The 144,179-nt window shown below is 37.5% G+C and overlaps 2 protein-coding genes across 5 annotated transcripts; one reads left to right on the forward strand and one right to left on the reverse strand.

The window, feature by feature from the left end:
• Nucleotides 1-370: 370 nt before the first annotated feature.
• On the reverse strand, nucleotides 371-9,451 carry LOC134541236 (transmembrane protein 258). 2 transcript variants are annotated; one of them, XR_010076576.1, is made up of 3 exons: nucleotides 9,317-9,445; nucleotides 3,121-3,466; nucleotides 371-800 (listed from the first exon to the last, which is right to left on the reverse strand). XR_010076576.1 is itself a non-coding variant. In XM_063384508.1 (3 exons), exons 1-2 carry the CDS (start codon nucleotides 9,317-9,319, stop codon nucleotides 3,227-3,229), a joined length of 243 nt encoding a protein of 80 aa, XP_063240578.1. In that variant the 5' UTR covers nucleotides 9,320-9,451; the 3' UTR covers nucleotides 371-800; nucleotides 3,224-3,226. The 2 variants fall into 2 exon arrangements, 1 of the variants encoding a protein (XP_063240578.1); XM_063384508.1 differs by having other exon boundaries at nucleotides 3,224-3,466; nucleotides 9,317-9,451.
• A 107-nt stretch (nucleotides 9,452-9,558) lies between these two features.
• Nucleotides 9,559-63,653, forward strand: LOC134541469 (USP6 N-terminal-like protein). Of its 3 annotated transcripts, XM_063384954.1 has the most exons (9): nucleotides 9,559-9,773; nucleotides 10,475-10,716; nucleotides 17,678-17,909; nucleotides 21,591-21,870; nucleotides 26,869-27,029; nucleotides 30,264-30,410; nucleotides 32,290-32,602; nucleotides 50,851-50,886; nucleotides 56,848-57,130. In XM_063384954.1, exons 2-9 carry the CDS (start codon nucleotides 10,562-10,564, stop codon nucleotides 57,006-57,008), a joined length of 1,485 nt encoding a protein of 494 aa, XP_063241024.1. In that variant the 5' UTR covers nucleotides 9,559-9,773; nucleotides 10,475-10,561; the 3' UTR covers nucleotides 57,009-57,130. The 3 variants fall into 3 exon arrangements, with proteins under 3 accessions (XP_063241024.1, XP_063241022.1, XP_063241023.1); XM_063384952.1 differs by lacking the exons at nucleotides 50,851-50,886; nucleotides 56,848-57,130 and adding an exon at nucleotides 62,231-63,653; XM_063384953.1 differs by lacking the exons at nucleotides 9,559-9,773; nucleotides 50,851-50,886; nucleotides 56,848-57,130 and adding exons at nucleotides 9,782-10,109; nucleotides 62,231-63,653.
• The last annotated feature ends 80,526 nt before the right edge of the window (nucleotides 63,654-144,179 follow it).

A 144,179-nucleotide genomic window follows, 5' to 3' on the forward strand; every position in this document is an offset into this window, starting at 1 on the left:
CTAGTAAAGGATGGCTAATACAAATATCCCAGAATACTGTAAAGACACAATGTGAGGTTTCAACCAAAGTAATAGGTACCAGTGCCATTACTTTGGTTCGTTTTAGGTTGGAGAAAAAATGCTTGGAAATTTTATTCTTTAGAATTTGATGGTAGCATCTCTTTTTGTATGTACAGTAGAATCCGGTAGTGTATTTTTTTTTAAGGGGGCAGGAAAATGTTATGAGCGGAAATATCAATTTGGCATTTGTCAGTGTTAAAACCACTGATGGGTACTGACCTTAATAACAAATTTGTATTTATTCAACCTGAAAACAAAACCCGATATTCCGAAAGGCCTAATGTTAGGGTTCCAGGGAAAAAAAGTTGAGTTTGAAAGTACCTACTTTATACTTGATTATCAAACAAATCAATTAATTTTTATATGTAACTTACTTCACCCAACAATCACACAGCAAACTACTAATGCACGTAAAACATAATCATGTTTGAAATGAACCAAACCAACACACAACATGTAATGTATCTTCCGAGATATTGGCAAACAAAAAAACAATCACAGCACCCTAGAAAGAAATGCACTCTGATGTACTTCACTGTTCACTGTCTTCACACACAATGCACAAGTACCACAATTTCTTGACGCAACAGTAAAAATAAATTGAAAATTACAAATATTCATCACTGCCATGAAAACAAATCATTTTTGGAATGTCTGTATCGTATAATTTTCGGTAATAGGTTTTAATAATCGAAGAAACTTTTGCACCATTTCTGAAGACTTAGCACACCTACAAACTCCTGGAAAAAAAAAGAAGAGAAACAAAGCTGATTAAGCACAGCGATATTTTTATTCCTGCTTACATTTTGTATACAAAGGGGTGCCACACCTTAACACACTTTCCAAATCATCTAAAGAACTGTGAATTTTACTACGACAGGGATCTCACTGAAAAGTAGTGTGTCTTAGACGCAAGGCCCTGATGGTAGTGCAAAGTTACATATGCTTATTGCTAACAGACAAGTTATGCAATATACACACAGTTCACATTCACAGTTATGGCCACAGTAACATTTAGTAATTATTATTTTTTTTAAATGAGTTGAATTTGAATAAAAGTAGTCTTAAGTAATGGGGAGGGGTCCGCCAAATTTACTTTTCCCTGACCATCAAGTTTCTCTCAATGGCTCTGATGATATTGTGGCATAGGTTTTATCAACTGCTACTAAAAATAGGTAATGAAAAAATTGTCACATTTAAGCTGTACTGATAAAAATTAATAACATTCTTCGAAAGATTATCATTCCTGCAAATGTATAGATAGATTGATTTGAATCACTATTTTGGACATATTGACATTGCTGGTTTGCACTGGATGCCACGGAGAAAACCCGAATAACGGGCAAAGAAAGATGTCATTTAACACATGATGATTATGGCTTGTTTTCTGTGTGTTTGTGTATTCAACTTTCTTTGTCAGTTTTGGTTTTCTCTATTGACACACAGTACAAATCAGCAATGGTGTCTCTGTCCAAAATATTTATTAAAATTAATATCATAAGTGTTTAATGTTTAATAAATATTTGGAAAATGAGATTATCGAGGCAATGTTGTGTGTGTAAATCAGAATTTGGACTTCTAGTAGTAACCAGGACACAATTAGAAAGGAAAAGGAAAGAAGAAGAAGAAGAAGAAAAAAACAACATATTTATTTGAATATTAATATGACTCTTTTCAAACTGATAACTGGTAGCAGATTTCAGGCAACCAAAATTTTAAATTTAACACAAAGTGCAATGCTTATATAATGGAACATTTGTAGAACATGACCCAGATAACACACAATGACATTAAAATGCAATATCTTAAAAAGTAAAGCAGACTAAGGCATTCCATAACATTCCTGACCATTTCATCTCCCCTGATTAGTCCCAAATCATTCTGACCAGAGGAATCCTGGGTGTAAAAGTAAGGTGGGGATTTCATGTTACACAGTTATGCACCGCAACATGCCGGGTGGTATCTGGTGTGAAGGTGGACTCAACACAGACTATACACTCATAAATTAAGGTTGTCAGGGTGTAAACCGGTCACAAAAAAATTCTGAAACAGTAATGGCATTGAAAGTAAAGAAACTATAAATTCCAGCAGCAGATAACTTGCATTGTTTTTTTTACGATTCACTTCAGTTTATAGTCACATATTAAACATAAATCATACCAAAATTATTTCTGAAAAGGTTTTAGCTCACTAACATAAAAAAAAAACCCTGTGATAGTAAATAATTCTGGATAGGCTGTATTTCGAACTACAGCCACTAGGGGTTTGTTTCATGGATTTCCATCAAGCTGAACGGGAATATTAGGTATGAAACAAATAAATACATTTAACAAAATCAATGTTGTTTTATATTTGACGTTAATTCGATGAACGTATTACTTGATGGTCAGGCGGCCAGGCCAGAAAAATTTCAACACCAAACCACGACAAACTCGACCCATCGTTCACAACCCCTGGCTCAACTGACTCCGTATCATCAGATCCGTCCATTACCAAACAATTCTCTGCGTTCCCCGTCGCTTCTCGCGAGGTGGACAGCTGAGGCTCGCTTGAGCACAAATTCCGCGCCTCATTCGGAGACTCGTTTTGCCCCGCTGGCTCGTTTCTCTCGGCTACTTTCTGCCTCATTCGATACCTACGACACTTCTCTTGATTTTTTTACTAAAAACTATTGTGATTGTGTGAATTCAAGTCTCACTACTAGAGACATGCAAAATTTTCGGATTCATTTCGCGATAGGCTAGCATCAAAACAACCATACCTTCGTACCGCTTCTGCGATTGGCCCACATTTTATCCGGGGAACTGTGAGCCAATGGGAAACACTACACCAAGAAAGTGCCGAATCACGGAAAGCCAGTTTAGACGTCTCAAGCGTCAGTAGCCAATGAACAGGTGTCATTTCCGCGAGTATTTAAAGGACTGTGGAGTCTATCCTAGAGGCCAGTGAATCCGCTAATTTTGCAGGTCTCTACTCATTACTCATAAACGACAAGTCTGTAAGGACACATTATTACTTTGTTAGTAAAATTATAGTGAAAAAAACTAATTTTCTCCATACTTTTTGTGTGTTTTTATTTGCCATCCTGAATCCCGGGATCGCCTGCGCTCAGTCCCGAACTCCCGGGCCAGGACGGAGCCCTCCGACCACGGGGGGACACTACCTGTCATATGTAGATGCCGACCCAGAGCAGCAGGAACACCACCCCGAAGCCCGAGAAGATGGCGGCGACCAGCGCCACCACCAGCTCCTTGAAGACGTCGCGGGTGAACTTGGTGCTGGTGACCTCGTAGACGAAGAACCAGGCGGTGAAGAAGACGCCGATGCCCAGCAGCACGACGGTGAGGTGCGGGAACACGGACGGGTTGACCGGCGACACGTAGCGCGCCATCGACTCCGGCTCCAGCTGGGGCAGCGACACACACGCACACACACCTGTAGTGACGCGCGGTTTAACACCAGCCTCCACCTTAGTTAAAAATGACACTGACTAACCTAACCTAAACCAACATAACCTAACCTTATTCGACTGAAATAATTAAAAATGACATTGACTAACCTAACCTAAACCAACATAACCTAACCTTATTCGACTGAAATAGTTAAAAATGACCAAAACTAACCTAACCTTATTCGACTGAAATAGTTAAAAATGACATTGACTAACCTAACCTAAACCAACCTAACCTTATTCGACTGAAATAGTTAAAAATGACATTGACTAACCTAACCTAACCCAACATAACCTAACCTTATTCGACTGAAATAGTTACAATGACCAAAACTAACCTAACCTTATTAGACTGAAATAGTTACAATGACATTGACTAACCTAACCTAAACCAACATAACCTAACCTTGTTCGACTGATATATTTAAAAATAACATTAACTAACCTAACCTTATTCGACTGTAATAGTTAAAAATGACATTGACTACCTAACCTAACCTAAACCAACATAACCTAACCTTATTTGACTGATATAGTTAAAAATTACCAAAACTAACCTAACCTTATTCGACTGAAATAGTTAAAAATGACATTAACTAACCTAACCTAAACCAACATAACCTAACCTTATTCGGCTGAAATAGTTAAAAATGCCCTTAACTAACCTAACCTAACCAATCTAACTGGTAGTGACACAGTATAGGCAAGGCTTTAGGTTTTATTGTTACTCCCATCTCATTTTTAAAACAGAAGAGTTTACGTGTTTCGTTTTTATTTTCATAAAATTTGTTCTGTAATACTTACTCCATCAAAACAGAGCTAAAAATTTACAATATGTACCTATGTCAAAAATGTACAGTAGCCTATGTCAAAAATGTTAATTTTACAGGGCAGTCAAAAAAACACTTTCAAATTACGTACTATATTTACTAAATATATTAAACATTGACCGTTCATACATGTTCATGCAGTTCAACACCATCGATATGCCACATTTTTTTCAGTAAATTAATTTTTAATAAATTGGTCTAAAACCGATACATTCAGAACAAAAAAAATAGATAAGAGCATCTATGGTTTCAGATTGATTCCATAAGAGATGCACAGTAAAACAAATTGAATTAATTTTTTCTGATCCGACTTTCACTTTGGCACAATATTTTGTCTGGATTTTCCAACATTAAAAGATATTTTTTTTTTTTTTTTTGTGATTTGAATTATGTTACGGTTAAATGCTACTTAATTCCATTATATAACTTTCATTTTGGTGTTACGGTGTATTAACTTGCATTGCGGTGTTATGCGATGTTTTGAAGTTCTTTTCGATTTAATTTCGGTTAAATCGTAATTCACCGTATAATCTTGTGCCTGCACATTGGGTAGCAAAGCACACTTGAAGCACACGAAACTGCATCAAGTTGACGACCCTGAGCCGGTTAACAATGAGGAGAAATGATTGTGTAATCCACTGAAGAACCTGACCATATTGTCCAGATGAGAATTAGGTAACTAGTGTTAATCTTGCAGCGAAATGAATTAAAAAAAAAAAAGTGTGTGTGACAGAATTGAAACTTCCTTGGCAATTCAAACCTCAACTCGTAAGTATATAGTAAGGAGTAAAACGGCAGAGAGACAGAAGACAATTTTCTAAATAAACACAAATTAAGAATATTATTACTCAACTTCAAAGTAACTGCTCAGGATATCAACAATTATCGATAAATAAATAATGAACAATTAACAATAAATATTACTCACGGTTGAAACAATACTCATATAACACTGTTTAACTAGACTGATTTAAACAAGTAGGTATTTAAAATAATAAGTAAGGCACAATAAGCTCAAACCCCGCTGTGTTGCCCTATGCCCAAACACTCCCTTACTAGACGCCAGCAAGTCAGGCGCAGCGACCCGCCTATCCCTGCAGCATGGCGGGGTTCAACCTGAGCCGCACGCCGCCACGTGGAGCCCGAAAAGTTTTCCGCATCGTCAGCAATCTATTACCCGTACTTTTCGCGTCAGAAACGTTTCACAACAATGTTTCACGAAAACGTTGCATTGAAATTCGACCTCGAAAGAAGTTCCCCTCCCAAAATCAATCTAAGTAACACAGAATGACTACTTTATTACACTGTGTTTGAGAGGTTGAATCACTGGCCTCCCACCACGGTGCTACGGGTTCAATCCCCGGCTGGGAAAAATGAAACGTATCAGAAGTTTCTGTAGGCCGGTGCGTTTTCTCAGAGTTCTCCAGTTCTCCTACTCCGAATTATTCATTCACCAGTCCTCCGTGGTCACCTTGCCAACCCTCGTCGTCTTTTATGGCCCTATGTCAATGAGACATAAGCCCTAATTCATTCGTACATTAAGTTCTTTTAGTTACATTTTACATTTTCCTGTATTATACAACACTTTCTGATGTCCCATACCCGATGGCTAGAGACAGGAAAAATTCGCGAATTCATTTCGAAATAGGCTAAAATACAAATAGTTATACCTCAGTGCTGCCTCTGCTATTGGCTCACAATAGACCTGGATGACTCTGGACCAATGAGAAACACCCGACCAAAGCTTTATCGAATCACAGGCTGCTACGTTGGGACGTCTCACAAGACAGCAGCGAATGAGTGGGTGACATTTGACCAAGTGTACGTATAACTATGGAGTTCATCCTGAAGATCATTGAACCCGCAAATTTTTCCGGTCCCTACCGATGGCTTAGTTTACAAACACATTATTTCCACTATTCATTGTGAAAACATGATTTTAAAAAACTGAAAGACTAACACTTAGTCAGTCAGTATTAAATTACCCATATACTAATATCTCAGAGTAGCAGCTCCTGAGATATGAGGAGAATAACAATTGAAGTGAAAGGGTTGTTCAAGGTCAGCTACACTAATAATACATAAAAACATTTAAGTTAAATAATTATTTGGTAAAATTCTCGTATAACTTTTCCATAATAAAAATAAATTAAATTTGGAAAATATATTTTTGAACACTAAAATGTAAACAGTATTTCTTAATTCCTACTGGTTTCTGAGAAATAATGGTTTTAGGTCATATTAGATAGCCTATGCAGTGAAGCAGATATATATCATATAAAGAAAAATAACATGTGAAAAAAAGTTTATTTAATAGTGTTTTTTACTTTAGACAAAATTACAATATTAAAATTGTCATCAGGTGTCAAACTTATATCAATATTGATGTAATTTTGCAAAAACTTGCTAATATGTCATAATCTTAATACATATAAATCCAGTGTCCTGATGTTTGTTTCCAGTGAACTCTTTACCATGTCAACCGATTTCGATGAAAATTGGCATTTAAGTGTAATTTTTTCCAACTTGAGAGATAGGATAGTTTTTATTTCAATTAATAGTCTTAATAATTAATAATTAATAATAAACTGATCATCAATGTTGATTGGTGTTTAAGCCCGGGACACAGTGGGTACTTCGTCTCCATGACAACGTTGCGTGCTTGAGAGTCGGGAAACCATCGGTGCTATTCGTTTTTTCTTCGGTACATTACAAAGCATTGTATTAAGTTTTTGTCAAAATTAATTAATTTTTATTTTATTTCATTTAATATAACTGTAAATAAGAGATTTGGTCTCATTTCCCCCCCCCCCCCCCCCCCCCATTAATACAACCGTGCGAAGCCGGGTCGGGCAGCTAGTCTAATATAAATATGTCTGACATAATTAGCCCAGTGCATTGAGCTCCTGTTCGGAGAACTAAAGGTACAAAGTTTTATTCTACGCTGAGTCTGGAATTTTTCACTTTAGAAAAATTTCCCACTCAGGTCCAGGACTGGGGGTTGTGATTTACTTTCACGGAAAGCTATGGTAAACCATTGCACAATCAACCTGCCACGAAAAACCCAGGCACACCTTGGTTTCCCACCGCAACATAACCTGGGGTAATTTTTCTGGGACACAAATGTAAAGGAATGATCATCAATATGATCACGTATGCAAAGCAAATACTCCTGAATTGTATATGTATCACTGTAGGAAACATTTGCAACGATCAACAGTCATTATTTTTTGCAACAATCAGTGTACAGCTTGACGTCTGGAATTTCAGCTATCCGAGCGAGCAGATTATAATAACCAGCCAGGCGCAAAGACATAACTAATACTCCAAAAGGTAAATGAGTTATGATTCTTGATAGGAGTCACATCCCGTAAAAGAACGAAAAGAATGAAAAGAACGAATCTTTTGAACAAATCATTATATGGAACTGATTCAAAAGAATCGATTCGGCAACAAGAATCGTTCTGCCAATTATTATGTTTGATACACGCAATGACAATTCCTGTTATATGCCAAGTAATGTGCTATCGCATATAACAAGTCGGTGCTTCGTGTCTCCATACTGCTACAAATAATCCCTGTCAAGATATGACGGGTTTGGATGCACAGTAGGGAATCACGTAATTTGTTTTTAAAAATTATTATTTATGTTCCATTGCATCACAATATCCAAATGCAGAATATACAAGTTGTTACATATGGAAAAACCACAGAATCGACAACACAATTAAAGCACATGGTGACGGCCACTTCACTGCATAGGCTACATATTGTACCCTACAAATGGTAATTTCCCAGAAACCAGTATGAACTTAATATCGCTGTTTATAGGGTAAATAGAGGAATGCCTGTAATGTTCAAAAAACATAGTTTCCAATTTTTTTATATAAAGCCCGCCACACACGGTACAATATTCCTTACATTATTGTAAGCTAGGAGTCGTACTGGCTCTACTACTAGTTTCTTCACTTGAATTCAAACTGGATACTAGTAGCTGTACGAGCTGGGCTACTGTTTTTGCGTAATAGACAGCGTCCTATTTTCGTTGCTTGGTGTGTTCCAATATTTAAGGAGTGGCCAATCAGAACTCACGAAAACAGCACGAGGGGTTGTTTACACTTTTAAGCGTGCATGTCGTGATAAACATGGATGGAAAGAAGTGGACTAGTGACCAACTTCTCGTTTTAATAAATGCATACAAAGAAAAGCCTTGTTTGTATGCAGTAACAAAATGTGAATTATCATAATAAAAATTTGTTGTGGAGAATATTCTCTTAATAAAACTAGTAAGGCAGCTAGAATCGTGTGCAGCAGAAACTTGTAGTGCGCCTAGTGTTTCAGCTAGTAGCCTACACAGTACAGAAACCAGTAAGCATTCTAGTAAGCAAACTAGTAGAAAATATTGTACAGTGTGCGGTGGGCTTTAGGTAATGGAACAGTAGCGACGCAAGAAATTTACCTAGATTTTAAATATTAATATTGTAGCGGACCTAATCCAAACAACCTTTCACTAAGTCACTATTCCGATTATTTCCCATAAACCGCTACTCCGAGGTTCACCCCTATACACTGTACCAAATATGTGGTTTATACAAATAATAGTCTACATAGGGTACAGCAAATAGAAAACGCTTCATTTTGTTAGAAACTCAGTCAAGTGTATGCAAATGAGGATATGTTAATAAAGATTTTTTTCCCCCAGAGTCTTGCATATAAACTGCCGGTCTGCCGGCAATCTAGTTTGCTTTAGAGGTTGACTTACAAAGCGTAAATAGCGTACTTAAAGAAATAATTGATGAAATAAATAAATTAAAAAATGAGTAAATGCTTCTAATATAAAAATGGTAATTAGTACGTAACTATCCACATGATTGCTCCAGCATAAAGTTATGCAGAAATTATTAATTAAAAAACTAGTGTGCTAGAAAAGTGGTACACTTCAAAAGTTAGTTTTAAAACATGTGCTAATACAAACCATTTTAATTCAAATTGTTCCCACTTTATCACCAAATTCACCACCAATTCTATTTTCCTCGCTTCGTAAATCGTAATACGTGGCCACTCAAACAAATTGACAACAAACACGTTAAATTTTTATTTCGTTATTACTTTGTTTGTAATGTTAATCGATTATAGTTGTTGCTATCGACTTAATTCGAGAGGAGCAGTAGTTCCTGTCACGTGATCGTACGTAGTATCCGGCGTATCAAACGACGATCGACGAGTGAAATGGAGATAGTTGTGGGTCGAAAGTTGCCTGGAAGCTGTACAATTTTTCGATGATAAATAAAAAAAATTAATTATTAAACATGTGTTTTGCAGAAGGAAATATTATTCCCATAACATATTTTTCCACGCAAACCTTGTAGCTGTGTGAAAATCTGCTTTGATCGACATTTGTTTAAGTTCATTGCTTATGTTTGACGTTTCAGGTATGAGGTTACGTTCGTATGAAAATTTCAGTTGTTATTTTATATGCTACCAGCAGGACATAAATAAGATGATATCATTGTGGGGTGTACCAAAAGTGTACAGAGTTAGGCGTAATCGTAGTATAAGATATTTTTAATTTGTAGGTTGTGACCAAATAAAGCTTAACCTGTGTGGTATTTGAGTGTTTACATAGAGGTACCGTTTGAAGACCTGCATTCCTGAACGTAGATACGGATCAGTTATAGTGGCTCTGGGCTACAAGACATACTTGTGTTAGAGCTAAGGTTTCCATAATGTTTAGAAAAATTATTATTTGATTGAAAGTAGAGTTGATTGTAAGTATAATTGTGTAATATCATTCAGAGTAGTTCTCTTGAGTAGTTAAGCTAATGAAAAAATAAAATATTGATAATGGTATTTTAGAGTTCCTCTCATTCTAGTTGTTGAATCTGTTAAACAATTGGTTAGGTTATGTTGTCTATGGTTAAAATTATGTAAAATTATGTGAATGGTTGGTTAGTTTAGGTTATCTACATTTAAATTACCGTACTTAATGATGTGATTTTTGGGACAAGCAGAAATCACAAATATGCCCTACTATTTTTTTACAAGTAATTTTTATTTCTTCAGGTGGCCACATAAACTTTAAAATAAACTTTGTTCAAAATTCTGATCTCAGCCTGGTGTGCCTTATTTGCAGGTATGATATGAGGATCGGTAACTACTGAGACGGGGTTATTTCTGAAGGCAGGATGGTGCAAGCTGCAAGATTTTTCTTCTGGCCGGTATGAGCGAAGAAGAGCTTCTGCTGAGAGCGGCAGAAGAGAGGGCAAACATAGTGAGCCGCTATGCCCGTGGTCGCGAAGAAGGCGCTCCCATTGACCCCTGGGAAGACCCTGGATTCGAGCTGTACCATGTCACTGATCGCTATGGTTTCATACAGTAAGAATGTTACTTTAACTGACTTTAGGGACTTGCCATATTCTCTTAAAGTATTGATTTGCTAGAACGTGAAGAGAGTGTTTGTCAGGGGCTGAAACGAAGCACCACAATCATAAGACACTAGGCTGGCTTTCCAGAGGTCCCGGGTTCAAATCCCAGACATTGGTTACCCATGGCTTCCCCACTCCGGGGAAACGCTGTGACGGCTTGGCAATCCTATCTACAATACTGTGGTGTTATGGAAGAGAGGGTTAAGTCAAAAACATCAAATTTTAAGAGAGGTGGAAGAAAGTCTAATATTATTTTCACGATCAAATATTAGTCGTTATATGATTAATTATTGATATTTTATACAGGCAACACAAAACTACAAACCATATAAAGTGTCAAAAGGCATATCCTTCAAATAATCCTTGACTTTCTTCCACTTCTCTTAAAATTTGATGTTTTTGACTTAACCCTCACTTCCATAACACCACAGAATAATCCTTGTCTGTTGTAGTGCAGTATCACCTCGATGTTTATGAGACATATCTTGATAAAATATAAATAAGCGATCAGCATCAGGGAATCCAGGAATAGCGAGGAAATTTGAATTATCAACACATGGAATAAACAGGGAAACGTGTGGTAGGTCTTGAAGTTTAAATAAAATGGTTTGACCCACAGGCATGTTCCCACTGCCAACCATCCGCCTGTGGAATGCACAATTTGGAGTAGGTGTTGCATGGATTTTGGCCATGCGTTTTGTAATGTGCTTCAAGTGCTGACTGAGGGTTATGCTATCATAGATAGTGGCTGTTCAAAAAAATTATTGTAACATTTGCATTTTTGGGATTTACAAAATGTTGCTTGATAAGTACGCTACATAAAAGTGTGGTTTTGAAATGTTTGGGTGCTAAGATTTTGACAGCTTTGGTAGCAGGGAATAAAGGGGTTTTAGAGTTCATAGATCATAGGCTACAGGGACATATAACTTAAAAAGAGAAGCAATTACTAAGCACCCTAATAACTGGAGACAAGAATTTACCGTTTTATTTTTAGCATAATTTCGATTTTAAAACAGGATTTCAGTGTTATTGTTTTTATTTTGTATTAAAGCTGTTTTGCAATACTTGCTCCGTCAAAATAGTAGTAAAATTAATATGCAGCATTTTAAGATAAAATAATTTGTAATAATGGTCTAAAACAATCAAAACAATAAAAATAAAATAGCGAGCATTCATAGTTAAAAATGATTTAGTAAGAGATGCACAATAAAACAAATTACATTAATTTTTTTCTGATCCATGTGCTTTGATACAATTTTTTGTTTGGAAATGACATTCCTTGAATTTCAAACATTAAAAGATGACTTTTTTTTATGATTTGAATTAAGTTTAGTTTAAATGTTACTTAATTCCATGATATAAATGCGGTTTTTTGACATGGTTTTCGGTGTTATCTCAATTTACCATTTAATCTTGTCCTTACTAATAACATTGGACGAGAAGACTTGCAAAGATTAAGTAGTAGGTATGTGGAATTCTTTGCTTTGCCATAATCATGAACAGACAAGAAGCCACAGTAACTACTAAGCAGACTCAACCTGAAGGCAGACCCGGTCCTCCAATCATGGCTGTCCTTAGCGAACCATCTCAACGTGGTTGCAAATTGCCCTTTATTATATTGTGCTGTGATACCAGGCGTTCAGTTGTTTATTGCCTTTCGGAAGTGGTTGAAACAGGGTTTGTGCCAAAAGATCAGGCACACCATCTCACTTCCACGGACGTTGCGTAAGCCCAGATGACAAGAGTAGTTATAATAATCATGTTTTCATTTGTCAGATACTTTGAGTAGCAAGTGCTTTTCGGTGATCGTTTGAGTAAAATTATAATAAAAATTGGATGGTGCTGTGTCGGAACACACTGCCATTGGTTAAACATGAAACGTCTATGTCAGCTGCATGTCAGTGGTTGTGCAACACTTCACTTTGACTGATGTTCATATCCCACAGTTCGGAGACATCTTCGACAGATGTGTGGGTGCTGTCTTCACTCGATATGTTCATTAGTACAGGTGCAACAGCAGTAGAGCTGGCTCGTTGGATTCTGCGTCATTCACGGAGCGTGCCACGGCAGCTTTGCGACCTGCCTGAAACGCTATTTTTGGCTTGAACAGATTGCTCTAAATAAACTCTTTATGCGAACACACGAATCATGTCTGAGTCGTGAGTTGCACTGAATAGAAAGGAGCGATAGCATGGTTTAGACCAATCTACGTGGTTCCCCTTCCTTCTCTGCCAACCTGCCCGCCCGCGACGCAAATTCAAGGTCATATCAGTGAGCTGACTATGTATGGTAAATAATGACACTGCACTTACATGTCTAAGACTAATAGTTAGGGAATTATTAAGGCAAGATGATATTGATACTTTTGTTACAGTACAATTTTCTGTTCTGGTACCCGTATGTTTCACGTATAAAAACATTGGTATTCAAATAATATTCAAAAAGTCCTGTTTTCATAGCCCTCCACACATTTAGATCGCTTAGCATAAGACATGGACTCAAAATTAGCCTATATAGGACTCGTGTGAATGGACAAAAACATTATTAGCCTACCCATGCATTTCACTTATACATAGTACTGTTAATTCACTAGATTTCTTCAGACACTGTGACCATACACACACAAATATATCTGATCTGGAATTAATTCACTTGAATTTAAACATTTCAAAATAGCAAGTATGTGTCCATTACCAATGCAGCCTTAACAAAATGATCTTGCATTTATTTATAAACTAGCAGTTAGAGGATATCCAGAATTTTGTTTTTGGTGCTAACACAACCTTTGCTTCATTAAATAATTACTTCTTTTTGTCAGTCAATTTGTTGGCATTTACAAATTGTCCACACACTTATTATTTGGAAGTTTTCAACTTTTACATGTTAATAAATTGACATAAAATTATTTAGACAGCAGTGGACTGGCTAAATATTAGACAATTGTTACATTTTTACTGAAAAATATTGCCACAAAGGCCTTTAGTATTAATGTAAGGATGCATGCTACTCCTTTGTAAAATGCTGCATCTGTGATTCTTTAAAGATCATTGCATTTATTCGGAATTTTGACAAGAGTGCCCGACATCTTTTAAGATGCACTTTTCAAGGATTGTCGAGGCATGATATACGGAAAAAGCCAAGTGCTGTACTGTCACCAACTGTCTGTCCTTTCTGGTGTATCACTGCACGTCGTGCTAGGCAGGCTGTCTATTATAGATCCACTTGGCTTTCTCTCGACCGAGTTGGCTGTTTAGGGGCGGAGCCCTGGGTGAAAAGGGTGATTGTTAGAGAGGTTCTGCATCAACGTCCAGCAACGTCTTTGTTAGTTGCAGATCTGCAGGTTGTCAGGGTTGCCACCTCTTTAAATTAGTTTTTTTTGCTCATTAATTTATATAATATCCTAATATGAATGTGGGTCAATTGTAACAAGAACAAATAGCCATGCACTCTTATGATATACATTTTTGAACTAAACATATGTATGAAGCATTAGTTCTAAAAGTATTTATTTTTAAGTTATTATTCAGAAATCAATAATTTTTTTTCCCTTATCAGCCCAAAACCTAAGAATTTCAAGGATTTATCAAAACCATTTAATAACACTTTTTGAAGTGATAAAAATACTATATAAACTATCAACTATAGTTATATTTACAATTCAATTTAAATCATAGGCATGATTATAAATTATAGATGCAAAATATTTAGAAAACTACTTTATTAAGAAATGTTTTGCAAGTTTGATTTCATGAAAATTTTAAAAGAGGGTTGAAGTTGTATATCACATTTATAACTTTATTATTACATCATTACTTTTTTTAAGGTTTTTAGTTTTTGTTTATCAATGCATCCTGAAGATATGGTTTTTATTTGTACTACGAGATCAGACAAATCTCATAGTATATGTCTGAGGTTAGCAAATGGGAGGCAGTAATGCTTAGTAAATCTTCACTACTCAATAACCTATGTAATTTAAGTTAGTGAAGTTAGTTTGATTTTTAATTTATTGGTAGTATTAATAGGAATGGAAAATATGAAAACAATCAGGGAAAACTGAAAGGTCGGGAACTCGGGTATTACGTTATAAATTTTTATCTAAAATACAGAATTAGTTTAATAATTTCCTGTAGAACTTAAAATTTTTTGTAGTGACAATTGCAATAGCCTGTCCTGGAGGGATTGGCTTTGAACGAAAAGAAAAATTGTAATGCAGGTGTGTATTAAGAGCAGCTGTTTAGCTTCAAACATGACATCGCTGTAGAGGGTGTTCTTTTTGTTACTGAATGCTACTGAAACTTAAGGGGCTGCCTTCCATTTCAGGTCATGATTTTATATTGATATTAATCACAGATCAACTTGTAGACTCTTTATTAAATGGTTCAATCTTTCACGAAATGAAAAATATACACAGCACATACTTTTTGTATAATAAGCTGCCAAAATTACATTTTTAATGTTTGGGTTGTACAATTTAATTGATTGCAGAACTGAAACTTTGTAGGTTTAACTGCAGTGCTACTGACTTCTTCACAATATGGTTTGCATTTATATTTTATGTTTCTTGCTAGCCAAAATCCTCACAAATTTGAGAATTTTGAAATGTGAGGTAAAATTAAATAATATTTTTGGAAATAAATTTTGACAGTTTCTAGAAGTAGCCAGTAACATTGCAGTTAAACCTAAAAATGTTTCAGTCCTGTTTTCCAATTTGTTCTCTTTATTTGCACGGTCCAAAAAAAGTTAAAATTATAACTTTAGCAGCTAATTATGAAGAAAAAAATGTGATGTGTATATTTTTTATTTATGGAAAATTTAAAAAGTCTACTAGTTGATATGTAATTACTGTAAATATGAAATGATTACCTGAAATGGGATGTACCCCCTTAACCTGAAATAACTAGCCATTGTGGTTGAGTGGTCATGTCATTTAGCTCCAGAAATTATTTTTGGGTAGAAAACAGTGAAAAAAGGGGAAAGTCAGGGAAATTAAAACGGTCAAGAAATACCTGGAAATGTCAGGGAAATCACCAAGTATTTCTGTAATTTTTTCTTGTGGCAGCAAAATTAAACCGAAAATACCTTTTCCACCATCTTTCAGGCACCTCAAAAACTGCTGAAATGTTTACTGATCACGAAATTTCGTTGATTTTTCCTGTTCCTGAAACCCTGGTCTTTTTACTGGAAACACAAAGGGGAGTAAACTAATTTCCGTACGCTTATATACAAGTTCGATAGCTTTAGGTGAATCTATAGCAATTGTTTATCTAAAATGGCATTAATTTTGCTGAGATGGTAAATTTTATACATACATATATATACATACATATACATCTTACAACCCCCCCCCCCCCCCCCCCCCCCCGAAAAAGCAACACTAAGTGAACCGCGGGATAGTTTTGTGTTTGGAAGGTCACGGAAACTTGTCAGCTGTAAAGATCAGGGAATTTTTGTAATTTAAAGCTCGTAGCAACCCTGAATACAGACAAACACTAAACTAAAAAATGAAGAAGTAGCTAGGCTTCCGGGTTGTAGCCGCGTCCTTGGCGAATAATTCACCGACGTTTCGGTCGACATTGCGGTCGCCATCATCAGGGAGCAGTTATACCTACTGAGGTTTTCTCAGCAGTTGTCCTGCCTTTATTTACTCTTGCCTGAGGGGAAGGTATATAAAGGCAGGAACCTTTGACACAGAATACCAAGCAAGCCTCTAAATACAGACATCGCGACACTCACATGCATCAGTTAGCCAACTGACTGAGGGGAAAGGGTGACCTCCACCCGCCGGACATCCACACTGATTAAATTAAAGCCGAGCAACATGCGACAGCTTTTTTACATTTCCTACTGGACCGTGAGCCACCTTAATCTTAAATTCGCACACTTCGCACCCCGCTGCCGTCGTTTCCAGTGATTTCGCGAACAAAGTGACGGGGTCGCATTCTTGATTGATGTCCCGCGTAGCGAGTTATGGGAAGATGATAGTTCCCTGGTATCGCTGTCACACGCTCCCGACCGAGCGTACGAGGAAACGGTGGTGAAGAACCTCAGTAGGTAACTTCTCCCTGATGATGGCGACTGCAGTGTCGACCGAAACGTCGGGGAATCTTTTGCCGAGGACGAGGCTACAACCCGGAAGCCAGGCCACTTCAGACAATGGCCGTGAAAGCCCGCGAACATATGTATTATATAGCTTCGAATCCTTACATTCATGTTTTATTTTTCCAAGTGATTTTTTGGAATAGTTTTTAGTGGTTTTTTTTCTTCTTAATTTATATTATTCATTAAGCTTCCATTAATTTATTGTATTCAATAGTGTGGTCCCAATGTTCAGTTTAAAAGTGTTTTTATTTTTATAATGTAGTGTAATAACACGAGTAAATTGCAAACCGGCCTAGTGCTGAATTTTGTTCGTGTATGAAATAAAATAAATAAATAAACAGGGCCGGTGCAAGGTAAATTGGCGCCCTAGGCGAAAAACCTTAATGCCCCCCCTAACCCCTTCCCCCCCCCCCCCCCCCCCCGAACTGGTCACCCCAAAAAAAAGTTTTCGTTGCCTCAAAAATACATCTTGTAAGCCTAAGATTTTGTCAACAATCGAATGTAAGCAGGCTTGTGTTTTTTTTTACTTTTTTAATTTATTACAAATAATAAACAGGTCACCGTGGACTTTAAATAATTACTTGTATCAACATAAACATTCCGAACTGTTACAAAAATCCATTTTCATCTAGTTTCAATAATCGTTAAACATGTCGTATCAGCTGTTATGTGTCGTGCTGCGCCGCCCCCAGCTACTTGGCGCCCTGGGCGGTCGCCTGGTTCGCCTGTACGAACGCGCCGGCCCTGCAAATAGATAGATTAAAGATGGCGGGGAGTGCCGTGCGTGTGAGCGAGTGCCTGACCGTTGCCAGCGACAACCGGCTGCCCCAGCGCGCGGACCCCCAGGAGCTGCGCCTGCGCCAGATCGAGCTGGAGCGCGAGAAGAAGTGGCTCAAGATGCTCAAGGCGTGGGAACAGACGGCGCCCTCGGACAAGCTGCGTCGCCGCGTCTACAAGGGCATCCCCGACTCGCTGCGGGGCCAGGCCTGGAGCCGGCTGCTGGGGCTGGCCGCCGCCCGGAAGGACCAGAGCGGCAAGTACGAGGTACCTTTCCCTCCACTGCCAGCCTGGACAGAGACAAGATTTTGTGTCCAATTTCAGTTGAATGTTTTTGACGTGAAAACGTCTAATAAATCGATGAACGCCGGCTGCACGCACAAAAAAGTGTCCCGTTACGCACATTGTCCCGTTACGCCGTGTCCCGTTACACTGTGTCCCGTTACGCTCATTGTACGTTTGCGCCGCATCTATCTCTCCTCCACTCGATTGGAACAACCATCGATTTAACTTTTTCGAGGCACATTAAACTAGAAACACTCCCATTCGTTTCCTACTTTTCCTATATCATCGTCCTATCCTTAACAGAATAACACAGATTGGAAAAAGTTAAATAGCAAACATGTACAAAAGTTATAGTTAAAATGATCTCTTCGTTAAAGTAATAAACATATTTGATTTAATAAGTGCAAATAAAAGTAAATTTATCAATTAAATTGTAGATTTCATTTCACTCCTCCTTTGTATCCATACAAAATAGTGATAATTCAATAAAAATGATTCAATTTTATTCATAAAAAGTATGCAATCATTTCATCAATGTTTTGTTATGGCGTCTTCACGTTAAACTATCGTCCGTAAACCGACTTTACATACAACCAATTTTTTTTTATAAAATGCTTACTCAACCAAAATAGGAATAAAATTTATATTGCCACATTTTGAAGGTAAAATAATTTTTTTTTATAAATTGTTCCAAAACAGATTTATTCAGAACAATTAAAAAAAAAAAAATAGCGAGCATTTGTGGTTTAAAATTTATCCAATAAGAGATGCAGAGCAAAACAAATTTAATTAATTTTTCTGGTACATTTTTTTTGTCCGAAATTAACAACATTCCTTGAATTTCAAACAGTAAACAATTTTTTTTTTTATGATTTGAATTAAGTTTTTGGGTAAATGTTACTTAATTTCATGATATAACTTGCTTTACGGTGTTGTTTCAGTTTTATTGCAATTCACCATATAATCTTGTCTCTAAACATAGATCTACATAGCTTAAGTTATGTTCATATACATTATACATAGAAAAAAGATTTTGTGGCTTTATTTTTAGGCCAATTCCATTTTTAAAACAGGAGAGTTTGGTGTTGCAATTTTATTTTTTATTACAGTTTTTCATAAGGATACCTAAATATTTTATGATCTGTATTTCAATAAAACAGTGTCATTTTGACTGATAGGTAATGCGCTTGGAGCAATAAAAATAAATCTTCATGTAATTGTTTGAAAAATGTACCAACGTCGTAGTGTAAATATAACAATTAAAAAAAAGTAAAAAAAATATATATATATTCCAATTGCCTTGATTAAACAGACATGCTGAATACTTTACATAAATTGAATTTAATATATTAAGTAGTATTACATTTTTGGGATTTGAGTTAAGTTCTGATTAAAAATGCTGATTAATTACATGACAGTATTTGCATTTCGGTACTTTATCGCAATTCACAGTATAATCTTGTCCCTAGTTATACACTTATTATTTTGGGTGTATTGATAAATGCTGTTTAAACCAAAAATTTTTTTATCCTATAATTTGGTAGAGGGTAGCTCGTGGCACATTCAACTGTTAGAATGTTAGCAAAGACTTGTGCAGAGCAGTTTTTTTTTTCCTGTGTTATTTTAAAAGTCACATTTTATGAAATATTTGTGAATGCCTTTATTGTAACTGCAATAAAAACTTTACATAAATAGTTGAATAAAAAAAACTATAAAATATGATTTCAAGATTTTAGGAATATTTTTGCAGTGCTTGAAAAATGCTTATTCGCTTGTTTAACGTGAAAAAAAAATTACAGTTTGTCTAGGGCTGTGCAAATACCTACTAGTTTTTTGATGCGATGCAAATATCAAATCTAAGTTTAAAATATTTGTGAAGGTGAATCGAATTGCGAATTCTGTTCTCGACAAAGCTGTATTACACTTATTTTATAAAATACAGGATAGAAGCAACAAAGAATATTGTTAAATGTTGTAATGTTTGAACTGATCAAGTGAAAAACAAATTGGCTCTATATATATAACAACATTCAATAAAATTATAAAATAACCATGCATAATGTTTAAGTAACCAACTTTATTCAATTAAAACATACACATCACAAAAATAAAACTAAATATTTTCATAAGCAAACTTTAGGCTTCCAATGTCTTAAAGCTTTGCAACAAATTTGAAGCTCACATCAGATACGAAGCTTTGCATCACAACCGAAGCTTCAAATAAAACTAATAGCAAATTTTGTTGCGAAGTGAAATTGAATATTAAGAAGAGCTAGTTTTTTTGCCTGGTCGAAGCTTTGCCCAGGCCTAAGATTATTGCACTGTCTGAAGTTTAGACTTTCTGCTCTTCAATGTGGTACGTTTTTAAATAAAGTATTGCTAATATTTGATGCCCATTAACATTTATGGTGTTCAACAATGACTTAACCTTAATGCTGACAGTTACACAAAGTGTATTTGAATTTAAATATATAATCTAAATAATAAATAATTTATTTTTGATGTTTGAATATTGGAATAATTAATGAGTATAGAGTAGATCTGTGTGAATATCATTTGTATAGTTTAAATTAAATTTGAATGAAAACAACAAATTATTATCAAAACTTGAATATTGAATTAAGAATGGGAATTTTTTCTTAAAAACTTTTTTGTAACAGTTAAGTCATATTTAAAAAAAAAAAAAAAATTGTAAATTGTGTTTTATGTTATTGGTTTTAAATACTACAGACTTATTATTAACAAAGAATAGTTTCAAATTTTTCAGGAATTTTTTTCTTCAGTGATTTGTAAAACTGCGTGTTTGAAACTTGTCAAAAAAAATTTTCCAGAGAACAAAAAAAATCACCAGCCTGAACTTAGCAGTTCTGCTGTTCTTTGCACCAATGTTTAGATGAACTCTGGGTTGTTTAATGTATTGAAACTGGGATATTGTTAAGCAATGACTCTCTAACCTCAGGTTTTATCTTTGCACAAAGTGATGCAACAGCTTCACTACACAAATGAATATATGTTGTTTGTAAGGGTTAGTGAATGCTAATAATACTTTATTCATTATGAACTATTATTTACTCTGGATGTTAATGTTTCAGAACTTTGGTCTATGCTTTAATTTAGTTAACTTAGGAGATATTGTTATAGTTTCAGACAGTGGCGTAGCCAGGATTTGTGTATGGGGGATGTTAAGAAGCATGCCCTCCCCCCCCCCCCCCCCCCCCCCCCCCCCCCCCCGTATTAAAGCGGTGGGTGCGGGGGTCCTTTTCTCGGGAAAATTTGGATTTTAAGGTGTAAAATAGTGCTATTTTAGCAGTTTTCGGTACTTAAATTTAAATATTGTAATGGTAAAAAATTTATTAATTTTAATATGAAATTTGTTTGAGTGATGAATAAGAAATTAATTAAAGATTTGGTGCTAGGGGGGGGGGGGGGGTGGTGTTTGAACCCCTAAACCCCCCCCCCCCCCCCCCCTGGCTACGCCTCTGGTTTCACAAAACACACACTCATATAAATTTATATATTATGTATGTGGGAATATTTGTAGCATTTACGTTATGGTTACAGAATAAAAAAGTATTGCAAGAATTAAAATAAACAAACTTGTTCTTAAGCGTTGAATATCGGCAGAGGCCCATGTCCAGGCTGTACTGGTGGCGTGGTCCACAGGAGATGCGCCAGCTGGCGTGGCGCTGGTCCCCGGAGATCCGGCAGATCGACCTGGACGTGAACCGCACCTACCGGGACCACGTGGACTTCCGGGAGCGCTACGGCCTGAAGCAGCGGGCGCTGTTCAACGTGCTGGGGGCGTACAGCGTCTACAACCTTGACATAGGCTACTGCCAGGGCATGTCCCAGATCGCGGCCTTGCTGCTCATGTACCTGGACGAGGAGGACGCCTTCTGGGCCCTGTCCGTGCTCGTGGCGGACCGGCGCTACGGCATGCACGGTGAGCTCTCCTCCTCCTCCGTGCGTCCCGTGCCGATTTCTTGTTTGATAAAATGCACTGCGATCCGTATGCAAGTTTTCCATTTTGGGTTAAATAAAATTAAAATTCCACTGTTGTGGTTGACTATGTGCTGATGATACAAAATTTAAAGCAAACACAGGAGTACTGCACACATCCATGTGAAAGCAGATATGTTATTTTCGTTTATCTTCGCATGCGTAAGATCAGTGTTTTTAAAATGCACTGCCACCCGTATGCAAGTTTTCCATTTTGGGTTAAATAAAATTAAAATTGCACTGTTGTGGTTGACTATGTGCTGATGATACAAAATTTAAAGCGAACACAGAAGTACTGTTCACATCCGTGTGAAAGCAGATATGTTATTTTCGTTTATCTTCGCATGCGCAAGGTCAGTGTCTTTTTAGGAAAATAGCAGAGAACCAAACACCTGATGTCGTCGCCAACATGGTTTACAGCAGCTCTGTGTGGTCAGTGACACCTGAGATGCAGTTGGCTATACTCACTTAACGAACATCGCGAACACAGCCAGAATAGCGTCCTGTGTGGCCGTAGCTTAACAGTGACACATCTAGTTTGAAGAGGCCTGATTTGTGTTACTCTACAGAAACTACCTAAGAAATGTTTCTGTTAGCCACCAATGTTTTGTGTAGAACCTGGGAAAACATTTGTGACAAAAATTTTAAACCTTATTTCTAGGGATGGGAAATTCGATTCTTCGATACCCCGATACCCATCGATTCTGTGAAATTAATCGAGAATCGAGAATCGGGGAAAAACGTCGATTATTTGCATTTTCGATTACCTAACCTAATCTTTGCGTCCAAATTTAACTACAAACATACAAAACATATGTGGTACTGGAATAAAAATGCCAAAACCAGCAATATATGCTTTCTAAAATAATTTTCCCTGAAAATTTTAAACATTCGGAAGTTTAGTGAAGATTTTTGCCCATTACTACTGTTCATAAATCAGCTATACACGTCTGTTTACTAACAAATATATACCCGTAATTTTAACTACATATTGTTTTGATTTACATACAGTAACCTCTTTTTTTTTATTCCACTGTAATTAATGGTAATAAAAAGGAATATAAAAATTTATTGTATCCTCGCCGCAACGAAAATATAAACGCCGAGGACTCGCACCAATAACATAATACAACTGCGTAACGTAACGTACAAATGTACCATACCTTTAAACATTTTAAATGATTATATACTTATAATTGCCCCGACTGTTAATAGTTACACTTATTACTGCCGGCTTTAAATATATATTAGGCGTGGCTTAGGATAGCAACATAACATCACAAGATACCATAGATGTAGTAGCCATAGAGTATATATCCATGGATTAAATACACTGCTACAGCTTGCTGCCGTGCTGTATGGCACGATATAACAATTTGCTACGAGAAAAAAAAAACGGGCGCTTTCATTTTATCACAAATGGTCGCTGGCGCGTTCAGTTTTACCGAATCAGTAAGATTAGATAGCTAGCACGTGGCCGCCGAATCAACTAAGGAAAGCAGCATCGGCAAAACGTAAACACGTGCCTACTAGGTAAGTAAGTTATATTGATTGCAGCGACTTCACTTCGAAATTGTTGTATATCTGGAAGTATTTGTACTGTGCTTTTAAAATGCTTTAAAAACATTGTATACTTCCGAGTGTTTACTAGGTTTTTTTAATTACGATCATGTCAAGTGAAGTCTGGGAGCATTTTTTTATTGATCCAAACGACAACAATTATGCAATTTGCCAAATTTGTAGTACGAAAATTTCGCGAGGTGGTTCTTCAAAAACAACAACAAACATGAAAAAACATCTTGGGAAACATACCGTATTTATTGAAAATACCAAGAAGAGAAAACTTGATTCAGCAAATAGGGGCTTGGACTTACCAGCTCATGCAGAGAAATCAACTTCCTTGCCCTGCAACAGTGGTTCATTGTTTTCATCACCTTTGATTCCAGTCAGTCATCAGCCTTGTTCATCTCCTAGCAAAAGCAGCAGCACTACTTTGTCAATACCCCAGTCATCTGCTTGTACAATACTTGAACCTGATGATCCTAGCTCACCTAATCCCACAGACATTCTAAGCAGTTTCAAACAGTGCCAAATGCTGAAACCGAAACCAAAACCAATAGCCAAGAAATCCCTTGTCCAACCAACACTCAAAGAATTTATAACTCAAACCTCACCTTTCAAACCAGGTGACTCAAAAGCTAAATCAATAACTAGACATATTGGAAGAATGATGTGCCTAGATAAGCAGCCTTTTAGTATTGTCGAGGACAGAGGGTTTACTGAATTTGTGAAATTCATGGAGCCAAGGTATGCAATGCCCAGTAGGAAACATTTTTCAAAGAAAGTGATACCAGAGATGTACAATGAGTGCACAGAAAGTGTTAAACTACAGCTGGCAGATGCAGAGTATGTGAGCCTTACAACAGACATGTGGACTTCAACTAATAACGACGATTATATGAGTCTGACGGTGCACTTTGTCGACAGAAATTTTGTTCTGCAACATCTTTGTATCGAGGTAATTCCATTTATTGAATTCTCACACACAGGGTCGAACATTTGCACTTTTATCACAGAAACTCTTCAAGAGTGGAATCTGAGTGAAAAGGTTGTTTGCATTGTGAGAGACAATGGTAGGAACATCGTAAGTGCCCTAGAGACATCACAGTTTCAACATCTCTCTTGCTTAGCGCATACATTTCAGCTTGTTGTTAAAGATGGGTTACTTAACAACAAGAATGTAACTAGTTTGACAGCAGAATGCCGCCGCATTGTTGGTCATTTTAAACACTCAAGTAAAGCATGCAAGGAACTGAAAAATGCTCAGTCTGTTCTGAGTGTAAAACAGCATAAAGTCATCCAAGACGAACCCACCCGATGGAATTCTACATTACACATGCTGCAACGTCTACTTGAGCAAAAGCAGGCAGTCACCCTAGCTGCAACGAAGCTCAATTTGCCTGCAGAACTTTCGACTGCAGAATGGAATTTACTTGCCCATGTGTCTGACTTACTGAGCATTTTCAACCATGCTACACTTGCTGTTAGTTCTGCAACTGTGACTGCATCAGAGGTAATACCGATTGTTAACAGCACACGTAGAGAGCTACAAAAGCCAGCACCCAATGGCTCAGGAATTCTGGGTATGAAAAATGATCTAATTTCTTCATTGAACTTAAGGTATGCAGAAGTGGAGCAAGAAATTTTGTTTGCAGCAGCAACACTTCTTGATCCTCGACTAAAATGCCATGTGTTTGTTAACCAAAAGTGTGTTGAAGTGGCACAAAATTACTTAATTGAAGAAGCAACAAAAACCAACTGCTCAGAGCCTGAGTTACCCAATGTCCAAACAAAGCAAACAGCAGCACCAGCAGCGAGTCATGGAATGTGGGCATTTTACAACAACATCATGAATGATGCCAAGTGTGAATCAAAGGAAACCTCTGTGAAGGATGAAATAAACACTTACCTTCAGGAACCAATTCTTCCTCCCACTGCAGACATTTTCAAGTACTGGAAGGAAAATTACAAATTCCCTAACATTAAAAAACTGGCAAAAAAGTACCTTAGCATACCACCATCCACAGTGTATTCTGAGAGACTTTTCAGTACTGCTGGCCTGATAGTTGACCAAAAGCGTCATCGATTAGACCCTGAAACTGTGCGAAGGCTTGTTTTTCTAAACAAAAACTTGTAAATTGTTTTGTTCACAGAAGTGACATTGTGTTGAGTTTTGAGTAGGCCTTATGTTTTTTTAATACATTAATTTTCATCCTCTGGGTTAATTTTTGTATGATCTAAAACTAGTGATGTCTAATTGTTAAAAAGTGAACTACAATATCTTTCTTTTATATGTACATAAATTAAAAGTTTAAAACAGTTTCTACAATTTGTATAAGTGTTGAATTTTTTCTGAAAGCTGTTTAACTTCCAAGTATTTGCTAAATGTGTGTGGCTTTAAATAAACCTCTTTAATTCAGAATTCAAGTGAAATTCTCTGTATGTTAAAAAAAATCTCCTATCAGTTGCTCGATATAGGAATCGAGAATCAATAGGGAATCGAGAATCGATAGAGAATCGAGAATTGGGTATCGTGAATTGATATATTGGAATCGTCCCATCCCTACTTATTTCCTAAACATGAATATTAATTATTTTTTTTTTACTTCAAAAATAAAATCCAACTGTTCATTTTATTTTTAAACTTAAGGTTATATAATTTTGTTTGGGATTAATTTTATTCCTGAGTTTGAGATGTATATTCGGTTTAAAGAGAATTCTTTTAAGCTTTCAAAACAAGATTGGGACTTAAAAAAAATTGGATCCTACATTCAACCATTGTTCTTACGCCTCCTTAATATCCTTAAAAAGTCCTTAAATTTAATTAAAAATCCTTAAAAACTCCTTAGTAAAGACTGTTTGCAAGTAATGGATAAATCAGGCTTTTTAATGTTATTTTGTTTCGACTTGGCAGCAAATAACATTTGCGCATGTGCAGTACAATTAGAGAATTTTGAGCCACGTAATTAGAAGTAATGTATAAAAATGTTTTGAATGCATTTTGCATATTTTGTATCTCAGCTTTTAACTAAAAATGTTGTTTTTTTACTGCATTACTTTGAACTTATAAAGTGAATGTAATTAGGTGTCAATTTAAATGTTACGGCTGCAAATATCAGATATTTCCAGAGATAATTCTGGACAATAGGGACTTCTCTGTAAAAATTGAACTAACCAACAAAATTTATTTTGTGCTTGGGTCACTCAACATTGTTGTTTTCTTGAGGGATATACAAATATTTTTCTACTCTTGATGGTGAGAACTCATTATTTTTTATTGCATGAGAAGGTATGAACCATGTCGACCCATTAATGTTTTTAAGCAAGGAAGTAAATTGACGTACAGTGATATTGTTACCTGTCTTGTAACTTTCCCATCCAGGTTTCTTCATTCCTGGCTTCCCTAAACTTCTGCGCTACCAGGAGCACCACGACAAGATAATGAATCGATTCCTGCCGAAACTCAAGAAGCACTTGGACAGGAACGGGGTGGACACGGGAATATACACCCTTAAATGGTTTTTCCAGTGCTTTCTGGACAGGGTGAGTGAAGTGAAACGAAACTCGTTAAATGTGTTATTTTTCTTCTTGTTTGTTTGTTTGTTTGGCTTATAATAATGAGATGCCTTCCCTAACACTCGTTCTGCTCGGTTGCTTTCCTCCTCAGAAAGGGGTCGAAACACTGTTTGGAGTCTCAGTGGCTACATTGTTTAGGGTCTTAGAGGCAACATTCAGGTATTGAGGTGTTGAGACACTTTCAAGCCTCAGTGGCGACATTCAGGTGTTAATGAGGGCTGAAGACACTGTTTGTGGTCTCAGTGGCTACATTCAAGTGTTATCGAGTGCTCAAGACACTTTTTGGAGTCTCGGTGGCCATATTCAGGTGTTAACAAGGGATGGAAACACTGTTTGGGGTCTCAGTGGCTACATTCAGGTGTTTACAAGGGGTGGAAATACTGTTTGTGTTCTCAGTGGCTACATTCAGTTGTTAATGAGGGGTGGAAACACTGTTTGGGGTCTCTGAGGCCACATTCAGGTGTTAATGAGGGGTCGAGACACTGTATGGGGTCTCAGTGGCTACATTCAAGTGTTGTGTTGAGACACTGTTTGTGGTCTCAGTGGCACTACATTCATGTGTTAAACGAGAAAGGGGTTACCTGCCAGAGTATGTAAGTAAATGACAAGTTGAGACAATTTCCTGTGCAAGTCTGTTTATTTGGGCCAACAAACATAAATAACTGTAAGTGGACATATTCTTACAGTTGCCACCTGAGTTAAAAGAAACAAAACAATGCAGGATGTGGAACTACTTGTCTTCTAGTCGTGCTGGCCACTCAATGCTGCAGAAAGGCAACTGTTGACAGATGAATGGGAAACGTCAACGTACAGTTGGGTGCAGTTAACTTTCAAGACAGTGGCACGACACGTCTGGAAATAGACGCCTAAGAACAATAAATCCTTTCAAGGTAGAGCCTCCGCAAACAGGCAGGCAGCAGTAAGCTTGAAGAGTTTGTAAACGGGCAGGGTTTGAATCGTCGGCAGGCGACAGTCGGTCCGGCTATCCCTGCTGAAGGTCCTGGGTGTGTTAGGTGCTTGCGGTTCCGGCAGGCCGAGGAAGATGCCAGTTGCAGCGATGAGTTTGGAAAAGCAGTAAGGTGGGCTGACGACCAGGCGATGACGGGCAGTTGCAGCGACGCGGCCCTCTGCTATTTGAATTGTGATCGGGAGAGATTGACAGCGTGTGTTATGTAGGGGGGAAAGCAGGGCCGGTGCAAGGTAAATTGGCACCCTAGGCGAAAAACCAGAACACCCCCCCCCCCTCCCCCCCCGAATGACACCCCAAAAAATATTTTCCTTGCCTCAAAATACATCACGTAAGCATAAGATTTTGTCAACAATCAAATGTAAGCAGGCTTGATCATAAACAGGTCACCGTGGACTTTAAATAATTACTTATATCAATATAAACATTCCAAAGTGTTACAAAAATCCATTTTCATCTAGTTTCAATGATCGTTAAACATATTACATCAGCTGTTGTGTGTCGTGCTGCGCCGCCCCCGGCTACTTGGCGCCCTGGGCGGTTGCCTAGTTGCCTAGTTCGCCTGTGTGGCCCTGGGGGAAAGGAGGGGCTGCCCTCCTCCCCTAGTGCAGTTGGCGAGTCTCGGTGGATGGTACTGCAGTGTGCATCGTGGCTGGGGATGTTGTGGGATGCCGAACGCAGCTGCCCACACCCGGGTGCTTGTTGGAGTTGGGTGAATGGCGCAGTCGCCCTGAGAAGGGAGTGGTGTGCATCACACATCTCCACCTTGAGAAAAAATACAGTTTTCATTTTGCAGTTGCATCATCTAATAGTCAGGGGCCAAGGGAACATGGTAAATAAAAATGGTCAATTTTGGTGAACTAAACAGGGTTATTTGGTGAGAGAAAATTGTTTCGGTTAAAAATAAATTGGTTTTGTCATAATTTTAAACGTATATATACCTATATATATATATAGTTAGTGAAAATTGTTTTATTAAGTCAACAATTACCGAGAAAAACAGTTTTAACACACAACTAAAACACCTTGCAGTTAAATTTGGCATACTGATTTTATATTTCTACAGATTTAAATTCTCAAGATTATGGAAGTTTATAAAACAAGTCGGAAATTTATCTAGAACACGTTGTTATTTAGTTGAAGATTAGTAACACAAATTAATTTTGAATACTATCTCAGTAAAGCAGTTTAAATTTACCTGCTGCAAATTAGTTTCCTCTTAAACACATTGCTGGCATTATCTCCATGTTTTCTTTCCCCAAAGAAGTGTGTTTGCCACTCATTATCTTGCTGTATGTTGAAAACGAAGACACATTCACTTTCGACGTTGGACACTGGAAGCCAGAGACACTTGACATTCTGAGAAATCTGGAAAAAACTTTCTTCAATGACAGCAAAAAACTCTTAGCATGTCAGCTTCTCCAGTGTCAGACTTCAGAACTGCTGGTTTTTTGTTGCAGCATAGCCGTCCAAAAACTGGTTGAAATGTCAGATCTCAAAGTAAATGGCATACTCGGACTCTTATCTTGTAAGTTCCGGAAGCCGATGTTCTCCAAGAACGATTTTCCAGGATCCCATCCCATCAGAGATAACCAGTTTGAGAGAAGATTTCTCGTCAGTCGCAGCAAGTTTCTCTCTGGTTGCAGCTTTAAGAAGACGTGCAGCAGAATTCAACAGTTTTTCTGTCGGTGCAGCTCGGTTCCTGTCACGGACAAGCTTACGGAGTGTTATGCGCGGGGATGCACCTCAACGCCGAACATACAATAACGCCGAAAACAATAACGCCGAATGCCAAATTGACTACAACGCAGACAGCTAGAAAACTATTGTGTACCACAACGCCGAAATACATTAATGCCGAAAAATGTCATTGCAGGACTGCCACAAAGGTAAGGTTAGGTTAGGCCAGCCTAGGTTAGGTTAGGTTGTGGTATTTCAGCGTTAAGATACCTTTAAGAAACACACACAAATTCATTCAGTTGTTTTTCATTTTGCTCCTGTGAACCCCCCCCCCCCCCCCCCCCCCCCCCCCCCCCCGCTGCAACATTTTTCGGTGTTTCTGTATTTTGGCGTTGTGGTACACAGCAGTTTTCTAGCTGTCGGCGTTGCGGTCAATTTGACATTCAGCGTTATGGTATTCGGCGTTATGGTATTTCGGCGTTGTGGTAATGACCCGTTTTGCGCATGATTTGAGGGTTCCGTGTGTTGAGGGTGACCCCCCGCTGCCGTTGCAGATCCCGTTCCGCCTGACGCTGCGTGTGTGGGACGTGTACCTGTTGGAGGGGGAGCGCATCCTCACCGGCATGGCCTACAACCTCCTGAAGATGCACCGGCGCACCCTGTCGCACCTCGGCATGGACGACATACTGCAGTTTCTGCAGGTACGGTGCCCTGGTCGCCTCAGCCCCTGGACGTAGCCGGATCTCTTAACACCTCTCCCGTCTTGCGTGTACGGCGTATCCCGTATCCACGCCCGTGGCCGGTAAGGCCATATGACTAAAGCCCGCCGCACACGTTACAATATTCCTTACAAATTTGTAAGCTAGGAGTCGTACTGGCTCTACCACTAGTTCCTTCACTCGAATTCAAACTGGATACTAGCAGCTGTACGAGCTGGGCTACTGGTTTTGCGTAATAGACAGCGTCCTATTTTCGTTGCTTGGTCTGTTCCAATATTTAAAGAAGTGGCCAATCAGAACTCACGTAAAACAGCACGAGGGGTTGTTCACACTTTTAAGCGCGCATGTCGTGATGAACATGGACGGAAAGGAAGTGGAATAGAGACCAACTCCTCGTTTTAATAAATGCATACAAAGAAAAGCCTTGTTTGTATGCAGTAAAAAAATGTGAATTATCACAATAAAAATTTGTTGTGAAGAATATTCTCTTAACAAAACTAGTAAGGCAGCTAGAATCGTGTGCAGCAGAAACTTGTAGCGCACCTAGTGTTTCAGCTTGTAGCCTACACAGTACAGAAACCAGTAAGCATTCTAGTAAGCAAACTAGTAGAAAATATTGTACCGTGTGCGGTGGGCTTTAGAGGGCTGGGTTAACAAATAAAAGGGGGAGCAATCCCTTTTGACGTTCGCGTGATTGCCGGCACGCTTCAGTCGCGCAGTCGGTACCCAAGGGCACATAGCCCAATGTAATCCTGGAGGTCCGTCGCCTTCGGCCTCGGTCCGCAAACTGCGGACGTCAAACTCTGTTTAACAAAGCATTTATGCTGGATGCACACTTCTTTTTTTGCTTGCATCACACTAAAACTATTCAAAGGAAATCCTAAATTTCAAGTGAATGAAGTTGCAAGTACAGCTAGCAAAAACCCAAAACCTAACTTGCCCAAACACTTTAAAAAATTTGAAAATTATGCAGTGTTTATTGTGCTTTTGTAAAGTTTTAACATTTTTTTTTTAGTTACATTTGAAATATTTTTTTAGTACTTTTTTAAAATTCTGCATAAAAGCATGCTACTTGGTAAGAAATCTTGAAATTGTTTCTTATTATTTATATATTACAAAATGCATCTTGGGATAGTTGGCTATTGTATGCAAATGTGAGGAAATAAATGTGTGTACGGTAAAGGAAAGTTGCTGCCAGTGTGCAGGATGTCTGCAGTTCACAGACGTCTGAAGGTCCGGTCTTTAAGGTCGTGAAATAAACAGTTGTGGTGCTGGTATTCATGAAAAATCTTTTTATTTCCAACATCCTGTTTTTTTTTGATGCCTCACTTATGTTACAGTCACACAGTGATGATAAATAGTTGGAAACTGTCCTCTTAAATCATGTAAAAATTATCCCTGAAAAGGTTTTAGCTTTGTAACTAATAAAATGTGCAACATAGCGACAAATAGCAGAGTCATTTTGTATCATGTCCGGAGCCACGTAATTTTTCGCGCATTCACTTAGTCGCAAGCTGGAATGCAAACCTCCACACTGTCGTAGCACTGTGTTCACGATTGGACCGCAGTTATCCGGACACGCCCCCTCCTAAGACCGCGAGCCAACGATGTCCGGCCGGGAGAGAAGTAGTAAGCGAATCAGGCGGTGCCAAATGACAAGGATAAAAAAATGTTCTCGCCAAGAAATTCAACCCAGTGGGGAAGTAAACATGGGTCGAGCACACCTATAACTTTGAATTCTGTCCTGAAGGACGGAGGAATCCGCGAAAATTTCCGGGGACTCTGATTATGTCTATCGTAGCGTATTGTACATGAAAGTGACCGGTACGAGAGAGCTGGTGTAGCGAGCGTGGTTCGGCAGGTGCGGCTGGAGAAGGACTTCGGCTACGACGACGACACGGTGCTGACGAACCTGGAGCGCTCCCTGGAGGAGCTGAAGAAGGCCAAGCTGGACCACGCGGGCCCCTGCCCCCCCCACGAGCTGCCCAAGCGGCCGTTCGGCTCGTTCACGGAGCCGGCGTTCGAGCGCAAGGTGGGGCGGCGCTCGGAGTTCTCGGCGACGGAGAGGGCGGCGCGGGAGAGCGTGGTGCTGAGGCGGGACGCGGCCGTGGCGGGGCTCAACGGCCACCGGCGCGACTCGCGGGCGTCCGTGGGGGAGGGCAGTGCGCTGGGGGGTAAGTTCCTGCAGGTCACGCACCTCTGACCCCCGACCTCCGACCCTGCACTGCGCTCCGGGCCCTCGTAGCACGCATGCAGTTTTTCAAGAGCACTTGTACAGGTTCAGTGTTCCTGTGTGTAGCCGCTGATATTGCTTCTTAAGGAATATCCTTCAATTAATCCAAGTTCGGTTGTCGTACACGTTCAGTGTTCCTGTGTGCAGCCGTTGATATTGTTTCTTAAGGAATATCCTCTAATTAATCCAAGTTCGGTTGTGCAAGTACAGCTGTTGTTGAAAATGAAAGTGTAACATGCATATTAGTAGTAGTCTTGTAATGGCAGTGTTACAGGCATATATGTAAGAAATAACTTTTTGAAGTTATCTCAGTTGGGTTGTGCGAATGCAGCTGTGCGTAAATGAAACTAAATGAAAAAAAAAAAAATGTTAGAATGAAATTAAAATCCGTCATTAATCTTAATCTCTTGAAGAAAAAAAATGTTTTGGAGAAGTTAAAAAATTTTCACTTGTTATTTTTGAATTGTGAATAAACTCATAGAATTATTAATTTAACTTAAATGAAAAATTTAATATAATTGTTGGCACGTATGCCATTGTGGTTTTGCAATGTTTGTCATGAGAAAACTTAAAGAATGACAAACATTGCAAAACTGCAATGGCATATGTCCAAATTATGTATTATGTATTAACGAACGTTAAATGAATAACTTTTACAAAATGGTGAACTCATTGATGGGGCCGATTGAAAATTGTAGATAAAAATTGTCACTTTTGGCAAATGAAACAAGTTTTCAATGCCAAACTTCAATGTAAAAAAAAAGTGTTTTTTTTATAAATATATCAAATTCCTTATAATTTTGAATGTATTTATCCAATTAATGAAAATTATTGTTAAATCAAGTCAGTATTTATCAAGAAAAATAGCTTCAAATACAATCATGTCACATTGCAGTTAAATTTGCCATACTGAGTTTGTGTTGCTACAGATTTTAATTCTCAAAATTATATATATATGTATTTATAAAACAAGTCAGAAATGTATCTAAAACACATTGTTATTTAGTTGAAGATTAGTATCACAAATTAATTTTGAATATTATCTCAGTAAAGCAGTTTAAATTTACCTGCTGCAAACTAGTTTCATCCTAAACAAATTGCTGGCATTGTCTCCATGTTCTCTGCCCCCCCACGTTTAGTTCTGTAGACCAGACATTCCCAACTAAATTAGTTTTGTGTGCGCAGCACCGAATGTACGTGCTCTCATACCCTGCAACATCCAACAACTCTGCGCAATTGATCATATATCTTGCAGAATCTGATACAAACTTGAAAACTTTATTGTACTTCAGAACTTAGGTATTCCACTACTACTCGCAAACATTCTGTTCGAATCAGCATTATTGAACATTTTCGCTCCAGGGACCAGGATTTCGCAGTCACCACTAACTAGGATAACTTAAAAAAAAAAAAAAAAAACCAAAGACACATTCTCCTTTTCGATTAGTAGTTTCGTCACACAGTGCAACTACTTTTTGGTCCTTAACTGCTGTTTCCTTTTACATTTCTCTTCCATCCTCAAAGACTGTCTGTACAAAGTGTGTAATGTGTATGAATGAGGAGGATCTCCAAAATAGGCAATGAAATGTTACATCCCCATATCCTGGGATTCGAAACCTTATATTTCCTAAACACGTTACATATTTTAAAAAACTTTCAGTTTCACCTATTTTTTCATATTTTCATTCAGCCATTTCTTTATAGCTGGATGGTTAAGTTAATGCAGAGGTATGTTCACTTTAACAAAAGAATGAACTATGTACTAAGTTGGTGTAGTTTTCTTGTCCTTAGCTTTCTTGCAAAGAGAGACATTTTTTTCTAAATTAACTTTACGCATAGTTCCAGAACCATATGCTTGGCACCTATTTTTTTTCTCCGAATGCAATGCTAAAAATTTACAATGTTTTTTACACATGTCTTTTCTTTTCCATCTATGTATTAGAATATTATAAAACTAGCACATTATAATGTTTTTTTTCTTTATTGAACAGGTAAAATCCTTCATTTGCATCTTTTGGTAGGCTTATTAACACGCCGTGAAAACAGGAACAGAAACAATCATATAATGCAGTAGAGATACAAATTACATCCGCTTAGAAATATTAAAGAACATAACTTCGTCAGATTCGCATTCATGTAAGTAAACTCATAGTACATTTTGGTACCACTAATAAGATGTTTGATATTTATAATAACTACAAACTCCATCTACAATTTGTCTGCAAGTGGCTGAATTGCTGGCGTTTATTGTCACTCTTTACACCATGGGCACCCCTGAAAAACTAAACAGTCTTGATAGCATTGCACACTTACTGCTTTGTATTGTATATGTTTGCATGGTTTTTACATGTTTCAGAATGATTCATTACATTTTTAGGAAGTAAAAAAAAACTTAATTCGCCAAGTATCATGATTCCATCGTATTTCGTGAAAAATTATGGATATTGCGCATCACAGCAAATTTCATTAAAATGAAACACAGAATATTAACTTATAATCACTATGTACCAAGTAAGGTTATTTGTATTGTATTACACATTATGTGCAAGTGATTTTTCAAAATTTCCCGGTTTTGTCATTAATGAAATTAACTACCCCTACTCATTGACCACTGGAAAAAAAATTTAAAAAATTACAAATTAAATACCATGGTTTGGTTATAGTACATTTCAGATATCTCAAACTTTTAAAAATGATGAGATTTTAATATTATTTATGTAATTATTTTTGATGAAATTTCATCATTTTATTGGTGGTGCTTTATTCCTCTGCATGACAATGCGCTTTTTCGTTGTTAATGCCTTCTGTGTATCCATGAAAATTTAATATGATGTGTGAGTAGTATTGAATAATTACCAGTAAGTATTTTATGACAGTTCCTTTTTCCATGGTCCGAATAGTACACAAGTCGATAGAGAGATAAAGATAGAGAGATAAAGATAGAGAAATATAGAGAGATAGAGATAGAAAGACATACAGATATAGAGGTAGAGATGGAGATATGGGGGGAGAGATATGGAGGGATAGAGATATAGAGGATAGAGAGAGATAGTGCTATGGAGAGATATAGAGATACATTGTTAGAGATAGGGTGATGTATATGCAGGGAGAGTTAGATTTATATAGGGAGAGATATAGAGAGATATATAGGGAGGTATATGGAGAGATATAGAGATGCTTTGTGTATGACTAATTACAAAAAAAGTGCAATAAAAATTACAACGCATCCTTGGAATTAGCTAGTAAAAAATAAACTTTTGAACTCTGTAACGTTTGGCTTTGCAATGCGTGAGCATGACTTACATTCGTGATTGTATTGTAATCAGTATCGTAATACATTTGATATCCTCAATTTTTTCACATATAGCTTTGCCTTGGTGAAATTGCAACTAATTTTCAAGTAATTTGGAATTAGCATTTTAGCATTTAAGCTATCCTTTTATCATATGTAATCCAAAGTCAAAGTTGCATTACGTTATGAGCAGGGCCGCAACTAAGGGGGGGCAAGCGGGGCATACGCCCCGGGCGCAAAGCTGTGGGGGCGCCGAAATCGCTTGCATTGTAATTCCTACTACAACTGGTAACTGGTAAAAAGTTTTTTAACTTGCACGCCAGGAATGTCTAATCTGATTTACATTATAATGTCTCAACATAGTTACAGTAGCACAGAAACTGTTACATGTAGGTATGGAAAATGCTTAAATAGCAACATTTTTCCGTGGGAGGGCCCCCGGACCCCCCGCTTTATTGGTGTGGTATGTGCAAAAAAAGAGGGGGGGGGGGGGGGGGCGCATGAATCCATTCATGCCCCAGGTGCCAGAGACTCTAGTTGCGGCCCTGGTTATGAGTGTATCCTACAAAATTGAGGGGTTAGAATCGAAGGGGTGTAAGTGAAAGAAATTAGATTTAGGTATGTTTAGTTTAATGTTATGTAATATGAAAATGTTTGTAGGCAAAGGCATATTGTTTGGTCCCAAAGGGAGACATGTATACTTAAGATTTCTGCTGTCGTTTAGCAAGTTTACATAAACTACTTAACAAACTGTTTATTCTTTTTTGAGAAAACAAACCTGAAAGCCTCGAAACTATACTAAACTAGTCAATTGATGTCTTATATTTGAGATCTGCCTTTCATTTTACGTAATCCTTACCTGCAAGTTTATCTTACACAGGAGGTCATCTTAAGTTCAAATCGTTGTACACTTAAGATGTCTTATGATTTACATGAAGTAATTTTAGAGTTCCTCATATTTGAGTCATCTTGAATACGTTGCCTTATATGAGTTAGCATATTATGGTATGTCTTAACCCATTAACTTTTACCATGTTTTATCGCATAACCGTTGCACTAGTATAATTGTCATAATATTATTTTAGGGCATAAAAATTTGTTAAAAGAAATCTTGCATTAAAGTAGCATGATGTTTTTGGTCCTGCCATTAGATTCAGAGCTTTTGTGTAGGTAGTAAACATGACATGCCTAAGTTCATAAGACAAAGCACCATGCAACAGCAATCGGTTTTCAAGTTGCTGTCAGGCTGTGTGGGAGTTACAATGGGAAAATACATTAATTCAAATTACAGTAAAACTCATTTAAGATGTACCAGCACAATATGATTTGCCGTCCAGTACGACCAAATGTTTCGTTCCCACTATTTTCTCCATAAAATGTACGTAATTTTTTTCCATATTTGCCCATAAACTTCTTATCCCGTAGAAAACAATCTATTATAGTTTGAAATCCATCGTTTGTTAAGATATTACTTATTTAATTATAATAAATATGAAGTTGTTCCATGTGTAAATTTACTTTTAAAGTTGTTTTCAAACATTATAACCTTTATCTGTTCGTCGCTGATGTGTAGCGAGTATAAAAATGTAGTCAGCGCTAGTTGGCATTATTCATTTTTGGTTACGTTGATGGCTGTGTAAAGTGCACTCACGTAGTTGAACATTGATATTTATAGCTTGCCGATTGCATGCAACGTGTGTCCTCTGTCTCGTGCCGACTATTTTACATTTGATAGCCCCCACTTTTCATGGCTAGTGTGTACTACGACGATAGTTATAGATACACTACATTAGTTCTGGCTCATGTTAGTATCACAGTTCTCAGATTTTCTATTTTTTTAAGTGGAACAAAATATGTTTTGGTTGCATGACTTAAAAATGAAAATTGTTTTGCATGTTTTTGTTTACTCTGCTTTTTAATTAAACTTTACCTCAACAAAAATGCTATTTTCTCACATGAATATTGCAACCATTACTTTAGAAATTAATTTTAGCATAAAAAGGTGAGGATTATGCGATAAAACACGGGTATTTCGAGCTAGGTTTGAGACCTTTAAATTTCTGTTCCAATTCTTCGATGAGTGTGACTGTCGAATTCCTTGAATCATGTGACATTGTTCTAGGCATTGTGTTTCAAGGGACTAAGAGCCGGACTTGATCGGGATTGATTGGAACAGGAAAGAGATGGTAAACTTGGCGTAACACAGGGCGTGGAAAGGGTTAAGTTACCCTCACCTCAAAGGCAGCTCATATTCAAAGTCATTCTGTACAACTGGATATGATGCTTAACATTGAAAATATTAATATGAATTTTTTTCCTCAGAGAAGAATATAAATTACTCTCGAGTACAGTAATTTCATGTAATCTTAATGAATATTCGTTAGGAACTCGGATATTCTGTCAACTCAGAATTTTACTTTCGTAGATTTTAATAAGAAAAAAATAACATCAAAATTGACAATGAATGTTCATAATTTTTGTATTTTGACACAACAGAAATTTATCGCACAACCCTAAGTCTTAGGATGATATAATCATATGGTGCAATAAAAGTTGGTTTTAAAAAAAAAAGAAGTCATTTCACCCAATTATTTATTTTTAGAAATAAATTTTTTATTTACTCTTTTCAGTATTGGAAAAAAAATGTGGGTATATTTTCACATTAATACTGGGTTAGGATTCTTACCCAGGCAGTTATACTTTGTGTTGTCCTAGTACCTCCACTAGTTAAAAGTTATTTGTAAACCATTCCCTTAATAGCTTTCTAGCTAGCATTCTAGCTATACATACACTTAGACATACATATATGTACAATAAATACACATTTTATTATTTTTATTTTTGAAAATGTTATTATGTTTATGAAAAAATGTCAGAGGTAATATAATTTTGTGAATCTTATGTTTTTTGAAAAATATACCTTAATTGTAGATAGTCTAGATGATTCATTAATAGTCTTTATGTTCTAGTTTTAGATAATGCATGTAGAACTCCATTTTTGTACTTACCAATCAATGCATTAGAATTTTTTTGATGAAAGCTGGAGAGTGAAAATTGTTGAAAGTTGATTCAATAGTTAGTTGCTTGTAATAAAAACATTTACTAGAAGTATTACAGGTCATGATAGTTGTTGGTTATTTTTTCTCAGCATTTACAGGATGTTTGTAAATATTAGATTTAGAAAATGCGTGAAAACTTGGGGGAATATGAACCATGGACCATGATATGCTGAAAATAAGATAGACTAAAAATTAAAATTATAGCAAAAGTTGGAAACAAATTTTAATGGCATGAATTTAACCTTTCCAGTATATAATTTATTTAAACAGTTACAGTAATATTGTGACTAGCTAGCATTCGCCTTGAGGGAGGGCCATTGGAAGTATCATAATAAACCAGCCAGATTTTGGGTTCGCATATTTTGTTAAAATGTCTTGAGCAGTGGTGTGTTTACTTTCCCTCTTCTGCCGTTGTAAATGCCAGTGAACTAGCTACGTGCTTGAAGACAATCTTAGCATGTCTACCACGACAGGTTTTCACGAGACATCTGTTCCTCAAAAATATTGTTTTCTTATGCGATTTATTTCCCAGGCTTTTAACTCCAACATTTAATGACGAACACTGCTGCCACTGTTCTGCAAGATGCACACGTATTGCAGCATCCATCTTTGATTTGCGGAAACTTCCCCTGGTTAGGTCTGTGAAAAGCACGCTTCAGTGAATTGGTGTATTGAAGTGCTACTTATATATTCGCCCAGCGTGGCACAAGTTTCTCTGCGTGCTAGTTTTGTGAAAGAACAGGTTACTGACACGAAAGAATAACTTGTCGCTGAGGGGTAGAAAAATTAAACAAATGGAGTGGAGAATGCCACCCCTCCCTCTCCAATAGTAATAAAGTAGGACAGAATGCAGAGCATAGCGATACACTGCTGTATTTTTTATGTTCCAATAAGCTGTGTATAATTTTTTGCTGTCGGTAAACACATCTTTCGCATATTGGTGCCTACATCTCTGAATGTTAAAAATGAGTATAGCCAAGTATAGACTATAACAAGTGATGTTATTTGAAGTAAAGTGTAAAAATTGATAGTGTAAAAATGGTGTTCTACCACAAATGAATAAACTGCTCTTAAAGTGTACACTAATTATGGTTTCTTTCATTCTGGTTTTGTGAAACCATTTTTGTTGATAGGGAAAGTAATTGGTTGTGAAATTTTCTTTAGGGCTGTTTTTTTCTTCTAAAATACATGTGTTTGATCCCAAATATGTGGACTTAAATCTATAATATAATTATAATCTATATTTATGATGTTAAGGTAGTTATAATACCTATACATATTCACTTAAAATGCTAAAGTACAACTTATATAAATATATAAATATATATAATGTCAACTATATTTAATATGTACTTTTTAAAGAATTGTGAGATATACAGTGTAAAGGTTAGTGTGTGGGTAAGTATTTTCATATAAATAGAGAATGTATTTTATTTATTCTAATATTAAAAATATTTTGTTATATTCTGTATTTATTAACCAAGTATGCTAATGTGTTACTCTGAGCAAATCTTATACAATGTGGAGGAATCCCCCATCAAAAATAAATCAAACTAATAGCCATACTACTGAAACAGTTATTTTTATATTAAATGTATGTATAATATGATAATACTATCTACCGTTCATGACAGGCAGTAAGGTGGTGTGAAGGTGGTTGAATAGTCGGATCTCTTGTTTCCCACCTAGGCGATCTGGGGTTTGATTCCCCGTGGGTAGAGACATGCAAAATCCGTGGATTCATTTCGCGATAGGCTAGCATCGAAACAACTACACCTTCGTACAGCTTCTGCGATCGGCCCACATTTTATCCGAGGAACTGTGAGCCAATGGGAAACACTAAACCAAGAAAGTGCCGAATTACGGACAGCCTAGTTGAGTCGTCTCACGCGTCAGTAGCCAATGAACAGGTGTCATTTCCGCGAGTATTTAAAGGACTGTGGAGTCTATCCTAGAGGTAAATGAATCCGCGAATTTTGCAGGTCTCTACCCGTGGGGTCAAGTCGGTATATTTCGCAACTGGGGGACGGGTGGGCATTCCTGCGAGACTGGGTTCCCTCGGGATTTCTCTTGGCCCTTTCATTGCAATGTCAGTTCCCCATTCTTGTTGGCTCACCGCGTGTCGTCTGACGACCTGGGATGTCGACAAGATGAACAGAGTGTCAGCAGGTCGCAAAAGTCACAAAAAATTATCGATGCTGAAAGAATGGTCACGAAAGTTGCCAGGAAGTCCTGACATAAACAGTAACTGTGCTGTAAATAACAAAACTTCTATTGCCATCAGCCTTTTGCTTGCTTAGATTTTATTTTTTTGACGTGTCTCTTCAGATGAATGTGGCAAATTAAATTTGAGTTGGAGTGTGTCCACTAAGTCATAAATTGAAATAAATTTAAAAACTGTAGTAGTATCAGTGATGAACTCATTTAAACATTTATCAAAATATAATATTTACATGTAAGTTTCTGCGTGATTATTTATTTTGATCGTTAGCATTTATGCACATTCCACTTTGAATACTCTATACCTTAAAAAAATCTTGTCTGTGACTTTAAGCTCGACTCTACTAAAAATCAATCAATTCTCGACTAGACTTGGTTGTATAAATACTGAACTCTGCTCAATTTGACCTCGAAATTTGCACACACATTGCATCTCTAATAAAAATCGATACATTCCTGAGAGTAGTAGCTTTACTTCATCTACAGTTGCTCATATTCAACTTTGCTAATTGAATATGTAAAAATCATCTGGTGATACGAAAAAAAATGTATAATTGGTAAAGAATGTTTTATCAGGTTGATGTGGTAAATTTTTGATCACTTCTGCATAACTGTCACATTCCCACGTATGTCAGTTCTCATGGATACATATTTTTGTGTGCATTAGTTGTAATATAATGTTTATGAATGAAGATATACAACCAGTGGTTTATGCTGTCAAATATTATATATTTATATACGTACTGTATTTTAATTTCAATGTTACATTACGTACATACCTTCCGTTAGGGTTACCATTTATAAACAATGCCAGTAATTTTGAGAGAAAATCATGGTGTCATGTGGTGCTAAAGAAGTAGTGGTGCTTAAAAAGTTTTTTTTTTTAATGTAAGGTAGTGTTTTTAGTTATTGCACTTACGGTTGTGTGCGTAGTTCTCGATTGTTATCTATTAGGTGGCTTGCTGGTATTGCTAACACGGAATAGCTGTTAGTGCACAATGTCTGGTGGTTTTGTGAACAGTAATTAGAATTGCCTGAACTGTTGAATGTTTGTGTGTGTATGTCTAACCCTATGAACTGCTCCTGTGTGTAGCCAGGTTTAGCCATCTTTAAATTTTATGCTCCTAACCGTTGTCGAATGTGGCTGGCCAATCCTTTGAATCCTGTGACATTGACTGGTGAGCAGACTCGACAAGGGATTGGAACAGGAAATTAAAGATGGCGATCTTTGCTATATATAAGAGTTCAAAGGGTTGATGAATATTGAGGTATCTGTTGTGGAGATAATACAGTGCATGCCATCTGCTTTTTTTTTTCCCCCAAAGCAGCATTGTAAAGATTTTTTTTTTTAGTTTCTTTAGGATTTTATTTTTATTCTAAAGTCTGGTTCAATACTGTTTTACCAGCACACACACACACACACACACACACACACTCTCTCTCACACACACACACACGCACACACGTAAATCCACAAGGTGTACTAGCATTGCAAGTCACTTTTATGAAACAGCCCTTGGTGTTGTGTTTCGTTGATGTTAGGAAATTGTTTTGAATACCAGCAAGTGTTTTTGTCTGTTAACTATAAATGTTGGACCTGACACGTGTAAAATAATACTCAGTAGTACGTACGTAAAGTGTAATCAAAAACTGTGTTCGGATTTATTAGGCTAGGGAGTTTTTCCTTTAATTTATTTATGCACTTTCTTGCCATTTATTAGGGATATTGGTTTTGCTGGTTGGGTGATTAGGCCAGTTGGATTATTTTCGGATTTAGCTGTGACAGGGGATGTAGTTGCAAAACTTTGATTTAACGAATTTATTTTACCAATAGGTAGTATCTCTTGGTGGGTTTGACATCACTCATGTAGTGTACGGTACACATTGTGCAATTAAAATATTTGTCTGTGAAAGGGAACTACTTAGGTATATTTTCTTAGCAGGCTGCAGGGTTAATGTTAACAGGATAACATTTCAGAAAATACTTTGCCTTGAGGCCTTGGTGCAGTGACTGGTATTAGTACTTTAATGTCTCGGGAGTGCTATGTCAATAAAAATGTAATGTATTGCACAACTTTCAGCAAGCTTAGTGTGATACTTAGAAAAAAAATGTATTTTTTAAAAATGGTTTGGATGATTTTCTGCAGTGAAAACTCATTAGTGAAAAAAAAAAAATTCATCAAAATGGAGAAACGTGAAAAAGAGTAAAGATTTTGCTGTATGATTATGTGATTACACAGAGGTTGTGTGGAATGTTGGTTCATATTTGTGGGCTCTGTGTGTCGTTAAAAACGTGTAGCTTTCAAACTCACTGCAAAGAGGAGTGTCATTGGTGTACCATTTTGAATGACTTAGCACTCGTGATATCTCCAAGTGTTGCTTGTGTGACTCAGTAGGTCCTACCGCAGTTCTTTTGGACTTGCGTAGACTTGGACGACACATTGCAGGGCTTGCTCGCCTCCTTGATTACCTTTAAAAGTTTTTAATTTGATTCCAGCTGCATGAAAAAAAAATCAAGTGTTTTGCATGGATTCTTTTTTTTTTCTCTTAATTGGTGGCCATTTCTTAACTGATCCCTGTTTCTCTGTTTGTCTGAGGTTTACTTCTCAGAACAATTGAAAACAATTCTACAGGGTTTTGTATGGCTGTATTATTGTGATGCTTTGTACAAGGAATTTGGTAACTTATTGTAATACACGTTTTCAAATTATATTTATGTCTAACAATTGAATTTTCTAAATATATTCTTTTTTTTTGTAGCCTTAAGACATAGGTTTGTATACAGCATAATTTTTGACCTCAGAAATATCAGTAGTGTACATAAATTTGCTACAGATATTGATGTACTACTTATTTAATATCTTCCAATAACAATATTTTAAAAATAATATTTGATTGCTATTTATTTGTAACATTTGTTTCGTTTGTTATGAAAATCAAACACATTGTTTGTTGCATGTTTTAAGGGGTTTGTATTTCCTTACTTCAATGCTTTCCTGCACTATATTAGAAAAAAAAGTATGAAATATAGTAGTTGCACTTTAGTTTCATGCTTGATATTTTTGTACAGGTGTTCATGTTTTGTGATTAATTTTCAATGTTTTTTGTATTTTTGTATAAATGAGATGTTTGCATTAAATTTTGCATGGAATGAGTTTTTTGTTTTTGTTACGGCTTGAATAACCTCTCCTTTCTCACCAATCACCTTAGAGTATTTCTTGTGCTACACATGCTTTAAATTTGCATGGATTTTTTTTAAAATGTTTTAGCATGCTAATAGCACCTAATCAACTAAATGAAATCGTGGCCGCTTATTTTATAGACTTAATAAGTTGTAAGTTAAAGAATAGATAAAATTATTCAATGTATTTTTTTTCCAATTGAATATATAATTTGTGGTTTACTTACCTTGAAGTGGATCATATTTATGATAATTTAATTCATTCTTATTACTTGTGTTGTATAACATTATTGGTATATGTGACATTATTATTCTCTGTGTTCATGGTAGTCCACATATTTTTTTTGTTTCCTTTTTTAAATAAATGGTACTGGAAATATTATAGGTGTATGTATATTATTTTGGGTATTTCACTTTCTGCATGGTGATCGGTTGCAAATCTTGATCATACCTGCATGGTGAGTTCTCATTAGGTGATTCCAGGGCCGGATTTAGGGGAGGGCAACCGGGGCGAAGGCCCTGGGGCCTCCACAAACGGAGGCCCCCCCCACAATAGAGACTTCGGAAAAAAAATCTTTCAAATTCCGACAAGTAAACACAAGTAAACATATTTTCCTTTGATATTCTTTTTTCGCTGTTTTACCTTTACCCAAATTACTTTGTACATACATGATTATATTATTGTTAGATAATAACATAAATATTCATTAACACTAAAATTTAATTTCATTGTAATTCTTGTCTCCGATTATATTTATGTATGTTTTTTTAAATACTAAGAGAATCTACTTGATTTCACAATAAATCATTTATTGGAAAACTAGACTAAAAAAATTTGTTCATTTTATTTGGAAAATAATTTGGGGCCAGGGGGCCTCCGCTCCTCTGTTGCCCCGAGGCCTCCAGGCCTCTACATCTGGCCCTGGGTGATTCTGATAACTCGGACAAAATTTTGCTAAGGAAAAACACTTTAATTCACTTTCGGCACTGGTCGAATGCTTGTCCGTGGTTGGCCAGCATTTCAAGGCGAGAGTGTGGGAGGGAATGCTTTTGTGCGAACAGTACTGTTGTCCGGCTCATTCTTAGGTTGCAGTGCAAAGCCTGTTTGCCTGACTAGAGTAGCCAGCTGTTAACATTAAAAACAATTCAGTTGGTATACCATCGATAATTATAATAAGTTTTAAGATTTTTATAATTATACCATTTATTGATTTTTTAAAAATCATTAAAGTATATTTTGACAGTATTGTTAGAGTTGTTTAGATTCTGAAAGGAAAGAAAAAAATCAATAATAAAACACTAATAATTTTTTTGCAGGAAAATATTAAGGTATTCCATTAATTTTGTGCTATAGTCATACAAAGCAAATATACTAATATTAAATAATTAAAAAAAAAACATGTGATGGTTGAAATGGTTGAAACCAAAATGGCATCTTTCAATTAACGTTTCCTGAGAAGTAAGAGCTAAATGAAGCTTTTGCTGAAATTCAGGCTGATCATACAAGGATGTTCCGGTTTCAATGGTATATTATAACAATTTAATTTAGACTGTTTACGACAAATCATACATCAAATTAAAGGGAACTAACTTTGTTTTTTCTTACAAATGTTAAATATATGCACCTTTAATTATACAGCACACATCGAACCTGGAGTCCAATTCTTGCCACACTTTGGTTAACACGTCCGGAGTAATGGATGCACTTGCTTCTTCAATTCTATTTCTCAACTCTGGAAAATCATTAGGTAGCGGTGAAACGTAGACACAATCTTTTATAAAGCCCTAAAGGAATAATTTGCATGGTGTTATGTCAGATGAACGTGGAAGCCAGCGAAAAATAGCTCTGTTGTCTCGACCATTACGACCAGTCCAACGGTCAGGGACTTCGACGTTCAACCACTTTTGTACAAACAAAATTTACGTTGAACTGAAGTTACAGATTCACTCTTAGCAAATTGCAGAACACAAAACGCTTTACTCTCAGGAGTCGCCATTTTGCGTAGGTGGCGCTGCAAGAAAACAAAGCTGTACTCGCGCATGCGCTCGTCTGAAACTGTTTTAGTTACTCTTTGATTGCGACCTTGAACCTACAATTTACAATGCTTACAGTTGGTACTATCAAAATTTATAACTGGGACATTATTTTATAGACTTACTGTATAACAATTAAATGTATTTACAAAATTCTCATTCCAAATTTTGTTTTTACATAAAAAATGTTTATCACATTATATAGTTCAGTATAAAACTTTTGTGTTCTGGGAGTATTTCTGGAAACTGAAGCAAAGGCTGCGATAGTGAAAGCAGCAGGCTTCTTGCAGTGGGAAGAGAGAAGCCACACTAGACTGCAAACTGAAGATGAGACATGCTATAGTTAGAGACAAGTTTTTATGGTTTTATTGACGTGACAACGTCTAATAAATCGATGAACGCCGGCTGCACGCACGAAAAAGTGTCCCGTTATGCACATTGTCCCGTTTCGCTGTGTCCCATTACACTCATTTTATATTGCTCTTTGCTAACCTGACCTCCTAGCATTGCGGCAGAGTTCGTGGCGTAATTCTGTTTTCATGCATTTCAATGTAACATTTTCATTGCTCTTTGCTAATACGTTCTTCCTAGCATTGCTGCAGAGTCTGTGGCACAAATATATTATTTTTGTCTGCATCTTTGTGTTGGGTAAGCCATTTTCCTCCACATCATCCTTGAAACACTCCCATTCGTTTCCTACTTTTCCTATCATCGTCCTATCAACAGAATAACACAGATTGGAAGAAGTTAAATAGCAAACATGTATAAAAGTTATAGTTAAAATAATTTGTTCGTTAAAGTAATAAACATATTTGAATTAATGTGTGCAAATAAAAGTAAATTTATCAATTAAATTGTAGATTTCATTTCACTCCTTCTTTGTATCCATACAAAAAAGTGATAATTCAATAAAAATGATTCAATTTTATTCATAAAAGTTTGCAATAATTTCATCAATGTTTTGTTATGACGTCACGTTACTATGGTCCGTAAACCGACTTTACAGACAACCAATTTTTTTTGGTACAATTTCATTTTTAAAACATGATTTTGGTTTTATATATATATTTTTTTATTTTTAGTTTGCTTTAAAATAATTTGTAATGAATTGGTCTAAAACAGATGCATTCGGTACAATAAGAATATATTAGTTTGCATTTATGGTATGAAATTGATTCAATAAGGGTTTCACAATAAAAAAAATTAAATTAAATTTCCTGATTATGCACTTGGTACAATTTTTTTGTCTGGAAATGATGACATTCCTTTTTTTATGATTTGAATTAAGTTTTGGTTAAATGTTTCTTGATTCCACGATACAACTCACGTTTCAGTGCTATAGGCTTGGATTTCGGTCATTCTGTGTTTTGACAAGCTGTTGGGTGTTGATTCGGGTTGATCGCAATTCACCGTATAGTCTTGTCCCTGGCTGTGGTGCAAGCAGTCTCGATGAATCCCCGACCTTCCAGATGTGCCAGGGCACATTCAGAGACCAGCGTTCCAGCAGACGTGGAAAGTTTGTAGAACACGGAGTACTCAGGCAGGAGTTGAAAGGGTGTTGCAAAAACTTGGAAAAAAAAATCAGGGAAATAAACAATATTTTGATTACAAGATAGTAGTATATGTAATTTTTTTCATATGATCTATCTTAATGTTTTGAAACCAGTATGTATTTCAATCATAAATCTGTGTGTCGTTAGGAATCTTTTATCTGATTTTTTTTTCAGCAGTACAGACAGGGATACAAACAGCTATGTGTGGAAAGGCCCCGACTTACAAACAGGCAACCGGGCATTTGCCCGTAGCACCAGGTTTTGAGGGTCGGAAAAAAATTGGACAAAGAAATTTGAGGGGTGGGAAAAATAATTTTTTTTTAAGTTATGGTAATATTTGCTTTTCAAAAATAGATTTCAAGGTGATTTTTTTTTTGTTTATACTTAGTATTGCAGTGCACTGAAAAATAATAGGCCTTTATCCAAATACTTTAGAAATAGATTGAAAACTTGTTTAACGTTAGACAGTATACCATAATTCGTGTTTTATTCTGGTATTTATAACGGGCCTTATAAAACTAAAACAACCATTTATTAAATTTAACTAATAAAAAGTACAAACAGCCTAAGTCCTTGAAAAACCTTAGTATTTGGTTGCTTAGTGTGCTGTTTTAAAACCGATAGTAAATAAGCTTGAATTTGTAAAATTTTATGATGTTTGGGGGGGAACTGTAAAATGGAGGGTGGCTAGAGGTTATCTGCCCAGAGCGGTGGCTGTCTGGAATTGAGGCCTGTGTGTGTGGTAATTTTAAGCACAACGAAATATCCATGGTTGTATCCTGATCCCAAGCAATACATAAAGTATTGTTTCAAAGTTTGATCGGACAGAAACACATTTTGCTGACAGTGACAGTGACAGTGACAGTGACAGTGACAGTGACAGTGACAGTGACAGTGACAGTGACAGTGACAGTGACAGCTGACAGTGGCAGTGACAGCTGACAGCTGACAGTGGTGGTCAGGTAGTGTTAATGGAAAAGATAAAAAACGCAGACTGTATGTTGTGTTGGGAAACAATTTTTTTTGTCATGTCCGCATGTTGTGTTTGTTGGTATGTGTTTTGGTAATGTGTGTTGAAATATATACTTGGAGATTGATGAGACGTTAAAAGTATTGGTGGGACAGGGAAAACTGGGGGTGGGGGGGGGGGGGGGGGTGGGAATCGCAGAAGAGTGCAGGATCGCGGTTGCCAAATACACTTGAATGTTAAATGGTCAAATAGCAGCTTATGATGTGATGGACATCTTTCAGAAATGAACTTTTGTAAAATGGAGAAAGCACTTGTAGATACGTACATTACACAGTAGGTCTAGTTTGTGTATTCCCTTTCTTCCACTATATTTACAGTTTTTTTTTAAAAATATTACATGGTTAGTTTGCCTCCTTAATTTCCTTAAAAAGTCCTCGATTTTATTTCCATTTTCTAAGAGCTCTTAAATGTCCTTATTATTCCACCATGGATCCTATCAAAATCCTTAATAAACATGTTATTAGTATCATAATAATTAAAAACACATTGTGCTGTGTGTGTTTTTATATTATTTTGTTTTTGACTCCGCCAGCAAAGCAGTGTTTGCACGTGCACTTTGTGAGTGTTTCCAGTGGCGTTCACTCCTCAAGTACTCTTCAAGTGCGTGCGTTTCTTTTGTCAGTGGTGAAGCAGCAGATTTTTTTTTCTAATAAAAATGGTTTTTACTTATGTTGAACTATGAGTAAAAATAAATAAATAAATATAATGAGATTCGTGTATATTTTGAGACATTTAAATCCTTGAAGGGCTCCTTAAGAACTCCTTAGTTTTCATTAATGTAAAAATGTACGAACAATGTAGTATCATAGTAAGAGACAAGATTATATGGTGGATTACAATAAAACTGAAATAACACAGAAAAAAATGTCAATATGCCATATAACACGGAAATTCCAGTTTATACACCACAAAGCACCGAAATGTAATTAAAATTACGGAACAAATCAGTATTTTCAATCAAAACTTAACTCTAATGACAAATACCTAAACTTTAAATACGAAATTTTAATGAAAGTAATTTATTTAGCATGACTTTTGTACCACAAAGATTGGATAAAATTTGTACTACGTACTTTTAATCTTGCAACTGTTGTAAGTTACTCATTTTTTTACATAATGACCTTAGAACATCATTCAATCCCAGAAAAACTTAACAGATTTTTTAAATTGGTTCCGAAAAGTTAGAAATGCTTATTACTAGAGGCCTGCAAAATTCGCGGATTCATTCGGTGATAAGCTAGAATTCAAACACATATACCTCTTAGATAATTTTGCTATTGGCTTACTGTTCATATGGACGAATCTCAACCAGTTATAAACCCTCAACCAAAGAAGGATCGAATGACGGACAAACCAGCTGAGACGACTTACAAGTCGGCAGCCAATGAACTTGCGTTATTTTCCCGAGTGTACAGGGGTATGTGCAGTCTATCCTGAAGGCCCATCGAAACCGCGAATTTTGCAGGTCTCCACTTATTAAAAATCATTATATTGAAAAAAGTGCATCATTTATCAGTAGAAATGACAAGTGTTTCAGAGAAATTAGTATCGTGGAACATTTAAGTATCATATTTGTTCAATATGGTATCGGTTTTCAAAAAAAAAAAATTAAAAACAATAACACGGAAATTTCCCGTTTTAAAAAACGAATTTGGCCTGAAAATACAGCCATAAAATCTTGTCTCTGATGGCAGTGGGATGTTTGCGAGGGAACGGAGCTCTGTTTCACTGAGGCGTGAGCGACTGGGCCAGCAGTGCAGTAGGTGCAGCTGTGTGTGTGAAGGCTCGGCTGATCACGCTCGTGTCGTCGTTGTTTTCAGGTCCCAAGCACCTGATACTGGACTCGTGCGTCGAAGGTAACTGGACCGTAGTGGCGACCGCGCTGTGCAAAGTAGTGGCGAAATGTGCTAGTTGGGTGTCATGAAGCGTAGCCCCCCCTTCCCCCAGGTAGAATAGCTTTCGTCTGAATGCTGATTCATGAGACATGAATTTGATACGAAAGATGAATTTGCATATATAAACCCTTTTTAACATTTTCCAGTTTAAAACAAGCAGTAATTCATCAAATGTGCTGGAAACAAAATTTTTGCTGCAAGTTGGGAAAATAAGATACTATTTTTACAGTTTTTTTTAATTAAAGAATTTTATTCATACCACATACATATCTTTTGTGTTGTCTCTATCAATGTGATATTTACCATAGTCATGCAGATTTGCTTCACTTTTTTTTTGAATAAATTTTTCTATAAAACTTAAAGCACCTGTATGCTAAACATTGTGGTGGGTGGTCATTTTATGTCACAGAATTTGTCAGTTTACTTTTGTTTTATATTTAGTAGATGAGTACATTTTATGTAATTTTTTTTTTATCCAGAACTTATATGCTCAGTCATGTTTTACGCACCCTGTCAAGATCATGCATCATAGCTGACCTATATGTGCAGTTTTTCCATGGAATATTATTTTACTTTGCAAACGTTGATCGTGAATGTGTGGTGGCTAAACTGTCTGGTTTTTGTCATGTACATGTTTGGCTTCTGAAGTTGGTCTGCCGTATTTGAGACTGCCATATTTTCAATATTTAAAAATCATAATTGTGGTGCAACATTTACACATTTTATATTTTATTGCATTTAAACATACATTGAATTTAATTTTTTCCCCACGTATTTTATGTGATAAATTTTTTGATTTGAATATTTGTTTTAATCTTAGTAATGAAATTTTTTTGCTTTAGCTAGGAATATCTCTATGTGTTTTCTAGCCTGGAATAGTTAAACTAATATTGGCTGTTACGGCTCTGACTCACTCTTTACTAATATTTCAGGGCTTTTTGTGTAGATTTATTCTTATACTTCTCTTTCATTTTATGTTTCATCTCAAATTTTCTCTAAAGATGTTCACTAAATATTATCGGATAACTGTAAAAATTTTCGTGTTTATAGCTGTAAACACTTGTGTTACCTTTTACAGCTTGAAAATAACGTTTATAGAGTATGCTATCTGGTGAGAAAATTTGTGATCGATAAATAAATGCAAGAGAGAAGTAGCTTGGCTTCTGGGTTGTAGCCGTGTCCTAGGCGAATAATTCACCGACGTTTCGGTCGACATTGCAGCCCCCATCATCAGGGAGCAGTTACCTACTCAAGAATAGGTAGGTAACTGCTCACTGATGATGGTGACTGCAATGTCGACCGAAACGTCGGTGAATTATTCGCCAAGGACACGGCTACAACCCAGAAGCCAAGCTACTTCAGACAATGGCCGTGAAAGCCTGCGAACATTATTAAATGCAAGAGAGGTGTGGGAAAAATTTATATGACGAGCCCTCAAATAATATCATTGACAATATAGTGAAATAACCAACTTTGGGTGTGGGACCGAGACTAATGTTTATTATCGGCATACGTAGAAATAAGCTGGCCTGACATTATTTCACTGCTGTGAACATTGTGCTTCTTCTTGTTTTGCACGGCCGCCGTAAACCATTTACACTAACCCGCACTGCTTGTTCGAGTTCACTTACTTGGCTCGCATCTGTTCACCTGACCACGGGCGCAATTAGTCACGTAACACCATAGTTGCACGTTACTTTAATGTTACAGTTCTGAACAACATTCTGTTAACCGGTTTTTATTCTGGTTTCACATTGTACACTTTTCAAAACAGAAAATTCTATGGATGAATTGAAATGTATTTGAATTTTTCACACTTGAGAAAAAAAAAGTTTAACCAGGGCAGCTTAAATTTTAAGGAATGCACGTAATTGTACGTTTGTTAATGCTCTGGTGCATTAAATCCTGTTTATATATGCAATTGTTTCTTTCGTATTCTCATTCAGGATTTGTGTTGTGTTTAGTGCAAGGTTCGTTCTGAACTGCTGCTGCGTCTTCATGTTATGCTTATTGTAGGAAGTTTAGCAGTTTACTTTTGACGTGTCTTTACCTCAGAATCAAATGTCACTATGGGGCAGTTATACAGAAGAAAAATAAAGGTTTTTAAAAATTTGCTAATTTTTCCATCAACCTCTGTGTGCATGTGGTGGCAAGAAGAAACATGCAATTAGTTTCGTCCAAATGGACGACTTTTTCCAACTCCCAGAGGTGTATTACATTGTAACTGTACTCATGTTTATCTGGCTAAGCTAAAACTTTAGTGACCCAGGTTAATATAATTCTCATTAAAGGCTTTAAAAAGAAAATTGAGTGAGCTTCGACGTTATGGTTCAAATGAAAACAAACTTTTAAACCATAATATATGCAGTAAAACAAAAACAACCAATTTTGTACTCTGGTTCATTTGGCTCTGAGGTGCATACATTAGCAGTCAGGCAATTGAAAACAACACACAAGGCTAGCGTAGTTTAAATAATTTGATTTTTGAATGTGTTCCAAAGAAGGGTGGTCGTGCGTTGGATGTGTAAACGCATGGGCTTCGTATTTAGTTTAGTGATGCTTGCTGCATTAGTAATGAGAAACTAGTCAGTTTGTTTTTTGTCATTATTGCGTAGAAAAAAAGTTTTTGTACGAATACAAACATTACTGTACATTTATACGTTTCTGGAGTATTTTAGGTGTGCACAGCATTGATTAGTGCATGGTTGTAAGTAATGCTCTTATCCCGTCTTGTGCCCTTGGTCGCTGGGAATAAAGCGTAGACTCATGGTTTTTGTTTTCTATGCTTGGATCCCAACATTGGCTTACAGTTTGCCAAAAGAACTGTCAAAACCAGCTGGTGTTTACAGACACACTTGCAAATATTTTACAAATTCTATTCTATCTAACGAACAATGTTGTTATTTTATTGAATGAAAATTATATAGTAATTATAAGCTGAACATATTTTAGGGTTTCCGCAGACGGTGATAAATCTGTAAAACAGCGAAGTGATAAACTCTGGGAAAAGAAGAGGCGTCTTCAAAACTTGGAAAACAGGAAAATTGACAATATCTGGGTTACATAACAATATAATTATTTTTATAATTATAGCTAATGCCCGGCATGCGTTGCAATGCCTCAATCAATTTTATTTTTTGTAATTTGTTTGAAGTAGGTACACACATACAAAGCATCTCTATCTCTAATTCTTTCGCAATCGTCTCTTATGTTTATCTCTATCTATATCTGTATATCTATATATCCCTCTATATTTCTCTATTCTATATACATATTTATATATATCTCTCTACCTTTATATATGTCATTCTATAGCAATGAAAATATTAAAAATAGGTGTGTGTACCCATTTATAGTTTTGTCTATCTTTTTTTACCTGTCACAGGTGTGACATAGATGTATAAAAACACACGTGTATTCAAATCCAACATTGTATCAAAATTTCAAAGCAATTGGTGAAGTACTTTGGGAAATTTAAGATTTTGAATCAACCTACATTTACATTTTTATTTATATGGATAGTATCTTAAATGTTGGTTTGTAATCATAAATTTTTGTGTCTTTCATCATCCTTATCTCATTTTTACTAAAACTCATAAAGCATAAGGGACACAAACAATTTAAGGGATTCAAACAAGAAAAAAATGTGTATTAATTTGAATTACAATAAAATATCTAGTGTTTAGCCGGATTACGAGTCAATAATGTATCGTTTCAAACTTGATCAAACAAATATTTTAGTGTGATTTTTCGTACTGTCATGAAGTGTTGATGGAAATGATAACATTGAAAACTGTTTAAGGTACCGTGCAGGAAAACATTTTGTAGTCAATTCTGCATGTTATGTTTGTTGAAACGTGTTTTAATTAAGGTTGGGCCAATGAAATCCTTAAATACCATCATATCCCTAGTATTCAAAGGATTTAATATTCGAGGAAAAAGATTCAAAGAAAAGTATTAGAGGAAATAAAGAAAATAAAAATATTGAACCCTGATAACCTCTGAAGATTACTAAGTCAATTTTTTTTTCATGCTTATCCTGTTACTATTCCCAGATATTGTATAATTATATGAATAAAATTACAAAATTGTATTGATTCTGAAAACTTAGTTGAGACACAAACATTTGCAGGGTTAAATGTTTCAACAACATAGTTAATATATTTTATTTCAGACCCCTGATACCTAGATTCTGATTCAAGGGGTGTATTCTAAGTACTCTTTGGGATTCGAATTTGAGACTCCGATTCTAGAACATTGGGATCTGACCCTCACTGGTTTTAATAATAATGCGCGTTGTAATGTTGCCGGACAATCAGCTCAGACAGGAAAACAAGTAGTAGGCGGGACAGCGAAAACAGGGAGACGCAGTGTATTTGGATGAAATAAGAGAATGGCGACCCTGATATTTAATAATGTACCAGTGTGTTACAACCTCAAACAGTGTGCCAGCTACGGCTGTCAGGGGTTACGTTCAGACAGTTCTCTTGGCAAGGAGCCATTCAGTACTGCACAGTTAGCGTGCTTTGCCCTTTAGTCTGCGGAGTAATGCAGGGAATGTGCTTTATTACTGCCACAATATTTTGAAACTTAGATGAGTATACTTTCATTTTGAGAGTTTTTTTTTTGCTATGTTTGCAGTTTCGGGGTATCATTATTCATTAATTATTTTTCTGTCGCTTGTGGCGGGTAGGACCATGCACTTGGGGTGGGGAGGGTGGGGGAAGTAGCAGGCAACTTCTCGACTAAGGGAACCCGGCCTAACCATCGGGACTGGAGTTACAGCTTTTTTCCGCCACAAGCGATGATTCTCTAATCATTCTTTGTTGATTCTTGTTTTGTTCATTTGTTTTTGTCTTACTGTTTATTATTAGGGACAAGATTATTTGCTGAGTTGCGATAAAGCCAAAATAACAGTGTAATACAAGTTAATACACTGTAAAGCCTCAAAATGCAACAAAAAATCATGAAATTAATCAACAAATTTAATCAAAAATAAACTCAAATTACAAAACTTTATCTTTTAATATATTGAATTCAGTGAATGTAAATTATTTAGCATGGAGTTAGTACCAAAATGTATGTACCAAATAGATTGGAAATTTTTGTTTTTGATATTTCAACTGTTATTAGTAACTAATTGTTACATTGTTCCATGTACTTGCTGATTTATTTTTATTGTTCCAAAATTATTATATTATAAACGTGCATCATGTATCAGTCAAAATGACACTGTTTTGGTTGAATTAAGTATCATTGAACAAGTAGGTATTGTATTTGTTGAAAATTGCGATATCTTTGTGAGTGAGCGGAGTTTATAAAAAATAAAAACAATAACACCATTACCTCTTGTTTTTAATATGTAATTGGCCTAAAAATAAAACCATAAAATCTTGTCTCTGTTTATTTTTGTCGTATTTATTCCGTCCCCATGGTATGTTAATTTTGAATTTTTGCATGTTTACGCTGGTTGCACGTGTTTCGTGTCTGTCTTGTTCGGTGTTGGTCGCTGCAAGCGTGCGGCTGACTTGCCTTGCGTGCGATTGGCCAGTTGCGGGGTGCGCCTGCCTCGGGGATCTCACCTCGGGCAGCGCTCGCCCGCTCTCGCTACGGACGGAGAGGATGGTCCGCCTGCTTGCAGCGGCCATTTACGTCTTTGTCTGCGTGTGTCGTGCCCACTGCTGAAGCCCTCAGCTGTATAAATGAAATTTCTGTATGAAAAATTTTCTTCCTCCTATGCTGAATATTAGTAGCTTCCCACCACCTGTTTGTGCGAGCCAGATGGTCAACACAAATCAATCAATGCTCGTGTCGAAATGCGTGTGGTTTCACGGTCGGGGAGAGATTTTTCAGGAGTTGGGTTGCAAACGCTTTGGCGGTGGTGGTAGTAGTGGGTAATTGTTTTTTTTTATTTGTTGGCAGATTGTTACCCGAGCACCCGAATCCTGAACCACGGTCCTCGCGTGCCGAGATCGCACGGGATTCTGCCCGACCCGAGTCCTCGGCCCGCGGGACGACACTTCTCCCTTCCCCGCGACCTGCCCTCTGCCCTTCGCTTCTCCAGACACTACCTGTACAACTGACCTGCCCGCTCTTCCCCTCGTCTCTAGTCATGCTCTCTGTGTCGCCTGGCACTGTCAGCCGTGTTCATGTGCTTGCAGCCACGTCAGTGTATTTCTTTTTTAACTTAAAACAACTTGAAATCGATGTTTGATGTATTAATCCCGTACATATACATTTCTTTTTTTTTGTGGGCAAATTCAAGGCAAATAATATGCTGAGGCTTGAGATAAATTAAATTAGTGAAATGTTCACGCCTTAATTCATTCTGTATTCCAGGTCATCAAACTTTTATGTATTCGTGACGCATCGGATCCCAATTTTTTTCTCGAATCATCCTAATGGTGAATTTGAATCCCTGAGAGTTCTTCGAATGTACCCCTGGAATCTGAATCTGTGTCTCAAGGGTTCGAAATAAAATAATGTACAAGAAATGAACAAAAGAAAAAAAAAAATTAACTGTGGTGTCGAAACATTTAACCCTTTAAATGTTTCATTCATTTTAATAATTTTCCACAACTAATAGATATTGTAACGTTATTCATATAATGACATGTTAAAAGTACAATATCTTGGGGAAAGGTAACAGGATACGTATGAATAAAATAAAATTGACCTAGTAAACTTCAGAGGCTATAAGTGTTAAATTTTTTTTACAATTTAGTTTATTTCCTCTAATATCAAATCTTTCAAATACAAATGATTTGATGGTATTTTGAGGATTTGATTTGGCACGTCCATACTTTATTCGTAACATTGCTGACCAGTTGTGATGGTTTTGCATTTGTTCTGCTATTACCAAGTTTCTTTTACCACCAGTAAATCTATCAGGCAGTTGTTTTGTAATTATGTTGTTCAGAGCGAGAACCTGAACACAACCGTTCCAGACCGTGAACGGTAGAGTCAGGAGGGGAGAGGACTGATTATGACACCTGCTGATTTACGCTGCCTGCTCGGATATTTGCGAGATTACTGCAATCGTGTGCCCTGCAGCTAGAGATTTGGTGTCTCACGCTAGGTCGGTCATTTCATTTTCTTGTCATTAATATAGGATGTCTATAAAAGAATTACCTACTTTCAATGGTATATTATAACAGTTTAACTTAGACCATATACAACAAATCATACATCAAACTGATGGTAAACTAACCTATTTTTTTCCTATAAATGTTACGAATATACAATATGTGCACTGTTAGTTATACGTAGAGACCTGAAAAATTCGCGGGTTCATTTTGTGTTATGCTAAAATTAAAATAATTATATCTTATTGCTGCTTATGTCATTGGTTCACTGTTAATGTGGAGGACTGAGGGCCAATTAGAGACCCTCACTCATAGAAGTGTCGAATCACAGGCCACCCAGTCGAGACGACTCACAGCCAATGAACAGTTGGCATTTTCCCGAGTGTGTAGAGGATATTGGAGTCTATTCTGGAGGTCATTGAACCCGCAAATTTTTCGGGTCTCTAGTTATACGGCACACATCCAAACTAAAGTTCAATTCATCCCACGGACTAATGGAAGCAATAGTCTCTTCAATCTCAATCCTGTGTCTCGACTCTGGCAAATCATTGGGTAGCAGCGTAACGTAGACACAAAATTTTATGAAGCCTCAGTGAAAAAAACCGCATGGCGTAATGTCGGGTGATCGTGGAGGCCAGCGAAAAAGAGTTCCGTCATCTCGACCGTTACAAAGAGATCCTAATGGGGAGGGACTCCATTCTGGTGCCAAATAAAGTTTACAGGTTCACCCTCTGCTAATTGTGGAAAGAGCCATCCTTTCAACATAGGGGGCATTGCAAGCGAGAAAACAACAAAGCAGTATTTGTACATGCACTTATCTGAAACTATCTTTGAAAGATTTGTGCAGTGGGAGTGCATGACTTGATGTAAGTTTTTGGACATATGCCGTTGCTAAAGCACATGTATGTCTGTAGAAGAAAACTACATTTGTGGTTTTTTTTTCCGTTCTGTTAGTCCATTTTCTTTGTTTTTCTTTGTTTGTGACCATATTCCTGTTATGGAATATTATGTGGTGTTTATATCCTGTTGACAACAGTCATTTTTTGCTTATTTGTGTTTTTGTCTTTTGTGTTTTTTGTAGTTTTCTTCTACAGACATACATGTGCTTTAGCAATGGCGTATGTCCAAAAGCTTACATCAAGTTATCTGAAACTGTTTGAGTTGCTCTTTAATTGTGACCTTGAACCAACACTCTAAAAAGTTGATACTATTACAATTTATAACTTGGACATTCTTTTATGGACATCTGTAATATGTGTGGGCTTTGTCAGTAAATTTATTATCAAGCACTCTTGGAATTTGTGTTTTGTCTCAATTTTTTTTCAACAGATAATGACTGAATGTTATTTAGTGGCAGTAAAAAAAGTCATGAAAATGTTCATAACTGTTATCACTTAAGTGAACAATAGTTCGAAAATAATGTTTGGTAAATATCTGGGGTGAAATTCATGACCAAAAACAAATACAAAAAGCACGATTATAATACATTTACTGGAAAATCCCATAGTTAATTGTAATAACCAGAAAAAAAAATGAAATATCCAATTCGGCCTGAGACTGAGCCGTAATAGGTTTTTGCAACCAAACCATTTAGGCATTAAAAATATTATATTCTTTGAGGAAGAAATTTTTTTTTTTTTAATTTTTCTATCTTTTGTATGATAAAATCTACCTCTGGAGAAACCTTTAGCTCTTAAAGAACATTGAACTTTTGATGCTGTGCTATGTAACATTATAACTATATAACTGTTTGCATAGTTTGAAAGTTTGTCCTTTGTCTTTTTTCAGTATCTGTTCTTTGGTTTTAGAGGCTGAGGTACACAACTAATTAAAAAAAAAAAAGTGAATTATTATATATTTCTTTGTTTTAAGATTGTTTTAGGTTGTAGCCTCGAAATTTTCATTGTTATAAATAAATTTTACTACTTTTCTTTAGTGTGATCATATATATATTTTTTTTTCATTGATGAGTGTATGTGGAAGTACTACTTATATCAGATTTCCTTAAATTGTGCTTTTAATGCCCAGTTGTGTGCAGACAATTCTCTACAGAAATAGGTTATTGTTCCTTTTTCCATTTAGTTTTTTTTTGTTCAAGCTGATGATAAAAGCAAAAATGTGTTAAATAATTTTTGTCTATTTATTCATAATGGTGATAACAAACATGTCATTAATCAATAATAATGCTGCAATAAAATTGCTGTATACTTTTTGATTTGATTTGATTTCTTATTGTATGTACTAATGCAGTTTTTCAATAACATTGTTTTATTTCCAAAAGTCTTAGGTGTAAAAAATTGAGTTACTCAATGTTAAAGTTATTATAATTTTTTTTATAGATTGCATTTATATGGTGATTAGAATGAATGTTTTTTTTTTTTTTTTTGGGTGTTAAACCCATTTGACAGTGTTTTGCAAAACTTAATTTGTATCTTGTAAGGTACATAAACAATTTTTTTATTTCTTTGTTTACATTTTTTAATAAAAGTGTGTTGCTAAATTTGCTTTGAGAAAAGTGTGTGGAGACTAAGCAAACAATTGGTAATTTTAGAGTTAGTATTATATTATGTCTTAATTTTGTTTGATGTTCATGATTGAATACAAAAAAAACTGCCTTTAAAGACCTGTATCGTGTCAGTGACAAAGGAAAAAATTTTTTTGAACCACAAAATATAAATTAATATTTGAATGCAAGGAAAAGGACTTAGAGAACCTGCAAAATATTATTTTATTTATTAGAATCTTACTATTACCTAATTTATATATCTCTCTCTGTGTGTGTTGTGTATCTGTCTGTGAGTGTGTGTGTGTGTGTGTGTGTGCGCATGGTTCTGTGTGTCTGTCTGTCTATGTTTGCATGTATGTGTCTGTGTCTGTATTTGTGTGTGCGTGCGGGGGCATGTGGGCGCGTGTGTGTGTTTTACAGGTTTCAAAAAATCTTTAACATAAGTGCCGGTGTTTCTGAAAATCTTTTTCTGTAGATTAATATTTAGATGCTTGAGTAACTGACAGATTTTGATGCATTATATATATTTATGTATATACATATGTATATAATGCAGGCTATCCAAGGTTTCCCAGAATTCCCTGCAGTGGATCAAGGCGGGAGCGTTAACCTATTACCCACGACTTGCTGAGTATGGTGGCCTCATTGTCTACTTCGTATTAGATTAAAATAAATAAATCGTCGCCTGAGAATTGGAGTGTTCTATGTCCATTGAAGTCGGAACTGAGATATAAGCATTTGAAAGTTCAAACAACTATGAATATCATGACATAGAACAAAATAATATTGGTCTTAAATTAAGAACAAACATTTTTATGTGCGTAGATGTGTGTGGATATAGTACAAATGAATACTAATATTAATTTCGTGTCCATAGCATACAAAATCTAAAAAGTGGACATAGAACACTCCAGTACTCAGGCGGCGAAATGTTGAGAAAGAAATTTTATAACCTTTTTGAGAGGTTTCTTTTTTTTGGTTTGTTAAGTATTTTTCTTTTTGACACTGTCAGAACTATTCTCGTGCGTGACACGAGCACAGTGTTTCCGTCTGTCCGTTGGCACGTGTGCAGTGGGCAGTGGACACACTTGCTCTCACTGCACAGGACGGCCGACTATCTCGAGATGTATTGTAATCATGCATGTGCTCTTGCGCGGGAGTTTTGAATATATATACCGTATAGAAGTTGCCAGGCCGGGTTAAAATTTCTAATACGGTTTGAGGTAGTTGGTTAAATTCACAGCCGCAATCCGCCACCATCTCTAGGGCATCGACTCGTGGTGGTCCCTGGCGGACAAGTGTCGAACTCTTCAAACACCCCCTTCCCCACCCTCCCTTAAACACGCGTTGTCCTCCACCCACCCTATACCCCACCTCTTATCCCTACAGTTTTGTGACGCACAAACTCCCGTTGAACGACCTTGAGCTGCAGTGAATGTTGGGTGGGGGGGGTGGGGGGAATGACAGCGGGCGACAGTGCTGCGCTCTAACGTGAAAATAACAACCTAAGATGATACAGGGCGTTACGGCAGCGCACTGCAGCCGGTGAAGTTCCCAAGCTGCTCATCATACGCTCCTGAAAAACGTAGAGTGAATCCTATCCGCTCACGACTTCTATACAGTATGTATATATATTCAAAGGCGGGAGCGAGGAGCGGTGTGAGAGCGAGGCAGGCGATTGTTTGACGAGGCGGCGGCGCGCATGGGTTCGCAGGCTCCAAGTTCTCGTTCGACCCGAGCATCGACGACGCCAGCTCGCTGGTGGACGGCCACCACGGGGGGTCCCGGCGCTCGCTCGCCGACACCAGCGTCACGTCCACCGCCGACCTCTCGGTGTTCTCGCGCTCGCAGGCGCTGGACAACAGCTGCGCGTCTGAGGAGGAGGGGGAGGGGGAGGAGAGCTCGGGGGGCTCCGGGGCGGGCCGCAGCGTCCAGCGGGGTCCCTCGTCCGCCCCGTCCACCCCCCGGGCCACCCCGCAGGCCCCCAGCCCCGACGTGGTGCGCATCTACGTGCCGTCGCCGTCGCCGCAGAACGGCGAGGCCCCTCCCCGGACCCTGCCCCGCCCGCTGCCCGCCGACGGCAACAAGATCCGCATCCGCGTCGACAGCCAGGAGGAGACGACGCCGGTGCTCGAGCAGGGACTCCTCGTCCGGTCGACCAGCCCGGAGGAGATCGACCTCAAGTGACTGCACACTCGCTAGGACCCGCGCACGTCATCAGTGACACCTAGGGACGTCTGTGTCTCGCGAATACATTTCGTGTCGAGGCATTTCACAAAACACTGCAGCTTTTCCCCCTGCGTTCATTGGCCGAGGTCGGTGAGAGGTGTCGTCCCGCTCTTGACGGGGCCAATGAGCAGGGGCACAACAACAGGGGGGGGGGCAAGGGTATTTTGCCCCCCCCCCTCCTCTGAAACCATGAAGTGGGGGCAAACGGGGGGCAAAGAAAGTGCTGTGTTAATCAATTTTTAGATAGTAAAACTGCTTAAATAGCACCATTTTCCACCTTGAAATACAAATTTTTCCCGGACCCCCCGCTTCAATAGGGCGGGATCGATGATTCTTTACAAAATGTTATATTGCCCCCCCCCTTCCCCCTTCGGAAATTTAGTTGTTGCGCCCCTGCCAATGAGAATGTGGTCACCGCACCGCTGCACCCTCACAATTTGCCACGACTCTCAGAAAAAAGCTACAGTGTTTTGTGAAATACCTTAACACGAAATGAAATCGCGAAATACAGGTGTCCCTAATGATATCCCATTCAAACAGCTTCTAAAACGCTACTAGTGTTGGGTTGGTTCCGATCATGGAATAGTTCGATTCTGTTGATTCCAAAAAAATAATTGAAAAATTCTGAATCCAGTTGTTTTGTGGAATCCACAGAAAAACCACAAATTAATAATATTAACAAACATATGAAGGTATAGTCCTTCGAGTATGATTTTTGTTCAATCACATTTATATTAGATAGGGTTTTTTTTTTTTTCAGTTAATGTAGAACAGTGTTTATTTGTTGTTTTAGTTGTTTAATTTACAGGATGTATACAGTGTTTTTTAAAATTATATATAAATGTAATATTATTGAAAAATTTAATTTAAAAAATAATAAACACTACATTACACTACAAAATTGACTACTGCATCATTTTGTCATACTAAGAGCTATTGGAAAAATTATTTTAGTACAAATTTCATTACAATAAGATTATATTTCTTAAGGGTTTATACACAAAAATTTATTCTATTTTAAACAAAATTGCATAATACAAAATTTCCATAAAGCCATAAAAAATATAGCTAATTAATTTGAGATAGCTTTTTTTACTATTTCACTATGTTAAATTTTTAAAAATAATGTTAAAGTAATTTTAGTTATATTGTCTATTAAAAAGAGCTATATGATCTTCAGGTTTCTGAATTTGGTTTTTGTCTGTATTTGTAAGGTATGTCATTATTTTTAATTAAAAACATTTTTACATCAGATAAACTGATGAAATTCCCACATACAACAATTTAAACTAGAATCAGATTGTGAATGTTTTAGGAATCTATCCAACGCTAATAACGTACAAATAAGTCATCAGTATTGCGTTCAGAACTGTTTGAAATCTTTCATTTTGTATTTTGTACCTCGGAACCAAATCAGCTGAGTCACAATGGGACAACTTTGCAGGAGAGTAAAAAAAAAAAAAAAAAAATTATTTTCAGTATTAGCGTGTCTTTAATCAACCTCCACATTCGCGTTGATGGCAAGAAGGGACTTGTGATTAATTTGTTCTAAATGAAGGGGGGGGGGGGGGGGATTTACATAACATTGTAACTGTTTTGTTTGGCTCAACCAATTGTTTGGACTTAACGTTATGATTAACTTTCGCTAAATGCTTTATTTAAATTAAATTTTTGAATGAGTTACATAGTGTTATGGTATGAAAGCAAACAAAAGTTTTAAGATTTAATCTGCAATAAAACAGAGATCACCTAATTTGGACCTGAGCTCATTTGACACTGAGGTACAGCAGTGTTACCACAAGTTGGATGGCAGGAGTTAGGGCAATAATTTATTCAGCGCCACCTAGGGTGCTGTGGGGTGAATGTGGGAGAGGCCTAACGTTTTTGTAAGCGGTAGTGCTAGTGCGGGTGTGTGCGTGATTGTGTGGACAGCAAACAAGTGTGTCTTCTCCTTTTTTTCATCGTCTCTCTCATTCCGTGCTATATTTCTCATTCCGCACTTTTGTTCAAGGGTAGAATCTGGTCAGGTGATGTATTCTGTTGGTATTGTTACTGTACAGCTTGTTCCATTGTACAGAATCTTTTAGGGATAGTAATTGTAAAGTGAATTTTGTACAGCAAAATTGTTTCTCACCTGATTTAACAAAGTGCTGTGAAAATAATTGAATCATAGTAGAGTCTAGTTATGTGAAGTTTTGTAAATGTTCTCTAAATATATGTGAATATCGTGTAATTTTGGAAAATTTGTTTATATATAGCCTATGTTTTTTTTGTGAATTCAACTAAGCATAGTATTTGAAACTATTTGCCATACAGAGATAAAAAAATATTTTCTATGAAAAGATGTGTATTGTAATTTTAAGTTGTGTTTGTAACTTGTTTAATTTTAACAAAACAATACTTCTGGGGATTTAAACTTACCAATATGCAGTGTTTTGAATAGTTGTTATCAGATTTGATGCATTTTGCAGTCTTAGGTTCTCAAGTAATTTCTTATTTTGCCGTGAAGCAATTTATTTTCACTCTTTTGGCACATATGCATTTTCCTTTTAGCTGTCAAAAAAAAAAAAAGATTTAGAAGAGTATTGACCGTAATTTTTATAGATGTGTTCTTTTCTGTTATTAATTTTTTCGGGGAATGTGTGGAAAGTACTTTTTTTTGGTAGTAATTATAGGTGCTTACACAGGGTGGCCAGCCAACCGGGAAATCGGGAAATACGGGAAATAGCCAGGATTTCTTAAAAAAACCAGGAATACCTGGAATCAACCAGGAATTTTTATTAGAACCGGGAATTTTTTTTATGAAGTAACGATCACAATAACATACGGCTGTTAAATGAGCACGTTCACCACCCGTCGAAGCACGACAGTATGCTCGTGTGCTATATTTTGTGAAAGTTTATTTGTTCATATTGCATTTAAAAACTTTTGTAGTACGTAAGAAACCGTTAACAATTCAGACTTCCATACTTATTATGTTTCTGTATTCAAAAGCAACAGCATTTTGGCTGAAAATGTTGTAGGATGGTAGTAATTTCTCGCACGGCATGTTGGTAGCACTAGTTTTGTGTGTATATTTGTTTTTACTTTGCGCTCATGTTGTTGCGTCACGGTATCACGGATAATTTTCTCGAGTTTTTTTAAAAGTTTAGTTGTGCGGGACGTTGTTTTGAATCTTTTAATCTAACATGTAATTGGCGCAGACTATCAAAATGTCAACGAGTTCGGTCACCACACAATGACAAATGTACGGAAGAGTTTGAATGGGTGGAGAAAGATCCAAAGTGCGGGACAAACGCTATTTGCAATTTCTGTAATGTTAAAATCTATATCGGTAGCATGGATGGGAAGAACAGCATTAGCCAGCCACGCAAGAGGGGCAAAACACGTGCGTTTGGTGTCAAGTAATTTTTGTGACGTGAGATTATAAATTTTTGTTGGTGGTAGGTTTTGTTTTAAGCAAGTTCATTGATTTAATTTTTAAGCCTATAGTTAAGTTGTCTATTGTTTAACGGCAATAAAACATCATATTGTGTGTGCTTTGTGTAACAAAAATGCAAATTGTATGCAAATATTGATAAAAACCACCCTTGAAAAAACCTGGAAAAAACCAGGAATTTTATTATCCCAGAAGAGTGGCCACCCTGTTACATGAAAAAAAATATCCAAAGGAAGTATGTGAAATTATACTTTATGCAATTTTCAGCATACATATTTAATTATATTGAAAATATTTTTTTGCAACTGACTGATAACATATTACATAGATGGTAGTTGTAACTAAGGTTTACTTGTGTACTTCAACGCCATCATTTTGCTAGGCTGCCTCTCTTTTCCCATTCTCTGGACGTGGCCATACCCACTCATTCTCGCTTTTTCAATGATGTTGTTCAATTCTTGTACTGCTCTTGCCTGTACCATCTCATTCCAGATCCTGTCTCTTCTCGTAACTGCCAACATCATACTCACAAACTTCATTCCTATTGCTCTGATTTTGTGAAGTACACAGAGGCGTAAAAACGTACACATTGCCATATTTTACTGTAGTTGATATTTTCTGCCTTTCATTTCATTTATATAGTTTTGTTATAGGTAATTTATTTTAATCAGTAAATGTTTTTCATGTGCAATTTTCTGTTTGTTAATTCATCTCAACCCTCAGGTAATCAGGCTCGTATTCTGTCTGTTGAAGTTCGAGGTAAATATTGCAGTTTCTGCTCAAGGCGAGCTTTATAATGCACACACACACAGATACTGTAAATAATTTAAACTTATGTATGTACATATCACATTTAAGGTTATTTCCCAAGTTGGTCATTCCATTTTCTTGTTATTACTGTTAATTACTGGGAAATAAGGTAATCACTATTACCCCTTTGCATTCCTTTATCCCCTTTCAGAGCAGGCAAACCTTTCCTATTGACTCTTACTGTGCCACAAGCAAGAGTGTTTTCCACTTTCAACTTTTCCAGAAAAGGAAGAGAAGTGAAGTAATTATCAAAAAAAATAATTTTGTTCTTCCCCCACTCTTCTTTTGTCAGGTTCAGGACAACTCTTTCTCTAAGGCCCCATCCGGCAAATTCTTCTTTGAGGATCTCGTCTTTTCCCTGGTAAATACTAAATTTTGAAATGTAGCCATTCTGATCTGCTAGGCACCAAATTTTGTACCCACGCTTGAGTGGTTTTTTTGGATTGTACTGCTTCATAGTGTTGCGACCTTTGAATACAATCATGGATTCGTCAACACTCATTTCTTGTGATCCAAAATACAACTCAGGAAATCTCAAGTTGAGGGCGTCGACCATTGGCTGCAACTTGTAGAGCTTGTCAGTATTGTTGGGAGGAATCTCTGAATTGTCATTTACATGAAGGTTGCTAAGAATTTGGTCGAATCTGTTACGGCTCATTGTGTCTTTCACAACCCGTACCCCAAGATCTCTCTTCTCTGACCAATAATGTCGCCAGCTTGGTAGTCTGTGATAACCCGTAAGGAAATTTATGCCAATGAAAGCCAGTAGCTCATTTTCTTTCAGACTTAGAGTTTTGTCTTTCTGAACAGCGTACAAATTACCTTGGTATGTAATGTGCTCGATAATACCTCCACCAACAGTCAATAAGATGTCTGTGGCTGTCGCAAATTTTCAATTTTACATTTGACAATACTGGTGTGGATATTGTATTCAGGTCTTTCAGTTGTAGCCTGTGCTTTCTTCCATCGCCTCTGAAGTTCGGGAGAATTTCTACCATTGTTGCTTGTTGATGGAGTGTCACAATGTTGCTGGTTGTCTGCATCACAGTCGCGTGTAGGAACATTTCCTTCATCTGTCGAAAAAGGTATTTCAACTGCAGATTCTTCTTCTGGCAGTAATGTTTCAAAGACATCATCAAAATTGTTTCTGCCCATAAAAGGTATATCATACTCACTATCGTCTTCATCCTGCTCAACATCTGTGTCCTGTGAGTTGTCAGGTCGTAAAATTTCCTCACAAATTTCGGAAATATTACTTGTAGCTGGGAAAAATGTCGCTTACGACTCATTTTTACAACTGGTATTGTCCTAGTTACACATTCACACAAATCTCTTTTTAGGTTATGTTTACAATTACATTCAAAGCACACACAACCCAACGGTACTTATAGGTCCACTATAAATAATGACTTTTTCCTTCATATCCCAACAAAATTCTTTTCAAAATATTACTTACTATTATAAATAACTGTCCAAAGATGATACTGTAATATATAGTTTCATTGTAATTACATTTTCTTGAAACACAAAAAATCTCAAATATTCACCTCCACTAGCAATGCAACTGCATACACATGGTTAGAAAACACATCATAGATAAATAAAACAAGTAGGTCAACTTTAGTGCAGTATATTCCAATCAACATGTAAGTGGTACAGGAAGGTACCGATAAGCTATAACCTAGCATTTGCTGCTTGTATAAATAGTTATGGGGCTGTAAACATACTGGTACTTGTAAGTACCGTCGGACGAAAAAGGGTTAACACAATACAAATATCACAGAATACTTTAAAGAAACAAATGTGAGGTTTCAACTAAAATAAGAGGTAACAATAACATTACTTTGGTTCGTTTTAGGTTGGGGGGAAAAAGCTTGGAAATTTTATTCTTCCAAATTTGATGGTAGTATGTCTTTTTGTAGGTAATACTCTACCTTTGCTTTATTCTTCTGTCTTAAATATTTTTAATTGTGATACAGGAGAAAATATAATTTTTGTAGCCATGTGTGTAGCCATCCAAAAAATGTATTTTAAAATCTCTAAAAAAAAGTATATTTGGTGCAGCATGGTGTGCTAGTTTTGCATTTATTTGAATTTTATTTTAAAATTATATAATAGTGATTACATTTTTTATTATTTCGGTTAATGCAAACCTCATTATTGCAAAGTGACAGAATTATGGTCCCTTCAGGTTTGTATTATTGAGGTTTGATTGTACTAGTTATTTGATGCAAAGCGAATATCAAATTGAATGTTTAAAATATTGGCGAAGTCGAATAGAATTGCGAATATTATTCGTGGCAAAGCTGTATGACACTTATTTTACCAAATACAGAATTAAAGGAAAAAATAATAACAGTTTAACATTTTTAATGATTAACTAATCAAGTGATTAACCATCTTTTATAAACCATCATTCAATAAAAGTAATAAAATAAACATACATAATATAAAAGAGAACGGAGAGCACTGTCTTTTTTTTCAACTAACCAACTTTATTCATGCAAAACATATACAGGAAAGCTTCACTATAAAGAACATGAAGGGACCAAAAAATAGTTGAGTTTGTTATACTGAAGTTCTTTATACTGAAACATAAGCATTGTTATAAATATGTATACCGATAAACACATGAAACACCTTAAGTGTACTAAGGTTCAGTATCACAGTCATTAGTCTATGGCCGCTTGAAGAACCTGTTCACATACTCTCTGCTGATGCTTTGTCTATGGTCAGGAGACACATTGTAGGCAGAGCTGCCAACCTCAAATCACACCCATCATTAATGACAATTATATGGAAAAAGTACATGTAAATCATGCACGATAAATTTTTCCTGAGGAATTATAACACACACAAGATAAAATAAGGACAATAATATGCAAAAAAAAAAAAAATGAAAAATGTAGGCCTATGCATATGAATACAATGAAAATTAATGAATCAAAGGAAAAAAAAAAACTATTTGAACAATACAATCATCTGAGTATGTAAGAAATGTCAATAATTTTACAGGAAATTTTCAACCTTCAATTCAAAGTATGCAAAGTTATACTTTTGAACAATTGTCTTTTTATTTGCTTCTTTTATCCTGGTTGGATAAGAACTGTCTTATAAACAAACAACAGAACTTGTAAACAATAACTCTGCGTTAGTTACTTTCGTTTCTTCAGATGTAGCGAAAAAACTACGATATGGATTTATTGCTCGTCATGACTATAAAATATTCCGCATGTTTCTTTAATTCAATGTGCCCTCTACAGTCATCCCTTCCAACGTGTGCAATCGAAAAGTCACACGTGCATACATTACAAAACGCATGGTGTTCCAAAACATTTGAAGACGACAAGCATCGTCATTCTTTTGAATAGTTAGGTCTTAGGTCGAAAGTTTTGATGAATTGCGTTATTTTTTTTTCTCCCCCATATACACTTTTGTTCTGTCACACGCTTCATTTCTACAACCGGCACTGAAGAACACAACGCTATTTAAAAACGTAAAAAATTTCACGCCTGTAGACACGACAAAAACACTATGGACTGTGATGAAAAAAATGACTTTCAAAAAATAAATTAAAACACAGGTTAGCCAAAGTACCGTACAAAAATTATCGTAATGTAAGTAGCCAAAAAACGAAAAATCCGAGAATATGTACTAGTTGTATCGTAGAACGGACGTAATACCATTCCAATATTATTTCAAAACACGAGAATTAATCTACTAATTTCGATAGTACGTGCGCACACATACTAGTTCCGTTATTGTTTTTGTTTACGTACACGCTGTTACGTTTGAATAAGAAAATTAAAAATAAAGAACAAGTTTTTGGATGGTAATTTTTTTCATAATGTGCCTCAAGGTTGTTCGTTCAAGTGAATATTTTTGTTTCACGAAGAAACGGACCGTCGTAAAATTCGTTAAGATGAAATAAAATTCAAGGTTATTATATACGTTTTTGGCGGGACCAAACAATGAGTTCGGTTAAGTGAAGTGTTCGTTTAACTGAAGTTCGTTGTACTGGTGCTTTCCTGTACCGTGTTTTCTCGCATAATCGTCGCACATTTGAAAAGTAGGGGTGCGACGATTATGCGGAAAAAAATTTTTTGTTAGGTAAAGTTATTCATGAAAACAAAACCCATTCATGGAAAGGTTGTTTATTTAAAAAGTGAAGTTTAAAAGAGCACGCCAAACAATTTAAATAAATAATTCATGCAAAAAAACCTTTCTTCAACTTTAAATAGAAAAACAAAATCTGTGACGTGAACGCAAGCCACTTGAATACGTGACATGAACTAACGTGTAACTGTCGTAGTACACGCTTGCCACGAAAGAGTGCGGGCTGTCAAATGTAGTTAACTCGGCACCTGACAAAGAGCACGTGATACATTCATTCGGCGAGATATCGATATACGATTACATGCGCGCGCGCTCTATACGGACAGCAACATAACCAAACATGAATGATGCCAACTAGCGCTGGCTACATGTTTATAAACAGTACACCGCGGCGACGCAGACGATCATATAAAGGTTATAACGTTTTAAAACTTCTTTAAAAGAAAATTTTCACCTCAGACAACTTCGTATTTCCGTTAATTAAATAAGTAAGTGGTAATGTCCGAATAAATATTAGATTTCTGCTTTAAAATACTTCGTTTTATACGGAAAAGATACCTACACAAAGCGCTCGGCATATAATAGCGGGACCAAAAACATCATGCAACGTTTACGCGATAAGTTTTTTTATCCCAATTTTGACGGCCTAAAATATGGGTGCAACGATTATGAGAGTGCATCAATTATGCGATAAAAGAAGGTAGAACACACAAATAAAAAAACTAAATAGTTTCATGAGTTAACCTTAGGCTTCCAGTGTTTAAAAGCTTTGCGGAAAATGTGAAACTTAAAATCGGACCCGAAGCTTTGCACCACAACCAAAGCTTCAAATAAAATTAATAGCAAATTTTCTGGCAAAGTCGAACTGAATATTAAAAAGAGTTTTGATTGATTTGCTTAGTCGAAGCTTTGCACATGCCTAATGTTCAGGGATGTAAGAAAGTTTGTCCCCAACAGCAAAAGGCAGGAGAGTTAACGTGATCAGCTGACAGGAAAATTTCTTAGTCGATAGTAATGGCAAGAAAATGAACCCATCAACTCACCATGTAAGGCACTTGCCGTAAGCAGGCGATATTAGGGTTTTTGCAAGATAGCAATCTGTGATGTGTTTTACTAAAACATTCTGATTGGGGGATTGAGAAAAGTCAAGAAGTTTTGTTTTTGAACTTGAAAAAGTTAAACTTGGAAGAGGAGACAATCTGTTCAGTTGAGTTAAACTGCCCACCTAAGCAGAGCTGTAGCCAGGATCTAGTGAAGGAGTGGGTGCAGACAACCACTGTATCGTTTTTTTTATTAACAAGTCTTGTTTATATTTTTAATTTTACATGAAAATTTATTGTCGAAGTTGAATTAAATCTCAGGGACTAGTAGATTTTTAGAACTCCAATCTTTACAAGTAGAAATTTAAGTAATATTTTGCTTGAGAAAAGTATGTTGGTTTTTATTTAATCGTTTTTAACACTTTGTTCTGTATTTATTTATTTAACAATTTCTTTAAAACAATTACACTTAGGTATGTATATTAATGTTATTAAATACACGAACCACACATGTGAAGTTTGTGTGAAAAGACATGCTTACAGTAACACGCGTGGAAACTGGCATTAAATACGTATAGACTACTTGGAAAACCAATTCCGGTTGCTTCTGTTCGTGTGAGGCATGTCGTGCTAAAGTGGGGAGGAAATACGTTATGGTAGCCCACTAAGGATTACAACAATCCTAAAATAATCTCTCTGTAAACTATAATTTTCTTATTCTTCTGTCTTTGCTTGTTATTTTTTCTCTTAAATCATGTAAAGGAGGGATCTCCCAACTGTCCTACGGGCCTGACACAAGAGAGTGATGGAAAGGAAAGAAACGTGAGAGGGAAATCTGTTTTAGTTTCTCTTCTCATCCGCCCTAAGCTAAGGGCGCAACCGTTAGGGGTTCAGTGGGAGGCTCTGCGGAGACGTGTGGGTCACCGACGGTCTTAACTACACGCACGGCTTATCACGGTTATCGTTGCCATATCCGGGCTCCCGAGATGCGTGCCCCTGCACTAGGGAACCGTTATTTACGACGGACTGAACACGAGCCTGTGTGTGGCACTCTGAACGCAACTGCACTCTCTCTGGTGCACCTATCCAGGTGATCTAATGATCTGAAACTATTATTATAGTATAGATAGTGTTAAATATTCTTTCAGTTGGTGATTAGTAGGTAGAAGATTAAATGGTGAATTGCGATAAAACCAAAATAACACCGACATGTCAAAACACTGCGTGACGCCAGAATGTAAGTTAACATACCAAATAGCACCGTAATGCAAGGTATATAATGGAATTAAGTAGCATTTAACAAAAAATTAATTAATATAAAAAAAAGTGTTCTTTTAAAGTTTGAAACTCAAGAAATGTCCTTATTTGCGGGAAATTTTTTTTTTTACCAAAGTGTATGGATCAGAAAAATAAATTTAATATATTTTACTGTGTATCTCTTTTTGAATCACTTTCAAACCACAAATGCTCACTAATTTATGTTTATTGTTCGGAATGTATCTGTTTTTAGACCAATTTATTACAAATTTTTTTATCATAAAAATGCAGCATATAAATTTTACCACTATTTTGGTGGAATAAGTATCCAGCTTTTATAAAAATAAAAATAAAACCAAAATCCTTTGTTTTAAAAAATAAAATTGGACTAGTAAAATAAAACTATAAAATCTGTCTTATGATTAGGGTTAAAAGTTTGTGAAACTACCTCTACTTGCCTTGACACGTTGTTAGTTGTGACAGATTTATGACAAGTTACGCTTAGTTTAGGGAGGGATTGATCGAATCCATGAACCCTCGAATACCATTATTTCTCTGCAGTGTTTGAAAGATTTTCTAGGAAAAAGAAAAGAAAAATTTTCAAGGAAATGTGGTAAATTGAAAAATTCTACAGGCAGCTCTGAAATTTACTAGGACTATTGTGTTTTTCTTATTACCTACCCTAATACTGTTCCCTAATATATCATATTTTTTATTGAGTGATTATGTCAATAAAATAGACCGACATTGATATGGGATACTCAGATTGTGGAACCAAACATTTAAAGGGTGTAATGTAACCCACTGTCAATATATTTTTATTTCCTGTACACTATTTTAGTTATAACCAGTGAGTTCAAGATTCACATTTGAAGGTTAGATTTAAGGTACTCTTTGTGATTCAAATTGGGATTTGAACTAGTTTAGTTTAAATTAATTTTTGCGAAGTTGTTGGCGAGAATGCTTGTTGCATTGTTGGAAGTTGATTCTAGGACATTCACATTTTCTGGATTGTTGTTGTGACCAGTGTCGCAGCTTCAATCCCAACACTCAAGAATGACTGATTTACAATCACAGAGTCTGTGCTCGAATGGTTTGGGAGTCCGCTATGATTGTGTCGGTACCATTGCCTTGAAACCTCATGCATTACCTTGCAGCGTTGAACCCTATCAATGAAACAAACATCCTAAGCAATTTAGAGACATAAATTAAGTGCTTAGTCCAAAAACTCGCTAAATATTCTATAACAAGAAACAAGATTTATGGTTTTCTTTTTAGGCCAATTTGGTTTTTAAAACAGGAGATTTCGGTGTTAATGGTTCATCAAAAAATGATAGCATATTACCGAAAAAATATTACACTTAAAATGTTCATGATACAAATTTCTCCAAAACAGTGTCATTTTGACTGATCATTGATGCACTTTTACAATACAATGATTTTTAATAAGCATGTCTCGCTATTTGGAACAAGTAAAAAAAAAATCTGTGCAAGCGGTGTAGTGGTTGAAAAATGTACGAACATCGTAATGTAAAAATGAGTAACTAATAACAGTTGCAAGATTTAAAAAAAAAATTAACTTTTTCCAATCATGCCAAATAAATTACTTTCATTGAATTGTAAATTTAAAAGTTATGTATTTGTCACTCGAGTTGAGTATTGATTGAAAATGCTGATTAGTTTCATGATTTTGAGTGTCAGTGTTATATGGTGTAGTGACTGCTTTTCGGTGTTATTTCGGTTTTATCACAGTTGACCATATCATTGTGTCCCTACCTATAACTTGCATAAAATTGTATTACCATCGGGAAGTCTGTTATAAGCTTTTAACTGCCGTTTGAGAAGCACACTTCCATGTGCGTCCAGCAGACATTGTGTTCAGTTTGAAATGTGAATACACAGTGTCTTACGTCTAATGTAAACATTTTGGAATAGTCTTCCGACCGAAAATGTGCAAAATTGAACTCAAACATAGGCTGTTTCTGTATACCTCCTTATAAAGTACATCTTACAGAATATCACCCATTTCTGTTGAACTTCCAAGTAGTTGCAAGGTTTCCTTCAGGCTCTCTGTCGCAGCCTTTCGTGAAAGGATTGTCTAGTTGCTTGCGACCTTTCACGCAGACTTGTTTCCTTTGAGGGCTCGTAGCGCCGTCTTCTGGCAGAAATGTAACGTGAGTCTGTTGTTTTGCACAAGCCAACTGCTGTCTACACCCTTTTATGTTTACAGTAGAATCTCAGTACTAAGTACTTACAGGGACCTCAAGTTTTTGTACTTAGTACTGAAAGTACTTAGTACTGAAACATACATACATATCATCTATACAGAGAGAGAAAAAAAATATTTAAAAAAAATAGCTACAGGAGAGCCGCAAGGCCATATGTCTTTGCAACTATGACTTGCTTTTCCCCCTTGTCTAGTTCTCTGAATATTTCCACTTTTTCCTTAAGCGTGAATTGCTTTCGTTTCTTTTTATCTCCAGGATCGCTCATATTGTAGTACAAATACAATGCGGTGTCTAAATAACGTAACCTGAAAATAAACTCAACAATAACAATCCCGGCACAGACATCAACAGTATTTTTAGCGTAGCGTAACACTTTTGCCTAAATAATTAATACTTCTCTCGAACTTCCGTGTTTCGATGTAACGAATGGTGTTGTGTTGCTCACGTCGCACACTACGTACGGTTTAATCTATGGTAGCGCGCGCAACTGTTTGTTAACTTTGTTTTGAGGGTTTAGAGGTTAGAAAATATGTTGCGGTGGTATTTGTGTATGTTTGTTCTACAACATTAATCATTTAGCTGGAAATTTATTTACCAGTTGAAGTAAATTTTAGTGTAGTAATGCCACGCTTCTAGTAGAATTTATACGTTATAGTGAAAACATGATACACTAGAACCTCGATAATCCGAGCTGGATGGGACCGGGGCCAACTCGGATTATCAGAACCTCGGATTATTGGAAATACGAATAAAAACACGCAAAATCAATTTCTAATACATATGTCGATGTTTTAATAAAAATAAAATACAAACATATTGAAAGGCAGATTAGAAATATATACATAATTATTATTTTTTAAAATAATCTATTATTGTTTTTTTTTGTTTTTTTAATGCTCCTCGCTTCTCAGCTGCTCGTGTGCTCCACTTCTTAAAAATCATTACGTCATTTGGCGTGACGTCATCTTGCTGCTCCACGTATTCGAGTGCCTTTTCTAAGCGTAGAAACCCATCTGCATGGCTAATTTTTTTGTTGGTTTCTTCTTCCCCTTGTTCGTCTTTTTCGGTGTCCTCATCCCGGTTGTTGACCATTTCAATAATTTTCTCATCTGTCAATTCTTCAATTTCATCACTGTCTAACCACTTCTTAACCTCTTCAGCACTGGATTCCATTTCGCAGCCAGGGATTGCCACCATTAAATTCAATAGAGTCATATTATCACAGTCATCTTCAACTGTTTCTTCTTCTTCACTTTGTGAAACTCTCGGTTTTATAAGTTTTGACCAGGATTTCTGTATAGTTTCCTGTTTAATTTCTGACCACGCATCAACTAACCAATAGATAACGTCTTTTACATTAACTGTTTTTAGCATATCTACTAATGAAATTTCTTCTTCTTGCAAAATATATGTCAGAAGCATGCGTTTGTACTTTTTCTTTATTGTCGCAATGACGCCTTGGTCCATAGGTTGAATGAGGCTAGTCACATTTGGGGGCAGGAAAACAGTTTTAATTTCATCACTTGAAAGCTCTTCTACGTTTGGATGGGATGGAGCGTTGTCAATAACCAACAGTGCTTTTCTCGGTAATTGTCGTTCTTTTAAAAAAGTTTCTACTGAAGGAACAAATTCCTCGAAGAACCAATTTTTAAAAATGGTCGTATTCATCCACGAGTTCTTTTGATTTTTGTATGCGACGGGTAGTGCGTTCATATTTACATTTTTAAAAGCTCTAGGTTTTTTTGATTTTCCTATCACCAAGGGACGAAGCTTATGTGTCCCAGAGGCATTGGAACATGGCATAACAGTAATTCGTTCCTTGCTCTTTTTATGCCCAGGAGCGGAAATCTCATCTTTGGATGCTAGACTCTTGTCAGGTAGCATTTTAAAATTTAACCCAGTCTCGTCACAGTTATATAATTGATCATGTGTGTAGCCCCCTTCTTCGATCATGCTTTGAAATTTTTGAACATAGTTTTCAGCACCAGCAGCATCAGCTGAAAGCTTTTCTCCTGTGATATGCAATTGCCACACACCGTATCTTTTTTTCCATTTATCCAGCCATCCTTTACTGGCATTAAAATTGCTTTCACCTTCTTGTAATTTATTACGAAAATACTGCGCTTTTTCTTGTAATATAGGCCCAGAAAGAGGGACACCTTTTTGCCGCTGTGCTAAAAACCATGAAAACAAAGCTTCACTTGTTTTTTCGTACTCACTTTTTTTCATACGAGATCTGGATGTTGTAGCCTGAGAAAGATTTTTTTGAGTTTGCCATAACTCCAATTTCTGTCTGTTGCGCCTCCAGTCACCCACAGTAACAGCACTCACTCCTAAATCACGCGCAATTGTTTTTAGCGGCTCACCTTTATCAACCCGCGTCAGCGCTTCTAATTTATCACTTAATGATATTTCAGTATGTTTTCTTTTACTCATACTGGTTCGTAATAGAACTGGGACGTAACTACATAGATGTGCTCATGGCGAAGAACTTATGGGAACTAAAAATTGCCCTCTGGAGGGAACGCGGGGAAGTGACGAGGGGGCGGAGGATCTAGGCCGACGGAGAAAAGGGGTTTCCCCCAATGTTCTAAAAATAGATTCTTGCGACTTCTGACAAGGGTGGGCCGCTACCTGCTATGTACAGTCACTTACCCAACTCACCCCATCAGGCCTTCCTCCTCAACGTAGCCCTGGCCGTCCCTACATGTATGTGTGTTTGCAAAATTCATATTTTTTTCTTTCTCATAACCCCCGAAACTGACTCGGATTATTGGGAACTCGGATTATCGGAGCTTGGATTATCGAGACCCTAGTGTACTTTAAACTGAAACTGTTTTGTATGGTGAAGATACCATTTTTGGCGGGGACTTAAAAAAAATACGTTAAAGTGAAATATACGTTATAATGAGGTACGTTGTACCGGTATTCTACTGTATTTGTTACGGTTGGATGATTAACTTGGATGCGTAAAAATTGAAAATTGTCTAAATATAGATTGTGTAAAAATTTTTAAATGCAAACAGATAACTACCGAGAAAGTATTAATTTTTTTATTCATCAGGTTGTGTCTGTCGAAAGAATTTGGATGTGCATTTACTACTGGAAGCAGGCGTGAAATTACAGAATTCTTTGCTTTTAAGGCTGCCTTGTGTATAGGACACATCCTCACTATTTGGAAACAGTCCGTTACAACTGACAACGTATTCAGGCAAGCAGTTTCCTACCTATTTTGATTCCTTATAGTTCGAAACAAATGCTTAGCAAGAATTAAAAAAAAAAAAAAAAAGTTTGAAATCTTTTGGAATGAACTATTGAAATGCTGTTCATTGCAATTAAGTTAGTAAATTTTTGTTGCGTGTGCTTTTGCGAAGTACGGCAGGGAACTAACATTTCTCTTTGGCGTGGTGCTGTGTAGCGTGTGGAGAAGATGAAAACCAGTTAAACTATTAAAAAATATTTTTTGTTTGGCTCATCGGCACACAGAATTTTTTATTTTTTTGGTAATATTTAATGAAAGCTTTCGAGTCTACACTTTCAAAGAGCAGTACGTAGTCAAGCCATTGTATGATGCAGGATGCCAGTTTGAGTCTGCTGCGACTACGCTCGCTAGGTTAGTAATGTGGATAGTGTCGCAATCAGTACAGAGTGTACAAGTTTTGTTTCCTGTATATTCCCATTCTTAACTTTTTTTTATTAAATTTTAAAGCTTAATTTTTTTTTATTAGTTACTTAATCCTTGTTGTTGCACTTCCTAAAACCATTCCAAATCGACTTTAATTAATTTATAATCCACCACCGAAGTATGCTAACCAATCACATATGCCGGAGCACATAAAAAAAAAAAGGTAAATCCTCGTGGCATAAACTGGAAGGAAATATCAAAAAGTTTTTCACAAACACATATTCTTTCAGACTATCTCATTCTTAGCTCATGCTTGTGTTTTAACTTTTTTCCTTCCATGTGTGATTTTATATAAACACACATTTATACCTACACACATATGTACACCTAAATATTTTTTTAATTTTTTCACGGGGAAAAAGGAATTCTGTGTTTAATCAGTTGTTGCACTTTACCCACATAACTTACGTTAAGAGTACGTCAAGAGTATCTATTTGTCATAGTTAAGTTGTGCTACTTAGGTATTAATGTATCAAAAAGACTGAAATGCTCTCTTTATCTACTTACGTGCATGTTGCAATACATCAGTGCTTGGAATTGAAAACAAGGTATTACCAAGAGATTAATTTAGTAGGTCAATATGTATTAAAAATTTATTTTGATGACTTTTTTGTTACATTTCAGTGTTTTGTAAAACTTGTTTTTTAGTATGTTAATCTGCGTGTTTATTAAAAAAAATAGCTTTTAAATATTTAGAAAGCTATAGTTATTTCAGTGGAACCTCATTATAAAGCACTTCACTTCAAATTTTATATTTTCAGATCCGTACAAGATTTTTTACATTTGGTAACAGTTCAAAATAAAGTTTATATTTAAACTCTTGAGTTTTTTCAGGTGCATTTTAATGAGATTTCACTGTGTAATGCAGTTAATTTTGTTTTTTAACTGTCAATTTGTGCAATTTTCCATTTCCAAGTTATTATAGATTCTTATTTAAAATATTAAGAAATAATTATTTTTTTTTCTAAAGAAGTTAGGTTAAGAATTTTTTATACTTATGTACAGTATTTGTTTTCAGCAGGTTTAAGTCAAAGTGTGAAAGTAATTGTGTGATTAATATTAATTTACTTTGAATCTGTGTTCACTGTTGATTGCTTTAAAAAAAAGAAGTATTTTGTTACTAAGCAATAAGAAGTGAGTGTTAAAAATTGTAGTTATTTAAAACGTTGTATTGGTGACCACCGCCAATGTTGGGTTATGTCTACCTGGGCCTGGGCGGTGGAAATGGTCAACGTTTTTGCAAAACCTCAGCACTAATGCCATAGAAGTTAGTTTGAAGCCATCTGGGACAGTCCAAGTTTTCTAGTTTGCCATTTTCCAAGCCTGTTAACTTAAGCTCTGATAAATAAGTAAGCATGCACTAGGTCTGTGCAAATTCTAGTTTTCTGATGCGAAGCGAATGTCAAATTGAATGTTTAAAACATTTGCATAGAATGTTTAAAACATTCAAATTGAATAGCGAATATTGTTCTCGGTGAATCTGTAATACCTACATTATTTCATTAAATACAGTATTGAATTTAAAAAAATTATAATCGTTATATATTTGTAATGTTTGAACTGATTTAATTGATTAACCAATTTGGCCCTATGCATGACATTATATACACTAGAACCTCGATAATCCGAGCTGGATGGGACCGGGGCCAACTCGGATTATCAGAACCTCGGATTATTGGAAATACGAATAAAAACACGCAAAATCAATTTCTAATACATATGTCGATGTTTTAATAAAAATAAAATACAAACATATTGAAAGGCAGATTAGAAATATATACATAATTATTATTTTTTAAAATAATCTATTATTGTTTTTTTTTGTTTTTTTAATGCTCCTCGCTTCTCAGCTGCTCGTGTGCTCCACTTCTTAAAAATCATTACGTCATTTGGCGTGACGTCATCTTGCTGCTCCACGTATTCGAGTGCCTTTTCTAAGCGTAGAAACCCATCTGCATGGCTAATTTTTTTGTTGGTTTCTTCTTCCCCTTGTTCGTCTTTTTCGGTGTCCTCATCCCGGTTGTTGACCATTTCAATAATTTTCTCATCTGTCAATTCTTCAATTTCATCACTGTCTAACCACTTCTTAACCTCTTCAGCACTGGATTCCATTTCGCAGCCAGGGATTGCCACCATTAAATTCAATAGAGTCATATTATCACAGTCATCTTCAACTGTTTCTTCTTCTTCACTTTGTGAAACTCTCGGTTTTATAAGTTTTGACCAGGATTTCTGTATAGTTTCCTGTTTAATTTCTGACCACGCATCAACTAACCAATAGATAACGTCTTTTACATTAACTGTTTTTAGCATATCTACTAATGAAATTTCTTCTTCTTGCAAAATATATGTCAGAAGCATGCGTTTGTACTTTTTCTTTATTGTCGCAATGACGCCTTGGTCCATAGGTTGAATGAGGCTAGTCACATTTGGGGGCAGGAAAACAGTTTTAATTTCATCACTTGAAAGCTCTTCTACGTTTGGATGGGATGGAGCGTTGTCAATAACCAACAGTGCTTTTCTCGGTAATTGTCGTTCTTTTAAAAAAGTTTCTACTGAAGGAACAAATTCCTCGAAGAACCAATTTTTAAAAATGGTCGTATTCATCCACGAGTTCTTTTGATTTTTGTATGCGACGGGTAGTGCGTTCATATTTACATTTTTAAAAGCTCTAGGTTTTTTTGATTTTCCTATCACCAAGGGACGAAGCTTATGTGTCCCAGAGGCATTGGAACATGGCATAACAGTAATTCGTTCCTTGCTCTTTTTATGCCCAGGAGCGGAAATCTCATCTTTGGATGCTAGACTCTTGTCAGGTAGCATTTTAAAATTTAACCCAGTCTCGTCACAGTTATATAATTGATCATGTGTGTAGCCCCCTTCTTCGATCATGCTTTGAAATTTTTGAACATAGTTTTCAGCACCAGCAGCATCAGCTGAAAGCTTTTCTCCTGTGATATGCAATTGCCACACACCGTATCTTTTTTTCCATTTATCCAGCCATCCTTTACTGGCATTAAAATTGCTTTCACCTTCTTGTAATTTATTACGAAAATACTGCGCTTTTTCTTGTAATATAGGCCCAGAAAGAGGGACACCTTTTTGCCGCTGTGCTAAAAACCATGAAAACAAAGCTTCACTTGTTTTTTCGTACTCACTTTTTTTCATACGAGATCTGGATGTTGTAGCCTGAGAAAGATTTTTTTGAGTTTGCCATAACTCCAATTTCTGTCTGTTGCGCCTCCAGTCACCCACAGTAACAGCACTCACTCCTAAATCACGCGCAATTGTTTTTAGCGGCTCACCTTTATCAACCCGCGTCAGCGCTTCTAATTTATCACTTAATGATATTTCAGTATGTTTTCTTTTACTCATACTGGTTCGTAATAGAACTGGGACGTAACTACATAGATGTGCTCATGGCGAAGAACTTATGGGAACTAAAAATTGCCCTCTGGAGGGAACGCGGGGAAGTGACGAGGGGGCGGAGGATCTAGGCCGACGGAGAAAAGGGGTTTCCCCCAATGTTCTAAAAATAGATTCTTGCGACTTCTGACAAGGGTGGGCCGCTACCTGCTATGTACAGTCACTTACCCAACTCACCCCATCAGGCCTTCCTCCTCAACGTAGCCCTGGCCGTCCCTACATGTATGTGTGTTTGCAAAATTCATATTTTTTTCTTTCTCATAACCCCCGAAACTGACTCGGATTATTGGGAACTCGGATTATCGGAGCTTGGATTATCGAGACCCTAGTGTAATATAATTATAAAATAACCATGTTATATTAATATTGAGCATTCACAGAAGCAAACAGAGCATTTTCTTTTGATTTTTTTTTAAGAAACCAACTTATTTAAGAAAAACATAAGATCACGTAAAAAAAAAAAATTAAATTTTTTTCATGAGCAAATTTTAAGCTCCCAATATTTAAAAGCTTTGCAACAAATGTGTGGCTTCACATCGGACGCGAATATTTGCATCACAACCGAAGCTTCAGATAAAAAGGAACAGCAAATTTCCTGGAAAAGTCAAATCGAATAATAAAAAAAGGAGCTTCGATCGATTGACTTGGTCGAAGCTTCGTTCAGGCCTAGCATGCACTCTCTTCTGCATCAGCAGTACTGAGGCAAGACCATGCTCATGCCCATTCTCATCTGAGACGTTCTCCCGTGGCTATGCTCTCGGCAAAATACTTGTGTGAAAACAATCCATTTGCTCTGACCCAATCCTGGTTCATCAGTGTCGAAACATTGATCATGCCGCTCGAACACATTTAAAAATGTTGGCTCTTTCCGAATGGTAAGGATGTGTGGTTCACTAACCAATAATACCTTAACGAAATGATACTTTAGTTTCAAGGCTGCCTTCAGTGGGCAACTAGCAGTCTAGGGTACCCGAATTCCTTGGATGCTAGCAGAACTGGGGTATCTGCAAAAAAATTATTTTTCGGCCAGTCATGTTTATGTTTTATGTATATTTTTGCACACTATATTCAAGCAATTTAAAGTTTTTTTTACAAGTTAATGTTACTCATTTGACGGTAGTAGATCAACATAAAATGGTGCGTATAGCAGTTGGATGGCTAAGCGCAGTACTATCGTTACAATTTTACCAAAGGACAGTCGGGGTGTGCAAAGAGCATTATTTTTCAATTTGAATCAAAGTTTAAGATGGAGGTCTCATTCTTTGCAGAAGTCTCGAAGATCACTTGAATATCTGCACATTGCACACTAAATAAGTATAAATTTTGGAAACAGCATGTGAAATAATTGGCATTGTTTTCAAATAAAAAGGAAAAAAAATGGTAATAATTCCCAAAATTACTTACAAAACAGCGAATTTCACTTGCTATGTATGTTCAGTCTATTTAGAAAAAAAAAATTTTCACAGTTGTATGAATTTTGTAGAATCGTAACTCTTCAGTACATAAAGTTGTGCAAATGCACCTTAATTCTAATAAAACCATTAGAACAACTACCAAAATAGTTGCTATGCAAGAATTCTCCTTTGTTTATCTCACTCTTAATCCCCCTTAGAAGAGGCATATGGTTGGAAGAGTTACAAGAAAATTATCTGTGTCTTGTGCTAGGGTGAACAGTGGTTTATACATTACCATCTTTTCTTTTTGCTGAGTCACGGCTAAAACTTATTTTATTGGTGATGAAATGAAAATGATGAGACTAAAGTGAGTATGGGATTTATTTTTTGATTTAACTTAAGTGTATAAAAAAAAAGAACCTTGTTCATGATGGTGAGATTTTTTTGACCAGTACTTCAACATAATTTCAGACATTTGACAGCACTGGACTAGCTAATCATGTATCAATATTTAATTTATTAATTTTGTGAGACTATCCAGTTGCCAAAGTCTAAATGTTCGCTGAAGCACTGGCCAAAAATGTCTCACCGTGTCTTGATCAATGCGTCAGCCGCCGTGTATTATCTACCTGAAAAATTTGCTGACAGTTAAAATCAATTTTTAACAATTTGACTAGTTCTCTTCCTGGTAAAAACGTAGCTAGCAGGCACTACAAATTTTGTTTTAACATATTATGCTCTAAGAAAATAATTTTTGGAATCTTCAAGTTTTATAATTTTCTTGAAGACGGAAGTCTAAGATTTTATTCTTTGATGCATCTTTGACTTTCCGAAGCCCTGCAAACCCCTAAGAGATAGTACCATAAACTCCTCAAGGGCTGCAAGAATGCACCAAATGCTGCGTAAGTGAATTTCTAAGGATCGTTGCAACTATTCAGAAGTTCAGCAAAAATGGCTGACATCCTCCAATATGCACTTTTCAAAAATGATTTAGGCTAAAGGCGTAAAGGGTCGTTATAGGAGGTATTCTGAAACAGCGTATTTGTTTTCTTTCCCTATCATTCATGTAGTTTTTTTTTGCAGGTTACTTAAAAATTGATATTTATGTCTAAAAGCGAATTTAGGCAGTCAGTTGTATAGTTCATGTTCAGGTATCTACGTTTTCATTTTTGTAATGTTTATCGCATACTTCGTTTATCTACAGTCTTATAATTTTTAACCTAAAAGTTGTTTTATGTTTCAAAAACCAAGATGAGTGTATGAATATTTTACACTGCTACAGATAACTATTAGTGATATTCTCAAATTATGCATTCACTTTAATTTTTGTTACTGAAATTTAGTATTGTTTTAGAGATGGGCAAAACTGTGAATTCCAGGTAGCAACCGGTTATTGTTATTGCTACTGATTTCTACGTGTGAAACACACAAGTTATTTATAACATGTTGTGATTGGAAATGATGCAGAATATTTGACAGTTGGGTCTGGCATGAATACTTTATTGTTTTATTATTGAACATCATAAATTTTAACATTGTTTAAGGAAGAAAAAAAATTGGTCAAGAAAATGAGCTTTTCTGTTGATAACAACTAGGTACATAGATTGATTTATCAAACCCAAAATTGGCAATGTATTCACCAAACTTGGAATTAAAAGAAAATGTCTCGGTATATTTCATTGACAGACTTCCAGTTACTGTCACTAGCGATAAATAGACTTGTTCACACTCGCATGAAGCCTTGAAGTCTGTAATCAATTACTGTCGACATACTGATGCACGCTGTCTCACAACATAGTAGTTACATGAGAAAGCAATGTGTCATCCTGCTGTTTTACAATAACTGTTGTTACCGCAAAGTTTTCACGCAAAACTTTTAAAATTGTAACTGGTTGCTATTTTCACATGCCATCTCTAAGTGTTATTATTGTTTTTTATGCTGCTTTGTATGTGATGTGTAATGATCTTGTAAAATATCTTTTATAGGTCTCAAGAAAAAAAAAGTAGGCAATCAGCCCCTTAGTAATTTTGTTTGAGTTAATTCTTGTTGTAAATGGTTATGTATTTATTTTTTTCATTGCCATGCACTGTAAATGTAGGCACATTTTGTTCAGTTTGCATGTAGTATATAGTTTGTTGCAGCATTTGTTTGCATGTCGCTCGCATGCTGAGACGAGTTCTTATTTAGTTTTTTAAGCAATCTGTTGCGTTGCGTTGTTATGTATTATTGTTGAAAATGTTTATCGCTACCTAGTTTCTAAGCTCATAATTTTTTTATGGGTTATTTATTGTTATTTTGTTACAACATTAAAATGCATTAAATTGTTGACTTGTAGTAAATATTTTTTTATTCTCCTGAAAGTAAACTCTTGGCTGGATGATTTAATTTCTAATTTTTTTTTGTGTTATGAAGTTTTCATCACTTAGCACCATTTTTTCCCCCCAATAACATATAGTTTGCAAGTTAGAAGTACACCAAACATAACACTAAAATGAAAAGTTAGAACACTAAGAAAATTTTTAAGGGCTCAACGTAAACATAAACTGCAATATACCCTACGCTAGGGTGTATTGCAGTTTATGTTTGTAGATGTGAAAAAAAAAAGTACTTTTTTTTTTGTGAGCGAATCGAATGTGGATAAAATATTTGAAAATAGGACTCTTCATTTTGACACGTTTGTGACAACAGTATTGAACGTGCAGTATAGGATTTATTATTTGTGTCACAACTGCATTGTTAAGCGAAGAAATATTTTTAAAATAAGACTGCAAACGCTGAGCTGTAGGTGATGCCCAGCATTGAAAATGCTGCCAACTATCAACACACCATCAGTAATCAGAATTATGCACATGTGTACGACAAACACGATGACTTCGTCCACTTCGTCGCCACAAAGAGTTGAGGGCCAGTGAAATGACGATTGAGAAATGACAGACTGAATGTGTGGGGGAAACTGCTACATGAGCGAGAGTTATGTTATAGATTGAAACTCTTATTCACACACAACATTTCAGACTAGTTAAGTTTATCTGTTTCCATAATAAATAAATAAATAACTGCAACATGTTTGTTGTGTCTTGAATGAGAGTGTTTGACCGTGGCTTTAACCCTGGCTTCCTGCACTGGGCGGTGGTTTTCTGCCATAGTGTTTTTTATATTTTATACGTAGACTTTTACATTTCCTTTTAAGTTGCTGGCTGGCGATTTAGTGTCATGCTGTTGGCTTGTACTCAAAAGATAAAAAAAAAAAAAAAAAAAGCACGTGGATGCATGGTCACCATGTGCATTAAAAGTGAATCTTCACATGTAGAGGGATAAGTGTGTGGTAGTGTGCATGTATGCAAGTGTGCTGTAATGTAAACATTCCATCGAACACCCCACTCCTCGTCATTGCACTTCTGTTATGCTCGGGATATCACCTTCTGACTGTAAAAATGTTTTTTTCTTCAAAATAATATAAAAAATACTCTGAAGCACGATGCGAATGAAACAAAGAAAGCAGCGTATCTTCAGGCGTGTCTTAGTCATAATGGCTACAGCATCATCTTTACGCTTCGGATCTTTTCAGAAATGTCCTCTGTTTGCACTGTGCTACTTTTTTTTGTGATACGTTTCAGACACGCCTGTATTTCACGAAACCTTTTTAGAGTTACTCTGTTTCTCAAAACACTAGCGTTTTTGTACTGTTTCGCTGATACAGTAGTATTTAACTTAGTTTTTAAAAATGGCATAAGGCACTTTAAGGTATTCATACTTTCAATAATAATTAATTTATTCCTACTTTTCTGATGAAAATAGTTCTTCAATATTAGGTACCCAAAATAAATTTTTTATGCTAAAATTTGTGTTGTATTTTATTAGATTAAGTGTTGGCGTACTGCGTAAAAATTTTATATTTTGGCACAGTGCATTTTAATATATATTCTATTATTAAATAATATAATAATACACAAAGTGTGCTTGTTTAAAATGAATATCTGATTATATGGTGAAAAAACCCTAAATTACTTTTAGACATGAAGTTGAAAGGATTTTTTTTTCTATTTTAAAAATGCATGATTTTTGCAATGTAAATAATGATATCAACTTGTGATAGGGTTGTGGCATCCTGTGCACAATCATACTTGACGCAAACAACTGCATCTTCCAGCTGTCTCCGTTACGATGGAAACGTTAATTTTTGTTTGGCTCCTGGCAGCTTTGAGAAAGGAATTATTTATTTTTTTGCACAAAATCCTCTTTTTTTTGTTTATGCTTGAAGAATTTTTACCTACTATGAGTTGAGCTGTGTGTGAAAGTTGTGTTTGAAGAAAAGTACAGGTGGAACCTCTCAGCAATTTGTTACATTTGTTTGGACAAAAACAGCATTAAGTCACATTTAACACTGAATATTTTCAAACATCAGGTACGTACCACAAAATGATTTATCATCATTTGCACGGCTACTTACTATATTCCAGTTATTTGAAACCACATATATCATAACAATACAACTAACTTGGAAATTTTTTTTGGAATGACAGTTGAGTTAAGAACTATGTTTTTTATGATCAGTTGTAACTAAACAATTTGGTCGTGAATTCCATAGTTAAGTTATAGACTATTATAAAACACTGTGCATTGTAAGTTTAAATAGTTTGTTGGACTGTGAATATTGTATGTTCTGAGTTTACATCGGTACTAAAACTGAACTGTGTGTACTCTGTCCATCACTTTCGTCACAGGCCGCAGACGTGTAACTGCCATGGAACTAGATGAAAAATACAAGTTTAGCTACAATAGGAGAGCTGTTATATTATAGCGGGCCGCGAGTCATTATTTCAGATGTATCTGTAAAATGTTAAGAAATTTTACTTCTTTTCAAGCTAAAAAGATAGTATTTCTGTCTCAATTGTATCATGTTTACGTAACTTAACATGTGTCTGTATTAATTTTGCTTAACACAGACTTTAAATGATTTTTTTTTGCAGTTGATATACAGTTTAGGTAACTATAGTATGGGAAAAAAAATTATTTAATGTTTATTTGAATGTAAAGAAAACACAGTTACCATCGTCAGCCATGTAGTAATGGCTATTCATAAGAATAAAATGCGGTAAAGTCACTGTTAAATAGTTGGACACTTAATGGCAGTGTTTTCTTTATGATGTGTCATCTGCACTTATCAGTCTCACTTCAGTAAAGGCTCTGTAACTCAGTGCGTTTTGGCCCTCACCCGAGCTGGAATAGTGATCATCGAACTTCATTACCGTTCAGACGGCAGTTCCCAACTCCAAAGTTTTAATGGGGATACCAAACAAGAATTAATATGCAATGTAATGATATTCAAAACAAGTATTAACAAGTATTTCTATGGCAAGAACAAGTACATAGAACTGAAATATGGACAGCGTAACGGCTGTACCTGGATGCCAAGTTCAAACAACGTACGAATCCACCCAAAAATACTCTGTAATTGTTCCTCATTGCGTATCCAGTTGTATTTTAACATGAAATATTAAAACAAAGAAAGAAATTGTGTTTGTTTATGATGCAAAGCTGTACAGTTAATATATATATATATTTTTTGATTTTGAAAATGTGTATAAAACTGTGAAGAACTGTATTCCCGGGAGCAATTATTGTCCTATGTAACATATACAATTGTATTTAAATGTAAAAAATTAAAACAGAAGTAGGCAGTTGAATGTGTGTGTGTGATTTTAAATTTTACAATTACCAAATTTTTTAATTTTGAAGATATGCATTACAAAGCTTTGATATAAACTGAATACGTGATACGGAACATTGTTATAGGGGAGCAATTTTCGTGTAACGTATCCAATTAAATTTTAAAATAAAATACTATTAAAATAAGTATGATTCCTGATGCAACACTGCACCATAACCAAAATATTTTAGATTTCGAAAATATGAATAATAAAATTCTGATATATACAGCATACGCAATAAGGAACATTTACCAAATACTCAAACTCAAGGGAAAAAAAGCATTTTTAACTTTATGATTTAAGAATGATGATTCTGGGTGTTTCATCCAGGAAATTGTAATGAGCTGTCTTGTCATCCTTGTGTGTCAACTGTAAGAGAGGAGTAATGTTACTTAAAATAAATTATAACTAAAAAAATCACTTACTTTATACCCAATTTTAGTGTATGGCTTCAAATTAAAAAAAAAAAACTCAACATTAGTAATAAAAAAAGCAATACAATTTTAAATAACAATTTGTCATAATGAAATGTTTTGTTATTTATCTAAACTAACTAAAATATTTTTGCTTTACAGAAAGTAACTTGCGTATATGAAGCAGAAGGTCTCATGAACGTCAGACTATAAATGTTATGCTCTTTAAGAAAATTTTATGCTGTTTTCAAATGTGTAAATGTTGCATGTAGAAATGAACTGTGTTTTTTTTTGTGATTAGATGTTTCTAATGTCGAACATTAAACATGGCATTAGCGAATTTTTAAACAAATCTACTGCTTGTATGTTCTTTGCAAGTGTTTAATGTATGAATAACTATGAATATTGACAAAAATTTTCGCTGGTTTGTAGTCGAGCTACCACTTTTCTCGTCATACTTTTGTATCTGTGACTGACTCATACACTTGGCGACAATTGAGATGTGTGACCAGCAACTCTTGTGCCTGATAATTGTGGAACTGAGAGTGTTCTGTCATCGTCTGTGAATGAATGTGTGATATATTAGCAGCTCAGAAATGCAGTGAGAAATTAAAATTAAAATTTAGGTATACTTCCATATACTTCAAGTTAATAATTAAAAAAATAAAATAAAATATTTGTAAGTTAGTAGCTAGGAAGAAAGTCTATAAAGATGTTTTCATGACAATTATATAGCTGTTTGTTTATTGACCTTAAAACTGCTGGTTTTTCAATGGACAAGCTGTAGAGCAATATGTAACTGGTATAAAGAAATTTGTTGAATTTGAGCCTGCCTTGTTTTTATTACTACTATAACATTCTCTTTCACCTCAAAAGAACATAGGTAGGGCCTACTCGTGCTGTAATTTAAGGTAAAATAATTTTACCAAACTTTTGTAGTTGTAAATGTTATTTATACATGTCATACATGGTTTGTTCGTAAATGAGTACCGTACTTTTAAGCTGGATTTATAAACTATGCAAGAAAGCCAGAAGCACAAAACACAAAAAGTTAAATAACAACATTCTCAAAAGCATGCCTGTTTGTTTATAAACTGTGCAAGACAAAAAAAAATTATTGCATACCCAGTTGTATTTTAACATAAAATATTAAATTAAAGAAATAAATTGTGTGTTTAGTGATGCAAAGCATTATAATTAGGTACCAAAATAAATTTTATTTTGAAAATACCTATATATAAAACTTTCAAGAAATTTTTTCCGGGAGCAATTGTACTGTGAAAAATATCCAACTGTAATTTAATGTAAATTATTAAAGTAAGAATTTGAATGTGTTTGTGATGCAAAACTATACTATGATAAAAATAAATATTATTTTGAATATTTGAATGATAAAACTTTGATATAAACTGGATACACAATACGAAAAAATGACCAAATATGACGCATGCACGGGCCACCTTTCAACTTTTTGCATTTCTGTTTGTATTTTACCTTCTATATTTGCTACTTACCACCGGAGGTATAGACTTTCAAATAAAAATATTAGCGGGAAAACTGCCGTACAGATTGTTCCAGGAGCCCCGAAGGCCTCCAATGTGTTGTTTTCAAAGAGTATTTTACAAACATTTTTTTCACCCACTTGGACCATCAGTACCGTTATAGAGTATATAAATGTCTGTCCTGCGCCTGGGCTCCGGGTGTAAAGCGTGTGTCCTCCCGCCATCTTGGATTGTGATGCAAAGGTGGCCATCTTGGAAGTCCTTGACTTTTGACCTTAAGGCCGGGTTTATAGAAAACGCAAGAACGCAGAAACGCAAGAACACAGGACGCGACAACTGCAAGAAATTCACAGTCGTTTATAAAAAAACGCAAGAGTAATGTTGTACTTTTTGTTACGGCTGCCATCTTGAAAATCCGTAAATATTGAGCTAGAAAATCGAGAAAAATGTTAATATTTATATAAAAATAATTAATAAAATAAAATATCCAGCCAATTTGGAAATTTATGCGCCACATTGAAAAACCGTATTTTTGAGCCAGAAAATCGAAAAAATTATCAAGTCCTCAATTCGAACTCGTCGAAGGCAATCAATGAATCCAGGAAAGCCACCGGCACCTCTCACCACTAATTCTAACGCAGATATTACGTCAGCCAATACAATGTCATTACAGCCTTATTGTTTTCGTTTGCTGGAGGCCGCCATAATGAATCCGACATATTGTTTTCGTCTGCTAGAAGGTGCTGCCACAATATTAATTTAATTTTTACCCGCTAGAGTGTAGGAATAATTTATTACCTATGTGCCCACCATCTTGTTGGCTTTCATGGCCGCCATTTGAACAACTGTATATATTTGCCTACAAATTCGGAAAAAAAATCTATAATTTATCAAAATATCAATTTCTAAAGTAATGATTAATCGATTGATCCTTGGTTCGATCAGGGACGAAACTATGGGGGGGGGGGGGGGGGGCCCTTGTGCCCCGGGCGCCGCATTTGCAGGGGTGCTGAACTGGCAGAGTAATTTATACTACATATATTTAATTCAATATCGTAGTGTTAGAACAAAAAAAGTCGAGGGCAGTTTAACGGAATAATTCATATTGGAAGATATATAATATATAAGCTAATAAAAATGATATTATTCGCGTACATTCTAACTTGCGATGGTACGGTGGTAACTGGTAGGTACATACCACTGAATTTTGGTAGGTACAAATACCTTCTAGATTGTACGTCTGGCAACTCTGCCGTGGCCCTGTGGGAACCATGGAGGGAAATCCCCACCCGACCTTGGAAAGTCGCGACATTTCTCACCCCCACCGCCCCGCCCAGGCCAGGTCAGGCATCGGGTGTCTGAAATAGCTTCAGTTGTTCACAACCACAACCCAGTAGGGTCATTCGCCCGGGAGTATCTTTTCATGTGTGTAGCATTTCTGTTCTCTCAGTTACGTCACTTTTGCTATTTGTGAATACACAATTTCGGAAACTGTTTCAATTGTGTTTGACAATCGTGTTTAATCTCAAAACATGTCAAAAAAACCGTCTGGTGCAGAATTCAAAAGAAGAGCTAAAGAACGAGAAAAAGAAGCTCGCCAGTCTTCGTCCGTTTTATCATCTTGGCTTAATGTCAAAGACGTTAATGAAGAAGGTACGTTATTAACTTACTGGAAAAAAATAAGGTACCCTAACAATAATTTTTTTTAAATGTTACTTTCTTATTTTATTTTTTGTGATAGAAAAATATTGCATTAGAACTTAAATAGGGCCACCGTTAGATATAATACATAATTTTGAACAACATTTTTTAAGTCCGTACGCAAACATGTACGCGAGTAGTATGTAAATGGGGCTCCGGAAACAGGGTTCCGGGTGTGGATTGTGATTGTCGGTCCGCCATCTTGGATTGTGACGTCACGGCGGCCATCTTGGATGGTTGTGACCTTGACCTTGAATTTGTCCTTCAAAACTTGTCAAAATTCTCCAAAATTGGGCAAAATTTACCCAAATATCGCCAAAAATTCCATTTATGTGAAAAAAAATTCCGCCAAAAAATCTCAAAAAATTCCACAAATTAAAAATTTCTCTTTTCGAGGGAAAAATTCCCGTTTCGAGGGAAAATTTCCCGTTTTTAATCCTTAAAAATCCCGGCGGCTAGAAATGTCCATATAAAGGCTTAAGCATCCATGTCGACAGCCTCCGATAAGCCTCTGACGTCATCATGGAATATGTCATCTTGGATAATGACGTCACCGTTGCAATTTTCGTTACGGTCGCCATCTTTAACTTTTTTATTTACTATACGATTTTAATGAAAAAAAATTAAAATTTATAAAAAAATTCACTTAATAAAATTTTAATAAAACAATATTTAAAAAAACAAACATTTACGACACGGAGCTCAGAGTCCCCGGTTCGAACCCGGTGAGGGAAAAAAAAATAAAAATGGCATCCAATCCTTCCCTCACAGTGGCTGGCGGCAGACTGACCCCCACCACTTTTGTTAAAGTATATATATCGTCATCTAGAATGACGTCATGTCCGCCATCTTGAAAATCCGTAATTTCAATGCTAGAAATGCGGGAAAAATTTCTAAATTCGTTAAATAAATTGGAAATAAATATACTGATTGATGCGATCGATTCCCGTCCTTGGTTCTGTGCCGTGTATTAGGGATTTAGGCACGTTTTATTTAAAATTTTGTAATATTAAATATTTTTGAAAATATATTTTTTTTCTTTCCTTTTCTCTCATCTTATTTTCTTTACGGCCAGACCCTCAGCCTCTGTTCTCAGAGGCGAGCTGATTTTCTTTCCCAGCCTCATGCTAGGCTAGCATTCTGGCTAATATTTCTCCCGCCTCCAGGCACGTCGGAGCCGGTAACGTTATTTCTTCGCGGGTCTCCTTTTGCTAAGAGCAGCTTGTGAAGCAGTGCTGAGCCCTGCTAACTCTGTCACGAATCGGTATAAGGTTCACTAGCAGCAAGACACGACAGGAGGATCCCGTGGGCCTTGTGTCCCACAGACCATGCGTTTTTTGAAGCCACCCCCGCCTGCTCACACACCCTCTCTTCTCAGAAGTGGCTAGGAGCGACGACCGCTCGAGTGCGTTAACCGAAGTCAAGGCCATCTCAGGCTTGACAGCCGCAGTTACGATTCTGCACCTTTACGACATCTAGCGACGGCTGTGGTAACTAATGCCACTTGTGAGGCGTCGGCAGCGCCGACACTACCGCGCTCGCGCGGAGGTAACGACAACCTCTCTCCCCTCCTTATGTCTCAGGCCGCTAGGTGGCACCACTGGTTACTCCATTAACCCCCTAGCTTGACACTCTCGTCGGTCACTAGTCGATTTATTAGTACTTCCTCTCGCCACCAAAAGATAGCGCCTCAGTCGCGCAGTCACTCCAGTAAGATCTAATTTTTTTATACCGGACACCTTCGGGTGGGCTCGATAATTTTGGGCTCAGAGCCTACCCCCCCCTCCCATTCTCTAGAGACCCCGCGCTTATGATATCCTGGTGAGATCCCGCTCTGAACTTACTTCGGTGCGCGCCTCCTGACTGACTGGTACCGTTTGTATCTGCGATCTTCTGCGAATCATCGACATCGTATATTATGTAGTCTTCTCAGACTAAAGGGATGGAGTCCCTAGCTAAAATTATTAACCAGTCAGTAGTTTAGTTGAAAGTAGAGAAACTTAGTATTTTTATATAAATTATTTTTTTAATTAATCATGATGACTTCCGTGGCTACCGCGAATCGTGGTTCGAGTTTGCGGAGACGAGACGCCCTCTCCTGAGCGCCAGGACCAACACCCTGTTTTGACAGGGTTCCAAGTTTGGGGCAACCAAAATCCTCTGCCAGAACCTCTGGAGTCGGTTCCTGCGCAGAATCCAACATCATTAGGCCTACTACCTTGATCACCGTCTACCTACAGACCCGGGTGATACCCGCATAATTCTATCTTTTTATTCACGAACCCAAGATTAGTGTAACCCAGTTAAGACAGCGGACAGTAAAAGGCAGTTCGAGGAGAAGAAATTTATATTATGTTTTGGAAGGACTATATGTACAATCTTTAAAGTTACCAATGTTAATTTCATTCTTGTTTTTAAATATTTTAATTTTTGTTATACATTCAGGGCCGGCCCTATCGTAAATAACGTTAAGGAATATCATATAATAAGTGTAATTGTGAGTTATGTAAATAAGATCACTTATCAATGAAAAACAGTCTTTACTAAGGAAAATTTAATCTATCAAAAAAAAGAACAATGATTAATAAAATAAGGAAGTCTATAGACGTAACAGTTGTTTTTATTTATTTAATATATAATAACGATCTTTTAACTCCCAAGTATTCGTAGGGAGTCCCTAAATTTTCTTTGTTTACTTCTAGTGTCGCCTCTGATGTTGACTTTTATAGTTATTAATTGAGGGCCTCAGTAATCAAAGCTTCCAAATCTTTTAACCTTATTATTTTATTATTCTTTAGACACTTGGGGTATTACAGTTCGATCCCTAGACGATGTAAAAAATTTGATTTTATGTAAAAAATAATAATTTTAATAAATAATGATCAAAGTCCTAAAAGAAGCATAGTTTCCAAATCAACCATCATCCTACAAGACAGTACGACCGTCATCTTAGATATTTGTATTTATTATCCGAATTTAATGAGAAAAATTGAAAATTCATTAAACAATTCACTCATTAATTAACATATTGATTCGATCGATTCCAGTCCTTGGTTCGATCTCTGAACGAAGCTAAAAATACATTTAATTTAAATATCAGAAAAGTGTCAGGTTCGAGGAATTAAACACCGCAAGTTCTTTTACAAACATAATATTTATTACATAATTTCTATTTTACTACACGAACATTTGCAAAAGCCAGCAATCTTATAATCATTTACTTCCGCAGCGGTGTGAAATGACTAATTCTTAGCTCCAATCGGTTTATACTAGACAGAGTCCAGCCAGAACCTTTACAGACATAGTCCTCTTCTTGACAGAGTTTCTGGATACCGTTTTTAACAGTTTGCTTCACATCGTTAGAACTGTAAATTACTGCAGCCGATGTCTTGAATGCACACTTCTTCACTTTGTCATCGAACGGATATGGCTTTCCATATATACAGTCCAACCACAAGTTATATTTCAAAGGTCCGTTTGTTGCTACATCAGTAAGCTGATTGATTATGTTCTGTCTGATATCATCAAGAAAATTACAAATGTCTTTCGACTCACCTAACGTATTTGGATAATAGTAGTCTTTCAAAGTTCCACGAAATGCAGACTGCACCAAGTAGAAGCCATTATCATTCACCTGTAGTGCACCGATCACAGTCTTAAGTTTAGTTCCATGTCCAGATGCCATAACAATCGGTTGCTGCGCATCTGTTCTCTTGCTTGTTGGCATACGAGTCTCCAATATAAAGCGAGGAGTCGAAATTTCTGCAGGTAGTTCAGTAGTAGGCGCACGGACTTCACCTTTACAGTTTTTCGCATGTCGACGCAAATTATCAATTCGAGTAAACCATTCATAACACTCATCACAGCGAAACTTCATGCGAGAAGGATTCTTCATGCATTTGCTCCGTTCAGTCTTCGTGCATCATGGGAAAATGCGAACGACGTATCACAGTAGCTGCAAGGATACCGGGGTGATGAAGACGAACCTTTCAGACTCGATCCAGATACTGACGTTGCCGCCGACGTACCATTTCCAGGCATACTCTTATGCACATCAATCATTCGCTGTTATATAGACACCTTTACTTTCTGCCGCGCAACAGGTCCTTTGCATGTTCTCAAGTGTTGCTGCAAATTAGCATTTCTTGTAAATTGCTTACGACATTTCTCACAGCCAAACATTTTTCGATAAAGGTTCTTAGCACATTCTCTCCTCTCTTGCCGCTGAGCATTGCTGTTGTTTGAGAAAATCTTGTCGCAGTAACAGCACCGATGTTCGTTGTTTGTTGTCGAATCACCATCCATTGAAGTCACCATCGAGGGCGAAACAGCGTTCGCCGAGGTTTCCTGTACAGCCAGCACTACCGGAATTAAAGTCTCTTCTGCTGGTGGTATCATGTCTGATGAAGTCTCCTCCAGTGTTGTCGTCGTCGTTGCCAACGGGATCTGCTCCTTCTCCGTCGTAGCTGTCGTCAAGGTTCCCGTAGACGATGGTACAACCTCCATCGAGTTCGTCGTTAAAGTCGGTAAAGATGCCATCGAGTTCGCAAGAACTGGTAATTAATTACGTGACTAATGCACCAGAAGAAACGAACTAGGTGATCCGTACACCGTCGACGACAGTAACAAACTGAGCGACCTGCTGTCTAGGACTCACTTATATACATGCTCCGAATGGAATAATACGCTAGTCAAATCAAGATCAATTTATTATAATACTAGAGTCAAAACAACATTAATATATATGATCGAAAAATTTGACGAGTTGTTATACGTTCGCGTCTCATGAATTCAATCTCTCCAACAGTCATTGACTCCAACGGCCTTTTGCTTCAACAGCTCCAATGATATTTGGCTAGAATGCTACGAGACTAAGAGACTATGAGGCTACAATTCTACGAGTGTACAAGACTCCTCCAACTACCTTCAAGTGTATAAAGCTCCAAATGCTCCAACAGCACCAACACGCAATGTACGCAATGTACGCGCAATACACGCAATTTACACGCAATAAATGTAATGAACACACAGTACACGTAGGAAACGAAATGAAGAAATAGTACACAAAGTAAACGGAACGAACACGTAATATTCACGCAATTGACGCACAGTACACGCAAAGTACACGCAATAAATGCAATGTACACACGATGACTACGCTTCGTTCGCGCAGGACAAGCATTTAATGAAAACGAAGCACGTTTGGACGGAAATTCTATAAAACGAAAGCTCATTTAACGAAAAGGAGGCACATTCTCTCGTTCATTCAACTTAGTAGGATGGCTTGTACTAGAACTCTATCTTTGCTCAACAATGAGAAGTTCACAAGCTAGCAGAATCTGTTTATGTATTTTTGTATTTTTTTTTAAATTTTAATTTTTTTATTATATATTTGTTATTTATTAAATTTTTTCCCCTGTAATTTTATGATATCAAAACAAACGTGTGGTGGTTTTCTCCGTGTGCTCCCGATTATTCTTGTCATTATGTTTGCTCATGAATATTCTTTTAAATATGTGTATGGTTTTCTCCGTGTGCTCCGGATTATTCTTGTCATTACGTTTTCTCCGTGTGCTCCTGATTATTCTTGTTAATAATTTGATGGTTTTCTCCAAGTGCTTCTGGTTATTCCTGGCTAGACATCTAATGATTTTCTCCGAGTGCTGCTGATTATTTGTGAGAAATCGATCTATGCATGAAGGATATTTACTTAATGAGTCATGTCATTTTATTCAGAGTTACATTTAATTAGTGAATGTCTGCTAATAAATTGACACTTGCAATAATTTTACCTGGTGGAATTAAAGAAATAAACAACCATTACTCAGTCAAATAATATCATAATATGCCATGAGACATCAGCGAAGCATTAACATATAAGACGAACTTCTTTCTCCTTGGTGTCTAGCGAAGCCCTCCTTCTTTTGCGATCGTTAGTGAGCATACCGCATCCCACATAAAATAACTAATTAATATTTACCTGCAAGCAACACGTGGCTACATCTGTTGATGACAGCCAGCACTACATGCATCAATTTGCTTTGCATTAGGTAACCTAACTCTCACCACTGAGTGGTGCTATTGTAATCAGTTAGAGTCATGTAGTCTCGTAGCCATGTAGCCTCGTGTCCTGGAAGCTTCGTAGTCCTGTAGCCTCGCAGTCTCGTAACCTTGTGTTCTGGAAGCTTCGTAAACATGATGCATTGGAACCTCGTAGACCTGTAGCTACGTAACAAAGTATCCATGGAATCATATAACATAATGCTGCAGGAGTAGTTGGAGCTTTGTACACTTGAAGGTAGTTGGAGTAGTCTTGTACACTCGTAGAATTGTAGCCTCATAGTCTCTTAGAGAGTCGTAGCATTCTAACCAAATATCATTGGAGCTGATGAAGCAAAAGGCCGTTGGAGCGAATGACTGTTGGAGGCAATGACTGTTGGAGGCAATGACTGTTGGAGCCAATGACTGTTGGAGTCGATGGCTAATGGAAATATAAACTGTTGGATTCATAGACTGTTGGAGTGATTATATCGTAACTTATCATTGACGATCGCATCCTATATGTTGAATGAACGAGATAATGCGCCTCATTTTCGTTAAATGAGCTTTCGTTTTATAGAATTTCCGTCCAAACGTGCTTCGTTTTCATTAAATGCTTGTCCTGCGCGAACGAAGCGTAGTCATTGTGTGTACATTGCATATATATATATATATTGCGTACATTGCGTACATTGCGTGTACTTTGCGTAAATTGCGTGTACTTTGCGTGTACTGTGCGTCAATTGCGTGAATATCACGTGTTCGTTCCGTTTCCTGTGTGTACTGTGTGCACGTTCCGTGTCCTGTGTTTGTACTGTGTGTACGTTCCGTTTCCTGTGTGTACTGTGTGTACGTTCCGTTTCCTGTGTGTACTGTGTGTACATTCAGTTTCCTGTGTGTACTGTGTGTACGTTCCGTTTCCTGTGTGTACTGTGTGTACGTTCCGTTTCCTGTGTGTGTGTACTGTGTGTACGTTCCGTTTCCTGTGTGTACTGTGTGTACGTTCCGTTTCCTGTGTGTACTGTGTGTACGTTCCGTTTCCTGTGTGTACTGTGTGTACGTTCCGTTTCCTGTGTGTACTGTGTGTACGTTCCGTTTTCTGTGTGTACGTTCCGTTTTCTGTGTGTACGTTCCGTTTCCTGTGTGTACTGTGTGAACGTTCCGTTTCCTGTGTGTGTACTGTGTGTACGTTCCGTTTCCTGTGTGTACTGTGTGTACGTTCCGTTTCCTGTGTGTACTGTGTGTACATTCAGTTTCCTGTGTGTACTGTGTGAACGTTCCGTTTCCTGTGTGTCACTGTGTGTACGTTCCGTTTCCTGTGTGTACTGTGTAATCATTACATTTATTGCGTGTAAATTGCATGTATTGCGCGTACATTGCGTACATTGCGTGTTGGAGCCGAGTAGACTTGTATCCTTGTAGCTTCATTGACATGTAGTTTCGTAGCCATGCGGTCTTTTAGTCATGCAGTCTCGCAGCCATGTATAACTCGGAACCAGCTAGATCCTTTTAGACTCGTAGCCTTGTAGCCTCGTAGTCTCTTAGACTCGTAGCCTTGTAGCCCAATATCATTGGAGCTGTTGAAAGAAAAGGCAGTTGCAGCATTTGGAGCTGTTGGAGCTGTTGGAGCCATTTTGAGGCCGTTCGGAGCATTTGGAGCCATTTGGAGCTGTTGGAGCCATTTGGAGCATTTGGAGCTGTTGGAGCTAAGAAGTAGTCGTTGCACGTCTATGCAGGGCTAAATGTTCATAAGATTGCTGGCTTTCGCAAGTGATTCTGTAGTAGGATAGAAATTGTGTAATAAATATTATGTTTGTAAAAGACTTTGTGGTGTTTTATTTCTCAAACCTGCCACTTAAGTGGTACTTTTTTTAAAATATTAAAGTTGTTTTGTATCGGCCAGGGATCGAACCTAGGACCTAAGTCGATCTAATCAATCAGTATATATATTAAAAATTTATTTAATGAATTTTGAACTTTTTCCCGAATCTCTAGCATTAAAATTACGCATTTCCAATATGGTGGTTTTGATGTCTGATATGTTGGTGGTCGTAGAGGATTTAGAGTCTCTTTACGAATGTTGAACATGGTTTATTGAAATTATTATTATTTTTTCATAAAATTAAACATTATTGCATCGATCGAGGATCCAACCAAGGACTGAAGCGGATCGAATCGATATGTAAGTTAATGAGTGATTTATTTAATGAATTTTGGATTTTTTCCCGCTTTTCTAGCTACATTATTACATGATTTCAAGATGGCGGCCGAATTTCAAGATGGCGGGGGCACCTCCGTAATAAATGATTACTGCACTGTAGCGGGTTAGAATAAAATTATCCAGATGGAAATGTACTCTATAATACAAGTACACACACATGATGGCGTACTCCGGCAGGTGGTAGCTCCTGGTAGCATGTACTGAACATAAAATGTCGGATCCATGATGGTCGACAAGGACAAAGTCAAATTTCAAGGACAAAGTCGAATTTTAAGGTCAAGGTCAAATTTCAAGGTCAAGGTCAAATTTCAAGGTCAAGGTCAAATTTAAAGGTCAAGGTCAAAGTTCAAGGTCAAGATCAATTTTCAAGGTAAAGGACAAATTTCAAGGCCAAGGTCATATTTCAAGGTCAAGGTCAAATTTCAAGGTCAAGGTCTAATTTCAAGGTCAAAGTTCAAGGTCAAATTTCAAGGTCAAGGTCAAAGTTCAAGGTCAAGGTCAAAGTTCAAGGTCAAGGTCAAAGTTCAAGGTCAAGGTCAAAGTTCAAGGTCAAATATCAAGGTCAAGGTCAAAGGCCAAGGTCAATGTTCAATGTCAACAGTTGAGGGCAAAAGTATGGTGACCAGATAATTATACTTTCATGGTATCGTAACACTCTAGCAGACGAAAACAAGATGGTGGTCTCCAGCATATGAAGACAATATGGCGGAAATGACGTCATACCAGTTGACGATATATACCTTGGTATTTTTGGTGGTAGATCTGTCTAGGTAGCTTTCATGGAGGAAGGATCGAGCGTTTACTCTCGCCGGGAATCGAACCAAGGACGTACATCGATATAATCAAACAGAATTCAAATAAGTTAATTTTTTGATGAATTTTGGAATTTTTTTCATTAAAATCGGATAATAAATAAAGATTTTCAAGATGGCGTCCAAATTTCAAGATGGCGTACATGACGTCATACTGCCGGATGATATATATGCTATGAATCATGTGGTGGGGGTCAGTATGCCAGCAGCCACTGTGAGGGTTGGATCGGTCGCAATTTTTATTTTTTTGCACTCATCGGGTTCGAACCGAGGACTCTGAGCTACATGTCAAAAATGTTTTTTTTAAATTTTTATTAAATTTTTATTAAATGAATTTTTTTATAATTAAAAAAAAAATCTTTAAAATCGGATAATAATTAAAGATTTTCAAGATGGTGGCCGTAACGGAAATTGCAACGGTGACGTCATCATCAAATATGGCGGAAAACACATCGCCGGAATATTCTAGAACACAATTACGTCATCCAAAATGGCGGATCCAAGATGGCCGCTGTTATCTACTTGTCCCGTTACGTTATGTCCCGTTACGCTGTGTCCCGTTACGCTTATCCAAGATGGCCGCCGTGACGTCAGAATGCAATATGGCTGACCGACAATCACAATCCACTACCTGCATCCTGTTTCCGGACATACTTTACTATACTACTGCTAGACAACTGCTGTGTACCAAAACGCCGAAATACAGTAACGCCGAAAAATGTTGATGCGAGGGGGGGGGGGGGGTGGAGGGGGCACCGGAGCAAAATGAAAAACAACTGAATGAATTTGTGTGCTAACCTTACCTAACCTAACCTTTGTGGCAGTCCTGCAATGACATTTTTCGGGGTTAATGTATTTCGGCGTTGTGGTAATTTGGCGTTGTGGTAATTCGGCGTTGTGGTAATTCGGCGTTGTGGTACACAGCAGTTTTCTAGCTGTCGGCGTTGTGGTCAATTTGGCATCCGGCGTTATGGTTTTCGGCATTATTGTACGTTCGGCGTTGTGGTATTTCGGCGTTGTGGTGCGTCCCCGGTTAAACAAACCAAAAGGGGGAGCAATCCCTTATAAATAGTTTACCTGATTAGCTGCAGGCCACGTGATTGACAGACGGTTGGAGGTGACGGTTGTGTTCTCTCGTGTTCAAAATGCTCACAGACAACCTACACTCGGTGTTCTCTAAGCCCGGCCTGTGTCGCTATGTGGACGCGCGGTGTTGCCATGTTGCCACAGCGAGCATCGCAACGCTGCTCGGACGTGGAGACTGCAAACAGTTGAATAACAACATTTTCAGATACACCGTTTGTGCGTAACCTACAAATATTAAAATACGCAAATATTATCTGCATAGGTCACGATGATGTTTTCATTTTGCAAGTTCATCACGTTTTTATTCATGTAACAATGTTATAATTTATATGTTTTTCGTTTATACATTATATTGAATTTTAATAAATTGTTCTTTTTAACGTTCATCTATATAAAACTAAGGTAAGGTTTCTTAGGTTATATTTTAAATATTTATTTCTCAGTTGTTATGCATTTTTATTACATGCTTTATATTAGCTTCACCTGTATGTTTGTTTGTCTCTCCGTCTGTAACTCTTTCGACTAAGAGTGAGTGCTTATCAGTGTAAAATGTCCCACCAATTTTATTACGTTCGTTAGCCGAGCGGTCTAAGGCGCGCGACTTCTGTGACGTCAGCTTTCGGATTCAGCGATCGTGGGTTCTACTCCCGGCCACACCGCAAAAAAACGTTTTTTTTCCCCCGGTAAATTCTAAGATTATATCCATACATCTAACTGTAAATGATTCGGAGAGACTTTACCATTTCTTTGTGACGTTGCAACTCCAAATAGTTATCTCAGATGGTAATAGGTAGTGTCGGTAACTCATTTCCCTATGATAATTATACATAAATATAGTTTAAAAAACTAAAAAAAACATGCTTTTAAAGAATATCAAACTAAAAAGTTATAAATAAATATAGTTAAAAAAAACTAAAGAAACATGCTTTTAAAGATTATCAAACTAAAAAGTTAAAAATAATTTTAAAATTTAATTTATGACAATAGTATATAAGCAATACTAGTATAAATGAGAAAAAAAGCATGGGGCGCTTAATATACAAAAAATATGGCACAAAGCGCCTCAAGCTTTTTTTCTCATTTATACTAGTATTGCTTATATACTATTGTCATAAATTAAATTTTAAAATTATTTTTTGCTTTTTAGTTTGATAATCTTTAAAAGCATGTATCTTTAGTTTTTTTTAACTATATTTATTAAATGTTTACATTTGTCCAAACACCGCATGTAATTTGAAGTGACTAGATGCACTCACATGCAAGCTTGCTTTCGTAAGTGCTGAATTTTCTGGTTAATTAAGTGAATATTGTTAACAAAGTGTAAAAAATAGGGAAATAAATTGCACAGTGAAAACAAAATACACTTTAAAATAAAATTATTACAATTTTGAATTGTTTTCAGGACAAGTATAAATAATCAAATGAAGCTCGGGGAAGAAATTAAGATTTTTTTTTACGGTTTTACAAATTCAAGTTGGTGACGTGTTGCGAACCTTCGGGATTTATTAACGTCAGCGATTTTTTGTGCGGTTGTGTTGTTTTGTAAACCCAGCCGGAGCAAAGCTTTGCGCACGGGGAATAAACTGCCGCCCACGCGACCTGCGATTCTGACGTCAGAGACCTCGACACAGTCACTTGTTTGCACGCAGATCCGACCAGCAGATAGTTGTTTGCTCCGCGAAGTTTCCATTCGGGTTCGCGACCTCGCGGACGTAATTGTTTGGTCACTGCAGGCAACTTCTGCGCTACGAACACAACAGCGTGACTGACGCGGCAGCCAATAAGGCATTATCGTGAACAGGCGGTTCTTAACCGCGGATAAACTTCAACAAACAACTAAACATGCAGGCTGTATACGAACAGGGGCGTAGCCAGGGGGGGGGGCGTTTAGGGGTTCAAACCCCCCCCCTTAGCACAAAATCTTTAATTAATTTCTTATTCATCACTCAAACAAATTTAATATTAAAATTAATAAAATTTTTACCATTACAATATTTAAATTTAAGTACCGAAAACTGCTAAAATAGCACTATTTTACACCTTAAAATCCAAATTTTCCCGGGGAAGGACCCCCGGACCACCCTGCTTTAATACAGGGGGGGGGGGGGCATGCTTCTTACCCCCCCCCCATACACAAATCCTGGCTACGCCACTGTATACGAATACCTAGGGATGCGTCCTTTAAGTTCACGTTCCTACATCCCTAAACAAATGCACCCACAGTTTAAAGGATGCATTCTAAAGGATGTACGATATCCGAATTGTTTTACAGCTAGCACTACCTGTTGGTTTGTCGTTGTACTAATGTGGATTGGTATTTTATATTCATGACATCTAAAGGTGGGAAAGTAAAACGTATATGAACATTCAAAGTTCTAAACAATTTCGGATGATTTAAATTATTGTTTGGAATTGAAATGTGGAAGAAAATTTGAATCGGGCACATGTTGTTCCTACAAATCAAATTAATTTACTGTTTATGTGAATTATGAAAACATATACTTATAGTATAAGTATTTATAAATACCATAGTTACATTTTACGTGTATATCTTCAAGTTAAAAATCCATTCTGTTTAACTATCTCGTATCACACTCTCGTTTTTAAAGGGTTATGTTCACAATAACAAAGCTAAGGGATGTATGGACATATCAGAGGATGTGAAAGTCGCGTCCCTTAAAATCTCGAACTAGTGGACGCATGAGACATCCCTTGTGAGAATTCGGATACAACTCAAAGATGGCCGCGTCCATTACGATGCACTATCTATGGATCCCTTAGCTAAGGGATCCATTAGGCCACTATTCGGATACAGCTACAGTGTTTATCACCACTTCATTGGAAATAAATATACGGTAGCCATCCAAGTTTACATGTTTGCATTTTGATTGATCTATTTAACACAGATGGCACGTAAAAGTATACACGTATTCCACAAACGAATTTAGTAAACAATAACTCAACAAAACATAATTTTGCCAGTTCAACCACCATTGGGAAAAAAAAAAAATTCTGACGCTAATTTCAGTAACTTAGCGCCCGTGATACCATGGACGTAATATTTTTTTTCTTCGGAAACGTGTGGCATCCACGGAGACCACGGAGATTGTCGCTTTGACATCACAGATGGGTCGAAGGCGGTTAACTTGGAAATTATTTTACGTGTCACTTCAACCGCGACGCTGTCGTTGCCATATTGTGATTCCTGAAATAACGCAATGTTGCCATATTGTGATTCCTGCAGTAACGCCATGTTGCACTATTGTGATTTCTGTGGTATCGTCATTTCGCGCTATTGTTTTTTCTGCACCTGAAAACTTTTGAATAGACTAAAAAAAAAAAAAAAAAAAATGTTTTTTGATTATATACACAGAAGTTTGTAAGTAGTATATGAGTGTGTGTTCTGGCACAGGTGCCAGCACCAGGAACGAGGTGCTGGTCAATGACCGACAGCTATGACGTCACTTTGACCTTCAACGTTTTTCAAAAAATTGCCAAATCTGACTCAAAGTTTGCCAACATTTTACTAAAATTCACCCAAATTCGTTAAATGTCAATTTTTAGAAAACAAATTTCTCCAAATAATCTAAAAAAAAAAAAAATCTAAATAATCGGGAAAATAAAAAAATTCCCTATTTTAAGGGAAAAAATTTCCATTTCTAGGGAAAATTTACCGTTTTGTTCCTTAAAATTTTTTTGTCAGAAGATTGGAAATTTTTCATTGGGGCTTAACTTCCCCGTCGTGAACCCTCCAACAAGCCTCAGGAGGGAAGCTTTCACCTCGACCTTGACCTCGGCTGCCATAGTTGCAATCTTCGTTATGGCGACCATCTTGAAAATCCGTAAATATTATTCGATTTTAACATGAAAAAATTTAAATTTGATAATAAAAATTTATTTATTTTTTTTATTAAAAAACTTCCGTCAGTTAGAAAATTGTCTGGCATATTGAAAATCCATAATTATTTACCGATTTTAATGGTAAAATTTTGAAAATGCATTAAAAATTACTTAATTACATTTTGATAATAACTCGGCGAGGAATATCGATTAAAAATGGTGACGGTTTCTTCCTACACGGAAGCCACCGGCAGACATTTCTCCCACCACTAATACCAAGGCAGATATTAAGTCAGCCAGTATGACGTCATGGCGACCATCTTGTTTTCGTCTGCTGGACGTCACCATCTTGGATCCAAAACATAGTTTTCGTCGGTTAGAGGGTACTGTCGCCATATTAGATTCATTTTTACCCACTAGAGTGCAGAATTCATTTATTTCCAGGACGTCCGCCATTTTGTCGGCCGTCATGGCCGCCATTTGAAAATCAGTAAATTTTAAGCTATAAAATCAGGAAACATTAAAAAAATCAATTTTTAACCTATGATTGACTTGATCGCAAAAAAAAAAAATTCTGAAAAAAAAAAACAACACATATTTAATAAAGCATTTTTTAATTCCTAAAAAAAAACGCTTAAAGTACTTATTTACCATCCTCAAGTAAGTCGATGATAAAATTATGGCCACTATATTGAACATTCGTACGTATTTATTAATCCCGAAATTCGGGGAAAAAATCATAAAAAAAAAAATCGCTGTTAAAATAATGACTTATTCGATTGATTCGCGTACTGCGGGTTGATACCAGGCAGGACTGAGTTGATCAAATTGATTAATTATATATTAAACAGCCTAAAGTCCGGGATACAAATTACTAAAAAAAGCATCACTATCACATGAAACAGCAGGACAGGCAAGGAGTTGGCACACACACACATAAAGTGCCAGTCACTCATGTCGTAAGGAACCATGTGATCTATACCTGCCAACCTTGTGTAGGAAACTAACTTCCAAATACAGGTGAAGGTAAGGGGAAGACTTATTTCACAGACGAGAGAGACAAACGCCCGATCGTGCATCTTCGTTTTTTTTTTGTTCATTGTAAAAGGTTAGGTTAGCTACATTTTAAATACTTTAAAACATTGTGGGCGGTTGATTTGGTTAGGATAGCTACATTAAAGATACTGTGAAATCATGTAAACGGTTTCCTAGCCCTGGATAGCTACATATTAAAAAGTTATTTGCTAAGCAACCATAAAATGATTTTACAGTATTTTTAATGTAGCTATACTTACCTAATATAACGAACCATCCACAATGTTTTAAAGTATTTATAATGTAGCTAACCTATCCTAACTGACGGCAAAATTTAATGCCACACTGGTTTATACAATGGGATAGAACGGGGGAAAAAGCTAGCACGAACTTCGGGGAACTTCGGGTGTGGCTCTCTCGTCTGTGAAATGAAGGATTCCCGAAAGTAAGAGTATTCACGTGCGTTTAGTCAGAGTACCTGAATCCAAGCACGTGAACCACAGAGATTCGAGGCAGAGGCTGGATGAGGCATAGCGAGAGGCCCGCCTGCCGGCGCCTGCAGTTGAACTTTGAACATTGAACTTTGACCCCGCGCGCGACATATGCAGGGGGTTTATTCCTGGCCATCTCCAACAGTAAAAACACCGTTGAACAATAACCCAGCATGTGCAAAGGATTTGTTGGAATGGCTTCAAAGTACGAAAAAATAAAAAAATAAAATAAAAAATAACGGAACGAGAGTAGAAAACGATTCCTACGAATATGACACTTAGGGCCCCGAATTTTTTTTTTGTGGTGCATTACCAGAGTTGAACCCAGGCCATTAGCCACAAAAAAAAAAAAAGACCTCGCAACGAATAATAAGAAACATGAAATTTTCATACAGGCCAAGCGTGTCCGAACCTAGAGGTATTTTTTTCGACGGTAGGTACTCGATGAACATTTTCAAACACACCATGTCCAATGTAAGGCATTTAGACCACGCTTCTCCGAACCTGAGTACAGCTGGCAATAAATAATTACTGCACTCTACTGGGTGAAAATTAGACTAATATGGCGTCAGCGTACTCTAACAGACGTAAACAAGATGGCGACCTCCAGCATACGAAAACAAGATGGAGGATATGACATTATACTAGCCGGAAATATATATATATATATATATATATATATATATATACACACACACAAATATATATACACCTTGGCATTAGTGGTGGAGAGGTCTCAGTCTGTCTGTGGCTTCCGTGGAGGAAGGATATGTCGTAATTTTCATTTTCTTCTCACCGGGTTCGAACTGATAACTCCATGACGTAAGTGCGTTTTAAAATTATAATTTTATTACAATTGGATTAATTATTTTTTATAAATTTAAAAAAATTTTCAAAAATTTTCTGATAATAATTACAATTTTTCAAGATGACGGCTGTGACGTCATAATTAAAGAGTCCGTAATGTTTTTTATTACATTTTTATTCATTAATTTGTTATTAACTAATTTTTTTTCCTGATTCAATAGCATCAAAATACGAATTTTCAAGATGTTGACATGGCGTCATAATCCAAGATGATGCAATTTATTTTATAAAATTAAAAATTTTCCTCAAATTTCTAGCTTAATATTTATGAATTTTATAGACGGCGACCGTAATGAAAATTCTTACGGTTATGTAACAATTAAAAATAGCCGTTGTGATGTAAGCAAGAATTTTTCAAAATTTATTTTAATTGTAATTAAGATCTTTAATAATTTTTAAAACATAAATTAGATATTTACTCTCGCCAGGAATCGAACCAAACGTTGGAAAAGATTAAGCAACTAAAAAATCTAATTAAGCTATTTTTTTATATATTTATTAATTTTTCGGAAATTTTTGTTTAAAAATTAAAGAAAATCAAGATTATGGTCAAGGACAAGGTCATGACCTCGGCGGCTTAGCGCGGCTTGTCGTCGGAGAATTTAAGCTGCTTTGTGAAATTTTGTTCTTTTTAAGGCAAAAGTTTTTAGAAAATTTTCGTATTTCGAATTTTTGAATTTTTAAGGAATAAAATGGAAAATTTAGCAAAAAAAAAAAAAAAAAATCCTTTCGAAAGAGAGAAATTTCTAGGAAATCGGAGTCATTTATGAGGAATTTCGAGGAATTTTAAGTCCAAGATGCGTGACGTCACAATCTAAGATGGCGGTCGGCTAGCCAGGGCTCGGATGCCCTGTTGTATACTACTCTGGTCCCATCGCGCACTAGGAATGATGTTAGGGTACAGGTGAAGCATATTCAACACAACTCTTAGTTTTGTGTGTTGTAATACCGCCTGAGTGCCTCGCCTGACGTTAGCCAGTTCTTCTAACAACCAGCCAGCGCCCTTGTAACTGGAGGCCGTCTGCAAGTGAAGCCATTGCCTTATCAGACGGGCAATTCAGGGCGCGTTTGCTTCTGCGTTTTGTTTCCAGGTACAGGTACTTCTGGTGCTAGGTACTTCTGGTGCTAGGTACGTCTGGTGCTAGGTACTTCTGGTGCTAGGTACTTCTGGTGCTAGGTACTTCTGGTGCTAGGTACTTCTGGTGCTAGGTACTTCTGGTGCTAGGTACTTCTGGTGCTAGGTACTTCTGGTGCTAGGTACTTCTGGTGCTAGGTACTTCTGGTGCTAGGTACGTCTGGTGCTAGGTACTTCTGGTACAGGGAACTTTTGGTACTAGATGTGCAGATAGTGGGTGAACACTTGGAAGAAGCCCAACCAAAAACGATACACGGTTGATGCCACAGTGTTTTGACATACATACGTTTGGTCGCGAAATCTGTACATTTCGCCGAAGCTGTTGTTCTGGGTCACGTGAGACTCGAACGTGCTCCGCTGGTCCCGGGCAAGGTCTCGCCGTCTGTGTTGTGATTGGCTGTCGAGCGTGGCGGAGGCTGTAGGGGGGAGTGCCTTCGTCGCGCTAATTGACTTGTCGTTATTAAGGCGACGACCCGTGATCGGGCGAGCTCCCCACCTCGCCGCGTTCTCAGAAGTTTCGTCGGCGCGTGACGTCAGCCCGGGCGAGTGGAGGGGGGCAGTGTGGGCGGAGTCGGGGTCACAAACCTGCTCACCGCCGCCATTGGAGCGCCGACCCCTCTGACTGGGTGCGCGTCATTTGACCTAAAAGTCATATCTCCTAAACGTCACTTGACCTAAAAGTCAGTTGCCCTAAAAGTCATTTGACCTAAAAGTCAGTTGCCCTAAAAGTCATTTGACCTAAAAGTCATTTGCCCTAAAAGTCATATCACCTAAACGTCACTTGACCTGAAAGTCATATCTCCTAAACGTCACTTGACCTAAAAGTCATATCTCCTAAACGTCACTTGACCTTAAAGTCATATCTCCTAAAAGTCACTTGGCCTAAAAGTCACTTGGCCTAAAAGTCATTCGACCTAACAGGCATTCAGCCGAAAATCATTTTAGGTCGAATGACTTTTAGGGCAAGTGGAGTGTACTCCTCTGACTGCCTTACGGTAAGCCTTCTTTCCACACAGACGATCGTGCATCTTCGGTTTTTTTTTTGGTTCATTTGTAAATAAATATGGCGGTGTCGATAAAAGGATACTAATGGTCAATTAGGTAATAGGTTAGCTTCACTATAAATACTTTAAAACATCGTGGACGGTTGATTAGGTCAGGATAGCTACATTAAAGATACGGGGGAAAAAAAAAAACATGAACTTCGGGGAACTTCGGGTTGTGGCTCTCTCGTCTGTGAAAAGAAGGCTTCCCCTGCTTTACAGCCTGCAGTGTCGTCAGGACTGTGCCGCACTACAGCGCTGCAGATGTGCGGAGCACAGATGACACCGGAGAGTGCAACAATCAGGAGTGAGGCAATCGATGGTGGAGGGGAAATCAGGAGTGGGGTGCTCGATGGCGAAGTGGGGGAGGGGATCAGGAGTGGGGTGCTCGATGGCGAAGTGGGGGAGGGTATCAGGAGTGGGGTGCTCGATGGCGAAGTGGGGGAGGGTATCAGGAGTGGGGTGCTCGATGGCGAAGTGGGGGAGGGTATCAGGAGTGGGGTGCTCGATGGCGAAGTGGGGGAGGGGATCAGGAGTGGGGTGCTCGATGGCGAAGTGGGGGAGGGTATCAGGAGTGGGGTGCTCGATGGCGAAGTGGGGGAGGGTATCAGGAGTGGGGTGCTCGATGGCGAAGTGGGGGAGGGTATCAGGAGTGGGGTGCTCGATGGCGTAGTAAGGGGAGGGGATCAGGAGTGGGGTGCTCGATGGCGAAGTGGGGGAGGGTATCAGGAGTGGGGTGCTCGATGGCGAAGTGGGGGAGGGTATCAGGAGTGGGGTGCTCGATGGTGAAGTGGGGGAGGGTATCAGGAGTGGGGTGCTCGATGGCGAAGTGGGGGAGGGGATCAGGAGTGGGGTGCTCGATGGCGAAGTGGGGGAGGGTATCAGGAGTGGGGTGCTCGATGGCGAAGTGGGGGAGGGTATCAGGAGTGGGGTGCTCGATGGCGTAGTAAGGGGAGGGGATCAGGAGTGGGGTGCTCGATGGCGAAGTAGGGGGAGGGGATCAGGATTGGAGTGCTCGATGGCGTAGTAAGGGGAGGGGATCAGGAGTGGGGTGCTCGATGGCGAAGTAGGGGGAGGGGATCAGGATTGGAGTGCTCGATGGCGTAGTAAGGGGAGGGGATCAGGAGTGGGGTGCTCGATGGCGAAGTGGGGGAGGGTTTCAGGAGTGGGGTGCTCGATGGCGAAGTAGGGGGAGGGGATCAGGAGTGGGGTGCTCGATGGCGTAGTAAGGGGAGGGGATCAGGAGTGGGGTGCTCGATGGCGAAGTAGGGGGAGGGGATCAGGAGTGGGGTGATCGATGGTGAAGTGGGGGAGGGTATCAGAAGTGGGGTGCTCGATGGCGAAGTGGGGGAGGGTATCAGGAGTGGGGTGCTCGATGGCGAAGGGGGGAGGGTATCAGGAGTGGGGTGCTGGATGGAGAAGCGGGGAAGGGGATAAGATGTGGAGTACTCGATGACATGTTTGCATTATGCCACACTTGAATATTTGCGCACTGCATACTTGCACCCTATATTATAACGCTACCTGTGAAGTTTCATTTCTATCACGCGTGGATTTAGAGTTAGATTCAGATAAGAGCTCTTGGATTCCGAATCTAAGTCCCAATAATCAGGACTAAAAATTACGTATGAGCAAAAATATATATATTTTTATTTGAAGAAAGATTCAACCATTATTATTTATTTTTATATAAAACAAATTAACATATTTACGATATAAAAAGTCTCATTTTGTTTAAAAACAAGTTCCACGAAGTGTTGGACTAGTGACTAGTACAAAAATTCTTTGAAAGCTTACGTAGAGTTTAAATATATCCTTGTCAACTACACTTCAGCTAGAGTTTTAACTTCTTAAAATTTACATTTTAAAATAATTTTTTTTTAGAATAATTTACTTCGAATATCAAATCACTCAAATGATAAAATTGGATGGTTTTTGAAGATTTAATAATCCAGTTATTTATTTAGAGTCATCCTCCCAGAAAAAAATACATATAGTAACTAATGCATGTTATTTATATGGAGTTAGCAGAATACAGGCGATGAGATGCTATGAAAGTGGGGCGAGGAGTTGTCAGGTTTTTTTCTACGCTTAGATGTTGCTATGAGCTCTAATATAGTAAAATAAAAAATAAATACTAAAATAAAATAATATTCAACATGTTTTGTATTTTTTATGTATTATTACATACTAATAGCAAAATAACCGCACAGACGTACTTCGCCTTCATCGGAGACATGTAATTGTATAGTTTAAAATTTCGTTCTGCAAATTGAATGATTCGATAGCTGACGTAGCTTCTGCTGCAGCGAATTCTAGCGGCGAATACGGAAACTAAGTTTGATTCGCGTCCAGAAATGTAGTTGAAAATACAATTTTTTTTAAAAATATTTATCACGCTCTGCATTGTATTAAAGAATTCTACGTTAATTCTCGTGACCAAGTTTCGTATTACAAGTGTATTTGCAACATGAGAACACGTGAATTTGTTCGTTTCAGTTACATATCACTGACGTAGATACTGAAAGACTCGCTCAAATATTTTCGAAGTGAATCTTCTTTGCTGAGGGAGCTACAATTTTGGAGTGTTACAAAAATTCCGATCGCACGAGGGGAATAGTTAGGTGCGTGGTGGGGGAACCGGTGGAGGAGGAGAGTGCGTCAGCGGCGACGCCACTCCAACCATGCACTAGCGGTCGAATGGGAAGACGGAAAAGAGAGGGAGGGGGGATATGCACGTAGCTGAGCATGCTCTATGCTAGTTGTAACGGCCGGAAGGGGAGACGGCAGGGGAGAGGAAGAAATGACGCAGCAGCGATGCTACTGAATTCTCGTAACGCTGCTTGTGTTTGTCTACTACTCAGTTTTCGTAACGGCTAACGATTAATCGGGCTATCTGTTACGAACCCAGTTCCACACACATTATACTCGCAAAAACACCTAACACTTTGGAACTGAACCTCCCGTCCAAAAATTTGTTTTCTAGTAGTTACGGGCCCAGCCGACAGATTGCGTCACACGTCGCGCGGAACACGGTTTTTCGGTCCCCGCAGTAAGAGTCGCACATCTATCATGTTTGTATTAATTCAACCCTTTGTGTTTTTTTCTTTTTCTACGAATGTGTAAATATAATTGTGTAAATTGTTATTTAGGTACACCATCATACTGAAGACATTGAGTCCAAAAAAGGCTCCAAAAGACAAAGCAAAAGGTTTTTTTAAAATTTTCCTTTTATTTAAATCATGTTTTTTTCCAACTATTCAAATAGAAACTGTAAATAAATTTAAAATTATATTTAGGCAAAAGAGCACTGAGTGCTGGAGTGTCCTGTTGTATATACCAAAACTGTACAGTGCAAAATATGTATTAATATCGCACACCGAGAATAATAGGGCCACATCTCAAAAAAACTAAATTTTTGCAGGAGAGTGAATAATGGAAAGTTTATTCTCAGCCTCAGCAATCAGGAAGTGCATAATGTCGGCACTGTTTCTATGGCACAAGTCAAAATATGGCCATGGTGTATTCCAACCCACCCTCAGCTGTACAAATAATAAGACCGCATGTCAACATGTGGCTGTATTATTCTGATTTCTGTTTTACAGATTTAAAATGTAATAAGGACATATCTCATCTCAGGTGAAAATTTATTGTACTACATATATGGCCTTGTTATACTGAATAGACATGGCCATATAATAGACATTACAAATATACAAAAATGTAAAAAAAAAAATAATTGGTTGTCTGTAAAGTCGGTTTACGGACGATAGTTTAACGTGACAACGTCATAAGGAAACATTGATGAAATGATTGAATACATTTATGAATAAAATTAAATCATTTTTATTTTAGTAATAAAAGAATAAATACTTGAAATTATACTAGTAATCAGGTTTTTTAAATGCAAGAATAATTAACCTTTAGTTGCAAAATTGTTGTTGTAATAAGCAATGAAAACCACATTAACTTTTCACATCACTTTATAAACAGTCGAAAAAACAGTTCACGTGTAGATGACTTGTAATTAATTTTAAAAAACTGGCGTTTAGCTATAAAGTTTAAATATAATTATTTACAAGTTTTCATGTAAATAAACTGTAATCAAATATCTATCATCAATTATATGAATCACGATAATTTTTTAGTCAATTGTAACATAACCTATTATTACTGCACTCGCCGACAGCGTAACGGAACAATGAGTGTAACGGGACACAGCGTAACGGAACATCGTGCGTAACGGGACACATTTCGTGCGTGCAGCCGGCGTTCATCGATTTATTAGACGTTGTCACGTCAAAATGTTTTTGGGTTGTGGCCCTATTATTCTCAGTGTACTAAAAAAAACTTTAAACTGTTAACTGTTATCACTCGCTCCTTGCTCTATGGCGCTCGCCTCCGTCGAGTGTGCACGCAAGCGAGAGCTATTGTGCTCGGTGGCGGGGTGGGGGCGGAGTGGGGGCGGGGTGGAGGCGGGAGGGGCGGCAGTCAGATGGGGCGCGCTCCGACATACGCCCTCGCGCCGCGATAATAAACATCGAACGGCGCCGCGCGGCGCCCAGATGTCACGTGACCCTGCCAGCACGTGCCGCGCCGGTAAGATCGAGCCACCCGAACAATCGGTTATTAATTAATCGATTCTCGCTCAAGATCGTATTTACCACTCAAGATCGTGAGAGTATTTTTTGACGTGACAACGTCTAATAACTCGATGAACGCCGGCTGCACACACTAAAAAGTGTCCCGTTACACACGTTGTTCCGTTACTCTGTGTTCCGTTACGTTCATTGTTCCGTCACGCTGTGTTCCGTTGCGCTGTCGGCGAGTGCAGTAATAATAGCTTATGTTACAATTGACTAAAAAATTCATACAATTCATATAATTGATGATAGATATTTGATTACAGTTTATTTCTATGAAAACGTTTTCATAATTCAAAGTTGCCCCCGAAACAACCAGTGCCACCAAACTAAATGCGCACAAAATGTCTAAGCTCCCACCCATTTGCATAGTAGCATTTCTACTCTGTCCAACTCTTCTTCCAGAACCATCCTTCTGTTTCCTGTAACCAACCTGCTTGTAATTAATGCATGAAATTTTGCATCCCGCATGTCAGTGCCCAGCGTTTCCTTGTGTCTATGCAGGTTTTACCTGGGCCCAACTTATCTATTTTTAACTTAGAATAGTCAGTGAGGGGAGTTAGTCATGGCTAAAACGTTGCCATGGCTGGCCAATCCCCTCCTAGCACATGATGCATGCTTCCTCTCCTGCATGGTTCATAACGTGCATGCTTAGAGCGTATAGGCTTCGGCCTGAGACGCACTTAGAGTCTTCCCTACCCAGACCCCTCCCAAATACACTTAGTAATTAGTTAGGTTAGGAAAAAAAACTCGGAATTCTTAAAAAATTGGTTGTCTGTAAAGTCGGTTTATGGACGATAGTTTAACGTGACAACGTCATAACAAAACATTGATGAAATGATTGCATACTTTTATGAATAAAATCGAATCATTTTTATTTTAATAATAAAATAATAAATACTTGAAATTATACTAGTAATCAGATTTTTAAAATGCAAGCTTAATTAACCTTTATTGTCGTAATTGTTGTTGTAATAAGCAATGAAAACCACATTAACTTTTCACTTCACTTTATAAACAGTCGACGAAACAGTTTACGTGTAGATGACTTGTAATTAATTTTAAAAACTGGCGTTTAGCTATAAAGTTTAAATATAATTATGAACAAGTTTTCATATAAATAAATTATAATAAAATATCTATCATCAATTATATGAATCACCATAATTTTTTAGTCAATTGTAACATAACCTATTATTACTGCACTAGCCGACAGCGTAACGGAACAATGTGCGTAAAGAGACACTTTTTCGTGCGTGCAGCCGGCGTTCATCGATTTATTAGACGTTGTCACGTCAAAAAATCTCGTTAGTTCTCTAAAGCATTACAAACGTGGCGCTATATTTAAGGTATTTTTCAAACTAAAAGTGGCAGTCCAATAGATCCCGGCTTTGGGCTTGAATTTCGACAAGGAAATTTATTAAAATACTGCCCATCTTTTTAAAAATTAATTTCACAGTTAATAGTATGAAGTTTCTACATTACTGAAATATTAAACCGAAGAATTTTGAAACACATATTATAACACTAATTAAATGTTTGTACATTTGTGTTTGCTTAACGACTGAAATATGTCTGTAAATACTTCCTACATACAAACCCTAACCTTATTGAGCTTATTCAATATTTTTTATCTAATATTATTACATTGTATGTTATTAAAAAAGTAAAAACTAAATATTTTCCCAGTGGCGAGATTTTATCCACGTCAACTTGAAGTTAACAAGCGCATGCTATAATGCTGTGCTATTAAGCCGTGTAGGAATTTAGGAGGAGGATCTGTATGAAATTTATTGTAATGATCGCGTTCTTAATTATTTAAAACTTAAGATTACGTTTTAGTACCACTATTTCAGTTTACCAAATATATTCCAGGATAGTATCACTATTATAAAGTTTAATTTGTCATAGCAATACGTTTGTTATGAGCTCTAGTATTTACGAAAGAGACTATATACGGGTTTATGTTGCTACACCGCCATCCATGTGACAAACTTTAGTCGTGGATTTCTTTTCCATTTACACGACATTACTCATCAAATGCTGTAAATCAAGAGCTAAGATGTTCACACATAAAAAATCCGTTTATAATGCTTTGGCAATTGAAACAAGGGGGGATTATTTTTTGTTTAAGATATTTTTCCGGAATTGCTACGAAAGATAAACATTGTTGTAGGACCTACAGAAGCATGTTAAAATAGGTTGTTAACTGGGTTGTAGGCACGGAGGTAAGAAGTTAGAGAATGGATGTGTTTAATGTTTACCATGGTAATACTTGAAGTCAAAATGTGAACGAAACCTACTCTTTTTCCTATCCGCACAGCAAAATATTTTTTTGTTTGTACTTAAGTTTAGTACTAATTACTTGGTAATGAGGTGTTTATGTCTTTGTTATACAATACTCACTCAATGATGACTTTTGTTTTTGGGATTCTTCCTAGCAAGATCCTTTCAAGCTTTTACACAAACTTCTGCTAGCATTCGACTTATGCAGCTACGGTTTTATTTTGCTAACCAATTTCACACCATTTTACTTCAACTTCAGAACAGATAACAGACACCCACACCATTAAGCTCCGTTTGGTCATAAAAAAGGGGGTTGTCTGTAAAGTCGGTTTACGGACGATAATTTTACGCGATAACGTCATAAGAAAACATTGATGAAAAGTTGCTTACTTTTTAATTTTCAAATATTGTTTACAGTTTTTGTAAATTTAATTTAAATAATTTCTTTAAATATAATCACGAACAATTCGTTAAAAAGCCCGCCTTAACCTGTTGGATTTTATAAAAGATTTTCTTACACGGTGGTTGGCCGGTTCTTGCACGCTCGGCTCAGGCGGAACGTGATAAATTTTCGTGTGTGCAGCTGGCGTTCATCGATTTATAAGACGTTATCACGTCAAAAAATAAACACTTGAAAAAAAATGTTATTGACAGTTTTAGTTTACTACATATCTAATTCACATATTCACATAATCGCCATTCAGTTCCAAGCATTTTTCGCCAGCTGCACCAGTTTCTAAAACCTCTGCTTAGAAGTTCGGCGCCTGGGAATGGAACTAACGCCTCGGCCATAGGCATCACGGATAACGAACCCGCATTGCGTGTAGCCTAAGTACAGGCGCTAACATCTCCTTGGAAAACGTGTACGCAATCTCTGTTCTCGAGTCGAAAAATGATAGCTATCGTTTTTTTTTTGGATGAAAAGGGTGTCATTCTGGTTGTTTTAACTTAGCGTGGGACAAAAGTTACAGAAAAAATTACAAAATTACGATTGTCATTTCCAGACGGCGAACTTATGCAGAGGGGTTAAAGAAAAGCGTTACGAAAAGTGCATGGATTATGTAAAAATGTAAAGTAATTTCGTTGTAAACTGCAATTGCCAATAAAAACTTTTTCTCTCTCTTTTTTTTTAAAAGTGATAAAACGGAATTCACATTACGAACAGCACTCGTACCTCGACGGTTGAAGGTTCCGTATAACTGTCTCGCCAACACTCAGAAACCTTAATATTGTTCGCAGGCTTTCACGGCCATTGTTTGAAGTAGCTTGGCTTCTGGGCTGTAGCCGCGTCATCGGCAAATAATTCACCGACGTTTCGGTCGACATTGCAGTCGCCATCATCAGGGAGCAGTTACCTACTCAGAGTAGGTAACTTGGCGAATAATTCACTGACGTTTCGGTCGACATTGCAGTCGCCATAACCAGGGAAGAGTTACTTACTCAGTTACCTACTCAGGTAGGTAACTGCTCCCTGATGATGGCAACTGCAATTTCGACCGAAATGTCGGCGAATTATTAGCCAAGGACGCGGTCACAATCCAGAAGCCAAGCTACTTCACTCAGAACTCTTATAAACTCACATAGGCACGTGGCCAACATACGCGTTAGCAGTGAAACTTCACAGGCTAGAGGGATAGGATAATTATTGCATACTCTTATATTTGAAACACGTGTAATCATTAATTGAAAACGCAAACTTTTTTTTTACTAGAGTCTGTCCATGACTTTAATGGAATCTAAGAATTAATTAATGTACTTATGTTAGCTAAACTATGATGCTAAAACCCTATTGGAAATTACCATACAAATATTCGCAATTCCAATGCTAACACCGGATCCAACCTCAGGTTTGAAAGTTTAAAGTTGCGAATCACGAGTTGTGAAAGTTTGCAAAATTAGGCATTGTATGGTAAAGAATGCGACAGTATGCAAAAATATTGGTAAGTATACGAAATTATGCGCCACTGCTGCCATCTTTAACCGGCTATAAAATGTTTTCATTCGAAACTTTTTTTAGTGAAACGTTTTTACAAATGGTAGTGTAGGTAACGAAGTTAACGTGTGTAACGTATGTAACGAATATTGCTCGATGTCGCGGGGTTACCCTGATATTACTCTAACGGCTGTAAAAATTGGTCCACTTCAAAAATGGTTTATAAAGTCCTGTGTTGCTGGTGCCTGTAGAGTTGGGGTCTGTTTTAAAGTTGAAGTCACTCTGTTATATAAAAAAAACAAGCCATTGCATGAACGCTAAGTTACTTTAAGTTACTTTCATACAGTAACTGTTATAATACATGACTTGATGTAAGCTTTTGGACATACGCCATTGCTAAGCATATGTATGTCTGTAGAAGAAACCTACAAAAAACACAAAAGACAAAAAACACAAAAGACAAAAAACACAAATTAAGCAAACAATTTCTGTTGTCAACAGGATATAAACTCCACATAACATTCCATAACAGGAATATGGTCAACAAACAAAGAAAAAACAAAGAAAAATGGACTAACAGAGCGAAAAAACCCCCACAAATGATGAAAGAACAAAAATATTGAACCCAAAAAAATTCAGCACAACAGTTAAAACGAACTCCCATTGCACAAATCTTTCAAAGATAATGTTATAATGCATGCTTTTTAATATGTTTTAGATTAATAATTTTAATAATAAAATAATAATTTCACTAATATTTTCTCATTTAGATTCACTGGATTGCTTTGGCAAAAATACCTTTCGTTCAGCCTAAGTCTTCTAATTTCATAGTTAATATCATCATTTAAATAAATTATTTGAACTAAACATTGTGTGCTTGTGTAAGTTCTGTGTTTTCATCCGTCTACTATTAAAATTCAAAATATCTGAAATCACCACGAATCACTGGCACTTTACTGCAAACCACTTTTAAAACTGCACAGTGCAGTGTTTCAGTTTTGTGCGTACGCTGACCCGATCAGCCAGAGAGTCCATCACTTGACCAACGCTCCTCCTGGAGAAAGTTTAAAATGACCCGCTTGCACCCTTCTAAAACTAACGATAGTTGCGTGACCCGTCTCTCCTGCAACAACAAACATACACTGTTGACAGATTGGGGTCTTTCTTGTTTTCTTGATGGAACGGCTTTAATTTTCTGATTCAATTCCTTACTTTCAATTATGTAAATAAAAATGTAAATGTTCCTTCGTTAAAAATCTGAAATCTCTGAAAGTTTTTCCACCGATTTCTCTGAAATTTTGAAATAACGTTGCATTCGAATAAGCACCTGTTTTTGTATACTTATGTCCAACTTGGGAAAGTTAAAAGCTTGATAAAAATTACAGATAGGTAAAAAATACATAAATGAATTTTTGTGGGTTTGTCTTATGTTTTGTAAAGATAAAGCTATATATAGGAATATATAGACTTGGAGAGATATAGAGAGAGGTAAAGAGAGATATAGTGAGATTTATAGAGGATATATATGGAGATATAGATATATAGATAGATAGATATAGAGAAAGGATTTGTATATGAAACAAATTACAAAACAAGTGTGTTTTCTCTATTATTTGTTTTCCATTTAACCAGACTGAGCCACAGCAAGACTTGGCCAGGTACAGCTATTTACCAATAAAAATGTCATCTATCTTGCATTTCTCATTTCTTCGGTGCACAACCCACATTTGTGAAGATAACTGTGAGCCCGGGATAACACTTACACACTCTATTGACCACCCAGTAGCACGCTCTATCACTAGCAACCAGAATCATTCACATATGCATTCCGTCACAAGCTAGGCTTTAAACCCATTTACTTTCGTGCTGCTACTGTGATTGGGGCCACAGTTAATCCAGAGAATCGTGAGTCAATAATACACCTTCAACCAGAGAAATACCGAGCTGCAGGTATTCCAACTGAGACGTATCTCAAGTGAACAGGTCACAGATGCCCTAGTATGTAGAGGACTTACAGTCTATCCTGGAGGGCTTTGAACCTGCCAAGATATCCAGTCGCTTTAATCCCAATCCGACATGCCGTGATTCATCAATCACTGTTACCTTGATAGATCCAGCCGGAGAAACTAACTTCCTGTCTGAGGGGTGGTGTGGCGGGGGAAGACTTCAACCACCAGAAGTTTGGCGCAGAGTAAGATTTTTATCTAAGGATGAAAAAAATTCAAAGTAAGAAATAATTTTCTACTGCTTTAGTTTTTAATTTAATCAATGATTCATATCCATTTACATATTTTAAGCAGAAAAGTCATATTTGTACTACTATCATATGTAATAATAATTTGAACAAAATTTATCAATAAATTATGTAATGATATTTAATATATAATATACATTGTCAAGCCCGAGCAAAAAAGAAAAAAAAGAAAAAAAAAAAGAGATAAATGTCCCCAGTATTTTGAGGTCACTAAACAATTGGCATTTTTTTCCAGCATTGCTCATCTTGAACATGTTTCCCCACTCAAAGACCAACAAAAAAGTAGTTTTTGAACTTAAAATGAGTTTTGAGGAAGCAAGCAGTTTTATAAGCACAAATGTCACCATGATGGGGCACACTAAACAACTGACATCATTCCAGAGCTGCTCTCGCCGTCAGCTTGTTACTGTTAACAAAATCAGAACAAGGAGTTTAATACGAATTATTTACATTAATAATCATGCGGTTGGCAGTATTTACAAAAGACCAAAAAAATACTTATCGCCTTTGAATGTGACAACTTCTGGACATAAATGGACTATATAAACATAGTTACAAAACAGTAAATTTACAAACTTCTCAGTACATAAAAAATTTAACATTCTGCCATCCTGAGACCTTGATTCTAACACAATTAAAATATAAAATGCAAATTCTTAATAAACAACTTAACAACAAATGTTGTGAATACTGGCCAAGAAACTAAAAGTTGAAATTTTAAGTTTGGTCTATTATTTATATTGTGATTGTCGACTGTTCATCCCAAACCATGCCCCCTCCGACCACTAGGGCTTTTGCTGGTGCATCACTCGCCTTGAGGTACACGCATTTCGTAAATATGTAGTTTAGCGGTATTTCTGAAAAATAATGTTAAAAATCCGAAAATACTTTTATTATATGCTCTTTAACTTCCTCTTTTCATTAAACCCGGTGAAGATAATAAAATCCAAATACTTTAGGAGATATCGAATTTTTTAATTCTGATCACAATACCTGTGCATTCATGCCGAGTTCGAATTGTTTCTTGTTTACGAGTATGATTTTTTTTTTTTCGCGACATAGGTGAACGACTACATCATTTTCTACTAATGGCAAAGGAATTGTACCCGCCTCTAACTTAGGTGAGTTTTTAACGTTTCAAATTGTAATGTTTTATTTGTTATTTCGATATTGTTGCGCAAGTAATAATAAAAAAAATTACGTGATCTACTACTGTTCATACTTTGTCCCAGTTTGTTAGGTCAGGTCAGTAACATTGTAAATACTTTAAAACTAAACAATCATTAAAATTAATTCATATTATTTTTAATGTCCACTTAGTTTGAAAGTATTTATAATGTAGCTGACCTGACCTAATCGACCATTTTAATTAATTAGGCATTCACGAACACACGGCAAAATAAAAAAAAGGCCTTCGGTCGAATGATAAACGCAGGTCTTGTATTGCAAAAATAAGAACGGCGATATCTCCTAAAGTATTTGGAATTTCTTATCTCCGCCGGGTTTAGTGAAAAGAGGAAGTTAAAGAGCATAGAATAAAAGTATTTTCGGATATTTAACATTTTTTTCCGCAAATACCGCTAAACTACATATTTACCCGCATTTCCCGCTGTGGAGGTTCAGCGAGTCGTCTAAGACACTCCTTCCCTGCGGTGCTCCATGTTGACTCTCTTGTAGCATCTGCTGCCTGAGCTTCACCACGAAGCCCAGTTCATGTTCTGCGAACCTGCACTCGTAAGCTCCAAGTGTTTGCTGCTTGTGGCTGCCTTGGGCACACTCACTGTGTCTCCTACCATCGCGATCCACGCTACTCGTTACCACCGACGAGAGGAAAAGCCTCCGCCAGGGTGAGCCTCGATCTCTCTCTAGCTTGTGCTTAAATCTCCGAGCACCGCCTACCGGAACAATCATACACGGTCGTTGAAACCAAATTTAACGAACAACTGGCCAGGACAGCTGAGCAGGCCACCCCCTCCACCCGACAGCGCGCCCCAGAGACCGCGTGAGACCGGCTGAACAAACAAACAAACTACAGAAGAATGTGCAATCTGCAAGCCAGCAGCACCAGCCCCATGCCCCAATCACTCTGTCATGCCACTTGCGCACGGGTGAACAGAGCCACCAGCCCAGAGTCCCATCGGGTAAGTCCCCAAATTAGATTTCCAAAACCCTGGAAAATTTCGAACCGCAACACTAGAATATTTTCAGGTGATAGCCCAGCAGCCCCATGTGGAAAATATTCCAAGTCCGGGATGGGCTTTAACTTTAACGAGTCGCTGTTGGACTTGTAGTTTACGAAATGCAACTACATTGGGGAATTAGAAAAAATGGGCGGATGGCTTATGATGGCTGTTGGCATGTTTGGTCATCGAGCTGATCGGTGGTCGGTGTGGCAATAGTTGTGTCCTATCCTGCTTCGCACTTAGACATTTTAGGCATAGGACGAGGAGGTAACATGAACTTACGTAGCTCACTTAAGCAAGGTTACGGTTTTGAAATCTAACTTTTATGTTGGAATCCATTCAGCATAAATATACAAAAATGGAAACGACATGGTTTTGGTGGATTAAAAAAAAAATACTTTCGTGTTTACAATTGGATATGGAGATACTTACAAGAACAGGAGGTATGAGTGTACTGTACTAGGGTGTAACCATGCGCCCATAGATGCAACCTTCTCGGTTGATTGTAACACACCTGCAGTTTGCTGTACCAGAGGGAGGTCATCGTGGGAAGACGCGGTAAGCGAGTCTCCAGGGAGTGTGCCGAGGAGGCGACAACTCGCTACCAGTAGCGAATCCAGAGGAGGGGGGGGGGGGCTTAGGTGCTCAAGCCCCCTCCAAAAGCATCTGGGTCCACTATTGTTTTAGTGTTTGCCTTGATAAAGCCTAGCCTCAGCTGGGTCAAGCCCCTCCCAAACCAAAATCCTGGATCCGCCACTGCTCGCTACCAACACCAGCGATGCGGACCCCGGAGCAGCGGGTAACGTCTCTGGTAACTCGCCCGCCCCAAACGAACCTCGGAACTCGCCCGGTAAGCCGACGATCACAAGGCAAGAGTCGGCATTTGTTTATAGCTGCTGATAACCCCCGCTGGCTTCAACTGTGTGACTTTATAGACGTCTCTTGCCTCTATGCATAGTCAACGCCTCATCGGTCCTCCCTCGCAAGACGTCCTTCCTCGCAGGTCCTCTCGATGTCGGCGCTCGCTTCCTACACGTCTCGGTCCGCGACTCACTAAACAAAGCACTGACCATGCCATAATTACGGTACATCAACATGTACAGCACACGAAGTACGCAACATAAAACAATAATGAAGAATGTACAAATTAAACAGGAAAACGAGTCGAGTGATGAAATTCAAGGCCGAAATAAACAAACAAGGCAGTTAAACTAACAAATAAATACCAGAAAGTGGTGCACTACGTCTCAGGGTTAAAGACAGAAAATTTTACGTGGATTTTATTTTCGCGGGAAGCTTAAATTCCAATATTTATGCCTCAGCGCTGCTTCTGCTATTGGCTTATTGGCTCAAAACTCGTCTGGAGGAATCTGGGCCAATGGGGAATTCCCAACCAAGTCTGTTTAGAATCAGAGGCTACTACGTCTCACAAGTCAGCAGCCAATGATTGGGTGACATCTGCCTGAGTGTACTTTGAACTGTAGTCTACCCTGGAGGTCATTGAACCCGGGATTTTTTTTGTCCCTAATGGATAGTTGCACGATAAGAGTTCAGGCGTGATCTAAAGACATTAGTATTTATAATCATCGTTTGACCACATTTCCTGCTGCACAATTGTGTTGAGAGCGCTGAGCGAATGTCATTGCGAACTTCGATGTGAACCGACTCTCGGGTCGGTTCATAGCAATGACTTCGGATCTACGCCGCTCGAGCAGATATGACCGGCATTTTCATGACCTTTATGCACGCAAATTAGATCAGAAGTAAATATTGGAGCACTATTTAAAAATAATAGCAGATCATGTATAACACACTTATCATTCATTTTATTTTTTCTAGCAGTAAAAACTTTTCTCTGTGAAACTCCCTTATTCAAAGTGTATGAAATACTTATTTTAATTTAATGTTTAAATATTTCATTTCATTATGATTACTTTCTATAGTAAAAACCAAGCTATTTTTTTTTGTCAAAACCTACTCCTATTTCCGAATATTTCGTTTTGTATTAACTTTCAAACAATGTATTTTCAGTTGTTATTAAAATTAGCAAACTATATGAACTGCTAACTTGAGGCTATCGCATCCACCATTTGTTCGCCGAGACAAAATCGATAGTAGCGACTCGTCGTTCCATAGAAATCGAATAGAATTGAAATGCACCTAACGTTTCATCGACACAGCTTGCTAACTGTTGTCTTAGACTTGAAATGTACGGACTAAAAGTTGGCGCGAGCTTAAGATCTTGTAGCAGTCTCAGTATAATTGCTGGCGCAGTGTTTAGAAGAATGATCCGAAGATCATCCTCGGGCTGAGATCACCGGATCGCGGATCGGAGAGCGGAATCCTGGCACGTATGCGAGGGCTGGCGTCGAGAGGTCGTCGAACCCCGGGGTTTGCTCCAGTTGCGGCCTGCAGATGACCCTGCAGGTCTATTTCTGGCGACACGTGGCGCGCGGGCTATGTAGGTCAGGGCCTAACGCAGCGCTCCGCCGGGGTGGGGGTATAGCAGGCCTACCCTAGCCCCCCCCCCCCCTCCGCCGCTACCTGCTCGGAACACAGGGAGCCCCCCACCACCGCGCCGCCACGCGCCGGGAAACTCCTCAATGACCGGCCCCTCCGCTGCCTCCCCTACTTCCCCTCTCTCGCCTGCCAGAGCGGGTCATGAAGCGGGGTCGCGGTGCCGCGCTCCCTTAAGGCCGGACCACCCTCCATGCTGGGTTCTCGCGCCGCCTTTCTTCCGCGCCGAAACTTCTTTACAGCTCAACATGGTGCTTGGCGACGAAACGTCGCAACAGCTTCGCCACAGGAAAACCTACAAGTGTTCGTCCGTATTATCGTCGTTGTGTTGTCACACAATTCTGTTTATCCTCAGGTCCGGCGTCTGTCCGCATTCACTGTTATTGTTGCAACGGTCTCGTCATTGTTAGCCCACTATTGTTCGTCTGTGCTGTTGTTATTATCATCATTTTTTAATGGCTGAATTCCTTGCACGTTAATTCCCGCGCTGTCTGATATTTAAACTTGAGTGTGCTCGTCTGTTCTGTCGTCGTTTTGTTGTCCGATAATGCCTGTTTAGGTTCGTCTTTGGGTTCATCTTCGTTTTGACTTCGGCTGTTTTTGGCTTGTTTTCTGTGGTTTTTATGTTTTCATTTTCTATTTATTATTTTGCTTTTTTTTCCCTTTACAAACAGTGCAATACGGAAATGGCTTAGGTCAAAGTAATTTTTATGAAGGTCATCAGAGCATTACGGAAAACAGCACAAGGAAAATAAGCGTGTGTATGCAACACTCGGATCTCGGATAGTTGCTGAAACTGTAACGATCAGGAAGAGAGTGCTGTAGCTGTCGGCTGTTTGACGCCATGTTTGTTCCACTTGCACTTTCATGGTGGCACCGAGCAACGCGGATACGCCAATCGCAAAATTCACACTTTATTGTAAAGCCTCGTACCACTTCTAGAAACTGAATTTTCAGGTTTACATAAATTTTAAAACACATTATTGATAAATAATCTGTAATTGTGATGTAATAGTATTAAAAAAAATTTGTGTAATATGTACATGTGATAGAAGTTATAATTTTTTTTTAAGTCACTGAACTGTTTTGAAATTTATTGTAAAATAATTATTAAATAAATACTTAGTATGCAATATTAATACAAACATGCGTAAAAATTAATTATTTAATTTAGTAGAAAAGCGAAATAATTTTAAATAAATAAATAAATTAATAAATATGATATATATTATAATTTATAGTTTCATTATTTATAAAACAATATTCTAATGATTTATTATTTACAATGCAAATTAATTACACATACAAGGAAATAACCTCACACATATAAGTACATTTTAAAAGGGTTATGAACATAAATTATATCACTAATATTCACAATAAATAAAAGTGTTTAATGAAATGGACCTGTGTTCAATATCAATAACTACACTACTGAATACGACTCACTCGTAGTTCACTACCTGAGCAACTACGTCGACGATCGAATCATTCGATATGCAGAGCGAAAGACTAAACTATATAAAGAAATGTCTCCGATGAAAACGAAAGAATGAAAAAAAAAAAAAAATACTGTTACGATTTAATAATGTGGGGAGAACTGAGTTCGTAAGGGATAGCCCAATTACAGTTTTCCAATTACATTTTTATGAATTACTAGTATTTACATAAATAATTGTACTTAAAAATGTCAGACAACAAATCAGTAGCACTTAAAAACGTTTACGTGCAAGTCACTCAATGTCTGTCAAGTCCCGCAGTTCGCACTCCTCACTGGAGCTAGGCTCGACAGTGGTTCGCCCCCTACCTCGCGCCTGTCCACACACACACAGTCTCGCGCCACTCAGTCGCCGCACTCTCACGATCCAGTCGAACTCCACGTCACGCCACTCTCAGGAGGGGTCTCTCACCCTCTTCGCCGATGTCGCACTTCTCTTCGCTCGGAACTCTCGCCGCACCCGCAGCACTCTCACCAAAAAAAAAATTGGCAGAGGCCGGTGTCGCTGCTCAAGTAGTCTGCGGCGCTCTTCTAGAACTGACGAGCGCAGCTGGGGCGAGTCGCGTCATCCCGCACCGACCCGACGCCCGAACAGTCGAGAAGAAGGGCGGCGTTGCTCGATCACGCGGCGGCCCGCGGAATTCCCAAGGCCGCTCAGCGACGGATAACGGCGCCGAGGCAGGACGTTGTGCGGTCGAGGAGAGGGGTGAAAGGGGGGTAGCGACGACCCTTGTGATCCGTCCAGGCGCGCGAGGCATGCCTTACGTCAGCGGACCGCAGGTGGCCGCCAGCCAGCTCCGAACCTGGCATCTCGCGTTCTTAACCAATACTAAACCCCGGCTTGGGCCTGCTTTTTGAAAAGGAATTTGATTAAAAGACTACTCACCTTGTTAAAATTCATTAAAATGTCAATACTGTCCAGATAACGCACACGTTAGATGACTTTAAATTATTAATTTTTTAAAGATAGGTGTAATATTATAAAGTTTTATTTTTTATTACCTAAGCAAATTAATGGAAATTAATTTTCTAACAAACATAATTAATTTAATATTACTTAAAGTAAAAATAGAGTATATAGGTTTACCTAGTATGAAATAATCAATCCAATGGACTGAGCTATGTATTAACAATATTTTAGCAACAATATAGGGTTAACAAAAAAAAGGTGCGCATATATATATATATATATATGCTTAAAACAAATTTTGTATAATCCAATAATATGTAATTTAAAAAGAAAAATATCCACTACCGAGTTTTGAATCACTTTCGTTTTGCTTATTTACCGCGCTACGAACTATGCTACGAAGTTTCACAGAAGATTAGAAGGAAAATAAATATTTTAATTGTTGTAATACTAGAATCCCTAGGTTTTTTTTAAGACTTGGATTCACAATATATCGGATCCAAGATGGTGACCTCCAGCAGACGATAACAAGATGGCGGGCGTGAAGACGTCATACTAGCTCGCGATATATCTACTTTGACATTGGTGGTGGGAGGTTAGTCTGTGGTTGGCTTCTGTGGAGAAAGGATCCATAGCCAATTTTTTTGGCTCTCTTCGAGTTTGAACCGAGGACTCCATTATGTAAGTGCGTTTTTAAATTAAAATTTATTGAAATTGTATTTATATTATTTTTTCATTATATAATTTTTTTTCTTGATTTTATAGCCAAATAATATGGATTTTCAAGATGGCGGACAATTTTCAAAATGGCGAAAGCTCTATTTATTAAAATGTTATTAACTGAATTATTTTTTTTAATTTAAAATTTTTAACCGACTTTCCAGCATAAAAAAATATTACAATTTTTTTACATGATCTAATTCCTTCTAAGAAATTATTGTGCTGCCTGATTTTCAAGTTAAAATGATTGAGATTGTGCTGTCGTCGGTTGTGTGTTGTCCATAATACCTGTTTAGGTTTCAATCGTTGGGATCACCTGTTTGGGCTAGCGGATTTAGGGATTGTTGTCTGTGGGTTTGTGTTTTCCATTTTTTATTCCTTAATTTGCGTTCTTGAATATTTTTCCCCGTGACAAAAACAGTGCAAAAACTTTCAATATTCAAGTGTGTAGGAGCGTGCCCTTCTTATTTTTATCGTTTAACACCAAAAGTCCCTAAAGTCACATTAAATACAGCAGTTTCTTCCTTGGAATTTTGCAGTTGTAAGTAGTCGATACAAACCTTTGAAACATCAAAATATCAAGCATTATACATATTTTGCACTTTTCCATAAATAACTGGAACATTAAATTTAAATTATAAAAATTACTGTAGTTATTTCGTTCATTTGATTAGGACCTGTCAGTAGTTACCTTAACTGTTGAATGGACTGATTGTTTGATCAGCTGACACGGTATCGGACGTGCAAGGGTGGGGGAGAGATTGTTCGAAGCAGTTCGGGTCCAGCTCGCACGTGTGGAGTTTCTCGCCGGCGTGGTCCCGCCTTTAGGCCTGGTCCGCAGGTCCTCAATGGAGGCCTGGGCCCCAGAGCGGGTCCGCTCCCCATTGGCCGGGAGGGCCCGCGTGACGTCAGCTGGCGCAGAATGGCTACCACCCCCTCCCCCCTGCTCCACCCTCCCCCGTGGCGGCTATACTTGGCACTGGGTCACTGGGTCGACACTCGTCGCGGGTGACTTACACTAGCACTCATGAACATACGACCCTACTAACATTAATAATGCGAAAGTGTGTTTGTCCTTCTTTCACGCAGCAACGTAGCAACGGTTAGACATGACTATGTACATATAATCAGGAAATATCCACCCCACACGTAAGTGAAAAAATGGTAAATTCAGATTTATAATAGATATGCATAGGAGGGAAGGTCATAGACACACAAACACTGATTTTGTGTAATTTCTCCATGTCCGCCCATACAGTCATATAGTAAGGTCTGGAAAATTCATTCCCTTCTCCTTGGCGGCTGCTGGCGATCTGAAGTTGCTTATGAAAGTTTAATTTAGAACTTTCGCCAATAGATGGCGTTGCCTTGAAGTTGTAACTCGCTGTCGTTTGGTTAGTCTCGTCACGTCTTGCCTAGGGGTTAAGCTGGCTTCTCACAAAATGAAGCTGAAGATTGGCGTCTCGGTTTTGCTGATGCGTAGTCGTGTTGACCGAGATTGTGCAAATCAATGGTACTGTAAAATCAAAATTTCCCGTATTTCAAGTGTATGTCATACAGACTTGAAACTCGGAAGTGATGTTCCATTTATTATGATGTGTTTAGCCTGGGAAACTCCATAGTAATGGAAATAGTGGTCTCTTTAATTATGTGTCTCAACTCTGGCAAATCATTGGATAGCGGCGGAATGTAGAAATGGTCTTTATAAAGCTCCAAAGGAAAAAAAAATCGCGTGACTTTATGTCAGGTGAACGTGAAGGCCAGTGAAAAAGAGCTCTGTTGCCTCGACCATCACGACCAATACAACGGTCAGGGACTTCGACATTCAGCCACTCTCGTACAAAGAGATTCCAATGGGGAGGAGCTCCATCCTGTTGCCAAATAAAGTTTACATGTTCACCTTCTACTAATAAGTGAAATATTAATTCTTTCGCGCTGCAAGCGAGAAAAACAACAAAGCAGTATTCGCGCACGCGCTTATCTAAAACTGTTTTGAGTAACTCTTTTGATTGTGAACTTGAACCAACACACTACAATGCTCACATACACTTGATACTACCAAAATTTTATAGTTGGCACATTATTTTATGGACAAACTGCATGATAAGGCTCATCGTTCTGTGGACAGACAGACGCTGGAGACGGTAGATGGAAAGCACTGGAAGCGGGGATGTGGAGGCGGTCATGACAGGGACAGTTCCAGAGCTCGCATGTCGAGTGGACATCCGGGGATCAGTGGAAGACGGCCGGCAACTCCAGGGCGGGAGTGCGGCGTGTTACCACTGCGCCAAGTCGCTCTCGAGAGCGCGTGTATCCGCAGGCACCAGTGAAGACCGGGCAACTGCCCATGAAGTCTGCTCGGCCGACTGCTAGGCCGTCTGCACACTCAAGCGAAGGTCAACCGTTCTTTAACTGCATGGCTTGTCATGCTTCAAACTTTCTCCACTGCTGCAAGGGTAAAGTCGAGGCGACGTCTCACGGTAATGAGTGGGGAGCTCGATGGCGGTGATGGGGGGAAGGGGAGAGGGGGAGGGGAATAACGAATGAAATAGAGTCACACAACTGTAAGTCTCTTTGCAGGTTTTTTTCGTTGGCATATTATAGCAATAATTGTCAACCTCCAGCGCGAACCACCATCGTGCACTTAATTGTTTACTTTTATTGCTTGAGTGAATTAGGTATTCAATACTAGCTGATTGCTGGGTGCTGATTTAATGCCCTCGCAAAATTTTAACGGAGACGAAGAATGCATCAGCAATGCAATATCTGTTACCATGGGGACGGAGGAAGTACCAACTATGCAACATACCTGGCCTTGGGGATTTGCGTCCAAAAACGGGAATTTTAATCTTTAACGGCCCCGAAATCCACTCTTAGAAGACGAATTAAAAAAATAAATAATGAAAAACGTGTTATTTTATTTCTTTTGAAAAGTATATTTAAATATTTAATTAAATTTGAAATTGTTTTTACATCATACAAATTTTACCACCCCTTATACACATTTATGGATGGAATTTCATAAAATCACCTGCTTAGTCCACCCCTAGGGTAATAAGAGGAATATTTCCTTCAAATTTACAATTTATAGGTCCTACTGTTTGGGATGTGCTTTGTCAGTCATTTAGTGTTAGAGTTTTATTAAGTAGCTTTAATTTTTTTCCTTAAATTTATACTTTAGGCACGTTATAAAAAAATGATGAGAGTGAATTTTTACAATGCGCGCGCACCATGTAAAGAAATTTACACAGGCTGAAAAAAAAGGCTACATAAAAAAAGCTACATACAAATAAATTTATATATGTGCTTTCAAATCTTACAATTATTGATACTGAATAATGGTACATATAATTATAAACATTTATTTAGTGTGAATATTAGTGATAGAATTTGTGCATACAAACTTTTTGAAATGTGTTTTACAATGTATTTATATAATTGAGGTTATATTCCAGTATATTTAATTTATTTGCATTAAAAATAATCACATTATTATTTTGTAAATAATTACAACTAATAATTTAGAATTAAATTCAGCCCGCTTATTGATACTCTTTATTAACTAAAGTTTATCAATTATTTTACTAAATTAAATAATTCATTTTATACACGTGTTTATATTAATAATGAATACTGAGTATTTAATATAATTTTTTTTTTAAATTTGATTGAATTTATATTTTAGCAACCGTATTTATATTTCCTATCCAGTCCTTTCAGAATTTTATTTCTATTAATTATTTTTATGCAAATTTAAAGTTAATTTTTTACCACGCCAATTAAGTAATACTTCTATTGCTTGTGGCGGCCATTTTTTGTTGCTGTTGCGAGTTTCCCATTGGTCAGAATATTTCAGATGTACTGTGAAGCAACAGCAAAAATCAGCAGATAGGTATAAGTATTTAAATTGCGAAATGAATCGTCGAGTTTCCCCAGCGTCTGTTTACGAGAACGTTGGTTCGTAAACCAACCAGGGGCAAGAGTATGCTTCACGCCTTACAGCACTGCGTGTCGGACTGTCTGCCACAATAATCCAAGGCGCTGGCTGTAAAGCGCGGGTGTGAATCATTTAGAAGACTAATAAGTTGAATTAGAATAAACAAGCAATGCGTGCTTGGCATGAATTCAATAAAATCATTTACGTGTATTTAATGATGGCATTGGTAAAAAATTTTTTAAAACTGAATTAAAAAAAAAATACAATTATTAACAAATTGTAATAATTGTGTACACTAATGTAGAAACAGTAAAATGAACTGGAATATACACATAGTTGTAAATTTTTTTTCCAAATTTGTTAATTAATTAAAAAAAAATAGTTTGACGAAAATACAGGATTCGGCAAGGGAAACAAGCGTCTAACGACCAAATGAAACACTAGCTGAAAACAGAAAAAAAAAACGGAAATGACTTTTTTTAGGAGTGGAAGCGATAACGCAATTTAAGATTGTAAATGAAGGAGTCCGAGTACTCTGTTACGCACGGGCAGCCTTTTTTTTCACAGACGAGAGAGCCAATCGCCCGATCGTACATTTTCGTTTTTTTTTTCCTGTTCATTGTAAATAAATATGGCGTTGTTGATAAAAGGATACTAATGGTCAATTAGGTTAGGTTAGCTACATTATGAATACTTTAAAACATCGTGGATGGTTGTTTTGTTTGGAAAGGATAGCTACATTAAAGATACTGAAAAAAAAAAAAAAAACAGCATTAACTTCGGGTAACTTCGGGGAACTTCGGGTTTTTGGCTCTCTCGTCTGTGAAAATAAGGCTGCCCGTTGTGCACGATGTTGTGTCCTGGCGCGCTGGTGGGATGCGTCGAGCGCCCAAGGGCTCCAGGACTGCGGAGCGGAGAGAGAAGCGCGCGTCCAGTGTAAGCGAGCCCCTGACCGCGGTCCGGGTCAACGACCCCTCCGGCCCGCCACGTGCCGGCGGTGACGTCATGTGCGCAGGGGTGACGTCACTGCGCGCGTCACGCCCGGCGGGCACACGTGGCCAGGGCCGGAGGGCTGAGTGTGGGAAAGGGGAGGGTCACAAAAGGGGGTGGGGGGAGGAGGGGACATACTGCGCCGAAATCTGCCGCAGAAAGTTGTCGGCGAGGGAGGGCCCCCCAACCCCCCCCCCGCGCTGGGGAAATTGAACAAGCTGTCGGGAGAGAGAGAGAGGCTGTGTTCCTTCCTGTGTGTGTGTGTGTAGGGGTTGTCTTCCTATCTTTATGCGAGTTCGCCATTAAGGTGCGGGCCGCGACCCAGATTCCTCCAGCACGCTGCGCGGTCTGCACGGGTTATCAATTATATACACACGCTCGTCAAACCCAAACCACACCTTCTCTGCCCTTCTCAGAGCGAGAGGTGCATTCCATGTCCCGGCATCGTTCTGTAATCCGGCACAAAAAAAAAAATAATAACCGCTCGCGTTCATGCGTGAATAGTAGCTGCAGGTACCCGGAGTTTCCCGGGAAAAAACACACCGTAATGTAAGGAACATCACTACCGTGTTTCAAGTCTGTAGGACACACACTCAGGGCCGGTGCAAGGTAAATTAGCGCCCTAGGCGAAAAATCTTAATGGACCCCTTCCCAACTCCGGACACCCCAAAAAATTTTTCCTTGCCTCAAAATACATCACGTAAGCCTAAGATTTTGTCAACAATCAAATGTAAGCAGGCTTGTGTTTTTTTTTTACTTTTTTACTTATTACAAATCATGAACAGGTCACCGTGGACTTTAAATAATTACTTATATCAATATAAACATTTCCAACTGTTACAAAAATCCATTTTCATCTAGTTTCAATAATCGTTAAACATGTCATATGAGCTGTTATGTGTCGTGCTGCGCCGCCCCCAGCTACTTGGCGCCCTAGGCGGTTGCCTAGTTCGCCTATATGGACGCGCCGGCTCTGCATACACTTGAAAAAAAAAAAACAGGGAAAAATGTCGGTTTTTAAAGTCCAGTCGATTACCACAGTCTCAGTGTATCAAGGCCACGCATCAGCAAATCTACAGCTTCATTTTGTGGGAAGGCAGGTAACCCCATTGCAAGACGTTGACTAACGCACCGAACGATAGCGCGTTTTAAATTAAAACTACGCCATCTATTGACGAAGTTCTATAACTAAACAGTTATTAGTGCCTTTAGTTCGAAGTTACTAAATTACAGTGCGGCGGACATAAAGAAATGACAAAAACTTAATATTTGTGTGTCTATGACCTACCTGCTACGATTTTCTATTACGTAACTGGAGTCACATCTTTTCCACTTCCTTAAGGCTGTAAATTCGAAATTATATGTAGACTGTGTCACTTTCCGGCCCATAAACCATCACAAACATCATGTCGATCCGTTGCTCCGTGAAAAGAAGGACAGACACACAAAAAACTATTAGTAGGGATGGATATGTTTGGGCTGACTGCCGCTGCTACCGCCAGGTCACACAACTGCGCCTCAAGCAGTTATTTTAGTTCGCTCAGAGTCGGCATACAATTCAGTACAGTGTCTTCTATTCTTCACCGATACTGTCGGTTTATACTTCAGTACAGTGTCTCCTGTTATTCACCGATACTGTCGGCTTACACTTCCGTACAGTGTCTCCTGTTCTTCATCGATACTGTCAGCTTACACTTTAGTACAGTGTCTCCTGTTCTTCACCGATACTGTTGGCTTACAGATTAGTACAGTGTCTCCTGATCTTCACCGATACTGTCAGCTTACATTTCAGTAAGGTGTCTCCTTTTCTTCACCGATACTGTCGGCTTACACTTCAGTACAGTGGCTCATATTCTTCACCGATACTGTCAGCTTAAACTTCAGTACAGTGGCTCCTGTTATTCACCTATAATGTCAGGTTACACATCAGTACAGTGTCTCCTGTTTTTCACCGATACTCTCAGCTTACTTTTCAATACGGTGGCTCCTGTTCTTCAAAGATACTGTCAGATTAAACTTCAGTACAGTGGCTCCTGTTCTTCACCGATACTGTCAGCTTACACTTCACAGTACAGTGGCTCCTGTTCTTCACTGTATCTGTCGGCTTACACTTCAGTACAGTGGCTCCTGTTCGTCACTGATACTGTCAGCTAACACTTCAGTACAGTCGCTCCTGTTCTTCACCGATACTGTCAGCTTACACTTCACAGTACAGTGGCTCCTGTTCTTCACTGTATCTGTCGGCTTACACTTCAGAACAGTGTTTCCTGTTCTTCACCAATACTGTCGGCTTACACTTCCGTACAGTGTATCCTGTTCTTCACCGATATTGTTGCCCTACACTTCAGTACAGTGGCTCCTGTTCTTCACCGATACTGTCGGCTTACATTTAAGTACAGTGTCTCCTGTTCTTCACCGATACTGCCAGCTTACACTTCAGTACAGTGTCTCCTGTTCTTCACCGATACTGTCGGCTTACACTTCAGTACAGTGGCTCCTGTTCTTCACCGATACTGTCAGCTTACACTTCAGTACAGTGTCTCCTGTTCTTCACCGGTACTGTCAGCTTACACTTCAGTACAGTGTCTCCTGTTCTTCACCGATACTGTCGGCTTACACTTCAGTACAGTGTCTCCTGTTCTTCACCGATACTGCCAGCTTACACTTCAGTACAGTGTCTCCTGTTCTTCGCCGATACTGCCGGCTTACACTTCAGTACAGTGTCTCCTGTTCTTCACCGATACTGCCAGCTTACACTTCAGTACAGTGTCTCCTGTTCTTCACCGATACTGCCGGCTTACACTTCAGTACAGTGTCTCCTGTTCTTCACCGATACTGCCAGCTTACACTTCAGTACAGTGTCTCCTGTTCTTCGCCGATACTGTCGGCTTACACTTCAGTACAGTGTCTCCTGTTCTTCACCGATACTGTCAGCTTACGCTTCAGTACAGTGTCTCCTGTTCTTCACCGATACTGTCGGCTTACACTTCAGTACAGTGTCTCCTGTTCTTCACCGATACTGTCGGCATACACTTCAGTACAGTGTCTCCTGTTCTTCACCGATACTGTCGGCATACACTTCAGTACAGTGGCTCCTGTTCTTCATCGATACTGCCGGCTTACACTTCAGTACAGTGTCTCCTGTTCTTCACCGATACTGTCAGCTTACGCTTCAGTACAGTATCTCCTGTTGTTCTAGCGGGCAGCGTATCACATTCCGCTCTTAGTTTTCCCGCTACAACTGTGGATATCGATGCACGGTAATCCCGCACAGTCGCTAGTTCGGCACGGCAATCCCGACCGCCGGACTGTGGAACCTCCACTGTGATACACGACTCCTAGGAGAGCGTGGGTCGCCGATACAACCAGAAACCAGTGGTGGCACGGTAGAAGACAGAACATCGTTTGACTGACAGACACTTCGGCCTGAGGCGTTTCCCTGTCATTTCGGACAAATAACTTTGGTCTTCCGACTTCTGAGTAACGAGCTGCTGATTTTACCCGGCAGTTCAAGACAGGTATTAGTGGAAATTAGTAAGAAAAAGACAAAATTAAGTGAAATAATTTTTTTAAATTGTTTCTTTGATAAGTGTGGGAAGAAATACCTTGTAGGGTATTTAACGATTCAAATAAAGTGGTGGTAAAATATTTACCAGAACCGTTTGCAAAATCATGAAAAAATGTTTCGATTTTACGTCCCCCTTAGTAATTTGGAACATTTCAAATTCGTCTTTTCAACATGTTTCGAAGAAATACTACTTATTTTGGTCGTCGCCTAATTGAGACGAATTCTGAGAAATGTCTACGTAGTGTTTTTATTTGACTTTTTGACTAGCGCAATAACTTCCGTAATTTTGCACAAATTACTTTCACACTGTTACATAAAATAAAGAGCTGGAAAACATTTCTGGAGTCCGTTAATGAGAGGAATAGGGTTAAAATGAAGTTTTCTTTAATATGAAAAGAAAAATGCACCCATTCATCATTTTTTTTTTAATGGCTACGGGATTTCGTTATTTCGCTAAGGCTGCTGCAAGTTCAAGATTTCTTCGAATCCCCGTCAAGAATTTCACAAACACTTAAGTGTAAAAGCGCGTGTGTATGGAGAAAAATTTTTTTACACACTGGCAGATTTTCAAAATGTATTTTTGAAGTTTTGTCTCCTACTGAGAATTTCCACCACAATTTTATTTCGATGTATAGGAGTAAAGAAACGCGAACACTTCAATGATAAGCGAACCCCTTTTTTCCAGTGTCGGATATCAGCCTGTTTGTGCCTGATAACAGGGAAAGATGCCAGAGCCCGAAACATCGTAAATGTTTTGCCACCCGAAAATACACAGTGTTCGTCTGTGCTGTCATTGTTGTGTTGTCCATGACACCTGTTCGGTTTCATCGTTGGGTTTATATGTTCGCTGTGTTTTGTCTAGAGGCTATTTTCAATTCTGCAAAGGAGTATGTTCAATGAATTGTACTTAAAACAAAATTCATCATTGCCCGATTCGTTTGGAGAACGTAACCAATATTATTCAATTTATTTTCCTGATACAGTTTTTTTACAGTTATTCTAAAAAAAAAAGAGGTGTACGAGGACTTGGCGTGCGCGCCACTTATGAGACTTAAACTATCTTTGATTCTCCCATTGTTGCAAAACAGAACTTGCTGTTCTGCCCTCAACAAATCTCTTTGGCCATTACAGTAACAAAAAGCGATCACCAAAGAATTACATCTATGTAACGTTAAATCGGCAACTTGAGTATGTGATTAATTTTTGTTGCTAAGGATAATCCGAACAAGTACTGAAACACACACAAGAGTTTTCTAAAAATGCATAAATTCATTAGGTGAGTCAAATATCGCTTATGTAAAGACGACTTATAACTTTATCACCATTTTTAGCCATTGTATAACTAGTTGGTGTAAATTGGAGCTATTTAAATTGACTAGAGCCATTATAGCCAGTTGGAGCCAAATGCAACCCTATGGAACAAAGCTAGAAATTGAATCGTCTATCTAAAACTTATACACAATTTAAATATTATATTGAAATAAATGAAAATGATTGATTTTTTTTTATTCACGTATTATACCAGCGATCATGTGTATATAAGTCACGGCCCGAGGTGGGGTCCTTAGTTCACCTGTGGCTTTTTGTATCGCGCGTGGATCAGCCATTTGAGTACACATACAGGAAGTGTTATTGTCAAGCTCGATAGAAGGTGTACCATCGCCAGCGGGGACTCTGATGGCAGCGACCCTGACGACTGCAGAGAACCTGGTGGAACGCATACCACCGTCTTCGGAGATCTCGACGGCAGCCATGCCAATCATCTCCGTGGTCCTGGTGGCAGATTCACTACAAGGAGACATCAGCAGGATGGGATCCATCCGCCGAGGAGACTTAAAACTCCTGCATTGTCTTCAGCCGAGGAACTTCGATGTTTTTTAAATATTTAAAATCTGGTGAATCCATCGGCAACGGCCCCCTTGAGATACGAGTGACGTCTTCTGATCACAGATGTCGCCACTGCGGAATTTACTTTGTCTAAGCATCTAATGCCCCCCAGGCACGGAAGATGCAGCGGTCTGAATAGTGTTTGTATGACACTATACCAATGCGTCGAATGTAATAAACTATTTGGTTTTAATGATAGCTTAAATGGACATGGTTAAATCTGCATGGGACCAGTTATGTACACGCAAGAACCAGATTGTAAACCCTTTTTAACATTATCGTAAGCTTGAAGCTTCCTGGGTGTGAAATATCCAATATTGTAATAATAACTCTGAACGTGTTGGATATTTGTAAAAAAAAAAGTAGTTGTTGCCAGTTTGTACAGTACGGTTAGTTTCTGAAAAGGACTAGTTGCATATTCATTAGGATCAAACTGTATGTATCTTATGTGGCAAGGCATTTGCACACATGAAAAATGCAAGGCATCATGAAATATGTCACTGCCATTTAACGAATCAGAGAAATATCTGCTGTGTGACATGTGTGGTAGTAAACTGCCATGTAGAACTGCCCTGTAAAGAAACATAGAGAAATTTAAAGGACTTTGCTTCGCACTCGAGGTAGGATGAAAAAATCGTTAAATTATAAAGACTTTACTAATTTGCTTGTTTTTTCATGTCGAAGAATAATGCATGTAAAAAGTAACGTTTGTGAGAATATGTCTGGTAACAGGAGACTGGGGGCTGGAGACTGGGCGCTGGAGACTGAGGGCTGGAGACTGAGGACTGGAGAAAGAAGACTGGAGATTGGAGATTGGAGATTGGAGACTGGTGACGGAAGATTCGGCCATGTACTATCCTTGCATTTGTCTAGGGACCTCGGAAAACACGGAGAAACTAAATCAGAATGGCAGAGGAGTCCCTGTATTGAAGAAAACCAAGATAACTATTTCTAGCAACTATATTAAAATATGCTTTATATTTAAATGGCAAAAAATGAGTATTGATTAAAAAGTCTACTCATCGTAGGTTAAAGTTAAATTTCAGCTGTAATTCGCATCTTACATTAAATATATAACTACATGTGAGTTAAAACACTACTGACCACTCTATAGTATTCTGTAGTTTAAGAAACTCCTTTCCTTATTTTTTTAATATTTTAAATTTAAACCACAATTTCATACAAAATTGGTGACTTAGAAACTATTCATGGATGTACCGAACTCTTATATGCTTAGAAACATACTTTTTTACTCCTATCTGTCGGCTTGTAAACGTGACATAAAATAAAAAAAGTTCATTTCATCGGTCGTCAATTAAATATTAACGATTAAATTATATTTTTCTTTGTTTACTGACAGTAAAGGTTAGTGTATAAAGAAAATTATCAAGCTATTTTAGCCCTTTTAGCCACTGAGAAAAAAATTGTGTAAAAATTATTTAAAACAGGATAATTTAACTGTCACCCCGTGAGCATGCCAAATTCATTCAACTTTCACAGAGGAAAAAAAAGGGTTTATTAAAGATGTACTACCTTATATCCAGGTTTGAGGCACCAAATAAGGTGACAGGATTGAGTTATTAAAATAGTTGTTTAAATACATTCATAACAAATAATAAACTGTTCAGAAAACAAAAAAAAAGTTTTCACTGAACTGTTTGTATATTTTTGACCAGATATAGTGTACTAGAAGAACAGCCCTATCTTTGATGATGTAAAATTTGCAAAAAACCAACATAAATTATTGACATACTTTACCATTTGTAATTTTGTATGCACTGTTTAAAATAATACGGCATGTGTTACTTCAAGAATGATTTTTCTCTCTCAGTATATTCATCAGATCACCTGCTTTAAAATATCAAGAATCAGATGATGAACTTCCATACTAAATTTCATCCCCTATTTAACCCCCATAGCGGATTAATTTTCATTATTTCTTCCTTAATTCTCACCTACGTTATAAAAGGAACTCCCATGCAAAATTGCATGCTTCTAAACCCAAAGGTTCAAGCTCTGCGTTATGTTAAGAGTTTTATAGGTATATTTTTGTACTATAATATATTTTCATGGGTGCAGTTATTCACCAGTATACGTACAATAATTGCCTAATGTTCTGAGACAGGGATTTGACAGCGACTCCTTTTAGTATTTCAGTGATTAATAAAAAAAATCAAGAGAAGTTCGTCGATTGCAAACAGCATGTCACCACTTCATTCCCTAAAGCAATGTTCCTTGTTGCCGTAAATTTTCAAGATTCACAAGCTATCAGTTCTCATTCATTTCAACTTACGAAATATACAGTGAAAATTTGCTATGTGCATTAATTTCACTCATGATGAAACGTAGGAGCGGTGAAAGGAACAAAGAAGACAACTGAAAAAACAACTTGACAAAATCATTTCGTGTGCACATAACATTTATTTTTTAAAATGTATAAATCTGTTACATGTTGACATGATGAAACAAGTCTTCCTTCACTCCACCAGGCACATGGCAACCTCGCATTTCGGCTCATCACCTATGAGGCACATGCTTGCTAGCCAGACGTGTTCACCAACACTTCAGTACGTCATTCATTGACGTGAACAAGTTTAGGTCCAAAGGCTATGCTCTTTAGGGGCACTTGCACATGTTCTTTTTTTCTCTTTTTTTTACAAATAAATGCCTGGAAATTAACCAAACAAACAAACATTTGTATGCCAGGAAGCAAAACACATTGCATATTACATTTTCATAGGTATAAAGAAAGGGGAAAAAATTACATTGTTTGGAAAACAGATTCATCCATATTTTCACTGATGTTTCGAAATACA

This window comes from Bacillus rossius, chromosome 18 (assembly GCF_032445375.1).
Source record: "Bacillus rossius redtenbacheri isolate Brsri chromosome 18, Brsri_v3, whole genome shotgun sequence".
Taxonomy (NCBI): Eukaryota; Metazoa; Arthropoda; class Insecta; order Phasmatodea; family Bacillidae; genus Bacillus; species Bacillus rossius.

Bases quoted from the DNA above. Each gene is read 5' to 3' on its own strand.
- LOC134541469 (XM_063384952.1), top strand. From the start codon at position 10,562: ATGAGCGAAGAAGAGCTTCTGCTGAGAGCGGCAGAAGAGAGGGCAAAC. The intron at 10,717-17,677 runs GTAAGAATGTTA...GACCGTTGCCAG, and splicing joins GATCGCTATGGTTTCATACA to CGACAACCGGCTGCCCCAGC. The intron at 30,411-32,289 runs GTACGGTGCCCT...GTGGTTCGGCAG, and splicing joins ACATACTGCAGTTTCTGCAG to GTGCGGCTGGAGAAGGACTT.